Source organism: Salvelinus alpinus, chromosome 33, assembly GCF_045679555.1.
Source record: "Salvelinus alpinus chromosome 33, SLU_Salpinus.1, whole genome shotgun sequence".
NCBI lineage: Eukaryota > Metazoa > Chordata > Actinopteri > Salmoniformes > Salmonidae > Salvelinus > Salvelinus alpinus.
The window spans coordinates 23,848,260-23,970,155 of record NC_092118.1 but is presented as its reverse complement, the minus strand read 5'-3'; the positions used below and the strand labels follow the sequence as shown (position 1 = coordinate 23,970,155).

The 121,896-nt window shown below is 43.1% G+C and overlaps 4 protein-coding genes across 7 annotated transcripts; 1 reads left to right on the top strand and 3 right to left on the bottom strand.

Annotated features, from left to right (window-relative positions):
- Positions 1-696: 696 nt before the first annotated feature.
- Positions 697-8,425, bottom strand: LOC139563038 (coatomer subunit beta). The gene is made up of 22 exons (XM_071381294.1): positions 8,236-8,425; positions 7,601-7,754; positions 7,242-7,471; positions 6,940-7,109; positions 6,723-6,837; positions 6,540-6,632; positions 5,862-5,999; positions 5,648-5,767; positions 5,421-5,528; positions 4,746-4,892; positions 4,498-4,643; positions 4,289-4,385; positions 4,033-4,193; positions 3,799-3,919; positions 3,446-3,673; positions 3,078-3,257; positions 2,532-2,676; positions 2,276-2,395; positions 2,024-2,169; positions 1,849-1,938; positions 1,239-1,394; positions 697-1,052 (listed from the first exon to the last, which is right to left on the bottom strand). The coding sequence occupies exons 2-22, from the start codon at positions 7,689-7,691 to the stop codon at positions 993-995; spliced, it is 2,862 nt and encodes a 953-aa protein (XP_071237395.1). The 5' UTR covers positions 7,692-7,754; positions 8,236-8,425; the 3' UTR covers positions 697-992.
- Positions 8,426-8,981: 556 nt separating this feature from the next.
- Positions 8,982-13,614, bottom strand: LOC139563040 (proteasome subunit alpha type-1-like). Of its 2 annotated transcripts, XR_011672478.1 has the most exons (11): positions 13,490-13,603; positions 12,740-12,784; positions 12,550-12,651; positions 12,343-12,446; positions 12,149-12,237; positions 11,960-12,030; positions 11,747-11,876; positions 11,595-11,674; positions 9,683-9,752; positions 9,435-9,539; positions 8,982-9,277 (listed from the first exon to the last, which is right to left on the bottom strand). XR_011672478.1 is itself a non-coding variant. In XM_071381297.1 (10 exons), exons 1-10 carry the CDS (start codon positions 13,490-13,492, stop codon positions 9,218-9,220), a joined length of 789 nt encoding a protein of 262 aa, XP_071237398.1. In that variant the 5' UTR covers positions 13,493-13,614; the 3' UTR covers positions 8,982-9,217. The 2 variants fall into 2 exon arrangements, 1 of the variants encoding a protein (XP_071237398.1); XM_071381297.1 differs by lacking the exon at positions 9,683-9,752 and having other exon boundaries at positions 13,490-13,614.
- Positions 13,615-14,566: 952 nt separating this feature from the next.
- LOC139563037 (cGMP-inhibited 3',5'-cyclic phosphodiesterase 3B-like) lies at positions 14,567-96,688 on the top strand. Of its 3 annotated transcripts, XM_071381293.1 has the most exons (17): positions 15,536-15,674; positions 16,393-16,430; positions 77,731-77,781; positions 80,248-80,496; positions 80,813-80,961; positions 82,101-82,204; positions 82,328-82,541; positions 82,687-82,784; positions 83,006-83,163; positions 84,176-84,304; positions 85,494-85,605; positions 86,478-86,591; positions 91,089-91,288; positions 92,348-92,551; positions 92,775-92,936; positions 93,455-93,695; positions 93,874-96,688. In XM_071381293.1, exons 2-17 carry the CDS (start codon positions 16,422-16,424, stop codon positions 94,080-94,082), a joined length of 2,403 nt encoding a protein of 800 aa, XP_071237394.1. In that variant the 5' UTR covers positions 15,536-15,674; positions 16,393-16,421; the 3' UTR covers positions 94,083-96,688. The 3 variants fall into 3 exon arrangements, with proteins under 3 accessions (XP_071237393.1, XP_071237392.1, XP_071237394.1); XM_071381292.1 differs by lacking the exon at positions 16,393-16,430 and having other exon boundaries at positions 14,567-15,674; positions 83,009-83,163; XM_071381291.1 differs by lacking the exon at positions 16,393-16,430 and having other exon boundaries at positions 14,567-15,674.
- An 864-nt stretch (positions 96,689-97,552) lies between these two features.
- LOC139563039 (vitamin D 25-hydroxylase-like) lies at positions 97,553-120,795 on the bottom strand. The gene is made up of 5 exons (XM_071381296.1): positions 120,519-120,795; positions 118,810-118,951; positions 116,341-116,973; positions 99,789-100,118; positions 97,553-98,527 (listed from the first exon to the last, which is right to left on the bottom strand). Exons 1-5 carry the CDS (start codon positions 120,756-120,758, stop codon positions 98,346-98,348), a joined length of 1,527 nt encoding a protein of 508 aa, XP_071237397.1. The 5' UTR covers positions 120,759-120,795; the 3' UTR covers positions 97,553-98,345.
- Between the last annotated feature and the right edge of the window lie 1,101 nt (positions 120,796-121,896).

Genomic DNA, 121,896 nt, shown 5'->3' with positions numbered 1-121,896 from the left:
GAGGGAACTTTTGAGTGTCTATTCAACTGGAGAAGTTTTATATAATGGTGAGGTGGGAAAGGCAGTCAAAGCAAAGTAAATGTGTGTGACTGATTAGAAATTGACAAGGGATTTGGATTTGATGCTGATCTTTCATCATTACACCATTTCAATACATGGCAAAGACTGATCTTATATAGCACGTTGATTGTATTCACTCTACATTTGTATGACTTGAAATGTGGGACCTGGCACATACATTTTCACTTCATTGATGCAATTACTTGCAATTTACAGAAGCAATAACCTTTTCCCACTAATGTTAAAATTTTACTTTCAAGGAATTTGCATGCATCTGATACAATAACCACTTTGATGAGTCATTATCTGTAGTGTAAAGACAATAATGGGACATGAGATCAGCTAAGCTGCTTATTCACAGGCAGCCCAATTCAGATCATTTGTTTGGTCAAAAGACCAATTAGTGGCAAAAACATCAGAATTGGGCTGCCTGTGTAAACACAGCCGTAGAGGATGGAATGTGCATTCAAACTGAATCCATATTTCATGGTTTAGTCTGACATTGCATTTAACTTTACTGTCATAACATTTGGCAACAGCTTAATTAAGGGGTGGTGGATCAGAAGTTTTTCCTACCTCGCGTTCCCTTAACATAAGAAAGACTGAACACGCAAACAACCCATCGTCTGTCAAATGTTGGGAGTATGTTTTGTTATATATGACATGTTTATTGAAAATGAAAGATATCCCTGGCCTATCACTTGGAGGACAGTAAGAGGGAGTTTCTTCCTGACACAGGAGGTGTAAAACCATCTCTCATACCCACATATAGAACAGTACTTAATCAAATGGCCATAAAAAAAAGCTATCTGTTTATGGCCAGAGACAGATAGAAGAGACTAGAGAGGACTAGCAGAAAGCACATTTCTTTGCAGATGAATCTTGTCCAGTGATGTGGAGTTCTCAGTTGGACTGCTGGTTTTCAGTTGACTTTATACAGATGTTTTTTTCTGGGAAAGGTTGATCTTGTCACCCAGACTCAATGCCATACCCTGTAGAGAGAGGGGAAGTGTTACTTGCGATGTATAAACTTCAATAAACAATTCCACCCCGATGTTTGCATTATTCTATCATTACTACTTGCACTACGTCTGCATCCCAAATGGCAACATATTTAAAAAAGTAGTGCACTATATAGGGAATAGGGTGCATTTTGGGATGTAGTCTGAGTTTCTCACCTGGCTCTTGGCCCGGATGCGGATGTGTCCGTTGACAGGGGCATCAGGACCCAGGTGGATGGGCTTCTCAATGCTGACGTTGGCCAGGGCGTCTTCACCGAAGATGGAGCGGGCATACAGGTTGGCAGCCATGAAGCCACAGAATCCAGAAAGGGCCTGGTTGTTAGGACAGACAAGGTGGAGTGAGTGAGCATCACATGCATTACTACCTATTTGACCCAGTAGTATGATTCTGATTGGTCCTGTAGAAACGTGCTCAGTTTGCTGAAGACAGGGCTATTACAAGAGAGAGTCAAGCTTAATTGTCTAAAACCATGGTGGATTGATGAAGAATTTGAAAAAATTAATTAAAATAGGTACATATTGCCTGTATCTCGCAGGGTGCCCTTTTCTTTTCAAACGGATTGATTCAATCACAATTATAAAAGCCATTTAGAAATCAAATCCTAACAATGTAAAAAAGGTAGCAGCAGCAGAAATGTTAGACGCTCTGACAACTTCCACTCAGCCTTCCTATCAAGCCATGTTTAAAACCTCCATTCTGTTCTACACATCATCATCATCGTCCTATTGATGTAGTTCAAACTGCAATATTCCACGACTACTGTACCTTCTCTGGGGTCAGGCACTTCATGTTGGTGGAGCTGAGGATGTGGTGGAGGTACTCGTTCAGGTCTGCAATGTTGGTGTTCACTGTCACCTAGAATAAACAGTGTTATTACGATCATCCACTGAACACACTAACAAAACAAAATATGGACAGTTCTCTTATCTAGCGGTAGTACCTTATTCTCCCACTCAAACTCAGCCCACATCTGTCTGAACTCTGCGTCTGTGCACGAGGCTGGCTGGATGTAGTCCATGATGTCAATGTGGATGTCACTGAGTACCACGCAGTTCCTGTCGCTGGCAGCTCCTGATACGTCATACACTGAGACAGACAGACATTAGAACTGATGTCGTACACATGGAGTGGAGGCTGGCATCAGATTATTCATGACAAGTACTCTGACAGAAGTTAGAAGTGATGCTCTTACCTATGTTGCCAAATATGATGCCATTCTCTGTGGACGCCACTTTGACGTTAGCCTTGATGTTGGCAAAGTCATGGGGTGCCAGAGTGAGAGGAGAAGGCTTCTCAACCAGCTTGAGGTCACCTGTTGGATTGAAAGGTTGATATCAGCATTAGACATACATCACCTATGGTAAACAAGAGAAATTGCCCTGAAACAACCCTTAGTAAGGTTGTATGACTCTGCATATAGTCATATGAACTACAGACTAGAACCTCACCCAATGTCGCCAGCTCCAGGGTGCAATTCTGAAGGGTGTCGTTGGTTTGGTTGACGACCAGCACATCCAGCACAATGTCATACTGGTTGACATGGACATAGGCCTCAGCATAGACTGGGTCTGAGAAACCAGTCAGCTGGGTAACCTGCAAAACAACATACACTCAGAATGACATGGTCCTCACCAACCTGTTGTTATACAACGGAGCACCTGTCAATAACTACCTCAACAGCACTAATAGCTAAGATGAAAACGTACATTTCTGAATAGGATCCTGAGACAATCCATGCCATAGCCTGAACTTAGAATTGTTATATTCATTCCCTCTTTCATAGTCGTTCCTATGGAACAGACCTAGAAAACACTGATTTCTATGTGTCTATGGCTCACTGTCACGTTGGAAACAATGCCACCTGCTGGCAACTTGAGGTACATCACATATCTCTACTATCCAAAAAGGAACATGATCATGTGATTCGCAAGCACACAATTTTGTAATTCTGTAACAGAACGGTGTGTGTGTCAACGGGGTCCTTGTAGGTGTACCTTGTTGAGTTTGGAGGCCATGGGGTCGTTAGCCTCCTTCTTAAGAGTGGTTCCCATGGCAGCCAGTAAACTGAGCTGGAACTGGTCCTCCTTGGAGGACGTCTCGTTCTTGGCCGTCAGTTGCATAAAGGAAATGGGGTCGTCTGCCTGCACCAGTACGTTCCGCTTCTCTGACTCTTTCTGTGGATAAGAGCACAGAACACCATCAGCACATAGCAGTACAATCCAGCAGTGTCCAAATGGATAGGCAGCCAGGTGAAGGGAGAACTATAGTATAGCTGACTGAACTGGGAGAAGGCAGTGGTTTAGTGAGAAGAGTGGACTGGAAGCTATGGCCTAGTAATCTAGCAGCCAGCGCTCCTCCTTACCTTCTGAGATAGCTTCTCCTCCTCCAGCCTGACAGTGAGCATGTGAGACAGGGACTTGCGGCACTCCTTATTAAAGATGTCGTTCATGAGGGGCGAACACTCGGACAGCACCTTGAGACACAGCGAGATGCGGTCCACATCGTCGTCTGTGATGGGCTTCTTGGGCAGAGAGGACTTGCCCAAGTGGAGGATGGTGGCCATGATCAGCATAGACTCAGCCACAAAGGACTGAAGGGGAGACGGTGATCGAGAGCATTAGAATCACTTCATGACTTTCAATGGACAGTGAACATGGACACCTAAATCACAACTGTTTCACAACCGTTTCAGAAGATAAGAGGTCCTATACTTACATTCTGTCTCTTTTTGTCTTGAACGATGGCGACATATCGCAGGGCCACTTTGGTCAGGGTTGTGGCCAGCGAGGCTGCCACATAGAAGTCTCCGTCCATCAAGAAGCCCCTGAGAGGAGGCCTACAGGGAAAGGGACGACAGTTTCATTGAGTGTCATATCATCCACTTCTGAAAGACAATCACTGCAAGCTAAGAAACTATGTATTTTAGACACAAAAGGTGATTTCTTTTACCTGTCCTCTTCCTTCTTTGAGGGACGGGAGGAGCTGAGGGCGCTCTGTGTGACGTAGGTGCCCATCTCTGTCACCAGTTTGGCTGCTGGCGCTGCGCTCACCTCTTCTTCCGGCTTCCCCTCCCCAGCCTCTTTCTTGATCTCGTTCTCTACTATGGGGATCTGAAAAAGGGACAGACATGAGCCACTGGCAACAAGTATCACTCTGGTATTGAACGCTGAAAGTGAATGAATAATCCATAAGCACACACACATACCTCTCCAAGCGACCTGCGCACTTCTGTCATCACACTCTGAATGTCCTCTTTAGTGCTGCAGTATTCTCCCAGGATCCAAAGCGCTCCTCTGTAGATCCTAACACAGTTTAAAAGATTGGATGTCAGCATAAAAAATTAAAAAACTGTAATTCTCCAAAAGTATCCTGTAATTCTCTATTTATATGCAAGCTTGTCACTCTTGCTCTTACTTGACAGTCTTGATGGCGTGGAAGACTTCCAGCATCTTCTCGATGATGAGGGGCCTCAGGTTGTCGAACCTCTGAATGGCCTCTCTCACAAACTCCAGCACATCAGCCGCCGCTGCCTCATTAGTGTCACTCAGGAACTCCATCAGCTGAGTGACACACGTATGTCATTTAGATTACATCACAGAGGACAGAATGACCCTAGCTGTGTTTGATATCAGGATTTGTATGTGTGAACAGGGTAGACTCACCACAGGAATGACATTGGCCGCCATGTCAGGGAAGCGTACACTGCATGAGTGGAGGGTGCGCACCAGCAGCTGCCTGAATTTATCAGTGTCCTCATGCTCCGTCACATTGTTGGTTTTAATCACCTCCTTCTTCAGAACTATCACCAACTGGAACACAAACACATGAACACCTTAGTTAGAATCATCCTTTTACAAAATAGACAGGAGGCGAGTCCACAGAGACAGGAGAGGAGAGTAGAGTCCACAGAGACAGGAGAGGAGAGTCCACAGAGACAGGAGAGGAGAGTCCACAGAGACAGGAGAGGACAGTCCACAGAGACAGGAGAGGACAGTCCACAGAGACAGGAGAGGACAGTCCACAGAGACAGGAGAGGACAGTCCACAGAGACAGGAGAGGAGAGTCCACAGAGACAGGAGAGGAGAGTCCACAGAGACAGGAGAGGAGAGTCCACAGAGACAGGAGAGGACAGTCCACAGAGACAGGAGAGGACAGTCCACAGAGACAGGAGAGGACAGTCCACAGAGACAGGAGAGGACAGTCCACAGAGACAGGAGAGGACAGTCCACAGAGACAGGAGAGGACAGTCCACAGAGACAGGAGAGGACAGTCCACAGAGACAGGAGAGGACAGTCCACAGAGACAGGAGAGGACAGTCCTGAGGATGACACCCCCACCTCCTCTACATTCCGGGATGAAACTAGGTCCAAGGCCAGCTGCAGGGTCTTCTTCCGGACCTCGAGGTCAGGCGTGCTCAAAACACGCAGAATGTCCATCACCAGGTCCTGGGTGGACAGAGAACAGACACGTTAACCAGGTTATTATTACACTTCAAAGACTTACTGGTACCTAACATGGGGTCTGTTCACCAGGAGCAACATTAATGAAAGTGAAGTCGGAGTACCTGGAGAACACGTTCATGAGTGGGATGCTCCTTCAGCTCTATCAGACGATCCAGGACAATCAGCTTCACGTTGTTGTCACTCTCCTTGATAATCAGGTCAATGTAGCACTGGGCAGCAGCCTAGAACAAACACACAAATGCCATTGAAAGACAATACCAGACCAAAATCCACAGCAGTTCCGTGTTGTGTTGTAGATAAGTAAGGGGGGGGTACCTTGATGGCAGTGGGTGCGCTGGACAGCGTGACAAGAGTGCCAGCTGCCTCGTACTTGACGGCTGGGCTGGAGGACTGCAACAGGTTGTAGATGCAGCGGATGAAGCGGGCACGCTCCGACGGGTTAGCGTGGCACACCTAAACATTGAGGAAACAAGAGACATGACAGATAAAAAATGCCAGTACGTACGTGGATATAATTTCCAATTGAAGCTTTGTTGTTTTCTTTACCCCTTTTTCTCCCCAATTTTGTGGTATCCAATTGGTAGTTACAGTCTTGTCTCATCGCTTCAACTCCCGTACGGACTCGGGAGAGGCGAAGGTCGAGAGCCGTACGTCCTCCAAAACACAACCCAACTGCTTCTTGACTGGGAGACCCACATGGGTCTCCCAGTCGCGGCCGGCTGCAACAGAGCCTGGACTCGAACCCAGAATCTCTACCACTGCGCCACTCAGGAGGCCCTTCAAGCTTTGTTTTAATTTTCTTTAACTCATAGCATAATGTCTTAATAGACCACACACATTGGCATATGTTTCGGCTTGCTCCTTCCTCAGTGCATGTGAGACAGAGAAACAGACATCAAGTGACATCCTGTGTTTTCTTTACATATTTCTCAAAAGAGATATCTGGAGGTTTCTAGTGGGACTTTCTGGTGGGAAAATGTCTGAAGGACTCACCTTGTAAATTAGCTCCACAATGACCAACTGGAGAATATCTCCAAATGTATGCACTTGATCAATGCAGGTGCTGAGGTAATCCAGAGCTCTGTCCTGCACAGTGGAAATGACCAGTGTTAGTCCCAGACACAGAAAAATGTTGGTGAGCGGTCTCTAATAAAAAAAAGTGAAGATGCAATTGACCTGGTCTGCGTGAATTAGCATCATGAAAGCATTTCTCTTGCAGCTGGCATCTTTTTCATTCACAAGGAAATCATGGATCAACTCAGGGGCATCTGGGATGAGATTTTCGAAGTTCCTGAGATGGAAATAAAATTGCTCAAGTAAATGCCATGTTCTCCATTAACGGTCATAAACACTCATATGGAACTTCTGTATTGTATCACTACAGTAAGTGTACCTGTAGATGGTGTAGATGGCCAGTACAGCATTGCGGCGAACGTAGCTGTGGCGGTGCTCCAGGCAGGCGCGGATGGCGGGCATGAGGGGCTCCAGCAGCTCAGACTCCTTCAACTTGCACAGGAAGCGCAGGGTGGATCCACGGATGAACTCGTTGGGGTGCTGCAAGTCCTGAAACAGACAAACATACATTTAATGTCTCTTATTCAAGGATAATAGTCACACATCATACTTTCTTGTGCTAATTATATAATTTATCGAACATTCAGACAGACAGTACACTTGTGTAGTATGCTACCATACCTTTCTGTAGGCGTCACAGACCAGGATCATCTCCTGAAGCAGTTTGCCATCTGGAGTCGTTTTGGGGACAATCTCCCAGAAGACTAGCAGAAGCTTTTTAATGGTGTGGTCTTGAAGTGGGAGGACAAATCGGATGATGGTCATCAGTAGGCCTGGCAGCTTCTCTCCATTCAGTATCATGATGATTACCTTCTTCAGGGCCTCTGTCTTTGCCTTGATCTCTCCTTTTTCTGATATCAGGAAAAAATAACATTGTATTACTCTTAAAGTCACACTAATCACAGATCATTCACACTGATTGTTTAGTGGCGGTTAGGTACCTATTGCCAATGCAGATAGGGTCAACAAAGGACACTTACCTAAGTCTGCTTTGAGACTGACTTCAGATGGAGGTTCGGAGTCATTTGGAACATTGATCAAAGTGTAACAAACATTCTCTGCGGCTGTCATTTTGCCGGATGGATCGTCTTTCCTCTTGCAACACCCCAATCAACAGAACTGTTAAGATGATTCCTATGAAGTAGCCATCAAGTAATGTTAATGCATAATCCGACAAATGTAAACATAGATGCTATTACACATAAGTTACTGAACACGATTCGTGCTTTCTAATACTGCAGAGCTGTAGCTAAGAAATATGTGGTAGCTAGTCGACACATCCACGTAGACACGTCAATTAGCTAACTTGTACTATAGTAGTTAATTAGTAACGTTACTATAGTAGCTAGTTAATGTTCTTCATTCACACAGGCCGCCTCGGCTGTTAGTTAGCTAGTATGCTAGTTATTGACAATTCAATGGCCTAACAAATTATGCAGCTCAATCAGTGACATTCACAAAAAAAAACAGATATGCAATATGCCAGTAACACTTCAGAGCCTAGTAAGACGTTTTGATTTTGCAAATTGAGCAAGCTCAAACGCTTGTCGTCCCCGACAGCTAGTGTTAGCTTGCAAATGGTGGATGGATACCAAAACATATTTTGAATAATTACCCAAACCAATCTTTCCGCACTTGGTCACGATAGAGAAATAAGCACGTAGCTGCCTTTTACTGCACGTTTACTATATTTCAAAATATCATTTGTCGCGTCTGTTATTTAATTGGGCATCTGTAAAATTGCTCAGAGATCTTCTCGAGCTGTCCGTTCCCAACTTCCCTGTGACGTGGAAGATTAGCTACTTTCTGAGCCACATCACTGCTACAGCAAGTGAAAAGGGACAAATAACCCGGATGTCTAGACGCGAAGACGAAATTCTAATTATGAGTGTTGCCCAATATAACAATATTCTATATTGCCTCCATGTATGTACTCTGAACTGATGCTTTACATGTTTTTGCTACAAGTAACTTATACATTTACTATTTATGAAATATTGAATTGTAGATTTTGTTTATATCCCATCACATGGTATGGCCCAATCCAGAGGGTTGACCAAACCACATTATATAAGGCTACCATTTCAGTTATGTTTGTAAGTAGGTTGTGTTACCAGTGATTATGATTCAATAAAGTCCATAGTAATCCTGGGTTAGTCATGATGTTTGAACATCTATGTTTTCTTTTTTTTGTTCAAAGTTCAGTTGGTGCTTAGGTATAAATAAACCCACTTCGGTTCCTACATTCTCTTTGAAAACATCCACCACCGAGTGGCCACATAAGAACATAGAATGACAATGCAGTAATGAGAAAATATAATATAACATCACATTAACATTTATTTTAACGAACCAGACAAGTTCAGAAACAGTTGTCTTTAATGACAAAAAATGAATACAAACATTGAATGGCTAACAAAAATCATAGATAGTCAACTTGAACATACACAAGTATAATGGTAATTGTTCTCCATGTTGATACAGTTACAAGTGAGTGTGGGTGGAATATTGGTTGTGGACAGGATGCTATCCAATGACTGAAAGAATCAGGGATAAGAGCTTTGTCATCTTCACACTGTCTGGGACACACTTCAATCTCAGAGCTCCATGGGCTCTTCTGGCTTCTCTGCTGCCGCCTCGTTGTCTGGCTGGGCAACCTGCAGCACAACAAGAGGACAAGGCATGTGCATTGTCAGGTATGGAGATAACTGAATAATGTACCGTCAATAATCTTATTAACGCAATAACCGTTCCTCTTGACAAGTTTCCTCAGAGAAAATATTTTTATTCAAAATTTGCCAAGTTGTTTTTTACCCTTCTCTGTGGCCTCTCCTCAAGGCCTTCAAGGAATGATGCCACATCGCCATCATCGTAGATGGTGAACTCCATGTCCTTGCCAACAATCCCGATGGACACATTCTAAAAGGGCAGAGAGTAAGTTGTCAATCTGTGATTTAAGTTGTGTTCTGATCCCCTACCCTTCTCTCTGAACCCCTCATGAATTTAAAAACATTGGATTAGTGTAAGAATGGCTAGGTGTTTTCACATAATAGTAGTTATACCAGTCCATCCCCTCATGGGGAGCGAATGAGAGCCCACTTCAGGGTGAGGAGTAGATCATTGGACAGTAGCCTGATGGAAAAGTCTTAAGGTTACTACAAGCTTCACACCGTTCATCTACGTGCACGTGGGTGGAGTGGGATTTTTGGAGCAGGGGATACGTTTTGGTAACATGATATCCTTGCTGGTCCCAATCCCACTCCCATTCAAATCAAATCAAATCAAAATGTATTTGTCACATGCACCAAATAGAACAGGTTTAGACCTTAGTGAAATGCTTACTTACAAGCCATTAACCCACAATGCAGTTAAGAAAAATAGGTGTTAAGAAAGTATTTACTAAAATAAACTGAAGTAAAAAACAAGAATAGAAAAATAACAATTTAAGACCAGCAATAAAATAACAGTAGCGAGGCTATATGCATAGCATATATGCATAGTCACTTTAACTATACATTCACGCACATACTACCTCAATTGGGCCGACCAACCAGTGCTCCCGCACATTGGCTAACCGGGCTATCTGCATTGTGTTCCGCCACCCCCCAACCCCTCTTTTACGCTACTGCTACTCTCTGTTCATCATATATGCATAGTCACTTTAACCATATCTACATGTACATACTACCTCAATCAGCCTAACCGGTGTCTGTATGTAGCCTCGCTACTTTTATAGCCTCACTACTGTATATAGCCTGTCCTTTTACTGTTGTTTTATTTATTTACTTACCTATTGTTCACCTAATACCTTTTTTGCACTATTGGTTAGAGCCTGTAAGCAAGCATTTCACTGTAAGGTCTACACCTGTTGTACTCGGCGCACGTGACAAATAAACGTTGATTTGATATGCAGGGTGTATCGGTACAGAGTCAATATGCGGGGCCACAAGTTAGTTGAGGTAATTGAGGAAACATTTACATGTAGGTAGAGTTTTAGTAACTCACAAGGGGGCAATAGCAAAGTTTTGTAATGTTATTTATTTTTATTAGTTGCAAGCTGGCTAGCTGGCTTTAAAAATAGGAAGCTAGCTAACCTTTTTAACTTCCCACATCTATCTCCATGTGAAACAATCAGATGTATAATTTAAACATATGCCCTGGCAAATATTTGTATACTTGCAGGTTTAACTACTGATGGGGAAACAAAGCTTCCTGAAGCTGAGGTTTTCAAGACAATTGTGTCAAATAGGTTCATTACTCAAGGCTTTAATTAACACAGTGTACGCCTGCTGTTCAAAATCATTTAGAGCAGCCAAATTAGCGTGTGCTCAGCATAGCCTTTTTGTCTTCTACCAAACCAATCAGGTGGTTGTTCGACGAAAAGAAGCTTCAGACGTCATTAATAACGTTCTTCTGATAAAGTGATACAGGCATTGGCACACTGCTTCAAAGTACACTTCTTAGCGATTTTGACGCATGCCTCAGAGCTCAGGCATCAAACGTAACATCACTAAGTGTAACTCAAACCATTATCCCAGTTTGATATGCTGCTTGTGTATTAATTCCCATATCAGCTAAAAACAGAGCATCATAATGTTTGCTTACAGAGAAAAAAGAACATGGCTAGCTAGTTGGCTATAGCAGGTTCTAACATTTCACACTAGCCTGATAGTTATAACTTCTAAACAAAATACCTTTTTGGGTGGATTCTTGTTGTTTGGTTATTAATGTAAAATAGGCTACTTGATTAATAACCTATAGATCGGATTGAAGAACCAAGCGACAACACTGTCCCCCACGGCTGCGGAAAGAATGATACGGCGCATCTCAATTTTCAGGTAGTAGAAAAGTATGTTGAATGCCGGATGGTATTACAAGAAGCCGTGCCTTTTGTGACAAAAAACATCATTCCAACATTGCGCTACGCTCCAAATCTTGCGTCTCCATAGTGCTTGCAGTAAGCTTAAAGTTTACCTTTGTGGTAAGATCTTGTTCTGCAGGTAGAGTTTCTCTCAGTCCCCGGAGGCCATGTTGAACTAGGTCATTCAGTTCACCTACAAGACAGAATGAAAGCTTTACAACGTGCTTACCTCAGAAGCAGAGAAGAAAAGGCATAAAATACTCACAGTCGAGAAAAGTGTCCATATGTCTTTCCAGGTAGGTACGTGCAGACTGGGAGCGGGCCCCTATGGACATGGCCTTGCAATCAAAGTAGTTGGCAGAGGGGCAGGTCTGGAAAATGTGTGGCCCCATATCCTAGAAGAGACAAACAATATTAGATATGACATACTATTCCACTAATATTTATAGAGGGACAAACCAACCAAAACATATCTTACATCATATCCTGCGATGAGTAATCCCACACCATAAGGCCTTCTTCCATATCTCTGTGTAGGGATCTGGGTTTCTGAGTGCTAGGTCAAGGTGGATTGTCTTAGTTGCAACGGTGTAAAAACATTTAAAATAACCAACACAGACAATTCATGTTAAGCATTATAAAAACTAAATTTGTGGTAAAAGGACACTGCTTCCAATTAGTGTGACCAAGCGGGACACAGGGAGAGGCCGATCAAACACAAACCTGGAGTCCAGGCACTCCTGACGCATAAAGTTGCTGAAGGAGTATGATGGAAGAGAGAAGTGTTAACCTCAGTCAGAAGAACACTGTCTAATTCTCTTCAAGAATATGAAATACCATGCACAACAGATCCTCTCTTACCAGAGTAGCCTTGCATCAGCAGTGAGGCCAGCAATGGAGATGCCAATATGGCTGTCAACGTGTAAAATTTTCTTCTGATGGGCAGCCAACTCGGATTGAGCTCTCTGGACAAGAACACAAAATTAGGATTATAAATAGACAACATTTACACTACTTTTCATATAATCATGTTCTTGAATGCAAATGTAAAATCAATGTAAATTGTACCTTCAGAGCCACAAGTACAGCATGACTGCGAGATTTCAGACCCACTGTGGCAGATCCTTGTTTCACTGCTTCCATAGCATATTCAATCTGATGAATACGCCCCTGAAACACAAAACAGTGACCTGTTATGAGTCACAAATATTGCAGCTGAAATTTCTAACTGTTATGTTACCTGTATTTGCAGACTTACCTGTGGACTCCAAACTGTGACATCATTGTCATACTGGTTGCGGAACTAAGAAAAATACAAAAATGTGTCCACAATCTAGAAACCTACATGTTGCTGTCGTCATAGTACAGTATTTCATCATTGATTCCATATTAGAAATCAAGTGCCATTTGCATGTGAAAATGTTATCATGGAATCCATTATTGCTCCACTGTTTATATTTATGTTGGCTGCCCAAAGCCCACTCTTTTTAATGGTAACAGTTACTTCTTAAGTGTCTTTAACAAGGCAATGACTCAGCTAAAAAACAGCGCTGATTTAACTAGCTAGCAACATAGCTTGGTATTCACACAGTGAAGTTTGACTTCAAGTTGTGAACAAGTAATCTAGGTAGCTAGCTAGCTAACGTTAGCTGAATAGATAACATTAGCTAGCTAGCTACTACCATTGATTAAAATGTTAGCTATGTCCAATAACATTAAGCAAGACGTTAGCTACTACTATCATATTCTACCCCAAATATGGGATAGTCACAGGTTAGGGATGCAGCCATAGCATTTGTTGTTGTCCTAGCTAGCTATTCTATTTCGTTACCTTTTTTTTTTTTTACCGGTACAGAAGCTTAACTAAATGCTTACTCATTGCTGGATAGCTAGATAGGTAGCCTTTCCATCCAACTACAGATAACATAGATTTCTGGTGCATTTACTTATTAAGTTTGCATTCACTTTTAATATATCGTACATATTATATGTTTTATTCCAAGCTTACCATGATGATAGAGCTTTCAACCAACAAGAGCCTCAGATAACTTATGAGTGCTTGATTATTTTTCCTATCGATGTCTGCGCAAAGGGAAACAAGTAGATCACAGAGAGGGGGATCCGCGTTCTGTATTTTTCTCTGCCAGATGTGATGTGAAATTATTCACCAGACACTGCTGAAGAAATCAGAAACCCCCATAATACACAAAGTAAAAGCGTGCAATTACTCAATACACCTAATGTTAAACATAATCTACAATCTCGTCGAAATCAACTATTTCCCCTTGAACATTTGGATTTTGAAGGTGCGTTCCTTATTCTTACATAAATATCACTTGCTTTCTATGATATATCCAAATAGAGTTCCATCTTCTCTGATATATGTAGTGCTCAAAATATGCGATTCCTTGGAGGAACATTGCTTTAATTTACAAAGTCTCATTAGAACACATACAAAAATAGCTATTCTAAGATTAATCATGTTTTCAAAAATGAAGTGGGAGATTTCGTTAGTTGAACATATTTGGAAATCTTTCAATATCACAGGCCTGCCAGAGTAATTGGGCCTAGATAGGGGTACAGTAGCCTGGCTATGTAATTACACTAGAAAATAACTACTACTATTATTACTACTACTTCTACTACCACTAATAATAATGGCTAAACCTTCAAATAATGGGCCTTATTTTTGGCCAAAATGTACTTTATCAATCCTAAAATCCTAAAGAAACAGATCAAGTTGCATATCTGGATTTTGTCCAAAGTAACGCAAGCAAACTCAGGTAAATTGATAAACGCACACTTTCTTTAACCTCACTGTCAACATGTTGACGTTGTGTGGTTGTTTTTAGCTGTACATATGATCTTTTTTTTTTTTTTTAGGTTTTCAGTGTATTTTGAACGCGTTCAGACAATGCAATTAATTGTGATTTAAAAAATGCGTGCACTAAAATTACAAAAAGTTATCTCGAGCTGATTAACTCCGACAGATTTTATATAGCAGCACTCTTCTTCCGTCTTCTGACCGACCATGAGAGTGCACGGTTTGTTCCAGTGCTGCAGAGCGCGTGCCTGTGTCGATCTGTAGTTTTTGTAGCAGATTGTCACATCTAGGCGGCGACACGGAGTCCCTTTTATCTAAAAACAACAACATTTCACCTTCTCTTTCTTTTAGTCAAAATGCTTGAGCACGTTTGAGTGACCATGGAGTGCGTTTGCCGTCATGTAGTTGAGTGTTAATACGTCGAGAATATTGGGAGAAGGAAACTTTTGAAGGAATCCAAGGAGCTACAGTTGAAAACATGGCTGTTCGCGAAGAAGGAGAGGTTTTGCACAGTAAAATCAGGCACCACGATGGGGTTGCCAATGAAAACAGCACAGAGAGCTTCAGGAACGGCTATGTGAAGAGCTGCGTCACCCCTTTAAAACAAGACCATCAAAGGGGATTTTTGTTTAACGTCTGTAGGTTTTGCAATGAGGACATTCTGAAATCAAAAATATTTCGAATTTCTGGCCTATACCTGGGTGCATTCGCAATTTTTGCAGTTTCGTTGCTTATTTCCAGGAGCTTGCAAAGTGACTTCAGCTTTTGGGATTTGCGGACTTTTCTGTCGGGCTTCTCTCAGTCCATCAGCCCTCTCTTTAGCATAGGCTGTGCATTCTTCTTTTTGACCTTTTATTTAAGGAGGAAAAAGAGGGAAAGTAATACATGTTGGCTTGTGTCACTGCCAGCATCATGTTACTTAGGGGATTTTTTAGTTTTGCGGTTTTTGCAGTGGGGAGAGGACCAACACCAGATGCAAATGTTTGGCAGGTTGTTATTCGTGTTGGGATGTGTGGGTCTCCTAACACTGATCCCCACTTTGAAACTCAAACACAGTGTTCTGATCCTGGTGTTTGCCAGTGTTGTGTGGTTGGTGTCTTTCACCAGTCTAAGCTGTCTGCCTGCACTCCTGAGACCCGTGTTTGCGTGTTTTGCGGGTGTCTCAGGCTCGCTCTTGTCCCTCTGTTTTGACCATTATTACCCGCCGAGGGAAACGCCGAATAGGATCTCCAGCAGCGAGGAGAAAGTCCCTGTGATCAGACCCAGGAGAAGGTCCAGTTGTGTTTCTTTGGGGGAAACGTCGACCAGCTATTATGGCAGCTGTAAAATGCCTCGCAGACCTTCATTGCCGTGCATATCCAGAGAACAGGTAGGTCATGGGCTGGCATAAAGTTCATCATTGCCTACATTCATTTGTGCAAAAAGTATCACTGACTGCTCAGAGTGAGCACACGTGCGCAAGAGTACACAACCTTGAGCCTGTGGTCTCCAGCAAGGAGGCAATTCAACTCCATATCCAGAATGCATAGGCCTACAGTAGTCCAGACAGACAATCACCCCTACACTGCTGAACTATTCACCATCCAGGTCATTCACCTCTACTCACACCAAATAATCGTCTCTTGAAATAAACTAGTCTGATTGTCCTGCAATAATTAAACCCATATGACTATAACATGCAGCACAAGCACCAGAAAGTCAATTTACCTAAGTGACTTTTATTCAGACATTCTATTCTTGTTTGTTGAGTGTTGTGTTGATGACAGGAAAACCTGTCAAACAAGTTAAGTCCAAGTTAAAGCGTGATCACTTATGGTAGAGTAATCAATGCAATGATCATTATTTAGTAATTCACTCACAGGCATAATTTTCATATAGGCATAGAAAATAAGTGGTTAGTGCTACATTTTATTTTATTTATTGGTGCGTGACTGTTATTGAAAGTTGTATTGTCAATCTTGTTTTGTATTTAACGCCACTTTAAATGTGTACATGACACTGCAACAAAATTTCCCCATGGGGACAATAAAGTAAGTAAGTATTCACTAATATCTGAAGTGCTTTATAAGGTTATTATTTCACTGTAGATTGGATACCCTGGTGTGAGGCCACTGCAATGGAAAGTGTGAGTAACATCAAGTGTATTTATTTGGCTTCAACACTCACTGTATTCCAGGCAATGTATTGTGACCATTCCCCAATAGTTCAAGATGGAAGATATTCATCTAAGACCCCCAATAGTCAAACATCCTGTTCACACTTACAGTTGATTGTAAACAAACAATATCACTGTGACCCAGCTGAGCAAGGCAAGTCCTTTTTAAAGGTTGTGTCTGTAAAATGTTATAGGCTACAATTTATTTAAAAAAAATACCCCTTGATTTTATGAAGAAAGACAACTTGATGAAATAGCTTATTACTTTCTTACGCAGGCCCAATCGTAACATTCAGGGATGTGAAATATTGCTAGCTTGCTTACATTTTCAATATCTAAGCTCAAGAACCAATCGTGTATCAGAAAGAAGCTGTTTTTGGAAGGACAGGGCCATCCACTCTGACAGTAAATAGACATCAGGCTTTAACATCAAATGATGTTCCATATTTTAAAACCCTAAAGGAATGTAATTCATTTAAAGATGTATAATAACAGGCTATTTGTGTGTAGAAACTTTATGGATTGCAGTCTGGCTTTATTTTATTATCAGTGATGGTAGCTGATTCTAGTTTATTTGTGAAATATTTAGGCGTAATGTCACACATTAACAGTAAGAGTTTTCAAATCCAACGAGGGCAATATGTTCAGCTGACATTTTAGTATGTGCCCTGCCCTCTGACCATATTAGATTAGCCTATCATATTGTTCATTATCAGTTAGATTTATCCGAATTTAGTTTTGCCTCTGATTCTGTCTATGAACCTGTGACGTTTTATAAAAGTGACCTGCCAAATATTGTTTCAGCAATAGCCTTTTGTTGTAAACTGGACTACCTTAAAGATGAAGATTATTATGAGAAGATAAGACGCATAAGCTGCATAAAGGATGTTTTATTACGGTGTTGTAATAGCACACTTCACTCATACAACACAACACTGAATTTGTTGTTTGTTCATTTGACTCATTGTCCTGCAGTAGATGTTGTCAGGAATAGATTGCAGACTCAAGTCTGGATACTACCATACAGGTCTGGTCTAGCGTTAATGTTGTCAGGCAGTGAGGGGCATTGGTGTAGACCAGTATTGATCAGTGAAATAAAGATGTCAGTGCCTGTTGTCCAATTGTATTGACTTAAGAGAGGACATTACCCAAAACGTGCTACTGTCCTAGCTGAAGGACCATATTTTAATATCGCAGGCAAGGACGTTAAGAGTGTGATGATGTGCACGTCAGGTTCAGTGTCCACAGTCAAGTCCTGTATGTGACACTTTGTCATGATGTAGTGTAGACTAATAGTAATTAAGCCTAGCTCAAATATGGTCTTAGCGGACACAGTTAGTTTGGAACTGAAAGGACGAACTCAAACGTAATACTAACCATAGATCATACTTGTCATCCACACATGCATAGATTACTGGATTTATTTGGTCACACATTAAATGGCGCCTCATATCATGACATTACATGATTTGTTGGTCATTGATTCATCAGAAAATATATAGTAAAATAATTTATATTTTTGGGGGGTCAGCACATGATGCTTATGACAAATGCTGTGTGGAATGTGGAAAGGACTAACTCATGTCACTTGAAAAAAAAAAATGAAAAAAGATTTTGACCTTAAAAGAGATTGTCAATGTTGCAAGACACAATGTGGAAAAATACACAATTTTATATAATAAGGTTTTTCCACAAATTAATATTTCCAAATGAACAACACCACCATATACGATCAGTGGTCAACCACATTTGGGTTTGCATACAAAGTTTAGACGCGATCCTTGCTTTTGTCCTGAAGCTCTGTTGATATTGACATGATGGTATGCTGTGTGTCCTGTTCTGCATTACATCCATTTGTTGCCAGACAGTGATGCATTTAGGCCTTGTTTGTTAATTGTTTCTAGTTTCCACATAACAAAAGTTCAGTGTTAGCTGCCAGGCGCGTATCAACACCAACACCTTTTGATATGAGACCATTTGCAGCTGAAATCAAAGTCATTTAAAGTCTTTGAAAGACAACTCTGTTTTAATAGGCCTGTCTCTTGCTGGAACTCTCACATGATAACTACAGTTGAAGTCGGAAGTTTACATACACCGTAGCTAAATACATTTAAACTCAGTTTTTCACAATTCCTGACATTTAATCCTAGTAAAAATGCCCTGTCTTAGGTCAGTTAGGATCACCACTTTATTTTAAGAATGTGAAATGCCAGAATAAAAGTAGAGAGAATGATTTTAGTTCAGCTTTTATTTCTTTCATCACATTCCCAGTGGGTCAGACGTTTACATACACTCAATTACTATTTGGTAGCATTGCCTTTAAATTGTTTAACTTGGGTCAAACGTTTCAGGTAGCCTTCCACAAGCTTCCCACAAAAAGTTGGGTGAATTTTGGCCCATTCCTCCTGACAGAGCTGGTGTAACTGAGTCAGGTTTGTAGGCCTCCTTGCTCGCACATGCTTTTTCAGTTCTGCCCATAACATGTTTTATGGGATTGAGGTCAGGGCTTTGTGATGGCCACTCCAATACCTTGACTTTGTTGACCTTAAGCCATTTTGCCACAACTTTGGAAGTATGCTTGGGGTCATTGTCCATTTGGAAGACCCATTTGCAACCAAGCTTTAACTTCCTGACTGATGTCTTGAGATGTTGCTGCAATATATCCACATAACTTTCCTTTCTTATGAAGTCATCTGTTTCGTGAAGTGCACCAGTCCCTCCTGCAGCAAAGCACCCCCACAACATGATGCTGCCACCCCCGTGCTTCACGGTTGGGATGGTGTTATTCGGCTTGCAAGCCTCCCCCTTTTTCCTCCAAACATAAGGATGGTCATTATGGCCAAACAGTTCTGTTTTTGTTTCATCAGACCAGAGGACATTTCTCCAAAAAGTATGATCTTTGTCCCCATGTACAGTTGCAAACCGTAGTCTGGCTTTTTTATGGCAGTTTTGGAGCAGTGGCTTCTTCCTTGCAGAGCGGCCTTTCAGGTTATGTTGATATAGGACTCGTTTTACTGTGAATATAGATACTTTTGTACCTGTTTCCTCCAGCATCTTCACAAGGTCCTTTGCTGTTCTGGCATTGATTTGCACTTTTCGCACCAAAGAACATTCATCTCGAGGAGACCGAACGTGTCTCCTTCCTGAGCGGTATGACGACTGCGTAGTCCCATGGTGTTTATACTTGCATACTATTGTTTGTACAGATGAACGTGGTACCTTCAGGCGTTTGGAAATTGCTCCCAAGGATGAACCAGACTTGTGGAGGTCTACAATTTTCTTTCTGACGTCTTGGCTGATTTCTTTTGATTTTCCTATGATATCAAGCAAAGAGGCACTGAGTTTGAAGGTAGGCCTTGAAATACAGCCACAGTTACACCTCCAATTGACTCAAATGATGTCAATTAGCCTATCAGAAGCTTCTAAAGCCATGACATCATTTTCTGGAATTTTCCAAGCTGTTTAAAGGCATAGTCAACTTAGTGTATGTATACTTCTCACCCACTGGAATTGTGATACAGTGAATTATAAGTGAAATAATCTGTCTGTAAACAATTGTTGGAAAAATTACTTGTGTCATGTACAAAGTAGTTGTCCTAACCGACTTGCCAAAACTATAGTTTGTTAAAAAGACATTTGTGGAGTGGTTGAAAAACGAGTTTTAATGACTCCAACCTAAGTGTATGTAAACTTCCGACTTCAACTGTATGTAGGCCTTGTTATGGAACACTATCACATTCTGCTCAGGACTCTACGCTGACTTTTATTACAAGGAGCATGTGTGCATCTAAGTTGAAAAATGTAGGAGCACACAAAGAAATTTAGGAGCACAATGAAAAATATTTGAGGTAACAAGCCAGATTCTTTGTAGTAATTGTGCAAGCATGACGGTCATGAATCTGAGCTCAGTGTATTCTCCACGGCACTTGGGGGGCTGTGGTATAGTGAAGTAATCATTGCAACAATTATCATCTGGGTGATTTTATTATTTATTTTGGGTTGGGGGGTGCACAGGTGCTCCCAAATTAAAATTCAAGGTTGCGCAGCAAAATATTTAGGCGCATTTGCAAGTAAAATGGTCGCACTGTAGAGCCCTGCTGCTACATTTCACTATGCTGTTTTTTAAATGTGGAACACAAAGTTACACCATGCTATTTTTGTATGTAGGCCTACATACTGTGCTTGACACTCCTTTGTACACCTACTAATACAGTTCAAATAGCTATGATATAGGTCTACTTCATTATGAATTGTATAGGTCAACAAAGGCATGACTAAGTAGGACCATAATGCAGAGAAGAGAAAGTTTTACATCTCATTTGCATGTCTATCATCTCACTTTGTGTCATGTATTCTGAAACCTCTGGTATTAGGTTAGACATTCTGAGCGTAAGACTTAGTGTCCCAGTGATGGATGATCAGTGATGGATGATCAGTGATGGATGATCAGTGATGGATGATCAGTGATGGATGATCAGTGATGGATGATCAGTGATGGGCCATAAGCAGTGATACAGTATTTCTTATTTTGGACTCTGATACCGTACATTTTTAAAGTTTGGTTTACATTGGCACATCAGTTATGTTTTTCTTAAAGATACTGAAGTTTGGATTTCAGCTTGATAGTTCATGCTAAAAAACAATGAATAGTACAGCCAAAACAGTCAGGCAAAAGAAGTCCAGATGTAGGCTAGTTTGGCTCTTAAGTGTTGGATACACAGTTGGACAAACGTCTTACATTTCAAATCAGATCAAATCATTACATAATCATCAGTGTGTTATCATATTTATTGTGTTTTCAAGATTACTTGACATTCTTTGAAATTTATTGCAGTTTGACTTTAAGGGTGACATCATCTGTCTGCAAAACAATCCTCGCAGAGTGCAAATAGGCCTAGACCATAATACATGCAGTCGCAGTAGCCTTCTTTTTACAATGTCTGTGGGAAGGTAGTGATCATTTATGAAGAGTTCAGGTAAACAGTGTAAAAGTGCTTTGCACACGTCATTACCATCAGCAGTGGGCCTATTCCAAACTATTTAAAAAGTAACTTTGGGCATCTTTGCTTGCGTTGTATTTCGGACAGATAATGTAGCTCATTATCTTGTAATAGTACCCTCCCTCATATAGATAGTACAATTGTCATACTTTCAGGGGATGTTACTGAGGAAGGTACATTGAATCTGTATTCTTTGCTGACTAGCAAATGGCTGTGCATGTGTTGTGTATGGAGAGCGACATTAAGCCAATGAGCGTCTTACTTGGTTGAGATAAAGACGCCACACTCTGTCCTGTGATCTATTTGACCTAGCTAGCACACTGCAACACCTCAGCCTCTCCTGCACTTCCTGATTCTCTTTGGAAACTTAGTCATCATACATTACGCTTGCACTTTTGAGGTGTTTTAGCCAGTTGGTAGCCAACAGACCCCGTTGTGGTTCTTAAACTGATGGACTAGCCAACTATAGTGATAATTGGTCGTTGCAGTTTTGTGGGAATATCTCATTGATGCGCGGTCTCACGTCATTTCTGGACTCATGGCTTCTCCACCTGATAATCCCAGCTAACAGGACCTCTCCCTGGCCCCTGCCTGTGAGTCACAGCCTTCCTTCCCACTTTCTAATGGATCTGTGCTCGTCATCAGCGCAGCCTTCTACGTCTTTAAACCCAACTACAGTGGCATGGACCAGAAGGTGCGTCTAGTGCTGCTTGATATCTGTTTGACATCTTGTGCATCATCTGTTTGACATTGAATTATTAGTTTGCGTTGCACAAACTCAAAAGAAAGCAAAACCTAACCTGAAACTGTGAACAAGGGCCTACAGTAAAACAGGTGTACATTCCTGGCCCCAGTGATGGAACCTTCTCTACCTGAAATGCAATTTTGGTCAAAGAAAACAGGAGATTGACAAACACATTTTCAATGCATGGTCCCATGCTCCTATAGTATAATGTGCCAGTATTCCATATTATACTATAGGAGCAGTCAATAGAACAATTAAACAATTGAGTTCACACAGTGAGTCAGGTTTTGAACTTGTAATTGTATTAAATGCTTGATTTCTGTAGTAAGATGGATAGCAGTATTATATAGGCTAGTATTATTCCTGCAGTATTACACTGTTGTTATCATGTTCTTTTTTTCAGTGATAGAATAATGGTAAAATACTGCACACATGAGAACGGTAGAAAGACCATACAGTGCTTTTACCTGTATAGGTTACATTTCTCACAGAATAAAACAGTCCTACATTTGTAGCAATGTTTTCATGGAAACAGACATGTTGGCCCCACACGTCCTAAAAAGTTCACACAAATGAAAAACAGTCACTTCGTCTAGGCATAAACCAAAGTCATTGCATGTCTTTTGGGGAAAAGAAATACATGATTTGTTAGCAGACCGTTTCTCTTTTTTTGGGTGGTGTTTGGACTATCATGACAAAATAGACAGCATTTTTTTGTCTATTGTTTGACGTGTGTCATTCCTGCAAAGGGGCAGGTTGGACATCCTGTGTAGTGTACTGACATCCTGTGTCACATCACTACACTTTGTGGCATATTGGTAGGCTAGATATGAGGACAAATATAACGTATTTAAAGAGAAAGTGATCCAAGGTTAATGAGTGACTTAAAGAACTTGTGTCCTATACATACACACATACACACAAAGTAACTGAGCTGTATGTTCTGTCTCTCCTGGTGTGAGTCTATGGGCAGTTATGGTTTTATCGGTTTATCTTGAGCTCATGAGGAAGTTTGTCTGGGTTTGGCATTGTGCAGCTGGAGGCAAGCAGGTCGGTGTGGTGGGCGGGCGTTAACGCTTGCTGAGGGCCTGTTATCGCAGGTGTTTGGCTTCTCAGCGCATGACTGCTTTTGCTCTCTGAAAAGGACATGGCTGCATGGGCTCCAACAACGCCCTCAGTCACCGCCCTACTGCTCATTCAGTCCTATTGCCTCTCCAAATTGATTCTTAGATGTTTAAAGCTCTTTATTTGTACTCTCTTTAGCTCTGATTTGAACCATTGATTGGGAATATTATAGCTTTGGAAACCAAAAAATCTATATATTCTCATGTACTTTAGCTTTGGAAACAAACAAAAAAATATATATTCTCATCACATACTTTACTATTGTAGGTAGAACATCTGGTCTTTCTCCATCTCAAACAGGAACTTTTCAGTTCAGCAGTTGTTGAATTTTTTCTGACCGACATTAACACAACAAGGTTTAGAACAAGTTACAAAAACCTGTCAATGAATGGAGCAGGTTTCCTATCAGAGTTCGACCGATTATGATTTTTCAACGGCAATACCGACTATTGGAGGACCAAAAAAATCCGATACTGATTAATTATATTATTATTATTATTTTTAATTAAATATATATGTATTTTTTAAATTATATATATTTTTTAATATATATATATATTTGTAATAATGCCAATTACAATAATACTGAAGGAACACTTTTATTTTAACTTAATATAATACATAAATAAAATCAATTTAGTCTCAAATAAATAATGAAACATGTTCAATTTGTTTTAAATAATGCAAAAACACAGTGTTGGAGAAGAAAGTAAAAGTGCAATATATGCCATGTAAAAAAGCTAACGTTTAAGTTCCTTGCTCAGAACATATGAAATCTGGTGGTTCCTTTTAACACGAGTCTTCAATATTCCCAGTTAACCTCTCTTGGGCACGTGAGACGTAGTGTCCCACCTCTTCGACAGCCAGTGAAACTGCTGGGTGCCAAATTCAAATACAGAAATACTCATTATAAAAATTCAGAAAACAAAACATATTTTACATAGGTTTAAAGATTAACTTCTTGTGAATCCAACCACGTGTCAGATTTAAAAAATGCTTTACGGCGAAAGCATACCTTACGATTATTTGAGAACATAGCCCACTAGACAAATCATTACAAACAGTAGCCAGCCAAGTAGAACAGTTACACATGTCAGAAATAGAGATAAAATTAATCCCTTAACTTTGATGATCTTCATATGGTTGCACTCAGCAGACATTCATTTACTCAATAAATGTTCCTTTTGTTCGATAAAGTCTCTTTATATCCAAAAACCTCAGTTTTGTTCGCGTTTTCTTCAGTAATCCACAGGCTCAAACGCAGTCAAAACAGGAAGACAAAAAAATCCAAGTTGTATCCGTAAAGTTCAAAGAAACATGTCAAACGATGTTTATATTCAAACCTCAGGTTGTTTTTAGCCTAAATAATCGATAATATTTCAACAGGACAATAACATCGTCAATTTAAAAGGTAAACGAGAAACGCACTCTCTCGGTCGTGCGCATGAAAAAGCTCTGTGAGACTTTAGGGTCCACTCATTCAGACTGCTCTTACTTCTTAATTTTTCAGAATACAAGCCTGAAACAATTTCTAAAGACTGTTGACATCTAGTGGAAGGCATAGAATCTGCAATTTGAGTTCTAAGTCAATGGATACTGTAATGGCATTGAATAGAAAACTACGAAACCCCCCAAAAAACTACTTCCTGAATGGATTTTTCTTAGGTTTTCGCCTGCCAAATCAGTTATGTTATACTCACAATTTTAACAGTTTTGGAAACTTTAGAGTGTTTTCTATCCAAATCTATCAGTTATATGCATATCATATCTTCTGGGCCCGAGAAGCAGGCAGTTTAATTTGGGCATGCATTTCATCCAAAATTCCGAATGCTGCCCCCTACCCTAGTGAAGTTTTAGGTTGTAGTTATTATAGGACTATTTCTCTCTATACCATTTGTATTTTATATACCTTTAACTATTGGATGTTCTTATAGGCAACTATAGTATTGCCAGCCTAATCTCTGGAGTTTATAGGCTTGAAGTCATAAACAGCGCTGTGCTTGAAGCTTTGCGAAGAGCTGCTGGCAAACGCAGGAAAGTGCTGGTTGAATGAATGCTTACGAGCCTGCTGCTGCCTACCACAGCTCAGTCAGACTGCTCTATCAAATATCAAATCATAGACTTAATTATAACATAATAAACACACAGAAATACGAGCCTTAGGTCATTAATATGGTCAAATCCGGAAACGATCATTTTGAAAACAAAACATTTATTCCTTCAGTGAAATACGAAACCGTAAAGTATTTTATCGAACAGGTGGCAACCCTAAGTCTAAATATTGCTGTTACATTGCACAACCTTCAATGTTATTCATAATTATGTACAATTCTGGCAAACGAGTTCGCAACGAGCCAGGCAGCCCAAACTGCTGCCTATACCCTGACTCTGCTTGCACTGAACGCAAGAGAGGCGACACAATTTCCCTAGTTAATATCGCCTGCTAACATGAATTTCTTTTAACTAAATATGCAGGTTTAAAAATATATACCTATGTATTGATTTTAAGAAAGGCATTGATGTTGATGATTAGGTTCATTGGTGCAACGATTGTGCTTTTTTCACGAATGCGCTTGTTAAATCATCACCCGTTTGGCGAAGTAGGCTGTGATCCGATGATAAATTAACAGGCAATGCAGGACAAGCTAGTTAAACTAGTAAAATCCTCAACCATGTGTAGTTACCTAGTGATTATGTTAAGATTGATTGTTTTTTATAAGATAAGCTGCTAGCTAGCATTAAACTTACCTTGGCTCCTTGCTGCACTCGTGTAACAGGTGGTCAGCCTGCCACGCAGTCTCCTCGTGGATTGCAATGTAATCGGCCATAATCGGCGTCCAAAATTGAAGATTACCGATTTGTTAACTTGAAATCGGCCCTAATTGTTCGGCCATGCCGATTAATCGGTCGACCTCTAATTCCTATGCTGCTTTCCATAGTCTGATTTACATGGCTCTGAAAGTGTAAAAATAGCCTTTTGTGTTTGCTAGAAAACTGGTCCCAAGTTTTCAAAACAATAAGCCGTGGCCCTGTGTTCATGTAACCTACCGGTCGGTATGTCCTTTAGTGCAGCTGTATGCTGACGACCTCAGTGTGGCGTGAACACATCTGTCTGTTGTTGGTGAGATCCTTCAATGTGTCAGGCGGTCTGGGAGGGAAAGCCCTACGCAACACGAATGCTGCTGGTGCCATTTTAGAGATCTCACTGTGAACATAATGTATTAATGAAGTGATGGCGAGACTACTGATTCATAATTCATGGAGCAGGATGGGAGGGATTTGTGTTTTTGTTTCAGCGAAGGTGTTCGTATTATTAAAAATGAAGCCTCAGCGGAACAAAGTGAATAAATTCGCCCCCAAGAATGGTTATGGATAGGCAAAGTCACCAAGTCACAGGATTTCCCACAAATGTCCTCAATGTGTTCCTTTTCCAAAATAATTTATATCAGAAATCCACAGGAAGTCTTTTCCACACCAATTAAAATCCTGAAAACAACCCCCAAACAGTCTAGCTATAGTAGGGATGTGCTAATATAGACAGTCTGGGCCGACCTGATATTAAAAAGTCTTAGTTGGTATTGAAGAATGTAGTACTCATATTGATATCTGAACCGATCATCCTCCTTTCCACTCTCCGCTAGCTGTCAGTTTGTCAAAGATTAAATTCTAGAAATACACTTTTAAAAAGAATCTTGACCTTAATAATTGATAAATTGTCTCATTATTAAAATGTCAGTCGTTGGTATAAGTGTGTAACCCTCAGATGTATTGCAATGCTGTTGCACTCTTTTTCTTCATCCTCATCTGGTCCGTAGTAAAAGATGGAGGAATGAGGGGTGGAGTGTTAACGCTGGCCTCTGACTGAGGAAGCCCAGGCCCCTTGCCTGGATGTGACCCGCCTACAGTGTCTGTCTCATAAGACCCTCTTATAAAGCACTACTCTTTATTCTGCATGCTATCTTACTCTTGACAGCCCTCTCCCTGTCAGGCCATTTGAGTCTGCTTTCTCTCTGCCCCTGTCCCACAATGTCCGCCAGCTACATTTTAAGAATAGAAGTAACTGCATTTAAAGAAATGACAGGCACAATTTAATAAAAATAATAACATCTCACCTAAATCATGCTCTATGGCAAGGTACCTCATCTTTTTTAATGGTTGGACATAAAAGACTGTAAAAACACCAGCAAATGTTTATTTGGAAAAGTATTCCCACACAATAGAGATAATAGTGAAGACATCAAAACTATGAAATAACACATATGGAATCATGTAGTAACCGGAAAAGTGTTAAACAAATATAAAAAATATGTTATATTTGAGATTCTTCAAAGTAGCCACCCTTTGCCTTTTATATAAAACAATGTATTTAATCTTTATTTAACAAGGCAAGTCCGTTAAGAACAAATTCTTATTTACAATGACAGCCTACTCCGGCCAAACCCGGGCGATGCTGGGCCAATTGTGTGCCACCCTATGGGGACTCCCAATCACGGCCGGTTGTGATTCAGCCTGAAATCGAACTAGGGTCTGTAGTGACACCTCTAGCACTGAGATGTAGTGCCTTAGACCACTGCGCCACTCGAGAGCCCTAATGACAGCTTTACACACTCTTGGCATTCTCTCAACAAGCTTCATGAGGTAGTCACCTGGAATGCATTTCAATTAACAGGTGTGCCTTGTTAAAAGTTAATTTGTGGAATTTCTTTCGTTCTTAATCCGTTTGAGCCAATCAGTTGTGTTGTGACAAGATAGGGTTGGTATACAGAAGATAGCCCTATTTGGTAAAAGACCAAGTCAATATTATGGCAAGAACAGCTCAAATAAGCAAAGAGAAACGACAGTCCATCATTACTTTAAGACATGAAGGTCAGTCAATCCGGATAATTTCAAGAACTTTGAACGTTTTTTCAAGTGCAGTCGCAAAAACAATCAAGCGCTATGATGAAACTGGCTCTTATGAGGACCGCCACAGGAAAGGAAGACCCAGAGTTACCTCTGCTGCAGAGGATAAATTCATTAGAGATACTAGTCTCATAAATCGGCAATTAACTGCACCTCAGATTGCACCTCACAGAGTTCAAGTAACAGACACGTCTTAACATCAACTTTTCAGAGGAGACTGCAAGAATCAGGCCTTCATGGTCGGATTGCTGCAAAGAAACCACTACTAAAGGACACCAATAAGAAGACTTGCTTGGGCCAAGAAACACGAGCAATGGAAATCTGTCCTTTGGTCTGATGAGTCCAAATTTGCGATTTTTGGTTCCAACTGCCGTGTCTTTGTGAGACGCAAAGTAGGTGAACAGATTATCTCCGCATGTGTGGTTCCCACCGTGATGCATGGAGGAGGAGGTGTGGGGGTGTTTTGTTGGTGACACTGTCTGTGATTTATTTAGAATTCAAGGCACACTTAACCAGCATGGCTACCACAGCATTCTGCAGCGATACCCCATCCCACCTGGTTTGTGCTTAGTCGGGCTATCATTTGTTTTTCAACAGGACAATGACCCAAAACACACCTCCAGGCTGTGTAAGGGCTATTTGACCAAGAAGGAGAGTGATGTGCTGCATCAGATGACCTGGCCTCCACAATCACCTGACCTCAACCCAATTGAGATGGTTTGGGATGAGTTGGACCGCAGAGTGAAGGAAAAGCAGCCAACAAGTGCTCAGCACATGTGGGAACTCCTTCAAGATTGTTTGAAAAGCATTCCAGGTGACTACCTCATGATGCTGGTTGAGAGAATGCAAAGCTGTCTTCAAGGCAAAGAGTGGCTACTTTGAAGACTCAAATACAAAATATATTTAGTTTAACACTTTTTTGGTTACTACACGATTTCAAATGTGTTATTTCATAGTTTTGATGTCTTCACTATTATTCTACAATGTAGAAAATATAAAAAATAAAGAAACTCTTGAATGAGTAGGTGTGTCCAAACTTTTGAGTACTGTATATCTGCAAGTGTAACGGATGTGAAATGGCTAGCTAGTTAGCGGGTATGCGCTAATAGTGTTTCAATCAGTTACGTCACTTGCTCTGAAACCTAGAAGTAGTGGTTCCCCTTGCTCTGCAAGGGCCGCGGCTTTTGTGGAGCGATGGGTAACGACGCTTCGTGGGTGACTGTTGTTGATGTGTGCAGAGGGTCCCTGGTTCGCGCCCGTGTCGGGGCGAGGGGACGGTCTAAAGTTATACTGTTACACAAGCAAGGTTTGAAATTATTATGTTTTAGTCAAATATTACTGTATATCTGTTTGGGCTTCTTGCGGTCAATTTGCAGTCTACAAATGATTTGTAATTATGTTCCGCCCCCCTGACCATTTGCTCGAGGCTGAATCTAGTTGATGATCCCCATCCCTGCTCTATGGATTTGTTATGTCTTATAGTAAGATATTCCAAATATGATCTCTACAATCTCCTGCAATATATAACTTCAATCACAAAAACTGTCAACTTATGATGTTCCGCTTTGAGTCATTACAGAGTCATTTATAGCTCTGATGGACAGACCCGTAATTATGCTGTCAACATCCTTCTGTTTTCCACATCCTACTTTGAGTACAAGTCATGTGTTGACCAGGTCCTCTCTGCAATTCAGGGCCAGATGTCAAAATTACGGTTTGTATAATAATCTAATTAACCACCATTATTTAAAAGAGCATAGTATGAGTGGAACATTGTGTGATTAAGTTTGACTATGTCGTATGAAGGTTGGCGTTTCAATGTAACATTCAAAAATATTTTGTAAGAACAGGATATTGCGATGTTCCTTTGCCATTTGGAGAGAGGAAAGGGTGGTTTAAATCTGGTCAGGCGAGGGTGAACCATAGATGGACCCCTGTTTGTGTGGTGTTAGTGCTCCTGGGTGTTTTGGGAGCCAGGCAGGCGTAAATAATGCTCTTAACTAACTCTTAACTATACACATGAGGACAGTGCAGCAGGCTGCATAGAGAGAGAGCGATAGAGAGAGGGGAAGGGAGAGAGTGGGAGGGAGGGAGGGAGGTGGAGCAAGGCGGTGGAAAAGCAGAGCGCCTCTCAGCTGTCACGTTCTCTTGCTGTAAAGCCATGTGGAATGATATAACATTGACGTCACTACCCAGTGACGTACGAGTGTGACTGCAAAAAAAAAGAAGCCAAGTTTTACTAATCGCCCTGTAGAATTTAGTGACTGCCTCTAGCTGTGATGAGAAGGGGAGAGAATGCACGGAGGAAAATGCAGATACTATTAAACGCTGTATGTAGGACTGTTTAAATTTGTCAAATAAAATGTATAATTTATCATTTATTTTTTACATGTAATATTCTTGAGAAACCAAGGCGATTTCTTATTTTTTTCTCACATTGAATTCTGTTTTGTTGTTTTTTGTAAATATTTTTATGAAGATGAACATTAATTGAATAGAGATAAAGTGTTGGTAATTGATGGTCATAATATTTAGCCTAAACTGATTGTAAAATTGCTTGAGTGAATTTAACAAATTAGTGCTTTGATTAGACAGATGATGGGTGTAATATCTTAAGTACTGTATATTTTGAGACAGTTAATGTTTTTCTATATAGTAAGAGAATATGTAATTTGCGTGCATGTTTCTGGAATGTGGAACATAGTAGTTTGATTAAATATTAAAATAAGGCTACACCATATCTTCAGTCATTCTTTTGATAATTTCTAGCAATTCTGTGATTCTTTACTGAGGAAAAAATATATAGACCTACATGTTGTCTGTGGTCCATCCAATTTATTTAGTCTATCTCCTCAACTCATTTATTTCTGCGTAGTCTCAGTACATTAGCTCCTCTTGTGCTCAGCTGTAGTGGGCCCAGAGATAAGGGGCTCCTGAATGACTGAAAAACAAGTCCTAGAAAGCACTGACAGAGTCAAAGCTACAACAGTCTGCTGGAGTTAGCGACAGTATTTTGCTTATGGTGTTGAATTAGATTTTCTATAATACCAAATACACCTTTTAACCTTTCACTGTCAGTACTATTAAGACATATTGTGAACAGATCCACAAAGACAAATATTGTAGCCTAACATTTGCTTGATAACAATGTAACATGGTTTTCTCAATGTAGCAGTAGCATGATCTTTTTTTGGATAAGTAAATGTTTTTTTTTGTTTTTTTTACTGATGTAAAATTTTGGACTAAGGAAGTGAGTCACTCCTCCTGCCTTACACAAGTTAACGCATGAGCGGTAATCAAATTAGACCTTAAATTAAGGCTACGACACCACTCAGGCCTTTGCACATCACACATGGTCAGGACGCTGCTGCTGCCACACACACACACACACACACACACACACACACACACACACACACACACACACACACACACACACACACACACACACACACACACACACACACACACACAGCAGGCAGGGCCTCTCCAATAAGGGCAGTAGACATACATAGGCCTGCCAGACACAAGTCCTCAAAGCTTCCTATAGTCAATTTTGAAATATACATTACTGACTTATGCAAAACATATAAAGCAATACATAGTAAAAGGAACAGATTTTACCCTTTTGAAATGTAACATTTATATTATTGTTGCATTAATCATATTTGAACTAGATAGGTAATGGATAGGTAATAAAGGTAGCACATCTCTTCCAGCGGCTATGAGTGAACAGATCTATCCAATATTCACAGTTCTTGACACATACTGTATATCTGTTCAGTGTGACTCTTAACCAGATTATTCAGATCTCTGTGTGTGAGCTTGGCAGTTAAATCCAAAATGTAGTTAGCATTGTTACTTCAATTTACAGATACATAGGGTGCAGCCCAGCTATCGTTGCTGTCTTTGTTTTATTTTTTCACTATTAGATTAATAATACTTGAAAAATATTCAGAAAATACCCCAAAATTATCAGTCATGTTTTAATACAAAAATATTTTTATTAGTCTAATATGTTGTTATTATCTTGTTGTATTTCAGCTCAAATTAAGACAAAACTCCTCATTATATCTTAGGTAGATAAAACATACACAGCTATCAGGTATTCTAGCAACTATTATTTATTTGATAGTTAAATTGAATGTTATCTTTTTTTATTATTCAATGTTCTCTGTCAGTGATTTGGTGTTAATTTTCTACTTGGCAGCAGACATCAGGACTTGTTGAATGAAAGGGTTAACAGCAGCAGCGAGGGAGTCAGCCGAGCGAGGTGCTCTATGTGTTTGGCTGACTGCAGAGTGAAACAGGATGCAGCGACTGCATTGTCAGCCTGCTGGTGTGAGTGCAAACAGATGAGGAAATGCTGGAGCGGGTACTCCAAAACTTGGGTTACCTTGGAAACGGTTTGCGTCATGATCACCAGCAATTAGCTTGCAGCTCTTTAGTTTTCAAGATAGGTCTACCAGGGCTTAGTCCAATGGCTGTTGCTAACAGCGAACGGAAGGAATTGTGCTCCAAACAACGCTAGGAAATAATTTTTGCTTTTTGCTTTTTACCTATATTTTGTAATGTTTCTTTTTTTCAATTGTTTTCAAAGATAATAAAGTTTATTATCTTATTTCATATGTTGTATTTTTTCACTGAATGTATATAATTTGAAAGTGACCTGAAGAGTGGTGTTTATTATAAAAGTGAGATGACGAGGCAGAGAAAGTTTGCATTAAATGCTCTTCTAATTAACCCAGATGTGACGTTCTTCTCTTATCTGACCGTGTGTGTGCGCTGTATGTGGTCGAAGCACATGGAACGGTGCATAAAGTTCCCGAGTGGTCGGTCAGTGATGAGTAGTAGTATTTAATGGTTTTATTTGAGAGTTAAGAGGCTTCTCTCTCTGGGCCTGTGTTTAGACTGTGGACACCTCCACTGATCACAGGGAGAGAAAGCCTACTCTGGTCAACCCAGGGGCAGAATGTTGGAACTGTATTAGCCATATACTCAGCACCTCTCATTTGTTTCAAGAGGAGCAGGGATTTTCTGCATGGCTCATCTGGAAAGGATTATTGCACCATAAGGTTCCCAACAGTTCAAACATTTAAGGTGGCCTAGTAGCTTTTAAGTCGACAAGGAGGTTGTTGAACCTTGCATGCGTCCTTTGGGAAAAAAAGAAGATGCTGTTTGTTTAGCCCAGTGGCTGGGTAAGATAGGAGGGAGGGAGAGCAGGGGAGACCATAACGGGGTTGGGAGGAGGGGTGGTTAGGTGAGATCAGAGATCGAGGATCTAGTGACGTAAGTGAAAGATCGCGGTTGAGTTAGTTGGCTCGTAGGGGGTTGGTGAGAATGTTGGCGGAATGGGACTGCGAGGATGGTTACTTTGTGTTTGCAGTGGTGGAAAAAGTACTCAATTGTCATACTTGAGTAAAAGTTTAGATACCTTAATAGAAAATGACTCAAGTAAAAGTGAAAGTCACCCAGTAAAATACTACTTGAGTAAAAGTCTAAAAGTATTTGGTTTGAAATATTCTTAAGTATCGAAAGTAAATGTATTTGCTAAAATATATTTAAGTATCAAAAGTAAAAGTATAAATAATTTAAAAAATCCTTATATTAAGCTAATTAGACGGCACCATTTTCTTGATTTTTAAATTTACGGGTAGCCAGGGGGTATTTCCAACACTCACCTCTATACAAGCCTTATTGCTGTTTAGCTGTTTTGGCAATTACAGCTTATTTGCAGTGGTGGAAAAAGTACCCAATTGTGATACTTGAGTAAAAGTATAGATACCTTAATAGAAAGTTACTCAAGTAAAAGTTAGTCACCCAGTAAAATACTACTTGAGTAAAAGTATTTGGTTCTAAATATACTTAGGTATCAAATGTAAATGTAATTGATAATACATACTTAAGTATCAAAAGTAAAAGTATAAATCATTTAAAATTCCTTATATTAAGCAAAGCAGACACCACCATTTTCTATTTTCAAAAATGTACAGATAGCCAGGGGCACACTCCAACACTCAGACATCATTTACAAATTATGCATTTGGGTTTGGTGAGTCTGTCAGATCAGAGACAGTAGGGATGACCACGTGTTCTCTTGATAAGTGTGTGAATTAGATCATTTTCCTGTCCTGCTAAGCATTCAAAATGTAACAAGTACTTTTGTGTGTCAGGGAAAATGTATGGAGTATAAAGTACATTATTTTCTGTAGGAATATAGTGAAGTTAGTTTTTTTTTTTATTGTAAAGTACAGATACCAGAAAAAACTACTTTAGTAATGCTTTGAAGTATTTTTACTTAAGTACTTTACACCACTGCTTATTTGTGAATGAATAGCACCAATAATCCTGTCTGTCAAATTCAAGATGGGAACTGAACTGTTTCACTGTTCTGATGAAACGTTTGCTCCTTGTCCCTCTCTCTCAATTGAAAACAGTGTTAGCAACTGCCGCTTTTACACCAAAAGGCTGTTGCTAGGTGACGGCTGACGTCAGTGGCAGCTACAGAGGAGGTCTTGTGTGTTTGGCTGCTGAGGGCAGACCCCACTGTAAAGGGCAAAACTATGAAGCACTATTAGTCATTGCAATGAAAACCTAAACTTCAGTGTCCAAGGATAGCCACTCTAAATAATTGTGAGCATTTCATGCAGAGACACCTTCTGTAAACCTGTGATCAGGAATTACGAGGTAAAACAGAAATGCTCCTCTGTCAACCCTGCCAATACTCAACCTCTTATCTTTCTCTCTCCCTACTTCCCCACTGTCTCCTTTTCTCTAACCCCCCCCCCACACACACACACACACACACACACACACACACACACACACACACACACACACACACACACACACACACACAGGCAGGCTCAAATACCAGTCCAGGAACCCCCTCTGTTTTCAGAGCACATGACGTAAGCAAGATTTTGTGGAGAGGGGGGAAAAATCAAGGTTGCCAAGGTTGCTCTGAAGCCTGCTTGCCATTGTTTAGTGTAACCAATTCCCGGGAACCCGTATCTCTCTCCCTCAATCCCTCTCTCTGGACTAGAACATCTGCCCTATTGGACAGCACAGATCAACACCGCACTGTGCATAGCCTAAACAAATGACACACAAGTTAGGCTTGGCATGTTCATTCATTTTAGTAAAGAAAGTTAACTATTCTGCTGAATGTAAGCAAAATAAATGACTAATTCACACAATATTTCTTTCACTTAGAAATTGTAGAGTAGGTTGTTTAGACCAGTGAAAAATACAATCATTAATGCATTGAAAGTTCTGTCTGTAAGGCAACAGTGTGATAAATGGGTTGAATTGGGGGAACCAGGTTACCGAGATTTACCGCCCAAACCCGTTGTCCTTCTGCCCCTGAGCAAGGCAGTTAACACACTGTTCCCCGGGCGCTGAAGACGTGAATGTCGATTTAAGGCAGCCCTCCGCACCTCTCTGATTCAGAGGGGTTGGGTTAAATGCGGAAAACACATTTCAGTTGAATGCATTCAGTTGTACAACTGACTAGGTATCCCCCTTTCCTTTGGATAAGTACAGTGCCTTCAGAAAGTATTCAGACTAGACTTGGGCGGTATACTGGGGTATTTGGAAATAGCCACGGGATAGTTTTTCAATACTGTCAATACCGTATAATAATAAAAAAAAAAAACGTTTTCAATACGTTTTAATATTTGTAGTTACAGACAATACATTACTGCACACATACATTCGGCAGAAAATAGCTTCGTTGTCATCAGATGACAACAGAAGTGCAACAACTATTTGGCTGGCAGCCACAAGTAAATGAGCGCACAATGAAAAAGCAAGGTCTTTTTTGCTAAAAACTATGAATCGCCATCATATTTCTAATGTTTTTCATAGGAAATGTAGCTGGTTACATTCTTTTAATGTTTTGCATAAAGTTAATCTTGCATTTTACCGGAGAAAAGTAGGCTGGCTACACGGATAAAAGTAGCTGCACATCAGGACTCCCGAGTAGCGAGGCGGTCTAAGGAGCTGCATCTCAGTGCACGTGGCGTCACTGCAGTCCTTGGTTCGATTCCAGGCTGCATCACATCCGGCCATGATTGGGACTCCCATAGGGCGGCGCACAATTGGCCCAGCATCGTCCGGGTTTGGGCGGTGTAGGCCGTCATTGTAAATAAGAATTTGTTCTTAACTGACTTGCCTAGTTAAATTTAAAAAATACAAAAAAAAATCAGTCAGAAGGCTGTCTTTTGATAGAATGCCTGTTCGTGAATTCTCATCCGACTGCAACAGAAGCACAATATTTGTTTGACGCTGAGCAGAAATTACAATAAGAAGCATTTTGCGTTTTAGTAATTATTTCCTGCTTAAAAAATGAAGAATTCTGTGTTAGGGCGACCCCTAAGTTTAACTTGCTAGCTATCTAAGTAAGTGGCTGAATTAATAAGGTCATGGGGCATCAAATTGTGTTAGCTTTCTGCCGTGTTTGAGAAGTCAAAGCCCTTTGGTTGAGTTTTCTGTAAAGCTGCCACTGCAGCTTTTTTTCCTTGCGTTTTTTCCTCTCCGTTCTGGGCCTGTCTGCTCCTCCCCTATCTTCTCCGAGCAGAGCAGGCAGGCCCGTTGCCCTATCGACGCCGACTCCACATAGACACGGTGTGTACACAGTACTGGTCTTCCTTCAGACAAGCATGCGTCAAAACTTTGTTAATTTACACAATGTCTCTCGTTCACATTCACTTGTAAATGTCCAAACTCACCAAAAATGACATTGGGTAACTCCTACCTATAGGAGCACTTATATTATATATATATATATATACAGTGGGGAGAACAAGTATTTGATACACTGCCGATTTTGCAGGTTTTCCTACTTACAAAGCATGTAGAGGTCTGTAATTTTTATCATAGGTACACTTCAACTGTGAGAGACGGAATTTAAAATAAAAATCCAGAAAATCACATTGTATGATTTTTAAGTAATTAATTCGCATTTTATGGCTTTTATGGCCGCTCTGGCTGGTAAACTCAAGGACATTCGGAGACTTGTCCCGAAGCCACTCCTGCATTGTCATGGCTGTGTGCTTAGGGTCGTTGTCCTGTCGGAAGGTGAACATTTGCCTGTCTGAAGTCCTGAGCGCTCTGGAGCAGGTTTTCTTCAAGAATCTCTCAGTACTTTGCTCTGTTCGTCTTTCCATCGATCCTAACTAGTCTCCCAGTCCCTGCCGCTGAAAAACATCACCATCCTTCACCATAGGGATGGTGCCAGGTTTCCTCCAGAGGTGACGCTTGGCATTCAGGCCAAAGACCTCAATCCTGGTTTCCTCAGACGAGATAATCTTGTTTCTCATGGTGTGAGAGTCTTTAAGATGCCTTTTGGCAAACTCCAAGCAGGCTGTCGTGCCTTTTACTGAGGAGTGGCTTCTGTCTTGCCACTCTACCATAAAGGCATGATTGGTGGCGTGCTGCAGAGATGGTTGTCCTTTTGGAAGGTTCTCCCATCTCCACAGAGGAACTCTGGAGCTCAGTCAGAGTGACCATCGGGTTCTTGGTCACCTCCCTGTAGCTATTACATGTGCTAATTTTGTTAGCATTCTGGTAATAGACACACAATGGGATTTTTTGGTGTCCCCATGTGTAATACTATAAATCCCGGTGTAAGAGAAGGGCGGCATGAAGATATGAAAATCTGGATACCTCCAGACTCTAATTCACACCCCTCAACTTTTTCCACATTTTGTTGTGCTACAGCCTGCATTTGAAATAGATTCTTTTTAGATTTTGGGTCACTGGCCTACACACCATAATGTCAAAGTGGAATTACTTTTTTTTAGACATTTTTACAAATTAATAAAAGATGAAAAGCTGAAATGCCTTTAGTCAGTGAGCATGGTTACATACACACCATATTTGATTATTGTGGATAGTCAGGTTAATATACTACACTGAACAAAAATATAAACACAATATGCAACAATTTAAACAATTTTACTGAATTACAGTTCATATAAGGAAATTAGTCAATTGAAATGAATTCATTAGTTCCTAATCAATGAATTTCACATGACTGGGAGTCAGTGGCGATCAGTGCCATTTAAGACGAGGAAGGATTTGTATATATTTCTTTATGAGCATGGCCATATTTCTATTACAGCATATTGGACGATAGAATATATTTAGTATAGTTGTATATAAAATGGAAAACTTTTTTAATGTTTCACTTTTTTAATTAAATTCACTGGGGAGGATGCTCCTCCCCTTCCTCCTCTGAGGAGCCTACACTGCTGGAAATACAGATATGCATTTGTTGGTCACAGATACCTTAAAAAAAGTAAGAGCGAGGTTCAGGAAATCAGTCAGTATCTGGTGTGACCATAATTTGCCTCATGCAGCGCAACGCATCTCCTTCGCATAGAGTTGATCAGGCTGTTGGTTGTGGCCTGTGGAATGTTGTCCCACTCCTCTTCAATGGCTGTGCAAAGTTGCTGGATAGTTGCTTGAACACACTGTCGTACACGTCAATCCAGAGCATCCCAAATATGCTCAATGGATGACATGTCTAGTGAGTATGCAGGCCATGGAAGAACTGGGACATTTTCCGTTTCCAGGAATTGTGTACAGATCCTTGCGACATGGGGCCGTGCATGATCATGCTGAAACATGAGGTGATGACGGCGGATGAATGGCACGACAATGGGCCTCAGGATCTCTTCATGGTATCTCTGTACTTTCAAATTGCCATCGATAAAATGTAATTGTGTTCGTTGTCCGTAGCTTCTGCCTGCCAATACAATAACCCAACCACCACCATGTGGCACATCAGCAAACTGACCACCCAAACATGACACCATACACGCTGTCTGCCATCTGACCAGTACAGTTTAAACCGGGATTCATCTGTGAAGAGCACACTTCTCCAGTGTGCCAGTGGCAATCGAAGGTGAGCATTTGCCCACTGAAGTCGGTTACGACGCCAAATTGCAGTCAGGTCCAGACCCCTAGTGAGGATGACGAGCATGCAGATGAGCTTCCCTGAGACGGTTTGTGCAGAAATTCTTTGGTTGTGCAAACCCAGTTTTATCAGCTGTCCGAGTGGCTGGTCTCAGATGAGACCAGGTGAATAAGCCGGATGTGAAGGTCCTGGGCTGGTGTGCTGACACGTGGGTCTGCTGTTGTGAGGCTGGTTGGACGCACTGCCAAATTCTCTAAAACGACGTTGGAGGTGGCTTATGGTATAGAAATGAACATTCAATTCTCGTGCAACAGCTCTGGTGGACATTCCTGCAGTCAGCATGCCAATTGAATGCTCCATCAAAACTTGAGACATCTGTGGCATTATATTGTGTGACAAAACTGCACATTTTAGAGTGGCCTTTTTATTGTCCCCAGCACAAGGTGCACCTGTGTGTCATGCTGTTTAATCAGCTTCTTGATATGCCACACCTATCCGGTTGATGGATTGTCTTGGCAAATTATAAATTCTCACTAACAACACTAACAAATTTGTCCACAAACATTTGAAAGAAATAAGCTTTTTGTGCTTAAGGAACATTTCTGGGATCTTTAATTTGAGCTCATGAAACATGGGACTAACACTTTACATGTTGCATTTATATTTTTGTTTAGTATATATGCTGTATATGCTTAAGAATCCCACTTCAGGTTTTTGCGGGAAATAGTGGGTTACCCGGGAGAAATGGGATTTATTCCCGGGAGGGAACATAATAAAACAATACCTGGAAAATATTCAACCCTAATAAATACTTTCTATAGGCAATGTATATATCTTACCCTCAGCAATAATTTGCTGGAACTCCTCTGGTTATTGATGATGTTTTTGCACAATTGCGTTGCTTGTATTGTTGTTGCTGTTGTTTTCGTTATTTCTGCTGCTGCTTTGGATGTTGTCCCCAGTTCAAGTTCTCATCAGTTCTCCCCTACCAAGGAGAGTCAGACAAAACATTTTGTTGAAGAGTCTCGAGCTCCCGGAAGCCTGGCCACCTGACAGTGAAGAGAACCGCTCCCCTACCTGCATACGGGTATAACCAACCATCCATCCTAGACCCTTCCTCTGGTGTCTGGCTGCCTGACTCCCTCCCCTGTGGGTTAACACATCCCAGCCCTGCCTGTCTGTCTCCTTATGTTCCAGCCCTCCAGTGGTAGAATGAACATCTCACCCCTGTCCTGTTACACTGTCTGAGGCGCTGGCAATGAAACAGCCTTTTTAACACCATAGTGTTCCTACTCTACTGAGGGATGTACACGCTAAAGGTAAAAAACATTTGCCTGTGGTTTTGTTCAAACTTTTGTCTCTTCTCAAAGCTCTATATTCTCAAAGCTCCTTTACATGCTTGGAAAGGAACAGAGGGTTTTGTGTTTCTGAGAAAGAAGAGAAACAGCACTGATCATTCAGTAGTCTCTGTTTAATATTGTTCTTCTCAGAAGAGAAACAGCACTGATCATTCAGTAGTCTCTGTTTAATATTGTTCTCTCCCAGGTGTCTGTCTCCTCAGTCACTGGGTTTCTTCACTCTGCCTTTCAATCAGACTCACTGTCACACACTAAACTACACAGCGGAGATAGCGATGGGCCTAGATGAAAACTATGTCAACACTTGAAACGAGAAAAAGCACTCATGAAGACGTCAGTAGCAAAACACAAAAGCCACAACTGTGTGTGTGTCCACTCTCGCCTAGCTTTGCCTGAAGAAGTGCGTAAAGCCGCCTGTCTTTGGTGTGTCAGTTATAAATGACGTGTGCTGTCACTACAGATAAACCAGCCACTGTGTACTATGCCTGCTGTAAGGAGAGGGCAGAGAGATAGGTGGATTGTGTACTGTCCACAGGACACAGTCACGTGGCCTGGTAGGGCTGGGAAATGTATCACATTTTATTTGAATAATTAGAATGTATGTTTTTGCGCGATATTCCAAATGCTTTTATCGCAAGACTCGAGTTTGTTATGAGCTGCTTGTTCACATGCTGTATTTTTGGTCTCATCTCTTTCGCTCCTCTGTGTTGTCTGCACCTTCCCATTTACACCAGAGATCTCTATATAATGAAGAAATGCACGTCTCCGCCGTAACAATGGGATTCGTTGTCCCAAAGGCGGGAAGGCAGGCGACAGGCTTCAGTCCAAAATAAGCCCATAGAAACGCATTGGCCTCATTTTGGACAGATTTTAGCGAGAGTGAAACCTCTTGCTTCGCCTCTATGATTTACACACATATCAAGCCCCACCCCCCGCCTCTCACTCCAACAAAGCTCAGAGATTTCATCTTCCTCTCTGACCAGTGGTTTCAACTTGCTATTTGCATTTGAGATTTGGTCCACCAAAACACATTGAGACATTATTTTACTGTAATAGAGGAGAAGTTAACTTTTCTAATTATGCCCTTTTTAGGTCACAACTACTCAAATTGTGCGCAGAGCAGGCACTACTAAAACGAGAGTATCAATGAACATTGATTCTGAACATTGATTCTGCTGTTTGTCCCGCGCAGCATTGGGGTACCACGTACCGCTAGCAGCGTTGTAGACAAAGACTGTTATACTAGCTGTCTAGTCTGTGTTTTATAAATGTGCAATAAGCATAAACACAATTATATAAAGAATTGGCAACTCGTTCTCATTCTGAGAAATAAGGTAGGCCACTTGATTTCAACATCTGAAATAAGTGGAGAGACTATCATGCTTTTCAAACAGTTGGAGACGGACAGAAGGGTCTGTTCATAACAATTCAACTGTTCAACCTTGTTAGCTAGCAAATAGATCCAAGTTGTCTAAACTTGAAATATAAAGATTAGCTGGCTAATCACTAGCACGAGGGCTTGAGAGACGGTTGATGAGACCCGTGTTCATTTTCTATAGCCTGATGGCTGCTACAAGAAGTTATTAGTGAATGTGCATTAGTCATGGTTCTGGTTAAATTTGGAACAAAAAAGGTCATTTTCATAGACAGACTTTAAAGCCAGATTAGTGATTATTGCAAAAAAAAAGCAGGTTAAACTATTTTGATAAAATAATTATATTATTAGTGGGTGGTTATGGAAGGCTTACGGTTATGGAAGGCTTATATTGGCCTAGGTATAACTTCACAAGCTCTGAATTCATTAGGTTATTGCTGACTGTTTTAAATGCAGTGAATTTTACCTTTAATTGTACAGCAATACTTATTTCGAGATTATTTTTTTTTAACTCTAGATATATTGTGAAATGCCCATAAGTTTGAAAATATATAATCTTTAGGCCATATCGCCCAGCCCTATGGACTGGACTCATAGCACAGAGGAGGTGATACTTGGGTGAGTTCTTAACTGAACATTCCAGCCATGCCCAATGTGCGCTAGTAGGTCAAATCAGAGCTGTGGCTCAGCCAAACTGTCACAAATATCACACTCCTGCACCCAGAACTCACAGTAAGAGCTGGGCCAGAAATAAGACTGGCTACATGGATCTCTGGGACATCATTTATTTTAGGTGCAGGTAGGCTTTTTTTTACACCACCAGCCTGTACCGTTTACACCAGGCAGGAGCAAACCGTTTTCATGAACGGGGTGGTGTACATAATAAACTGTCCACTAAGTATATAACTAGGGATGCACAATATCGGCAATTTTCAAAAGAAAATATATATTGTAACTGTGATTGCGATTTGACTTGCGATAAAGATCAAAACCCCTGGGTGAACTGTTGGAATCATAGAAATGTAATGATTTATATTAAAGGGGAAGCTTACCTAAAATTCTAAATGTCCCAAGTGATTCCGTACATTGATGTATCATGTGACTTGTGATGTGTTTTTGTGCCCTGCTAGCTCTGCTCCACTGTCAGTCAAAGAGCAGTTGAGAAATCTGTGAATTGTGTACATTCTTTCTTTTATTGAAAGCGTATGGCCGAATTAGTTCATGTTTGGGACAATCTGTTGACTGTATTTGACCTAACAGAACAGCATGCAAACTTCTAGTGAATCTAAGAGCGGGGAGGAGGACCTGCACTGCTTGTGTGACAGGGGGTGTGCTTGTGTGACAGGGGGTGAGGCTTTCTGTGTGGGAAGCAGCCGCAAGAGGATAGAGGGAGAGCGATGACGGAGTAAACTATAAAAACAGACATTACACTGTGGCCTTTTCAGAATATTGTGATATGGATATCGCTTGCGATATGGATCTCTCTTACGATATGGATATCTCTTGCGATGTGGTATTGCACATGTCAATATTGAGATCTTGATGTGAATTTGATTAATTGTGCAGCCCAACTATGAACCTAGGCAGAGCAGCCTAATACAGATCATTGTAGCAAAGTCCTTGGCTAATAATATTGAAATTGAGAATAATTTATTTCCCACTTCAGAAGTAGATAATTTATTCCTTTCTCTTGACATTGCAATTGGCTCACTGGTTTTGTGCAGTGGGTTGTGGTTCCCTGTGTGTGAAGTGAGATTGTGAGTGCAGTCTGTTGGGGTTGGCTGCTTTCTGCTGTGTGTGGAATGATAGCAACAGCTGGTTTGCGTGTCTTTATGTGGCCTGGCTCTCCTATGCAGCTGCTGCTCCAGCAGAGGATCCAGCAGAGGTTCTGTGGTTATGGGCCTTGGTATTGGGCAGCAGGGACAGAGAGCAGCAGGAGCTGGTTGGGGGTAGAGATTTACCAAGCATCGTGTGTCCCTCATACAGACAGGCCTACACTCTGAGCAGACGGGGACAGTGATGTGACTACTATGGAAGCTAGCTAGGGTTGTAAATGGCACAGTGAGAATAGTCAGTGTTTATTGACTGTGCCCAAAGTGCTGTGATCTTATGTGCTTTGTTAAAAGAACACTGTCCCATTACAGTGGCAAAAGGATATGGGGCACAGTTCCAAGCTATTTAAAAAGTAATTTAAAGGCTAGCCTACAAGCTGTGGAATGTGCTTGATTTCGTTCAGATAACCTAAGACCCCTGAAAGCATGCAAATGTCATTTCTGCTTTTATTTATACCTGTGCAGAGACTCTTGCAGCTGCTGGTCTAGGATCATTCATTACAGTTTGATTGACCTATAAGTCACCAGGCTTTCTTTCTGCTGTTGGTATTAGTGATTTTTTCCCCCCCTTTAATCAATGTTCCAAGAGCCAGTGGGCTAGAATGAGATGTGGTGTCTCTGTCTGCTGCGCCGGCTGGAGCGGATGATGTGCAAATGGACGCCATGTGTGTCACTTTACTTTGGGGGGAGAGACAAGAGAAGACAAAGGGGGAATTCTAGTGTCTCTGAATGGTCGATGGGGAAACCGAGAGACAGACATTCACGGCATCAATTCATCATTTCATTGAGACATCAGTCAGAAATATACGCAATCATTTACTCAAGTGTAGACATTTCATCTAGAGAGCACGGCACTATCTTGACGACATGAAAGGCCAAGTTATGGGGAAAATGTGTTCTGCGGAGAGCCGTCATTTTTTCTCCCCCAGGTTCAAGCGATGTGTATTTTCTCACAGCTCAGATGTAACATATACTATGCATTCTTTACCGGTCTTCACAGTAAACCTGCTTCTACTGACACCGTAAGCCTGCTTCTACTGACACCGTAAGCCTGCTTCTACTGACACGGTAAACCTGCTTCTACTGACACGGTAAACCTGCTTCTACTGACACGGTAAACCTGCTTCTACTGACACCGTAAACCTGCTTCTACTGACACCGTAAGCCTGCTTCTACTGACACCGTAAGCCTGCTTCTACTGACACCGTAAACCTGCTTCTACTGACACCGTAAGCCTGCTTCTACTGACACCGTAAGCCTGCTTCTGCTGAGAGAGAGAGAGCAAGCAAGAAGTGTTTGTGTTTATGCGCCGGTCTCTCTCTGGAGACAAAAGGCAGGCCTCAGTCTGCGCTCATACTTGGATGTTGCTCGGGCCCTCACTGGGTTGTGCTGTGCTCCAGACTCTCTGCTCTGCTCGGAGTCAACCCTGGATATCGATGCTCAGGGATCTTTTATGATGAACTAGTAATGGAATCTCCCTTGCCTTCACATTCCAAAGATGTGACTTTTGTATCTCCACCCAAGGCATTTTCCCTTCATGTAACACCCTCCCTGCTTAACAGAGCAATGTATGCCCAATGTTTACATCCCGGAGATATGGTATTGTTGAGAATATGAGTGTATTACATCTAAGACTGCAAAGGGAGGGTAGATTACTTGAAACCTTTGAAGTTTACCAGTAAACTACAAGAATTTTGGTATCTTTCAAGGTTTTTATGTAATCTATCATAAGACATCTAGTGGACGTTTTGGGTTCTTCAAATTACCACAGGTGTCTGTAATTATCTCTAGCCCTCTTTGTAGCCTTATCACATGTAAAATATATGAAATAATTAAATAAGATTATTAAAAAAAAATATATATATATATATATCATGAGAAGGCTGTAAAACATTATCCTAAATTCAAACCATGAACTCTGAATACCATTGGTGTTTAATATGAGAGTCTCAGCATGAAATATCCTTTATACTTTTTTTACAGACTTTTATTTATTTTATTATGTCAATATGTATTTGTTGTCAATGTTTTGGCATCAAACTGGTGGCAATTCTGAAAAAATAAATAGTTAGATGAGTTGCAGAGGTAATTGAAAACAATGACATTGTTGATTTAGATACTTTTTTTCATTTATTAGGCTATTTTTTTTCTTGAACCATATGGTTAAACTCATGGACAATATGGACACAGATATAAAACATGAATACTATATATAAAAATGACAAAGCTACGATAGATTGCCATAGATTTTCTGTTAATTACCAAAATGACTGAAGATTCTGATAAATTACACGTAGCTTTACAACTGTAATTACATCATGCTGAACTAGATGAACGTGTCTTAGAACGTCCACTAACTCTTAAAAAAATAAAATACAACTAAGTTCACACCATGTCTGTTATCATAAACTTGCAAGACAATAACAAAGTTCCCTCTTCATTAAAGATGTATTGCAACAGTCATTGTTTGTGTATTTTAGTTTTAGTGCAATGATTAACACAAAGACATTTCAAGGGCTATTGTTGACCAAATTGATTGAAAGCTGGAAATAAATAGTCAAGCAAACCAGTTAGCCTATCTGTTTTCACATTTTGAAATAGGCCAACTGTCAGTGATGGAACTATGCAATTGGAGCATCCTGTGCTGAAAGCCAATCAAATATATTTTAGGAACTGGCATTTAATGTTACCATATTACCATATTCTAGACCATTAGAGAGCGTGGGATTGTGGAGTCTCATTCATAACAGGAAATGACGTTGTCTCTTATTTTTCCGTCTGACTGAATCTAAAGGATTGTGAATAATACATACTCATTCCCATAGACCAGGGGTGTCGAACTCATTCCACGGAGGGACAAGTGTCTGCAGGTTTTTGTTTTTTCCCTTCAATTAAGACCTAGACAACCAGGTGAGGGGAGTTCCTTGTAGTGACAATAATGAATCAATCAAGTACAACGGTGGAGTGAAAAACCCGCAGACCCTCGGCCCTCCATGGAATGAGTTAGACAGGTGCCATAGACTGAGCTGTCACATGATGGTATTTGTGCCATTGTGAGTAAGAGTTAGGCTACCTCAGAGCACTGGTCTCGGATCAGATCAACCTTTCCTTCCTATGTCTGTTCTGATTTATGAAGTGAAATGTACTCTGGCCTTGCTCTAAAGCCCTTCCAGTGAGTGATGCTGTGTTTGGTGACGAGTGTTCTTCGCCCTGTCTGTCTGTCTCCCTCCCACCCTGTCTGTATGTATCCTTCCCACCCTGTCTGCCTCCCTCCCTCCCACCCTGTCTGTCAGTCTGGCCTAGCGGCAGGGTCTCTGTGTTCTCCCCTGGTAGTACAGGGCACATGGCAAGGGACTCTCTTTCTCAGTTCAGTTCATGACATGTGCTGTGCTGCTGAACACCGGGGACTCAACAATGCCAATATGAAAACACTCCCTACCAGCACAAGCCCCATTTTATTATTCTCATAAAACATAAACTTATTACTCTCACACTTGGCTACAAGAAGACATTTTTTTAGGTGTTTCGCAACATAGTTGTAGGATTCAATTTCAAACTGTTTTAAATCACATGGAGCAGCTCTCACTAAGGCTGATCTGATCTGCTGTTTCCACCGTATCCTATTGGGTTAGAAGGGAATGCTCCATAGCTTTGTGTTAGAACTTCTCCCAGTGCCTGGAGGCCCAGGTTACAGGGCTGTGAGTTGTGCCCAGAGCCCAGACATCTTGTGTAGCCTACCACTGTGGCATTATGTACTGCTCACACAGCACTGTGGCATTATGTACTGCTCACACAGCACTGTGGCAGGCAGCAGAGCTGACCTTTATTTCACTGATTCTAAAAGGGCCTTAGGGTTTCCTTATGAAATTCAGGTGAGGGTAACAAGCTATGGGTCCAATTGCTCTCATTGTGTAATGATGTGTGAGCATCATGAAAACAGGAGAAGTGTAACATTTGTTTGTTTTAGTGTTGTTTTTGGTCACCTCAGGGCCTGTTGGCACCCAGAATGAGATGCACATAGAGAGAAAGCTGGAGGCAAGTGACCGCTGAGATAATTGTAAAATAAAAATGTTGTGCCTGGGCCAGCGGCCAGCGGTAGGCCCTTGTTTGTAAATGATTTACTTGACAACAGGCAATTTCTCTCACTCACTCTCCTCGCTCTCGCTCTCTCCCTCCTCTCTATCTCTCTATCTCCCTCCCGCTCTCCTTCTGATAGATGGTGGCTCTGTTCGCATGCTTGTTATTGGCCTGAGTTCCAGGGCTCAGGCGCTAGGCTTTGTTTATGAGAGGAGCCTGCTCTGATTCCATGATAAAGCCAGATGTTCCCTTACAAGGCCTCCAGCCTCCTCGATCTGGCACTCATGTCCATATCAGGTATAGTCTTCCTGTTGTACTCAAGCCTCCCAGGCTCAACACTAGCTGCTGTCTGGCCTTTTAATTGGGCGCCTCAACGCTTGGCTCTAACACAGCTGCATATGAAGGACACTAATGGAAGTGTTTATACTTCAATAAAACAGAGCCTTTTTAATATACAATGTGTCAATTCTACCCACCATGTATACTGTACAGTGTAAAAAGCCCTGTGTGTGAGTGCAGAGTAATAGGACTAACAGGGTTCTTTTCCAGAAGAACGTAAGCAGATATGTGAAGAACCAGAAAAATGGAGCCCCACTTTCATTCATGTGTCTAAGTGCCTAACTAGTGTTTAAATGCCTGTGCTGGATGTCCGTGTGAGGGGTGTGCCCTACTTTCCCTGATCCATCATCTAGACCAGCCTTTCTTAAAGTATGGGTCGCAACCCAAAGTGGGTCCCGGACTTGTTAATGGTGGGTCACGACGTATCAGAATAAATGTATAATTATTTAATTTATTACTGGAATTGATTTGGCCAAGTGCAACTGCGGTCTCTGTTCAGTACGCTCTCTGCTTAGCAGCGGTCTCTGCTCAGTACGCTCTCTGCTCAGTACGCTCTCTGCTTAGCAGCGGTCTCTGCTCAGTACGCTCTCTGCTTAGCAGCGGTCTCTGCTCAGTACGCTCTCTGCTTAGCAGCGCTCTCCGCTCAGTACGCTCTCTGCTTAGCAGCGGTCTCTGCTCAGTACGCTCTCTGCTTAGCAGCGGTCTCTGCTCAGTACGCTCTCTGCTTAGCAGCGGTCTCTGCTCAGTACGCTCTCTGCTTAGCAGCGGTCTCTGTTCAGTACGCTCTCTGCTTAGCAGCGGTCTCTGCTCAGTACGCTCTCTGCTCAGTACGCTCTCTGCTTAGCAGCGGTCTCTGCTCAGTACGCTCTCTGCTTAGCAGCGGTCTCTGTTCAGTACGCTCTCTGCTTAGCAGCGCTCTCTGCTCAGTACGCTCTCTGCTTAGCAGCGCTCTCTGCTCAGTACGCTCTCTGCTTAGCAGCGCTCTCTGCTCAGTACGCTCTCTGCTTAGCAGCGGTCTCCGCTCAGTACGCTCTCTGCTTAGCAGCGGTCTCCGCTCAGTACGCTCTCTGCTTAGCAGCGGTCTCTGCTCAGTACGCTCTCTGCTTAGCAGCGGTCTCTGCTCAGTACGCTCTCTGCTTAGCAGCGGTCTCTGCTCAGTACGCTCTCTGCTTAGCAGCGGTCTCTGCTCAGTACGCTCTCTGCTTAGCAGCGGTCTCTGTTTAGTGCGCTCTCTGCTTAGCAGCGGTCTCTGCTCAGTACGCTCTCTGCTTAGCAGCGGTCTCCGCTCAGTACGCTCTCTGCTTAGCAGCGGTCTCTGCTCAGTACGCTCTCTGCTTAGCAGCGGTCTCTGCTCAGTACGCTCTCTGCTTAGCAGCGGTCTCCGCTCAGTACGCTCTCTGCTTAGCAGCGCTCTCTGCTCAGTACGCTCTCTGCTTAGCAGCGGTCTCTGCTCAGTACGCTCTCTGCTTAGCAGCGGTCTCTGCTCAGTACGCTCTCTGCTTAGCAGCGGTCTCTGCTCAGTACGCTCTCTGCTCAGTACGCTCTCTGCTTAGCAGCGGTCTCTGCTCAGTACGCTCTCTGCTTAGCAGCGCTCTCTGCTCAGTACGCTCTCTGCTTAGCAGCGGTCTCTGCTCAGTACGCTCTCTGCTTAGCAGCGGTCTCTGTTCAGTACGCTCTCTGCTTAGCAGCGCTCTCTGCTCAGTACGCTCTCTGCTTAGCAGCGCTCTCTGCTCAGTACGCTCTCTGCTTAGCAGCGGTCTCTGCTCAATTTGGCAGCTACGCGAGTGGGAGAGGGAGATGCCCGTGTGGTTCGTGGTTTCACTCACCGAAGCACACGGACTCATCACTCACCGCTGTCATCAAATGGACTCATGCTAGCAACAAGTTCTGACTGAGCTCAATCGTCACAAAACGGAAATACACCGATGAGTTTCTCTCTTTCATACAAACTTTGAGAAATAACGAGGAGCGCACACAATGTGTTCTGTGCGGGGAAGTGCTTAGTAATGAGAATCAAAATGAACAAATGAATGTAACGACACATCCTGACCAAACATCCACAGCATGACGGTAAACCCAGGGAGTTCTTTCAGAACAGGGCAGAATGCTTCAGGAAACAGTGCTTCGAAAGTGGAAAAGTAAGTCAGCTAGCATGGAATTGTTGTCATTTTATAACAGGTATAAGCAGAAATGTTATTAAATAAATAAAGGTGAAATTTTTATTTTTAACTACCCAAGTCCGTTAAGAACAAATTCTTATTTACAATGACTGACCCTGGCCAAACCCGGACAACGCTGGGCCAATTGTGCAGCGCCCTATGGGACTCCCAATCATGGCCGGATGTGATGCAGCCTGGATTCGAACCAGGTACTGCAGTGACGCCTCTTGCACTGAGATGCAGTGTCTTAGACATCTACTACTATGAGACATAGTAAGGGAGTACTGTCTCTCTCATAGTAGTAGATGTGAGTTTCTCTTTCAAACAATCCTCTGGCCTTGTACACAGCTAATAGCCAACGTTAGCCAAAGCAAGCTAGGTAGCTACTGAGAGTGCAACCCTAAGTAACAGTACAGATGAAGATGAAAAATGATCAGACATACTGTGCATCTTAATGTAAGTTATTGTTGGAAATAAGTCTAGGTTGGAACCGTTGCTGTTAAAATACAAGTCATAATTTTTTACTCTGAACTGGAATAAACTGATTGAAGCAAGCTATTTTTTGAGGCAAACACTCACATAGTTCTAGGTTGCTCATCTACAGCAGGAAGTGGTCTCCTGCCTAAATGAGAAAGCAGTAGATGTTCTGATCCAGTTTGGCACCACATACCTATGCGAGTCAGGGTTCTCAAGATACTGACATACTTAAAAAACAAGTAAAAATCCCAGCACAACAGCAAAGGAGGATGCTGGAGGAAACCGAGTCCTATATCGACATAATCTGAAAGGCCGCTCAGCAAGGAAGAAGCCACTGCTCCAAACCCGCCATAAAAAAGCCAGACTACGGTTTGCAACTGCACATAGGGACAACGATTGTACTTTTTGGAGAAATGTCCTCTGGTCTGATGAAACAAAAACAGAACTGTTTGGCCATAATGACCATCGTTATGTTTGGAGGAAAAAGGGGGAGGCTTGCAAGCCGAAGAACACCATCCCAACCGTGAAGCACGGGGTGGCAGCATCATGTTGTGGGGGTGCTTTGCTGCAGGAGGGACTAGTGCACTTCACAAAATAAATAGAATCATATGGAAGGAAGATTATGTGGATATATTGAAGCAACATCTCAAGACATCAGTCAGGAAGTTAAAGCTTGGTCGCAAATGGGTCTTCCAAATGGACAATGACCCCAAGCATACTTCCAAAGTTGTGGCAAAATGGCTTAAGGACAACAAAGTCAAGGTATTGGAGTGACCGTCACAAAGCCCTGACCTCAGTCCTATAGAACATTTGTGGGCAGAACTGAAAAAGCTTGTGCGAGCAAGGAGGCCTACAAACCTGACTCAGTTACACCAGCTCTGTCAGGAGGAATGGGCCAAAATTCACCCAACTTATTGTGGGAAGCTTGTGGAAGGCTACCCAAAACATTTGACCCAAGTTAAACAATTTAAAGGCAATGCTACCAAATACTAATTGAGTGTATGTAAACGTCTGACCCACTGGGAATGTGATGAAAGAAATAAAAGCTGAATTAAATAATTCTCTCTACTAATATTCTGACATTTCACATTCTTAAAATAACGTGGTGATCCTAACTGACCTAATACAGGGAATTTTTACTAGGATTAAATGTCAGGAATTGTGAAAAACTGAGTTTAAAGTATTTGGATAAGGTGTATGTAAACTTCTGACTTCAACTGTGTGTGTAAGAAGCCTTCTTGACCTAGACTTGGCGCTCCGGTACCGCTTGCCGTGCGGTAACAGAGAAAACAGTCTATGACTTGGGTGACTGGAGTCTCTGACAATTTGATGGGCTTTCCTGTGACAACTCCTATTATATAGGTCCTGGTTGGCAGGAAGCTTGGCCCCAGTGATGTACTGGACCGTACGCACTACCCTCTGTAGCGTCTTACGGTCAGATGCCTAGCAGTTGCCATACCAGGTGGTGATGTAACCCGTCAGGATGCTCTCGATAGTGCAGCTGTAGAACATTTTGAGGATCTGGGTACCAATGCCAAATCTTTTCAGTCTCCTGAGGGGGAAAAGGTTTTGTTGTGCCCTCTTCACGACTGTCTTGGTGTGTTTGGACCATGATAGTTCGTTGGTGACGTGGACACCAAGGTAGTTAACTCTTGACCCGCTCCACTGCAGCCCCGTCGATGAGAATGGGGGCGTGCTCGGTCCTCCTTTTCCTGTTGTCAACGATCAGCTCCTTTGTCTTGCTCACATTGAGGGAGAGATTGTTGTCCTAGCACCACACTGCCAGTTCTCTGACTTCCTCCCTATAGGCTGTCTCATCGTTGTTGGTGATCAGGCCTGCCACTGTTGTGTCATCAGCAAACTTAATGGTGTTGGAGTTGTGTAAGTACACACTGAGGTGCCCCAGTGTTGAGGATCAACGTGGCAGACGTGTTGTTGCCTACCCTTACCACCTGGGGGCGGCCTGTCAGGAAGTCCACTATCCGGTTGCAGAGGGAGGTGTTTAGTCTAGAGGTCGACCGATTAATCGGCATGGCCGATTTCAAGTTTTCATTACAATCGGTAATCGCCATTTTTGGACGCCACGAGAAAGCTGCCTGGCAGGCTGACCACCTGTTACGCGAGTGCAGCAAGGAGCAAAGGTAAGTTGCAAGCTAGCATTAAACTTATCTTTATAAAAAAACAATCAATCTTCACATAATCACTAGTTAACTACACATGGTTGATGATATTACTAGGTTAACTAGCTTGTCCTGCATTGCATATAATCAATGTAGTGCCTGTTAATTTATCATCGAATCACAGCCTTCTTCGCCAAACGGGTGATGATTTAACAAAAGTACAATCATTGCACGAATGTACCTAACCATAAACATCAATGCCTTTATTAAAATCAATAAACAGACGGTTCCGTATTTCACTGAAAGAATAAATGTTTTGTTTTCGAAATGATCGTTTCCGGATTTGACCATATTAATGACCTAAGGCTCGTATTTCTGTGTTTATTATATTATAATGAAGTCTATGATTTGATATTTGATATTTGATAGAGCAGGCTCCTAAGCATTCATTCAAACTTTACTGCGTTTGCCAGCAGCTCTTAGCAATGCTTGAGGCACAGCGCTGTTTATGATTTCAAGCCTATCAACTTCCGAGATTAGGCTGGCAATACAAAAGTGCCTATTAGAATATCCAATAGTCAAAGGTATATGAAATACAAATGGTATAAAGAGAAATAGTCCTATAATAACTACATTCTAAAACTTCTTAACTGGGAATATTGAAGACTCATGTTAAAAGGAACCACCAGCTTTCATATGTTCTGAGCACGGAACTTAAATGTTAGCTTTTTTACATGGCACATATTGCACTTTTACTTTCTTCTCCAACACTGTGTTTTTGCATTATTTAAACCAAATTGAACATGTTCATTATTTATTTGAGACTAAATAGATTTTATTGATGTATTTTATGAAGTTAAAATAAGTGTTCATTCAGTATTGTTGTAATTGGCATTATTACAACAACAAAAAATATATATATATAAATAAAAATCGTCCAATTTAATCGGTATCAGCTTTTTTTTGTCCTCCAATAATCGGTATCGGCATTGAAAAATCATAATCGATCAACCTCTAGTTTAGTCCCAGGGTCCTTTGTTTGTGATGATCTTCATGGGCACTATGGTGTTGAACGCTGAGCTGTAGTCAATGAACAGCATTCTCACATAGGTGTTCCTATTGTCCAAGTGGGAAAGGGCAGTGTGGAGTGCGAATGAGATTGCGCCATCTGTGGATCTGTTGGTGCGGTATGCGAATTGGAGTGGGTCTAGGGTATCCGGGAGGATGCTGTTGATGTGAGCCATGAACAGCCTTTCAAAGCACTTCATGGCTACTGACGTGAGTGCTATGGGGCGGTAATCATTTAGGCAGCTTACCTTCGCTTCCTTGGGCACAGGGACCATGGTGGTCTGCTTGAAACATGTAGGTATTACAGACTCGGTCAGGGAGAGGTTGAAAATGTCAGTGAAGACACTTGCCAGTTGCTTTGAGTACACGTCCTGGTAATCCGTCTGGCCCCACGGCTTTGTGAATGTTGACCTGTTTAAAAGTCTTGCTCACATCGGCTACCGAGAGCATTATCACACAGTCATCCAGAACAGCTGGTGCTCTCGTGCATGCTTCAGTGTTGCTTGCCTCGAAGCAAGTATAAAAGGCATTTAGCACGTCTGGTAGGCTCGCGTCTGGGTTTCCCTTTGTAGTCCGTAATAGTTTTCAAGCCCTGCCACATCCGACGAGCGTCAGAGCTGGTGTACTAGGATTCAATCTTAATCCTGTATTGACGCTTTGCTTGTTTGGTGGTTCGTCTGAGGGCATAGTGGGATTTCTTATAAGCACTCGGATTAGGTTTCCCGCTCCTTGAAAGCAGCAGCTCTAGCCTTTAACTCGATGAGGATGTTGCCTGTAATCTATGGCTTCTGGTTGGGATATGTACACTACCGTTCAAAAGTTTGGGGTCAGTTAGACATGTCCTTGTTTTTGAAAGAAAAGCACATTTTTTGGTCCATTTAAAATAACATCAAATTGATCAGAAATACAGTGTAGACATTGTTAGTGTTGTAAATGACTATTGTAGCTGGAAACGGCAGATTTTTTATGGAATATCTGCATAGGCGTACAGAGGCCCATTTTCAGTAATCATCACTCCTGTGTTCCAATAGCACGTTTTGTTAGCTAATTCAAGTTTATCATTTTAAAAGGCTAATTGATCATTAGAAAACCATTTTGCAATTATGTTAGCACAACTGAAAACTGTTGGTCTGATTTAATGAAGCAATAAAACTGTCCTTCTTTAGACTAGTTGAGTATCTGGAGCATCAGCATTTGTGGGTTCGATTACAGGCTCAAAATAGCTAGAATCAAATAACTTTCTTCTGAAACTCGTCAGTCTATTCTTGTTCTGAGAAATGAAGGCTATTCCATGCGAGAGATTGCCAAGAAACTGAAGATCTCATACAACGCTGTGTACTACTCCCTTCACAGAACAGCACATACTGGCTCTAACCAGAATAGAAAGAGGAGTGGGAGGCTCTGGTGCACCACTGAGCAAGAGGACAAGAACATTAGAGTGTCTAGTTTGAGAAACGGATGCCTCACAAGTCCTCAACTTGCAGCTTCATTAAATATTACCCGCAAAACACGAGTCTCAACGTCAACAGTGAAGAGGTGACTCCGGGATGCTGGCCGTCTAGGCAGAGTTGCAAAGAAGAAGCCGTATCTCAGACTGGCCAATAAAAATAAAAGATTAAGATGGGCAAAAGAACAGACACTGGACAGAGGAACTAACTAATTAAGTTACCCTGCATTCAAGTCCCTGGCCACTAGGAGAGCTGCCTCTGAATGAGCATTTTCCTGTTTGCTTATGGACCTGTAAAGCTCATTGAGTGCCGTCTTAGTGCCAGCATCGGTTTGTGGTGATAAATAGACAGCTTTGAAAAATATAGATGAGAACTCTCTTGGTAAATAGTGTGGCCTACAGTTTATCAATAGATACTCTACCTCAGGCGAGCAAAACCTTGAGACTTCCGTAATATTAGATTTTGTGCACCAGCTGTTATTTCAAATAGACACAGATCGTCACCCCTTGTCTTACCGGAGGCAGCTGTTCTATCTTGCCGAAAGACCAAAAACCCAGCCAGATGTATGTTATCCATGTCGTTCTTCAGCCACGACTCGGTGAAACACAAGATATTACAGTTTTTAATGTCCCATTGATAGGATATCCTTGATTGGAGCTCATCCATTTTGTTATCCAATAATTGTACGTTGGCTAATAGGACTGATGGTAGAGGGGGTTTACTCACTCGCCTACGAATTCTCAGAAGGCAGCCCGACCTCTCCGTCTTCTCTTCATGCAAATGATGGGGATTTAGGCCCGTTCCCGAGAAAGCAGTATATCCTTCACATCGGACTCGTTCAAGACAAAAATCTTTGTTTAGTTCGAGGTGAGTAAGGAAATGGTCTCAATGCTGAGCATGACCTCGGTGTTAGACTGTCAAAAACTGAGCCCAGAATAGACATGCTTATTGAAAACTTCAACCAGCCACACACCTCCCATTAGGACTGTGTGTGTGTTTTCTGGTTTACATCCGTGTGATGTGATCAATCAGTTTATTCAAGTTCAGAATAAAAAATATGTATTGTATTTTAACAGCAACAGCTCCAACCTAGACTTTCTTTCGACAATCATTTCTACAGTAAGATGTACAGTAGGTCTGATCATTTTTCATCTGTACTGTTACTTAGGGTTGCACTATCAAAAAGCCTGTGTGTGTGTGTTCTGTTATGCATCTTTGTGATGTGATCAATCAGTTTATTCCAGTTCAGAATGAAAATGATGTATTTTAACAGCAACAGTTCCAACCTAGACAGATATGTGTTTTTAATGGGGAAACAATATATAGACATAGAAATTGCTATTTCATTCTTATTTGTTTTTGACTATATTGTTTTTGTTTTAAGCATAAAGGCAATGAAATGTACCAATATTTACATATAGTTGCATATTTTCCTAAGCTTGGGTCCAAGGAAAACACAGAATTTCTCATATGGGTCCCAGGCTGAAAAAGTTGAAGACCCCCTGTTCTAGATTGTCATGGTCATTTAGGTATGTTTTTAAATGGCCTGTCATGGAAATGTCAAAATACACTAGAAGCTTGGTCTCTGAGTGTGTAAGGGCCACACCAGGCTGAAGTCAGCCAGCAGTAGGAGTTGTCTCTTGGTTTGTACAGTACGCCAGGTTTCTGGATGTAACCCCTATGAGCTGTGAAGAGTACAAACCTCTAATCCTCTCCCCATCGTTCAGTGTAATTACAGTATAAATGCCTGCCTGTAGGGAGGGACTGTTTACCGTCTGTCCTCTCAAAGTTACTTCCACAGAACACCAGTAGGCCTAGGCTACATTTTGACTTGGACATTTAGTGAGCTAGGGAGGTTGGAATTTCAGGACAAAAAGAGTTAGCATTGTTGTTTTATAGTTCCGGTGTGTAAATACTTAAAAATGCCAAAAGTTGTGCTGAAAATATTGTCAGCGAACAGGTTCTTCCACACAGTTAGATCACCAAGAGAAAGAGGTTCTGTAAACAGAACTTCTGGCCAATGAAGAGTCCAGGGTTGATGTTTCTGCTGGACTCATGGGATGTTGAAAGGGGAATGGAAACAGTCGAGCCACTCAGGAGAGGACCTACAAAGTTATTTCACGTCCATAAATTATCTGTTCATACATTTCAGGTGATATATAAAAGCTGCCCGGGCTGTCGCACAAATCGTACATTTCGTGCGTCACTGGGTCAACATTCTCTTTCATAATTGCTTGTGTTAAAAGTAGATAAACCCGGGATCTTTTTATGAACACGCAGATCAGCAAATGAAAGTAAAGCAAAAAAGAGTGCTTATGATTGAGAAGGACTATTCAAGGTATTTGTGCTGCCAGGGCACCCTGCCAATACTCTCCACAGATCATGGATCCCTATTTGCTCTAAAGCCCGCCCGGCTGGTGCATTGCTGAGATCCAGGTCGAGGGGATGTTAAGCAAAGATGAAACTTAACGTGCACGAAACACAGCACACTGCCTACATCTATTTCTAGGATGATGATTTACTGAGCGGTCGCCAATAAACTTTGGATCAAACTCCTCTCGCTGAGATTAAATCCCTTTTACTGGGAATATGCATTGTGTTTTTATGTTTTTTTATCTAAGGGATATAAATTGTATTATCAGGCCTATCTTCTCAGAATTGTGGTGTTTTTGTTATTTGCTTGTTCATAACTATATAAATGGAACCTCCACATTTTGCTTGGGGTTCTGTTTTGGATATTTCATGAAATTGAAAACACATTTTTCCTTGTTGTGTTTTTCTAATTCTTCCACACATCATCGCTCATTGATTGGCAACTGAAATCAATCAGCCTATAATACATTATATGTGAATCAAAATATAAACTCACATGTCAGAAAACAACTGTTTGTAGATTGAATTTATTTTCCCTTTTAAACAATGCTCAAGGAATGCTTTTATTGAAAAAAAGAGAATTGTCTTTGATCATGTAGCTAATCTATTAATCTATTACGATATAGGCCTATAAAATCCTAAATTGATTAGTGATTTTCCAGTAGAATCCTATAGGTTTCACATATCATTAATTATAGGCTGATTTGATTTCAGCATTTGTTGATAATAAAATCTGAAAATACTCTGGATACATTTAGTAACATGATAAGAATATTCCAGGAAAATGTGGGGTAGGTGCAACGTAAGACACAAAAAATGGGGTTTGAGTGAGAGTGAGAGGAATAACTGGTGTGGCCACGCATCTCTCCAAAGTGTGCACACTTCCTAAGTAATTTCAATGAACTTTTATGACCCATAGAAGTGTCTTCACCTGTAAAGAGTATTTTTTTATTTTCTTTAGCTCCCCTAGCTGTTGCCCAATTAGCAGGAGGGATGGGGGTGCTCAAGTTCAGAAAGGCTGTCAGTCAAAACCCAAACAGAGCTGTGACGCAGAGACACTGGGAACTGACGTAATTTATAGGATGTTACTGTGAAGCTACTGCGTTCCAATTTAGGTGCTTCTCAGTGCCCAAATCTGACATTTTCAACCCGTATATGGTTATGAGTGTAAAGGGCTACAGTGAAGACTTGGATGCCAGCAGTGTGTTAGTGGTGCGTTTGGGCAGAGCTGTGGCCTTTTGCTTTGGCTTGGTGTGTAAAGGGAATAGCCTATATCTCACTCCTGTCCTGTGTGTGATGGCTGGACACTGCCAGTCACACAACACCAGAGCTCCTCTGCTTTCCAGGAAAGTCCCATCTGGAATGATCACCTAGTCCCCTGTAAATCGTTTTGTTGTAGAAGGTGGATCTTCCAGGGGAGTTTATCTGACAGATATTCCATCAGGCATTTTATATCCAAAAATATATCAGAAAACATGACAAACTTTCTCTGAAAAGCATGAACTTTCTCTGAAACAGGTAATTTCAAACCATAGTTTTAGATCCACAATTCTCAGATTTGCCTTTTAATCAACTTTGGGAACAAAGTGGTCCAATCCGGTGTTCTTTGTCTAAACTGAGCCGTGGTGGCTGTACGTCTGTAGAGTTATGGTAGTGAGCACAGCAGAACTGTAATGGGCCATTTGAGATTGAAACATGCCATTGTGGGAAAAAGTTCATCATTGACGTAATATGGTTGACCTTACTCAGACTGTGGCATTTTTGTTGTTCCTGCAAAACACGTGTTTGTCATTATGCAAGCTCCGCCCTGTCTGGCCTGCAGCCAGGAGCAAAACCTCAACTATGAGAAGCAGGGCTGACAGTTGAGCTGAGATTTTCTCCTCTAAGTAAGCTCCACATTCCTGTTTCAACATAATACCCCGTCAGTCACCTCATCAACTCCTTTTAGCCTAAATACTGGAGGGAAGTCTGTCGTACACACGTACATTCATAACATCTGAAGTATATTTCTTTATCTCTCTGCTCTGTAAATTGTTTCACTGTCTTTTTCTGTTATTTTCTAATCCTAAACAAAATTTAACCAGGTTGATGGTCCTTCCCCTCCAAAACAACAGCCCTCTAGTTTTATTGTGGTAGAGACATATGAGAGGGCAGAGAGACTGCAGGTAGTAGAGTGAGGTAGAGACCTGCTAATAGGAGATGGGAAGTAAAACATCACCAGGAGAAGAAGGCTTCAGAGCTGGGGCTTCACAGCAGAACAGAGCAACAGCACAACACTTTCACTTTAGATTTACTGCTTGACTGGATTGAGTTTCTCTCGCCAGGCGCCACAAACACTCACTGGGCGTCCTTTCCCAGAGCCAGGCCTTGGAGCAGGCCTCTGGTGACCTGTCTGGGCCCTGGCCCTGCTCTCTAGCCTTCTGGCCCATGCCCTGAGGCCGCCCCTGTTCCACAGCCGTCAAACCTCTGGAAGGACAGGGGCTGGAGCGGTGGCCCGGGCAGGGTCAGTCCCTGGGGCCGCCCCTGTTCCACAGCTGTCAAACCTCTGGAAGGACAGGGGCTGGAGCGGTGGCCCGGGCAGGGTCAGTCCCCGGGGGAGCTTAACGTGGGAGTCTCTCTCTGTGGTTCATTAATTGCTGTGGTGTGGGGGTTGGGTAGTGGTTTGGAGGGAGAGGGGGTGGTAGTGGTTAGGCTCCAGCGGGGGTGAGACCTGGCCTTCTACAGGCCTCCGTCATCAGCTCTGTCTGGGCTGCGGACTGCAGGCAGGTTGCCCCGGGCAGGAGAGACGTAAATCACTGAGCTGCAGCAGCTGGTCACGCTCCTGGACCGTGTACAGACAGGCTTTTCGGTGGCCCAGATGCACACACACGACTGACTCCAATCAAAACCATGTTGCTGTGTACAGGTATAATTTGGTGGCATTTGTATTTGTCAGGTTTATGATTTTTTTTTGCCTAGTTAAAACCCATTGTGAATTGTTTGTTGTGCTCGTGTTCTCTGTGTTTCTATGCTGTGCCAAGAATGTGGAGAGGAGAAGCAGCTAAGGAGCAAACTATGCGCAGACGCAGAGGGTGGGCAGGCTAGACTGGGCGTGTCTGCCGTGACCCGCAGACGCCCGCCTCAACAATGGGTCCTGTCTGGGTCAACCGAGTCTCGAGACGGGATGCCGAGCCCAGTGTCTCCCTCCCAGTCACTCTCTATGTCCATGTCCGACTCCCGGTCCAAGTTCCATCCCATTCCCTGTTGTAGTGCCAGTCCCCGTTGCAGACCCCATGTCCGCCTTCCAGTCCCCATCCCCCATCACAGTGCTGGGATCAGTTCCTGGCTCTGGCTCAGGACACACTTTTCCATCTACCTTTCAGGAGTTCCATGTTGCATGAGCGTATTTCTTTCCCTTGGTGGTTTGTCTCTGGTCTGGCCTCTGGTGTTTCCCTGTGAGGGGCCACAGCTGGCCATCAGATCCACACACAGAGCCAGGAAACAGTGCAGAACCCCCAACCCTCCCCTCCAAAAGTAAAGTTGCCTTAAGTAGCCTTGTCCAAGCCAGAACAGTCCATAGGGCAGGAGCATGTCCCCTGATTCTGTAGCGTGAGACAGCTTGATGTACAAGGCCTAGACAGGAAGGCAGTCTATTGCAGGGTCAACAGTATGTGTTGCTGGCTGTATTTGGATGCCGTCATTGCGCTTGTGGTGGTGGTGTTTGGTTTGGTGTTCTGGATCTCTCTGTCCTCCATGTCCTGCAGCAGCAGGAGGATTTAGCTGCTAGCTCATCTAGAGATGGTTGAATCCTTGAAACTTTTCAGAGTAATAGGGTCCTCAACTAGCTTACAGACATAAGCTCTCTCTCTCTCTCTCTCTCGCACACACACACACACACACACACAAACACACACACACACACACACACCTATTACCCTCAACTCTATTCATTTTGGTTTGATGAAATGGACAGTGCATTGTTCAATTTGAGTATAATCTGATGAAATGGACTTTGCTGGCAGATTTGCCTAAGAATTAGGACTCATTCATTGTAAGTTTGAGCGATCCTGTGACATACAGACATAGAGACTTTGTGATTTTAAAGGCTTTTGTTGTCCAGCCAAATAAAGGCATCTCAGCACAACAGTGTAGTTGGAGGAAATAAACAACAGTTTATTTTTGGCTGAATTATTTACCGTAGGCAATATACTCATACCCCTCAACAATGTAATGGTTTCTTTAGACATATTTCATCGTAAGAATCCAGGTTAATATGATAATATCTCCATAGCTGGTGTTGTAGTCAGTGTGTGTGAGAGAGAGAGGAGCCATGGGGGGACTGCCTGCTGGGTCTTGGTCTGGGGTATCACAGTGCAGCCCCAGATCAACAGCTGAGAGGAGAAGTGGTAGACGGGTGTGAAAAGCCAAAGATGACGCTGTCCTCCAACCCCATTCCCCACTCCAAGAATGTTCCATGGTCCTGCCAGGTCGCCCTGGCGACACGGCTGAGGCTGACACCCCCGGCTGGTCCGCTGCGCCCTCCTCTACACCAGTCAGTCCCCCTGCCAAGACTTTGGATAGATAGAGCAGCAGAGACTGACTGCAGGCAGGCTACAGTGATCCACTTAGCTAAGGACAGCTCTTTTCACAGTGATGCAGACTAAAGTGTAGAACCACCCTATGGATATATTTGTTCTTGTGTCTCCTTCTGCCATTTAGGCTACTCAGTGTCTCTTATCTTTGGTGTGTGTGTGTGTGTGTGTGTGTGTGTGTGTGTGTGTGTGTGTGTGTGTGTGTGTGTGTGTGTGTGTGTGTGTGTGTGTGTGTGTGTGTGTGTGTGTGTGTGTGTGTGTGTGTGTGTGTGTGTGTGTGTGTGTGTGTGTGTGTGTGTGTGTGTGTGTGTGTGTGTGTGTGTGTGTGCTCTCTGTAGATGTGTGTAATGGGCATATTTCTTCCCAGATGTGACTTTGTCTGGGACTCTAAGAGCCCTGTCCTCATTATCTGTGTGTGCGTCTAAAGAGGGCTGCTGACGTGCTGTGTGTCGCTAGCGACTGACGTCAGCACTGACCTGCTCCTCTCCATACAAATCCCCAGCTGCCTGTGTCCCCCTTCTCTCAGTCCCCCTTGCACTCATTACCCTGCTTTTATGATTTCTACCCTGTCTGATCTGATCTCACACTCAGTGCTAGTGGAAGGGAAATATAACAAACAGGTCAGTGTAAGACTGGTTTGGACTGATTAGCAGGTCAAATAACTGCTGTGTTTTAGGAGAATATTCAGGACTAAGTTATGATAAAGATTAACCCAGTAAGCAAAATTAAGCAAAATGTCTCTTCGACATCTTTTCCAGACATTGACATCAGGTGCATTTTAGGTGCTGAATGAAAGATGAAAATAGTTATTATTTGGACTTTAAAAAAAATCTTATTTTCGGCCTCCTGGGTGGCGCAGCAGTCTATGTGCTTGAGGCGTCACTACAGATCCGGATTCAATCCCGGCCTGTGTTGCAGCCGGCTGAGACCGGGAGACCATGAGGCGGCGCACAATTGGCTCAGCGTCGTCCAGGTTAGGGGTGGGTTTGGCCGGCTGGGATGTCCTTATCCCATCGCGCTCTAGCAACTCCTGTGGCGGGGCCGGGCGCATGCACGCTGACACGGTCGCCAGGTGTATGGTGTTTCCTCTGACACATTGGTACGGCTGGCTTCCGGGTTAAGCGAGCAGTGTGTCAAGAAGCAGTGCGGCTTGGCAGGTCGTGTTTCGGAGGACGCATGACTCTCAACCTTCGCCTCTCCTAAGTCCGTACGGTAGTTGCAGCGATGGGACAAGACTGTAATTACCAATTGGATATCACGAAATTGGGGAGAAAAAGGGATCAAAACAAAAAATATTACGGATTTTCCGGACATTGAAAATACATAATTTACAGATGTTGAAAATACGTCTTTCAGTCATTGATTCTATGGACAAATGTTAATTGCACATACATTCTCAATGAAGTAAACATGTCACAATAATCATTCTTCAAGCCTCTTGTCATGACATTGGATTGATTAATGTGACGACTGTTCATCGAATGATTAACTGTTTATAATTACGTGATTAAATGAATCAGGTAATTATTAACTCAGTAACCTGGGGCACCATGGGAACATGTGGTTTTATTGAGTTTCTATTTCCCAAATTGTCATATTGTCCTAAAGTCCATTTATTGCATGTTACTGTTCTGAGGTAGGTTCTCCATAGGCCCATCATACTTTCCATTCCTCCACAATGAGAGGACAAAGAGATTTTGTCTGCTGCCTTAAGATTTACAATGACCGTGAGGTGTCATAAAACCCCCCACCTCAAACTCTCGATCTCTCCCACTCTGGTGGGTGTGAGAGATGTCTCTTGTAGGAATGTGGTCCACGGTAACCTGACCCGAACAGGCCAGTCATGACACTCTTAATATAAGAAAGTGGAGCCAACTGAAGAGTGTAACAGAATATTTATTTTTGCGCCCATCTGTCACATGCACTGATCGTAGCTTTTTCAAAAGCTTTAAAAAACTGTCAGCAATGAGGTTCAAAGTAATCCAACCTACAGAATAAACCAACAGACCACTGCACATTTGTGGCCTGCTGGAGGTCATTTTGCAGGGCTCTGGCAGTGCTCCTCCTTGCACAAAGGCGGAGGTAGCGGTCCTGCTGCTGGGTTGTTGCCCTCCTACGGCCTCCTCCACGTCTCCTGATGTACTGGCCTGTCTCCTGGTAGCGCCTACATGCTCTGGACACTACGCTGACAGACACAGCAAACCTTCTTGCCACAGCTCGCATTGATGTGCCATCCTGGATGAGCTGCACTACCTGAGCCACTTGTGTGGGTTGTAGACTCCGTCTCATGCTACCACTAGAGTGAAAGCACCGCCAGCATTCAAAAGTGACCAAAACATCAGCCAGGAAGCATAGGAACTGAGAAGTGGTCTGTGGTCACCACCTGCAGAACCACTCCTTTATTGGGGGTGTCTTGCTAATTGCCTATAATTTCCACCTTTTGTCTATTCCATTTGCACAACAGCATGTGAAATTTTTTGTCAATCAGTGTTGCTTCCTAAGTGGACAGTTTGATTTCACAGAAGTGTGATTGACTTGGAGTTACATTGTGTTGTTTAAGTGTTCCCTTTATTTTTTTGAGCAGTGTATTTTATGTGAATCACATTTTTATTTGGCGTCCCCCCGACGGCATTGCGCGTACGTACCCCAGTTTGAGAATACCTGGTCGATGGTGATTGCATGGCTGTGTGCTCGATTTTATACACCTGTCAGCAGCAGGTGTGGCTGAAATAGTTGAATCGACATACTTTTCTACAGTTGAAGTCAGAAGTTTACATACACCTTAGCCAAATACATTTAAACTCAGTTTTTCACAATTCCTGACATTTAATCCTAGTAAAAATTCCCTGTCTTAGGTCAGTTAGGATCACCACTTTATTTTAAGAATGTGAAATGTCAGAATAATAGTAGAGAATTCTTTATTTCAGCTTTTATTTCTTTCATCACATTCCCAGTGGGTCAGACGTTTACATTCGCTCAATTAGTATTTGGTAGCATTGCCTTTAAATTGTTTAACTTGGGTCAAACGTTTCGGTTATCCTTCCACAAGCTTCCCACAATAAGTTGGGTGAATTTTGGCCCATTCCTCCTGACCGAGCTGGTGTAACTGAGTCAGGTTTGTAGGCCTCCATGCTCGCACAAGCTTTTTCAGTTCTGCCCACAAATTTTCTATAGGATTGAGGTCAGGGCTTTGTGATGGCCACTCCAATACCTTGACTTTGTTGCAGAGGTGGGACCAAGTCATTGTTTTACAAGTCACAAGTAAGTCTCAAGTCTTAGCACTCAAGTCCCAAGTCAAGTCCCAAGTCAAGGCAGGCAAGTCCGAGTTGTAGCTCAATCTTTGGTGCAATGATCACGTTCCCGCACTAACTGACTGTGTGGAGGCTCATTGACTTAATGTTACGTTAGCCTATATGCTATATTAGCCACGACTTACCGTTCTTTGTGCAGCTTCAAATGTCGAACCAAGTTGGAAGTTGTTGCGCCTCCGTCTAATTTTCTTCCCGCATGTTTTGCAAGTTGCAATACGTTTTTGTTGACTACAGCGTAATCTTTTTTCACCCACCGACATTCCTCTGCATTGCAACGCGCAACTTTTTCTCAGCTGCCACAATTTGATTGGCTGCTGTCCGATTCAAACTGTAATCCGTTAAATGAAGAGTTGATGCGTTACACACTTTTTTAATAGCATAATTTTTAATATTTGGGCTTGGGGAGAGTATCAAGTTAAAGGGCTCAAGTCCAAGTTAAGTCACGAGTCATTGGTGTTAACTTCTTTGGGCTGCAATCCCGGTAACGGGATCGATATGACAACAGCCAGTGAAAAAAGTCAAACAGAAATCTCATAATTAAAATTCCTCAGACATACATGTGTCTTATACCATTTTAAAGGTACTCTTGTTGTTAATCCCACCAAAGTGTCCGATTTTCAAATATGCTTTTCAGCGAAAGCACCACAAACGATTGTTAGGTCTCACCAAACCACAATAAGCACAGCCATTTTTCCTCCCAAAGATAGGAGTCACAAAAAGCATAAATAGAGATAAAATGAATCACTAACCTTTGATCTTCATCAGATGACACTCATAGGACTTCATGTTACACAATACATGTATGTTTTGTTTGATAAAGTTCATATTTATATAAAAAAATCTGAGTTTACATTGGCGCGTTACATTCACTAGTTCCAAAAACATCCAGTGATTTTGCATAGCCACATCGTTTCAACAGAAATACTCATCATAAATGTAGATGATAATACAAGTTATACACATGGAATTATAGATATACCTCTCCTTAATGCAACCGCTGTGTCAGATTTCAATTTTTTTTTACGGAAAATACGGAAAAAGCAAACCATGCAATAATCTGAGACGGTGCTCAGAACAATAGTCAAATTAGCCGCCATGTTGGAGTGAACAGAAACCAGAAATTACATGATCAATGTTTCCTTACCTTTGATCTTCATCAGAATGCACTCCCAGGAATCCCAGGTCCACAATAAATGCTTGATTTGTTCGATAATGTCTGTTATTTATGTCCAATTAGCTACTTTTGTTAGCGCGTTTGGTAAACAATTCCAAAGTCACGAAGCGCGTTCCCTAAAAGCTGACGAAATGTCCAAAAGTTCAGTAACAGTCAGTAGAAACATGTCAAACGATGTATTGAATCAATCTTTAGAATGTTGTTAACATAAATCTTGAATAACGTTCCAACCGGAGAATTACATTGACTTCAGATGAGCGATGGAACAGAGCTCCCTCTTATGTGAACGCGCATGGTGAAAGCATGGTCAGGTCATGGCAGACTTGACTAATTCCTCTCTCATTCGGCCCCCCTTCGTAGTAGAGGCATCAGACAAAGTTCTACAGACTGTTGACATCTAGTGGAAGCCGTAGGAAGTGAAAACTCATTCATATCTCGCCGTGATTTCAATGGGATCTTGGTTGAAAATCGACCAGCCTAATCTTTTCCACTTCCTGTTTGGATTTTTCTCAGGTTTTTGCCTGCCATATGAGTTCTGTTATACTCACAGACATAATTCAAATAGTTTTAGAAACTTCAGAGTGTTTTCTATCCAATACTAATAATAATATGCATATATTAACAACTATGACTGAGGAGCAGGCCGTTTACTCTGGGCACCTCTGTGCACCTTTCATCCAAGCTACTCAATACTGCCCCTGCAGCCACAAGAAGTTAAAGTCAAAGTCCAGTTGCAAGTCATCATATTTGTTACTCGAGTCCAAGTCATGTGACTCGAGTCCACACCTCTGCTTTGTTGTCCTTAACTTCTTTGTGATAGGTGGGACGGTAGCATCCCACCTGGCCAACATCTGGTGAAATGGCAGAGCGCCAAATTCAAATTAAATTACTATAAATATTAAACTTAAATGAAATCACAAGTGCAATACATCAAAATTAAGCTTAACTTGTTGTTAATCCAGCCAATGTGTCAGATTTCAAAAAGGCTTTACGGCGAACGCAAACCATGCGATTATCTGAGGACAGCGCCCAGCACACATGCATAACAAATCAATTTCAACCAGGGAGTTGCGACACGAAAGTCAGAAATAGTGATATAATATATGCCTTACCTTTTGAAGATCTTCTTCTGTTGGCACTCCAAAAGGTCCCAGTTACATTACAAATGGTCCTTTTGTTCGATAATGTTCTTCTTTATATCCATAAAAACTCAGTTTAGCTGCCGTGCTTCAGTCCATAATCCACTCGTTTTCCCTCCTTCAAAATGCATACAAAATTAATCCCAAACGTTACCAATAAATTTATCCAAACAAGTCAATCAACGTTTATAATCAAACATTAGGTACCCTAATACGCAAATAAACAATCAAATTTAAGACGGAGAATCGTTATTGTCTTTACCGGAGACAAACAAAAAGAATGCGATGTCTCGGCCATGCGCTTGGAAACACTACAGCCAAAATGGGAGCCACTTCTCCCTCATTTTTCAAAAAAACTGCCTGAAACTCTTTCTAAAGACTGTTGACATCTAGTGGAAGCCCTAGGAACTGCAACCGGGGACGATTTCGCCCTATTATAAAAGTGCCAGCCGTTGAAATTAGTGGTATGCTGAATTTCTTTTAATTTTTATGATGGTTTGTCCTTGGGATTTTGCCTGCCATTTCAGTTCTGTTATACTCACAGACATTATTTTAACAGTTTTAGAAACTTTAGAGTGTTTTCTATCCAAATCTACCAATTATATGCATATCCTAGCTTCTGGCCTGAGTAGCAGGCAGTTTACTTTGGGCATGCTTTTCATCCGGACGTCAAAATAACGCCCCCTATCACAAAGAAGTTAAGCCATTTTGCCACAACTTTGGAAGTATGCTTGGGGTCATTGTCCATTTGGAAGACCCATTTGCGACCAAGGTTTAACTTCCTGACTGATGTCTTGAGATGTTGCTTCAATACATCCACATAATTTTCCTTTCTCATGATGCCATCTATTTTGTGAAGTACACCAGTCCCTCCTGCAGCAAAGCACCCCCACAACATGATGCTGCCACCCCGTGCTTCACGGTTGGGATGGTGTTCTTCGGCTTGCAAGCCTCCCCCTTTTTCCTCCAAACATAACGATGGTCATTATGGCCAAACAGTTCTGTTTTTGTTTCATCAGACCAGAGGACATTTCTCCAAAAAGTACAATCGTTGTCCCTATGTGCAGTTGCAAACCGTAGTCTGGCTTTTTTATGGCGGGTTTGGAGCAGTGGCTTCTTCCTTGCTGAGCGGCCTTTCAGGTTATGTCGATATAGGACTCGTTTTACTGTGGATATAGATACTTTTGTACCCGTTTCCTCCAGCATCTTCACAAGGTCCTTTGCTCTTGTTCTGGGATTGATTTGTACTTTTCGCACCAAAGTACGTTCATCTCTAGGAGACAGAATGCTTCTCCTTCCTGAGCGGTATGATGGCTGCGTGGTCCCATGGTGTCTATACTTGCGAACTATTGTTTGTACAGATGAATGTGGTACCTTCAGGTGTTTGGAAATTGCCCCCAAGGATATACCAAACTTGTGGAAGTCAACAACAAAAAATTCTGACGTCTTGGCTGATTTCTTTTGATTTTCCCATGATGTCGAGCAAAGAGGCACTGAGTTTGAAGGTAGGCCTTGAAATACATCAGCAGGTACACCTCCAATTGACTCAAATGATGTCAATTAGCCTATCAGAAGCTTCTAAAGTCATGACATAATTTTTTGGAATGTTCCAAGCTGTTTAAAGGCACAGTCAACTTAGTGTATGTAAACTTCTGAACCACTGGAACTGTGATACAGTGAACTATAAGTGAAATAATCTGTCTGTAAACAATTGTTGGAAAAATGACTTGTGTCATGCACAAAGTAGATGTCAGAACCGACTTGCCAAAACTATAGTTTGTTAACAAGAAATTTGTGGAGTGGTTGAAAAATGAGTTTTAATGACTCCAACCTAAGTGTATGTAAACTTCCGACTTCAGCTGTATTTATAGTGTATGCGACCCACCACCTGGATCCGGTTCTATGTAGAAAAATGTAAAATTGTTTTTTTTACATTGGATAGCATAGCGACTCGGAGGTAAAACGTGGTATATCATCCACTGCAGTTGAGGAATAATGGGAAAGTAATTCTGCTTTGAAAGTTGCTAAACTTGTAACAACACTTTTGAGGAAATGGCCATTGAATGTTTTGGTACACCTACTGGAGAGTTCTTCTTTGTTGACACCTGTTCACACCCTCTTAAGCCTTAGCCCCACCCATCTCTTTAAAGATTCACATGTGAGGCCATGTGCTAAGCAGAGTGAGTAGTTTAGGAAACAACCAAAGATTTCAAGACTAAGTAGTAGCCTACAATAAGGAAAAACTCCAGGTAAAAATACTCTATATCCTAATCTGATTTTGGTGCAGGTCATGTTGTTCTTCACATTACCGTCTCTGGTAAAAACACACTATATCAAACAAAATCTATGTGTATTTGTCACATGCACAGGATACAGAAGGTGTAAACAATACAGTGAAATGGTTACTTTCATAGTAGCAATATCAAAAACAGAAAGTGTCCAGATAAATATATTTTATAAATTATGTTTGGGAATACTTTGGAACATATTTCCAAAATTCAAATAAATTAGAACAGATGTTTTTTTTGCTCAGAAAACTTGGGGGCCAAATAAAACCACGCTGGCCGCCAGTTGGGGAACTATGGTGTGGCAAGCCGTCTGTCTGCAGACTGCAGTAGAGTTGTTAGATGTCCGATTTGGTTGTGGGGATGTGGCCGACTGTGGTGGTGTTATTGACAGTTAAGGCCAGGCAGCCATCAGTCATCAAAGGATATGGCTGGTGTTGCAGCAGGACCAGGGTGTGTTATAAGGTGTTGTTTTTGTGTGCTTCCCTGCCTGGTTCCCTGGCTGGCTGGCCCTGGTTGGCGGGTGAGGCGGGGCGGTTTGAGGGCTGTAGCATGTCAGTGTGGAGTTATTCGTCTCCCTGTCATAACCCAGGGCTAGGGGCAGGCAGGTGAGAAACGCACATACTGACACTTTCCCCTCTCCCAGCCACTCACAACACACAGCTCCCTCCTCACAAATACCTCAACCACCTCACCTCACACCTCACACCAAGAACCAAAACACCTAACAAATTCGGTCTTCTCAATCAATGAACTATTTGAGATTTTGAAAACTTTTTTATTACACTGAACAAAAATATAAACACAACATGCAAAGTGTTGGTCCCATGTTTCATGAGCTGAAGTTAAAGATCCCAGAAATGTTTCATACACAAAATGTGTTTACATCCGTGTTAGTGAACATATCTCCTTTGCCAAGATAATCCCTCCACATGACAAGTGTGGCATATCAAGAAGCTGATGAAACAGCATGATCATTACACAGGTACACTTTGTGCTGGGGACAATAATAGGTCACTCTAAAATGTGAAGTTTTGTCACACAAAACAATGCCACAGATGTCTCAAGTATTGAGGGAGCATTCAATTGGCATGCTGACTGCAGGAATGTCCACCAGAGCCATTGCAAGAGAATTTAATGTTAATTTCTATACCATAAGCTGCCTCCAACGTCGTTTTAGAGCATTTGGCAGTACGTCCAACCAGCCTCACAACAGCAGACCCACGTGTCAGCACACCAGCCCAGGACCTTCACATCCGGCTTATTCACCTGCGGGGTTGTCTGAGACCAGCCACTCGGATTGGGTTTGCACAACCGAAGAATTTCTGCACAAACCGTCTCAGGGAAGCTCATCTGCATGCTCGTCATCCTCACTAGGGGTCTGGACCTGACTGCAATTTGGTGTCGTAACCGACTTCAGTGTGCAAATGCTGACCTTCGATGGCCACTGGCACGCTGGAGAAGTGTGCTCTTCACGGATGAATCCCAGTTTCAACTGTACCGGGAAGATGGTGTCATGTAGCCGATCAGTTTGCTGATGCCAACGTTGTGAACAGAGTGCCTCATGGTGGCGGTGGGGTTATGGTATGGTCAGGCATAGAACACAATTACATTTTATCGATGGCAATTTAAAAGCACAGAGATACCATGAAGAGATCCTGAGGCCCATTGTCGTGCCATTCATCCGCCGCCATCACCTCATGTTTCAGCATGATCATGCACGGCCCCATGTCGCAAGGATCTGTACACAATTCCTGGAAACGGAAAATGTCCCAGTTCTTCCATGGCCTGCATACTCACCAAACATGTCACCCATTGAGCATGTTTGGGATGCTCTGGATCGACGTGTACGACATTGTGCTCCAGTTCCCGTCAATATACAGCAACTTTGCACAGCCATTGAAGAGGAGTGGTACAACATTCCACAGACCACAATCAACTCTATGTGAAATAGATGTGTCACGCTGCAGGAGGCAAATGGTGGTCACAACAGATACTGACTGGTTTTCTGATCCACACCCCCTACCTTTTTGTTTAGGTGTATGTGACCAAGTCATGAAATCCATAGATTAGGGCCTAAGGAATTTATTTAAATTGACTGGTTTCTTTATATTAACTGTAACTCATTAATATCTTTGAAATTCTTGCATGTTTATATTTTTGTTCAGTTTATCTTCATCACATTTCACCTGAGCTGTAAACATATGATCAACCTGGTATATTAGGAATTAGGCCCTATATTGTGACTGTATTAGGCCCTATATTGTGACTATATTAGGCCCTATATTGTGACTATTTTAGGCCCTCTATTGTGACTATATCAGACCCTATATTGTGACTATACTAGGCCCTATATTGTGACTATATTTGGCCCTATATTGTGACTATTTGGCCCTATATTGTGACTATATTTGGCCCTATATTGTGACTATATTTGGCCCTATATTGTGACTATATTTGGCCCTGTATTGTGACTATACTAGGCCCTATATTGTGACTATACTAGGCCCTATATTGTGACTATATTAGGCCCTATATTTTGACTATACTGTGACTATATTAGGCCATATATTGTGACTATATTGTAACTATATTGTGACTATTGTGACTTTATCAGGCCTCCATCAGGCCTCAATTGTGACCCTCTAATACAGATAAGAATGTTCCAGTATGTTTACCTCCATTTGAATTTACAAGTAGAGCAAGTAGAGTTGTGTTAAAATAGGAGAGGATGTAGCACAGCTTGATTTACAATCCTCCGTATTTGCATTGGTACTGTTGTACACAGTATTGTACCATGTTACATAAACATGTGTGTTTGTATGTGTAGCCTACTTGGATGTGTTCATCCTCATGACAATCCTCCTCTTTCTTGTTAAGAATAACACATGATGCTCTCTTTTGACCTAAAAACTGGTGAATCTGTAATTAGGCAGGTGTGTGTGTGTGTGTGCGTGCGTGCATAATGTTGTTGTTACACACACAGTGGCTAGCTAACAGATCTGTGTATTGTGGCCATTGAACTCTGCTGTTGACCCACATTCCCCTGTCTCTGAAACTGTGTTTCATTCACTGTCAAATCATGTGTGAACAGAGCTTGGCATTTTTCGTATGAGACTACATGTTGAGGTGAAGAGGAACATGGAGTGTACAGAGAGATATGAACAGGCCGTGCGTGCGTGCGTGCGTGCGTGCGTGCGTGCGTGCTCACAGAGGTGTGAACAGAGCGTCACAGGGACACACGTGTCTGAGGAACACACTCCCTAGCTCCAGTCTGACAGCCAGGCCAGCAGCACGTCTCGACTGCGTCATCCACTACACTCCATGGCAGCCTCTCTCTCTCCCTCTGTCACTCCCTCTCTCTCATCTCTCCACTCTCTCCCTCCGACCCATCTCTCTCTCTCCTCCGCCCCACTCTCTCTGTAAACAAGCAGACGTCGGACAGATCTTTCCTCCGGCCCTCTCCCGCCATCCCGTCGCCATGGCGTTTGGAGCATTGTTTGCTGGCCTCTGTTGAGTTGCCATAGCAGTGCTTATTTGCTGTACTAAATGTTTGGCCTTGTTGTACAGATTCTGATGACAAACACGGAGCATCCCGGTCTGATCAATGGAACTGCCTCTGATTGGAGAGGAAGGAACAAGGCCTCTCATAGAAGCACAGATACATTTGTCATCCAATCTAACCTATTTAATGGCCTCGTATTCTTTGTGTCTGTTGTCTTTTGATGCAGATAAAATATGTTTTGGGATGACATTCCCTTGACATAAATGCTTTGGTTTCTGTGTTCATTCAGAGGATCTCTGGTCGCAATTCTTGGTCTCTGATACTCAATTATTATTTAGAAAAACACTGGTATCACTCACACTCCCAGGGTGCATCACTCCTCACTACACCTGCTCTCACACTCTGTAGCAGTCTACTACTGAACACACAACCTAGACTAAGGGTCCTGTGCAATCACAAAGATATCCTTATTTACTACGTTAGTTAAAGCTAAATAACAAATGTCTTTGAGGATTACATGTTGGATTAATGTGATTCATGTCAGCGTTTACAATTATGTGAAACAAAGAGCACTGGAGAATAAATGCTTTCTTACATTGCAGAAAGGAGGTTGTTTTCATGTCCCTGCACTACGTTCCAGTGCATTGGGAACCAGTGAACTAACACTTCAGCATCAAAGATGCACCAATGATTTACAGTGTAATTATAAGATATGCTGTTCTCTCAGACAGTTGAGCTTAGTGCATACTGGTCTACTTCAATCTATCATAATGACTAGGCCTATACTGCCTAGGATTGGGCTTTGTGTCTATTTAGATGTGAATTGCCATGTGTTTTTGTGTTTAAGTCTGAGAGGTGGTCTGTGACTAAGGCCATGAAGTGTGTCCATCCATCCACATGCCTCTAGCACACACCCTTGTGGCCAGTAGAAATACTACATGCTCTCTGAGTCTTGAGGGAATGAGTGTTTGCTCTATGGGTTTAACATGGCGACTAACCTGTGTTCCTTCCTCCCTGAGAGGACATGTATAGACCTAATGATCACCCAGTATGATGGCAAACTGCTCCCAAGACACTTACTTCAGTACAGAAGGTTCTGCTCTGTCTATAGATCATCCACAGATACTGTTGGGTGTTTGTTGCTATTATTTTATTTTTCCCAGAAGTGGTAGTTTGACAATTTAAACTAATTTATATGCAATATCCTACTTAAAATGTTTTATTGGAGTGAAAATACTGTCCAAAATGAGGCCAAACTAGTGAATTAAATAATATCAACAAATGGCAAAAATGGTATCGTTCTAGAGATTGTACTGTAGATCTATCTAAACCAATTCACAGCAATTCAACACCTACTGTAGATCTAGTTGTTGCAGTGTGTCCTACGTAAACCTACGACCCAGTATGTGACAACGGAAGTTTAACACTCGTGGCATAGTAGCAGTTTGTCTGTGTGAGACTGTGAGCTCCTGTTTGGTGACTTTTCTCTGACAGATCATATGGAAATGCTGGTCATTGACGTAATAGGGGCTAGATAAGATCTGAGAGTACCATTGTTGACGTTTCATTGTGGTCGGCTGGTTGTGGTGGTTTGCTTTTTGTATTTTTCCTTTCTACAAAAGGCATACGTTAGACACAATAGCTCTCTCTGTGTGTGTAGGCCTAAATAACACTACATCAGTTGAATGTCCACATTTTGGTAATTCGTCTATATAAGCTGTTTGACCTGATTCTATCATACCCTCGTGTGTTTACTTAAGGTTAACTACTAGAGGTGAATAAATTAACAGCACTATCTCATTGACCTATTTAATATGCTACAACAGTTACACTATGTCTGTTGTAAAATAGACTGTTTCTCATTGACCTATTTAATATGCTACAACAGTTACACTATGTCTAATGTTGTAAAATAGACTGTTTCTCATTGACCTATTTAATATGCTACAACAGTTACACTATGTCTAATGTTGTAAAATAGACTGTTTCTCATTGACCTCTTTAATATGCTACAACAGTTACACTATGTCTAATGTTGTAAAATAGACTGTTTCTCATTGACCTATTTAATATGCTACAACAGTTACACTATGTCTGTTGTAAAATAGACTGTTTCTCATTGACCTATTTAATATGCTACAACAGTTACACTATGTCTGTTGTAAAATAGACTGTTTCTCATTGTGGACCTATTTAATATGCTACAACAGTTACACTATGTCTAATGTTGTAAAATAGACTGTTTCTCATTGACCTCTTTAATATGCTACAACAGTTACACTATGTCTAATGTTGTAAAATAGACTGTTTCTCATTGACCTATTTAATATGCTACAACAGTTACACTATGTCTGTTGTAAAATAGACTGTTTCTCATTGTGGACCTATTGTATTAGAACTGATGCATGTGTTGAAGTACTTCACCTCTTATGATAAAACAACAATAGTTGGTTGTGATTAATGAATACCTCCATGTGCATATATATATATATATATATATATATATAAACTCAACAAAAAAAGAAACGTCCTCTCACTGTCAACTGCATTTATGTTCAGCAAACTTAACATGTGTAAGTATTTGTATGAACATAACAACTGAGACATAAACTGAACAAGTTCCACAGACATGTGACTAACATAAATGGAGTAATGTGTCCCTGAACAAAGGGGGGGTCAAAAGTAACAGTCAGTATCTGGTCTGGCCACCAGCTGCATTAAGTACTGCAGTGCATCTCCTCCTCATGGACTGCACCAGATTTGCCAGTTCTTGCTGTGAGATGTTACCCCACTCTTCCACCAAGGCACCTGCAAGTTCCCAGACATTTCTGGGGGAAATGGGCCTAGCCCTCACCCTCCGATCGAACAGGTCCCAGACATGCTCAATGGAGATCCGGGCTTTTCGCTGGCCATGGCAGAACACTGACATTCCTATCTTGCAGGAAATCACGCACAGAACGAGCAGTATGGCTGGTGGCATTGTCATGCTGGAGGGTCATGTCAGGATGAGCCTGCAGGAAGGGTACCACGAGGGAGGAGGATGTCTTCCCTGTAATGCACAGCGTTGAGATTGCTTGCAATGACAACAAGCTCAGTCCGATGATGCTGTGACACACCGCCCCAGACCCTGACGGACCCTCCACCTCCAAATCGATACCGCTCGAGAGTACAGGCCTCGGTGTAACGCTCATTCCTTCGACGACAAACGCGAATCCGACCATCACCCCTGGTGAGACAAAACCGCGACTCGTCAGTGAAGAGCACTTTTTGCCAGTCCTGTCCGGTCTAGCGACAGTGGGTTTGTGCCCATTGGCGACGCTGTTGCCAGGTGAGGACCTGCCTTACAACAGGCCTGCAAGCCCTCGGTACAGCCTCTCTCAGCCTATTGCGGACAGTCTAAGCACTGATGGAGGGATTGTGCGTTCCTGGTGTAACTCGGGCAGTTGTTGTTGCCATCCTGTACCTGTCCCGCAGGTGTGATGTTCGGATGTACCGATCCTGTGCAGGGGTTGTTACACGTGGTCTGCCACTGCGAGGATGATCAGCTGTCCGTCCCGTCTCCCTGTAGCGCTGTCTTAGGCGTCTCACAGTACGGACATTGCAATTTATTGCCGTGGCTACATCTGCAGTCCTCGCGCAGATGAGCAGGGACCCTGGGCACCTTTCTTTTGGTGTTTTTCAGAGTCAGTAGAAAGGCCTCTTTAGTGTCCCAAGTTTTCATAACTGACCTTAATTGCCTACCGTCTGTAAACTGTTAGTGTCTTAACGACCGTTCCACAGGTGCATGTTCATAAATTGTTTATGGTTCATTGAACAAGCATGGGAAACAGTGTTTAAACTATTTACAAAGAAGATCTGTGAAGTTATTTAGATTTTTTTGAATTATCTTTGCTGAGTTATATATCTGTAACGCACACGTCCTAGCAAGGCCTCCTGACTGATGTGTGTGTTTCTCTCTTTCAGATGATCCTATGGGACTGGGACCTGAAGCAGTGGTACAAGCCCCAGTATCAGGTTAGTGTGTTTTCACTCTCTCACACACAGACAGACAAACATACAGAGTATACTCCTTTGGCTACAGTATATCACTGTTAGAGCACATGTGCAGTCTATCATTCACATTATGGTTGGGGATCATTTCCTATTTTACTTTCAATCCATCCATGGAATGAATTGTAATAACATGAATACAACTATAGATCATCAACCCTCATAGGGTAACCCTCATAGGGTAACAAGAATCCTCACAAGTGAATTAGGTTTCCCAGAGAGGGCATTGAATTGACAAAATGTAAGTAAAAGAGGAAACTGACTGAAAATAGTATTAGTGTAGTAACTGTAATTTAGTCATATTTCAAAGAATTGAGGCTGGAATTAATAAGTAGAGAGGTGAATTATTTTAACTAACTCCGACCTTTTAGGAAATCAGATTTATCTCGATACATTTTGGAGAGCCTCCACATAATCTTTCTAATCTAGTATACTGGCCTTGTGTTTCAATTTATTGTCAAATCGCTGACACACGTTTTATGCTAGGTCTACTTCATGCATCGTAAAATGGAAGCATCTGTGTTTTTGTAAGCTTGTCTGTGTGTAGATGTGTTTGAACTGTGCGTGTAGATCTGCCCGTGTGTGTGTGTATTTTGTGCCTTGTGTGTGTTGTCATCCTGTTGGGGTCCACAGTGTTTTGCAGACACGCTGTACAGGTAGAGCAACAGGAAGCTGTGCTCCTCTGACTGACGTCTGCCCCACTCATCACTCACCACTCATTGTTGCCACAGAGCCGGGCCTTCAAAAGCAGCCTAGTTCTCCAAACCCTCTAGTATTTTATATGGGGTCTATCAGCACAGCAACAGTCAGTAGGATAGACAGGGTGAAGAGGGGGAGGGGTGCAGGCAGGATCTCCGTCAGCGTCATGACATACACACAGCCTCCTAGCTGTCTTCACTGGGCCAGGGAAGTGCTAGCGCTGCACTTTTACTCCACACACAGGCACACACACCAGCACCATGCCCTGCCAGCACCATGCCCTGCCAGCACCATGCCCTGCCAGCACCATGCCCTGCCAGCACCATGCCCTGCCAGCACCACGCCCTGCCAGCACCACGTCCTGCCAGCACCACGCCCAGCCAGCACCACGCCCTGCCAGCACCACGCCCTGCCAGCACCACGCCCAGCCAGCACCACGCCCAGCCAGCACCACGCCCTGCCAGCACCACGCCCAGCCAGCACCACGCCCTGCCAGCACCACGCCCTGCCAGCACCACGCCCTGCCAGCACCACGCCCAGCCTGCACCACGCCCTGCCAGCACCACGCCCAGCCAGCACCACGCCCAGCCAGCACCACGCCCTGGCAGCACCACGCCCTGCCAGCACCACGCCCAGCCAGCACCACGCCCTGCCAGCACCACGCCCTGCCAGCACAACGCCCTGCCAGCACCACGCCCTGCCAGCACCACGCCCTGCCAGCACCACGCCCAGCCAGCACCATGCCCTGCCAGCACCACTCCCCTTTATTACTGACATCACTGGTCCAAACAGCCTTTCAATTACCCAGCATCAATGCCATGAGCTCAGCACCGAGCCTGTGTGCCCTTCACACTACCCTCCACTGCTGTAAGAGGAGGAGTGACAAACCCAGCCCCATCACAATGCCAGCAGTGTCCTGTTACAGCTTTCTGACAGTCTACCTGCGTATGTGTGATACCTGTAGATGTCCTGGGCCCAGATTCACCAAACACTTTTTACGCAAAAACTTAAGAAGCGTCTTAACAAGAAGAAAAGAAGTTCATATGTGCAGATCCTCAAAAATGTCTTAAGAATTCATGATTTTCTCATGAACTTCTCAGATGTCTTCTTATGAACTTCTTAACAATCTTCAGATGTTTGTCGTTAGACAGCTAGCTGGCTGGGTTGCCTATCTAGCAATGGCAATCATGTTAGCATATTTCTAATTGGGATTACTGGTCTAAAATATGAACTTGGGTTTAAAACAATTAACACTGAAACCTTCAGATTAAGTTTGTGAGTCAATTGAGCATGTTCAATAGCTACCATTAGCATATTCTTTCACTGCCATGTGTTTAAGACAGGGGTTAGCTATCTGGGAATTCCAAGAAGAAATTAAATAACTTTATTTTCAAGCATCTCATTTCTTCATAATTTTTGCTTAAGGAGAAACATAAGAAGTAACATAAGAACATTTCCAATAATCTTTTTGAGGAATAGCAACTTCGCTTAACTTTCTTCATAAGTCTATAGTTAAGGAAAAAATGGCAATTAAGAAGGAATTTCTTCTTCAGAAGCTTTTGTGTTTGGTCATTTAAATCCTTTCTGGGTTCATTAGAAACAGTGTAAAGGAATGAGGAAAGGACACCAGGCTCTCTTCTTTAGTACAGTATCTACTGTATGTTTGTGTTGTGCTCTGCTGAATGAGGCATCTCTCTGACATGTGTCCCCTTGTCTCCTCTATGTCCCCAGGGAGCGGTAAGCGGTAACGGAGTGGACCTGTCGGTCATCAACGAGGCCAGGAACATGGTGTCTGACCTGCTGATGGACTCGTCCCTATCGCCACACACCGTCTCGTCCCTGCGCAGCGTCAGCAGCCTCATGGGGACCTTCTCTGGCTCCTGTCGGCCCAGGGTTAACCCCTTCACCCCCTTCCCAGGTTTCTACCCCTGTACCGAGGTGGAGGACCCTGCAGAGAGGGGCGACAGGAAGCCCCTGAAGGTGGGCCCCCCAGCAGCCTTCTGAATGTGATACTAGCAGGTCATAACTAACACACAGACAGAAGCCTGCTGAGACTAGCAGGCCAACACATTATCCACTAACACATTATCCACTTATACATGGTATCTTATCCTCATAATGAATGTTCCTCTTCTATGTGTTCCCCAGTGTTACTTAGTTTAGTTGATTTTAGTTGTACACCTGCTCTACTCTATGTAACCTGGTGGTGCGCTGAATATAGATCTGCCTTTGACTGTGTTGTAGCATCATTGACCATAATGTAATAATGTCTCCCTCCTCCCCTCCACACACCTAGGGTCTTAGCAGCAGGAACAGCCTACCAACCCCCCAACTCCGCCGCGGCTCCACCTCCTCCCCTCTCCCCCCTCTGGAGTCGGCCTCCTCCCGCTGGGAACGCAACAACGGCAAGAGACCGGGACCCCACCCTGACCTCAATATGACCAGGTACGACCACACACACCTTGACCTCAACATTACTACACACACATAGTGACTTCAATATGACCAGGTACGTCCACACACACCTTGACCTCAACATTACCACACACACACCCTGATCGCAATATGACCAGGTACGTCCACACACAGGTGGGACTTCAGAGTTCAGACACCAGGTTAAAGGTTAAAGACATGCCCCGGGTAATTTGGCGACTAATACGTTTAAAAAAAAACATTATGCTTTCGGCTGGATGTGTCAATATATAGTTCATACATGCATAATCTATGAGCAGAATTACTGTCTTACCTCAATTAGCCATGAAATCCCTAGTTTGAAAGCGACTTTTTTCTGGAAGCTGTGCGGCGCCATTTTCTCTACATTTACCCCTAGGGCTAGCCCCCTAGCAATTAGTTTTGGCCAATGAGCTTCAGCCCCTCACCATTTGAGTGACAGCTAGCAAGACACACACACACACACACACACACACACACAGTGGAGAGAGAAAGAGAGCAATGACGTGGTGCTCATATCTGCACATTTGCAAGGTAGTATGGAGTTTTCGGGGACCACTTTTGCACACGGGAACTACTTTCAGAACTACTGGCTAAAAGGTATACAAAAGTACTGGAGCATATCTTTCAAGGTCAGGTCATTTTCAACATGGCACACTCCCCATCTTTACCCTGATATGAACAAGCAGGCCCTCCCTCAGCAACACATTCTTTGTTACCATGTGTCTTTGATTAAACTCCCTGAAGATGTGGTTCTCCTTTATATCCACAGGGGGGCAGTAGTGGTCAAGCTCTGTAAGCTGATATGCCTAACAGATAATGGCCATAACATTCCATCATTCTCTTTGTTCCAACATTGTTAAGATGACTCACTTGATCTTTTAGGGTTCTTTGACTTCTTCAAGGATACATTTTCAACATTGTTTTCATTGTCTTACTTTGAGCACCAAATGAATCATATAATTAGTGTTACTGTATGCTATGTAACATTTCTCTAAGTTCATCTTTATACATAAGAGCGGGTGTGAAAAAGTTCAACTTTATAATGGTGTAGATTGAATATGGAAGCATTTTAACTGATGTTGTCTCATTAGTTCTAGCAGTAAGTGCCATGGTGTGTGTGTGTGTTCCAGCACGGGGTCTCTGTCCAATGGGCCCAATGCTAACCTGTTGACCATCCCTAAGCAGAGGTCCTCCTCTGTGACCCTGACCTACCATGCCGGGCCCAGGAGAGCAGGTGAGACCATGAGGATTTACTGTACACACAGGTCTGATACACTGTGTGGAAGTGGAATGTGTTTTTAAGTTGTTTGACTAGCTCTCTCTCTCTCATTTCTCTCATATCTCTCTCGCTCTACAGGTGCGTCCCCCAGTCTGAGTCCTGTCAGCTCCCCGAGCCACAGTCCTCAAGGGGGAGGTCTCTCCTCCCAGGTCACGCGCCCCCCGGTGGAGTTTCCAGACACAGCTGACTTCCTCACCAAGCCCAGCGTCAACCTGCACAAGCCCCTGGGCTACATCCTCAGCTCCCCTGACTTCCAGGGGCCCTATCGCAGCCCTGCTGCCCTGTGCACCAGGTAGGGCAATCTACTACCCCCTTCCCCTACCCCCTCCATTATCTCCTGGTGTTGTAGAGCCAGTTCAGCTGTAGAGTAGAGTTGCATTTCACCATGTGTGTTGATGATGATGGCGGCTGTGTTTGTCCCTCTGCTCACCCTGTAGCTGTGGTCGTCAGATGCTGAAGAACATGCCCAGTATGGAGGCAGGGGAGGGACACCTGCCATTCACTGGTCATGCTGAGGCCCAGCGCAGACGCTCAGGTATGACACCTGCTGGAATGTAGCCTCACTCTGTACAGACATAGGCTGCACAGTGTTTTTGTGCACACACTCATGGCTTAGCTTACTGTTTCCACTCTCAAATGACTGAAAACCATTTGGACATGCTGTACCAGAGAGTCAATTCATTAGAATAATGCTTCCCACCGAAATGCGAAACTAGTGGTCAACTCACTGGGATGTGCAATGTGTCTCCTCCACAGCAGGTGAGGGGTCAGAGTTCATGGGAGAGGCACTGATCAGGGAGGAGAGTGTGGAGGCCGAGTCGACGGGGGACAGGAGTCCAGACGCAGGGAGCCGGTGCCAGACAGACAAGGAGGAGCAGAGCCCCACCACAGAGCAGCAGACTCAGGAAACAGAGGTACACAGTGCTACAGTATGCTAAGGGTGCATTCCCACACAAGCTAACGGAGGAGTATGAGCTATGTACCATTTTGAGAGTGTTTTGGTAGTGCGTTGTTTAGCACAACCTCATGCAACCTGACACGCCTCCCCTCCGCTACTCCAACGCACCTTCCCCATTGAAATACATTGTGTTGGGTCTGTCATTTTACTCTGTGTTGCCCTGTGTGAATGCACCCTACTGCTAGGCTAACATCCCCGCGCTGCAGACTTAAGAAACAAAGGTAGGCTACGCTGTTACATAAAAGTAGCTTTGAAGGGATATTTCTCAGTCAACGCTAACACCTTACAGCGTTCGTTAGCCTTCCTGTGTGTAGCATTGCTGCCGCTAAACTATCCCAGCCAGGAGACTCCCTCTGAGTGAGAACACACTCAGGCCAACACATGTAACAGAGTAGCTAGCTATAGGATGTGTTCTCTAGTTAGTTCTGGGAACACAGTAAAGGTTTTCCTCAGACTCATTGGGTGCATGTCTTTCAGTCTGTTGTGATGTATCTAACAGCCGTGTAAATCCAGTGTGATGGGGGTAGTGTTGATCTGGCTCTGTCCTGGAATGCCCCCGCCGTTTACTTGGGCTGTGCTCTCACTTTCTTTATTGGACAAACCAAACCTTGTTAAATCGAGCCAGCTGTTAAGACAACTGTGTAGGGTTCATCTGAGGATTCTGTGGGGTAATTCAAAAGTGAATTATTCAAAAGCAACGCATACATAGTCAGTCTGGAGCCTGCTTTCATCCCCTTAACAGAGGAATAAGATTCATAAGATTTACGATGTGGTGTTTTGGATAGTCTGGTTGTCAGTGTGTGTGTGTGTGTGTGTGTGTGTTAATGACGTGTGTGTGCATGTTTTAATATGTATGTGTGTGTGCGTGCGTTTGTGTCTACCTGCATGCTTGCATGTGTATATGTGTGTGTTTATCTAAATGTGTGTGTTTAAAATGTGTCTGTGCTGTGGTCCTCTCCTGCCCGTAGGGTGAGTTCAGACTAGACCCCCTGCTGGAGAACCACGATGACCTCATGGAGAAGATCAACAGCTGGAACTTCCAGATCTTTGACCTGATGGACAGAACAGGAGGGAAGACCGGAAGAATACTCAGCTACGTCAGTACAAGCACATACCAACCATATAGCAACCATCTATCTGTCATTACGCCATGATCTGTTACATCAGGTATTCCCAAACTGGGGCAATGCTGTCGGGTGTACTCCAAATAAAAATGTGATTCACATTTTTTAAAATAATTTTTTTAATTCAATTTGGAAGAAAGAAAACTTCACATTTTCAAACAGTCCATTTATATTTTCCAATGGGGGCTATACATTTGGGCAAGGGTTTTTTCTTGCCTGAGTAGCCTCGATTCACTGCCTAAAATAAAATTAAACCATCTAGTGTTCAGAGAAATAACAACACAATGTCAAATATAGGTAGCCTAGTCAAATAATTAACATCCAATCACATTAACCGTTACCCTCTCGCGGGAATTCCACTAACGGTCCTTATGTAGCCAAACGTAGCTGCTGCTCATGTTGGTATCTGTACTGATGGCGTAAAAGCCATGACAGGGAGACATAGTGTAGTGGAAACGTGCGTGCAAGCAGTTGCTCCCGACGCCACTTGGGTACACTGCAGCATCCACCGAGAGGCTCTTGCTGCCAAGGGAATGCCTGACAGCTTGAAAGACGAGCCGGGTTGTGACAAACTCAGACTCATTCTTATGTTTAATAAATGTATCGTATAGTGTGTGTGAGGCAGGCTTACAATGATGGCAAAAAACAACATTTGAGAGTGCGCTGACCCTGGTGCTAGAGGGGGTACACAGGTGGAGGTTGAATGTTTGAAGGGGTACGGGAGTATAAAAAGTTTGAGAACCACTGTGTTACATCAATTAATATTTGAATAAGAAACACCTGGGCTGTATCCCAAATGGAACCCTATTCCCTATATAGTGCACAAATTTAGACCAGGACCCATAGGGCTAAGAGTAGTTTTGTGATGCAGCCATTGAATTTATTTATTTGGAGAAACTCACTTGAATGATTGGTTTAAATGTTATGATTTGGTATGGTTTAAATGAACGGTATGATCCCCATTACTGATATTTGACTGAATGATGTCCTGAATGCTCGTGGTTGTCTTGGGGATTTCTCTATGTGCTGTTTTGAGTACACTGTGTTCTCCCAGTGTCTCACTGTCTGTGTCTGAGGGGAATGACTTGGTTAATGTATTAAAAAAACAAATATTTGGTTTTTAAATTAACCTAGGTGTTTTATTTGTTGTCTTTCTCCCCAGGTGACCTACACTCTGTTCCAGGACACTTGTCTGTTTGAGATGTTTAAGATCCCTGTGAGGGAGTTCATGTCCTATTTCTGTGCTCTGGAGAACGGCTACAGGGATATTCCCTGTGAGTATAGTGCTGCCTATGCTTTCTTCAGTCCAGGCACAAAGCCCATATTAACACTTGGTGTATTGTCTACTCAGATGTAGAAATGATCAGACCTGGGTGAAAAACATGTAGGTATGGGCCTCCCGAGTGGTGCAGCGGTCTGAGGCACTTCATCGCAGTGCTTAAGGCGTCACTACAGACCCGGGTTCGATCCCAGGCTGTGTCACAACTGGCCATGACCGGGAGTCCCATAAGGCGGCGCACAATTGGCCCAGCGTCGTCCGGATTAGGGGAGGGTTTGGCTGGGGGGGCTTTACTTGGCTCATCGCGCTCTAGCGACTCCTTGTGGTGGGCCGTGCGCCTGCAGGCTGACAGCGGTCGTCAGTTGAACAGTGTTTCCTCCGACACATTGGTGCAGCTGGCTTCTGGGTTAAGCGGGCGGGTGTTAAGGAGTTCGGTTTGGCGGGTCATGTTTCTTTGGACGCATGGCTCGACCTTCGCCTCTCCCCAGCCCGTTGGGGAGTTGCAGCGATGAGACAAGATCGTAATTGGATATGACAAAATTGGGGAAGAAAAGGGGGGTAAAAAATATGTACAAAAAATAACGTGAAGGTATTTGAATGGCGCTTAATTACGCTAGTTTAGACTATTCCACGCAGCTAAATTATGCCCACTTCAAGTATTATTTGAAATGATTTACCCAGGTTTAGAAACTAACCATAGGGTTGTCATGAAGTAGAAATAATAGGCCTACAGTTCACTACATACAGCTTGACATGCAGACATGCACCATCATATGTAATAGAAGCTTCTACCTCATGTGAATGATGTGGTGAAGTATTACTGTGACTGATGTGTGATGTCCTGTGTGAATCTCTGCCTGTATTCAGATCATAACCGGGTCCATGCCACTGACGTGCTCCATGCTGTCTGGTACCTGACTACCCGGCCTGTCCCAGGGTTCCAACAGATCCACAATGAGCATGTGACAGGAAGTGACACAGGTAGCACTATTTCTGTTCTCTTTATTTCATTTTGCCTCAGTAGGTATAACTCTGGACTTCCCCAAGCCCTCATTTATTACCATAATATACCACAATATGCCACATATTTATTAGCATAATTAGTGTGCTTGCTGAAGGTAAGACCGTTCTAGATTTCTTACATACTTCCTATTATTAGTGTGCTTGCTGAAGGAAAGACCGTTCTAGATTTCATACATACTTCCTATTATTAGTGTGCTTGCTGAAGGCAAGACCACTCTAGATTTCTTACATACTTCCTATTATTGGATTGAAGCTTTTTAACACGAAACCAACTTGCAAATGTGCAAACTGCCCCAACTTAGATTTCTTGACAAAATATTTGTTATATCATTGATAATTTAACTACAACAATATTTAAAATAATCTCAAAATGCATTTCAATGGCAAACATTTGAGACATATCTCCTCTTTCACCGTTTAAGCTATCAATGCTAAACCAATGTTGAGATGTTCAGACTGACCCTACTTAGATTCTATACAGATTCTTTATAAGATTTATGCTTTTTAAATTATAACAAATTAATCTACAAGACCAACTTTAAAATGTTCAGACTTCTTTAAAACCTTTATAAACTAGAAACCATTTAAATTTGCAGAGATTTACAAAACATGGATTCATTGCCAACTGCCACTGTAACACTGTAGACATTTGAAATGCTACTGCTTTTTAACCATTTCAACTACAAACATTAAAACAACTTAAGCATTTTCCAAGCGAACTATTTCAATTAGCGACATTAGTTTAAAATAACCCACCAACAGCAGTGATGGCTAGTGGGAGGAGCTATAGGAGGACAAGCTCATTGCAATAGCTGGAATGGAATTAATGGAACGATATCAAACACATCACACATATGGAAACCACATGTTTGACTCCGTTCCATGAATTCCAGTACAGCCATTACAATGAGCCCATCCTCCTATAGCCCCTACCATCCCCCTATAGCCCCTACCATCCTCCTATAGCCCCTACCATCCTCCTATAGCCCCTACCATCCCCCTATCATCCTCCTATAGCTCCTACCATCCTCCTATAACTCCTACCATCCCCCTATAGCCCCTACCATCCTCCTATAGCCCCTACCATCCTCCTATAGCCCCTACCATCCTCCTATAGCCCCTACCATCCCCCTATCATCCTCCTATAGCTCCTACCATCCTCCTATAGCTCCTACCATCCTCCTATAGCCCCTACCATCCCCCTATAGCCCCTACCATCCTCCTATAGCCCCTACCATCCTCCTATAGCCCCTACCATCCCCCTATCATCCTCCTATAGCTCCTACCATCCTCCTATAGCTCCTACCATCCTCCTATAACTCCTACCATCCCCCTATAGCCCCTACCATCCTCCTATAGCCCCTACCATCCCCATATAGCCCCTACCATCCCCCTATAGCCCCTACCATCCTCCTATAGCCCCTACCATCCTCCTATAGCCCCTACCATCCTCCTATAGCCCCTACCATCCTCCTATAGCCTCTACCATCCTCCTATAGCCCCTACCATCCTCCTATAGCTCCTACCATCCTCCTATAGCCCCTACCATCCTCCTATCATCCTCCTATAGCTCCTACCATCCCCCTATAGCCCCTACCATCCTCCTATCATCCCCCTATAGCCCCTACCATCCCCCTATAACTCCTACCATCCCCCTATAGCCCCTACCATCCTCCTATAGCTCCTACCATCCTCCTATAGCTCCTACCATCCCCCTATAGTCCCTACCATCCTCCTATCATCCTCCTATAGCTCCTACCATCCCCCTATAGCCCCTACCATCCTCCTATCATCCTCCTATATCTCCTACCATCCCCCTATAGCCCCTACCATCCCCCTATAGCACCTACCATCCTCCTATAGCCCCTACCATCCCCCTATAGCCCCTACCATCCTCCTATAGCCCCTACCATCCTCCTATAGCTCCCAGCATCCTCATATAACTCCTAGCATCCTCCTATAGCTCCTACCATCCTCCTATAGCCCCTACCATCCTCCTATCATCCTCCTATAGCTCCTACCATCCCCCTATAGCCCCTACCATCCTCCTATCATCCCCCTATAGCCCCTACCATCCCCCTATAACCCCTACCATCCTCCTATAGCCCCTACCATCCTCCTATAGCCCCTACCATCCCCCTATAGCCCCTACCATCCCCCTATAGCACCTACCATCCCCCTATAGCACCTACCATCCTCCTATAGCCCCTACCATCCCCCTATAGCCCCTACCATCCCCCTATAGCTCCTACCATCCTCCTATAGCCCCTACCATCCTCCTATAACTCCTAGCATCCCCCTATAGCCCCTACCATCCCCCTATAGCCCCTACCATCCCCCTATAGCCCCTACCATCCCCCTATAGCCCCTACCATCCCCCTATAGCCCCTACCATCCTCCTATAGCCCCTACCATCCCCCTATAGCCCCTACCATCCTCCTATAGCCCCTACATCCCCCTTTAGCCCCTACCATCCTCCTATAGCTCCTACCATCCCCCTATAGCCCCTACCATCCTCCTATAGCCCCTACCATCCCCCTATAGCCCCTACCATCCCCCTATAGCCCCTACCATCCCCCTATAGCCCCTATAATCCCCCTATAGCCCCTACCATCCCCCTATAGCCCCTACCATCCCCCTATAGCCCCTACCATCCCCCTATAGCCCCTACCATCCCCCTATAGCCCCTACCATCCCCCTATAGCCCCTACCATCCTCCTATAGCCCCTACCATCCCCCTATAGCCCCTAGCATCCTCCTATAGCCCCTAGCATCCTCCTATAGCCCCTAGCATCCTCCTATAGCCCCTAGCATCCTCCTATAGCCCCTAGCATCATCCTATAGCCCCTAGCATCCTCCTATAGCCCCTAGCATCCTCCTATAGCCCCTAGCATCCTCCTATAGCCCCTAGCATCCTCCTATAGCCCCTACCATCCCCCTATAGCCCCTACCATCCTCCTATAGCTCCTAGCATCCTCCTATAGTCCCTACCATCCTCCTATAGCCCCTCCTCCTCCAGCTTGTCTCAAGCTATAGACAACAAATGAACTTTCTCATGTTCAGGCTATCCTATCAATCAATCAATCGATCAATCTTTCCACCCATCTATACTTATTCAACTGAATTAATTAACATGGGGTTTGAATGAGAACCATAGAAATACAGTGGTAGCAAAATTAAGTTACCAACGTTAAAACATTCAGGCTATCCTAACACACCTTCATAAACAATAAACTATTTTAATGTGTAATACATTAGCATAACACTTAATCGATTCAATTTCAACCATGAGAACACAGTGGTATTCATTTCAAATGCTACTGTTCTTTAACTCTTACAGCTACATACATTAAAACAACTTCAAAACTTTGTAAACTATAACACTTCAAATTAGCATAAATTGGCATTTAATAACCCACCAACAATAATAGTAACTCTTGAACTGTTCAAGCTAGAGAGACCAAACCAACCTTCACATGTTCAGGGTAGAGACACCAAACCAACCTTCACATGTTCAGGGTAGAGACACCAAACCAATCTTCACATGTTCAGGGTAGAGACACCAAACCAGCTTTCACATGTTCAGGGTAGAGACACCAAACCAGCTTTCACATGTTCAGGGTAGAGACACCAAACCAGCTTTCACATGTTCAGGGTAGAGACACCAAACCAGCTTTCACATGTTCAGGGTAGAGACACCAAACCAGCTTTCACATGTTCAGGGTAGGCTATTCAATCAAGCATTCAATTCTCCCATCTGGCTACTTTTTCTACTTTAACCAGTCAGTACCATTAGTATTGTATTCACTATAACTACTCTAACTTATTTCACAACCATAAATACTTTAAGACATGCTAGCAAGCACACATTTTCTTTAGGAAAGGGACTTTTCTAGTTCTAGCCTCTTGATGTACCAGTGTAGGCATTCCTGTAGTGTGTGGCCTTTTCTCGGCAGACACCAGATGGTTTAGTTTAAAATGCCAGGATCCCCAGTCCCGTCCCTGCTAATTATATTTTATGTACTGCATCTTTGATCCATCGGAAATGATTTAAGGCTCGCTTGCTGACTGATCCTTCAGTAGCTGCCAGAGGAGCAGCTGCCTTCTGATAAAGAGAGGGGGAGGGAAGGGTGGAGAAACAGAGAGGAAGAGATGGGGGAGATGGGGTGGTGAGCAAGCCTCTGTCGTGATAGAGATCTGTCTGCTGAGCTCAGTGTGTTTATGGCTTATTTTGTCCCTTTTCATTTTTCAAATGGAGTGCAGTAGTCTGAGTCACTGGGCCACCAGCTTAACCTGCCTGTAGAAATCCTACTCTACATACTTTGTTCTTAATGTGACACTAGTTCCCTGTTTTCACTTTAATACACAGTCAAGTCTTCTCCAGTAATGATGTAGTTCCAGTGTGAGGTCCCAGTATGTCGTTGCTGAAAGCTGCTGTCTGTGTCTTCTCTCTAGATTCAGACAGTGGGATCTCGCCGGGCCGGGTATCATACGCCTCCTCCAAGAGCTCGTCCATCTCTGACGACAGCTACGGCTGCCTGGCGTGGAACATCCCTGCTCTGGAACTCATGGCACTATATGTAGCAGCTGCCATGCATGACTATGACCACCCCGGTCGCACAAACGCCTTCCTCGTAGCCACTAATGCAGCTCAGGTAAGTGTTATTATCCCCAAAGCCACTGCTCTACCATCTCAGCTAGCAAACCCACACCTGTTCAACAGTAAAACCTGTATCAGGAAGAGAATGTTCAACCTATCCCGTCACTTCAATAAGTGTTCCCATTTGTGTTCCCACACGCTGTTAAGTCCTAGGAAAGGGGAAGTGTTGTGCTTGTGTCACAGACGGCATTCATTTGGTCCCTGTGACTCATATATGAGATCTTTATTGGCCTAAAACCTTCTACATAGACAGGTTCTAATCAGCCTTGGATCTCATGGTAAAAGCAATGAAGAGAGGGACTGGTATAATATTACACTTAGTTCACATGTCAGGGAAAGGTTCCCACAAATCCTGAGAATTCAGCAAATTCCTTCTTGCTTCAACATTATGGCAAAGGTTGGCAAACAAACTATACCACTGTATAAATAGTGTTTTGCACTGTCATGACCTATTATAGCACTGTGCATACTGTCTAGGTTGTGTTTTCCAACCCTGGTCCTCCAGTACCCCCAACAGTACACATGTTTATTGTAACCCTGGACAAGCACACCTCATTCAACTTGTTAACTAATCATCAAGCCCTCAATGAGGTGAATGAGGTGTGGTTGTCCAGGGTTACAATAAAAATGTGTAATGTTGGGGGTACTGGAAGACCAGGGTTGGGAAACACTAGGCTATGTGATATGTGAAGCAAGAGTTCTGGGTAGGCTATGTGATATGTGAAGCAAAAGTTCTGGGTAGGATATGTGAAGCATCAGTTCCAGGTAGGCTATGTGATACTGTATAACAGGATGGCATGGCATTGCATTACATTGCTAACCTGACATGTGGGCCATGCCTTCCTCGTAGCCACTAACGCAGCTCAACCCTGACATATTGATTAACAGTCTTTTACCATTCCCTTCAACCTCTTTCCTATTTTACCCTCTCCTTTCTTCTTCTTGTCCTCTGACCCACCCGCATCCCTCCACTCGACCTACCGTTCCTCCCACTCACTCTCTTCTTCCCTCATCCACTTCTCCTCTACCTCCGTCTCATCCCTCTGTTCCTCAGGCGGTGTTGTATAATGACCGTTCGGTCCTGGAGAACCACCACGCTGCTTCGGCCTGGAGCCTCTATCTGTCCCAGCCAGAGTTCAACTTCCTGGCCAACCTGGACCACGTGGAGTTCAAACGCTTTCGCTTCCTTGTCATCGAGGCCATCCTCGCCACAGACCTGAAGAAGCACTTTGACTTCCTCGCCGAGTTCAATTCAAAGGTTTGAGATGATGATGATGAACCTCACATTTTCAGAAAATCTGTTTCCATTCTGTTGATACTTTGTTTTTCCTGTCATTTTGATACTGGAAAAGACAATAACAATACGTCTTATCTTTATGGCTAATAGAGTTGATACTTAAAGGAACATGCTGGATCTCTGTTAGAAATGAGGAGCCTGGCAGTTATAATCACTGTGTGAATGTTTGTGTTGCTATAAATAGGTGAATGATGTGAACAGTCCAGGAATTGACTGGACTAATGAGAATGACCGGCTGCTGGTGTGCCAAGTCTGCATTAAGCTGGCAGACATCAACGGTCCGGCCAAAGGGCGTGATCTGCACCTCAAGTGGACAGAAGGCATTGTCAATGAGTTTTATGAGCAGGTATAGAACCCCTCCACTCAGCATGGCCCACATGTCAGGTTAGCAATGTAATGTCATGCCATCCTGTTATACAGTATCACATACCTGGAACTGTTGCTTCACATATCACATAGCCTACCCAGAACTGTTGCTTCACATATCACATAGCCCAGTGTTTCCCAACCCTGGTCCCCCAGTACCCCCAACATTAGACAGTTTCATTGTAGACCTGGACAACCACACCTCATTCAACTCATTGAGGGCTTGATGATTAGTTAACAAGTTGAATCAGGTGTGCTTGTCCAGGGTTACAATAAACATGTGTACTGTTGGGGGTACTGGAGGACCAGGGTTGGAAAACACTGACATAGCCTACCCAGAACTGTTTCTTCATTTACTGATGTCTGGTACTGCTAGAATCAACAAAATGTCACATTTATCCATTTAGGAAGTTAAATTGAATTAGATTAATAAATAAAACAATCTTAATTGACAAATTAGTGAAAATGTTTGTCTGCCTGTCTGTCTATCATCTACAGGGGGATGAGGAGGCCACTTTGGGATTACCCATCAGCCCCTTCATGGACCGCTCCTCTCCCCAGCTGGCCAAGCTGCAGGAGTCCTTCATCACACACATCGTGGGGCCGCTCTGCAACTCGTACGACGCTGCTGGCCTGCTCCCTGGCTACTGGATCGACGAGGAGCACTCTGAGGATGAGGAAGAGCAGGTGGAGGACACAGAGACTGATGAAGACGAGCTGGAGGAGGAGCTCGAACCAAGTAAGACGTAATTTTCTATCCTTCTATCATTCTGAATTGATATATGACTATGAGTTGACACATTTATAATTTTAGCATTTAACATTTCTATCAAGAGCAGGATGTTTTATGGATCATTGCTATTGCAACTAAAAAGCTATGGGATGTTAAATCCTTTTTTGTATGTTGTCCCATGCAGAAAGGAGAAACGGCCGGCGTCGGCTGTTCTGCAACATCATGCAGCACCTGACAGAGAACCACAAGGTGTGGAAGAAGACCATCGAGGAGGAGGAGAAGAGCAAGGAGAAGCAGCAGGCCGACAGCCTGCCTCCCAGCCTGTCCCCTTCGCCCTCCGACGACCAGATCCAGGTCATTCAGGAGGAGGAGGAAGGAGAGGAGCGCCAGTAGCAGGAGGAAGATGAAGAAGAGGAGGGACAGAGCCAGGATGCTCGGGAAGGACGGAACAGTGAAGGAGAAAGTCCTTCAACTCCTCCCTCTTACATGCTCACACACAAACACACACACACACAAACATTTATACACACACACACAACACATACATGCACACACATATTATAGACATATACACAAACACATACACACACAGGATGACCCTGCTGGATCTCCACACGTTGAAATTGTCACTGTGCCGACACGCTAATGCAGTCATGTTGTTTTGAAAAAAGGCCTTACTACTGTGAGGGGATTATTGCTGCAATGGTGGCAACCCCACTCCTATGCACTTTCACCCCATGGAGAGTAGACCAAGAACAAACACCAGAGCTGAGGACACTGGTGTGGAGAGGGAGAGAGGAAAAGGGTCTGGATGTGCCCTCCATGGTGATCTGGCTGTAATGCTGCCTTGAACGCAGAGCACTTAACTCTCCCTTAGGTACTAAAACAAATCCTATGATTTAAAATAAAGGAAAAGAAAAAACACCTTGACGTGGTTGACATCCGTTACCAAAGCGAACAGTTCAAACATGGAAAGACAAGAGACTGGGACTGTTTCAGGCTCAATGTCAGGAATATTCTAGATCTATATATCAAATGTGCCTGTCTGAACCTTTACTGAGTCCCCTGGTCCAGACCCTAGGTTGGTCTGTGCAGTCCTCTCCCCTTGCTGGCGACACGAAACACTGTATCACTGACTCAGTCACAGAGACATTGTGGAAATGTTGACTGAAAATGAGCATTATACCTGCATCGTTTTTGATGCCTTTTATTCATGTGTACCACCTGCCTTTTATGTTTCCTTCTTTTTGTTGGTTTAATGAAGTTGGTGTGAGCGTGTGTATGTGTGTTTTCTTCAGGAACGCTTGGTCGCCAGTCATTGAAATGTTATCGGAGATGAGATGTTCTCTGTTCCAATGAAGGGATGTTTTTTCTCTTTTGATTATACCTATTTTTTCACGGTTACTCAGGATTCTGGTGAAGTTGAATAATTATTTTGCAAGAATTTAAGTAATTGACTTTAAAACAAAGATAATTAAATCTCGGTGATTGAAATAGTTTTTAAGCTTTGTATGAACAACTTGAAAAACAAACACATTCAAGCAATTGAAGTGCTCCTCTGTGATAGAGCAAAGTATGTCCTGTGTTTCTGTCCAACTCCGCTGCCCCGCTGGCGGCGCCGTTGGCTTGATCTTCTAAAGACCTCACTGTAGACTTGGGATCCTTGATTGTCAGTTGACTGCAAAAGACCTGTTTGCAGCAAGGCAACATTTTGTACAGTGAAATCCCATGATTATTCATGTACCAGTATAGGTAAAGGTGTTTTTGAGTGCATTGCTGTTGGCATTGTTTTTACACATACTCTGTCTAGCTAACCTCTTCATTTCATTTGTCATTCTACAGACACTGATGTTTTGACAAAAACTATAGATCTTTGCCAAACCCACAACCAGGCCAGTGCGTAAAGGAGTTAAGTAATCCAGGGTTTCACCTTCACTTTGGTTTTGTTTTTATATTGTCTTATTCTCTCTACCATAAGACAGTGTAATATTAATAGTTCTATATTTCTGTCTGTAAAACTCTCTAGGCATTCCACTAGAAAAATAGTTTAATGAAAGAGATGGCAGACCTGCAAGCCGAACTCACTTATCACCCTATCAAGTCATTTTCTCTGGAGAAGGAAGTTCTCAAGTAGGCAGTGTAATTCAAGCTAGTATATTTAAAGACAAAATATATATATATAAATGTGCACATTTTACTACCAAACAAGTGTTTAGCCTCTGCACAAAAAAGAATATCTGCATATAAATATATGATCTTTTTTAATGAATCAACAGAATGCATCTGTTTTCTACACACAGCTGACATATTGTACAGTGAGACCCTGTAATTCTCATCCTGTTTCCAGAGTTTTTATCTGATACTACAGATGTGGGGTTTGGTGTTTTTCTTTTGGGTTCATCGTCTCCCTGCTCCTTATCACAACCACTTTCTCTCTCTTGGTAATCTCTATTAACTCTATGTTGTCTACTCAGTCCACCCATCCACCCAACCAGTGCCAAACTGTCCCTGCTCACTGCCCACTGCCCAGCCTCTGGGCCCTCATACACTGGGCTTGTTATGGTTGGCCCCAGAGGTCTCTCTGAGCTCCATGTCCCACAGCAGGCTCAAAGTGATGCCGGTGCAGCCCAGCCCAGGTGTTGTGGAGGAGAGCTCACGACTCCTAACCGTGGCCCTTCAGTCCGTTCGGGTTGAGAGACACTGCGTCTCTTACTAAGTTCTGATGGTGAATTAAGATGCATCTACAACCTCAAGCCACCTCCTCCCACATTGTATGGCTCATTATGTTGTAAAAGTTTGTTTGTTGGCTTGTCACTGTGCAGTCTCACGAACCACAGTGTCCTCTAATGTTCTTGTCATAAAAGCGTCTATGAATGGCTGTTACCCTTATGTAGCATTGAGATATGTACGTCTGTTGTAACTGTTCAACCATATCAAAATTGTGGGGGAAACTGATTTTTGTTATTTATAGCTGTCATAAAACACCATCCCTAAAATAACTGTTCTCTCAAATTATTTTATTGATACATACATACACACACACACACACACACACACACACTCAATTGTAACTGGTTGTGTGTGCTGAGTGTGGCATAAAAATCTCCTTGAATGTAACTGTGTGTATGTGTGTGTGGCATAAAAATCCCCTTGAATGTAACTGTACTATAACTTTGCCCTTAGTGTTTAGATCCTCCTGCTGACAACCACAGTTGGAACACTGATGTTTGCTGAAATGACTGCAATGTCACAGTTTCAATATTTCCAATGCACACAGACAAGGCGCTCATCCAGGTGAATTGGCAGTCTGTCTACCTCAGCATAACTTTCTGAGAAGTGCAGTTACTAGTTAATAATAGAGGTATGCTGGGTGCCAAAAATAGCTAGAGGCATCAAATCAATATGAAATATTACCCAGTAAGTCTGATGTATGCACAGCACAGCATTGCATTGGAGTTTTTTTTCCAGCCCTTTGGTCTGTTGAGTAAAGAGTAGAAGTGAGAGGTCACTTAAGGAAATGGGTGACGCCCCCCCAGGCTCAGCTCCAACCACATGAAGATTATTTATAATGGCTGTGTCTGTATCCCTGGACGACCCAGTCTGGACACATTCTGCCGGGTCACTGCAAAAGTCCATGTCTGAGTAGCCCTGTACTGTAGTTTAGATGGGAAGATTTTTTGGAGAGAAAACATAGACCTATAACCTATTGAGAGAAATACTGTCAGCACGTTGAAGAAAAAGAACAAGCGGCATAAAACATATGTAACTTGAATTGCTCTTAGGAAAGGCACACTATAAACATTGTAAAAAAGGTAACTAGAGCACCAAAATGGCATTGTTCTTATTACAAAGTATGACCATAATAGACAAAAGTAAAATTTACTTAAAGGACAGTATCACATAAAGACATTTTCAACGGATATTGCAGTAGCGTTCTGAGAGAAGGCTTTGCCATGGAAGAATCCTTAGAGATCAGGTTCATTGTTAGTTCAGACTGCTTGATATGGCGCTGATCCAGACTAAACTCCATGTCCAGAGCCTTCTAGGAAAGGCTGGCTGCTAGTCTACTTATTTTCACTGTGCTGTAGAAACAGCTGAAAATACCCACTGGGAACAGACATCAATTCAACGTGACATGGAAACAACAATGATTCAACCAGTGTGTGCCCAGTGGGTAATGTTCCCATTTCTCATTTAGGCAGGCTGAGAGAGAGAAGACAGGGCTGTGAACCATCATAGAGGTCCATCCTGTCAATCATTGATGTAATCCCGCAGGGAAGATGAGACGTGATTATAAGGACACAGATAAAAAGTAAATTCTAATTCAAGGTTAATTCATAGTATATGTCTGCATGTATTGTTTAAATATTCACACTTATCTTCTCGATTAAACTTACTGAGAAGTTCCACCTGATATTTCAGGATCTTGCCAGTAACATTTCTGGTGATCCTGTGACTTTGCAAATGGTGCTGTGCAAACATGCAATTGCTCAGAAACAACCATTGGTTGATGTTTAGAATTCTAGCAGTTCTGTGTAAAACACTGGAGTTCAGACCCTGGAGGTCAGGGTAGGAGTCCAAGCTCTAGAGCCCTGTTCTGTTCTGACTAAACCCCCAACCCCCCCACCCCTTCGGGCTGTGCCTTCTGAGAATCAGTCACTGCTGCCTGCGGACGGCGCAGATGGAGTAAGGCAGCGGCTGCAGGGTCATGCCCAGTTTGGGGGTGAGGCTTGGCACTGTGCCGGGGGGGAACTGCAGGTGGAAGCGCTGCAGCATGGTGGTGAAGAACAGGAACATCTCCATCCTGGCCAGATGCTCGCCCAAACAGTGACGCTTCCCTGAGAACAAACCACACAACATGGATTGAGTTTTGTGAAGATCAAGTCATACTTTGTATCATCTACTCTACTCAGAGGAGGCTGGTGAAGGAGGACTGCTCGTCGTAATGGCTGACATGAAATCAATGGAACGGTATCAAACCATTCCATTCCAGCCATTACAATGAGCCGTACGTTGATTTAGTGACACCAGCTACTACTGACTACTGTTTTCCAGTGAACATTCAACCAATACAACATATCTACTGTACTCAATGTATCTGTTAAGTGATAGTAAAGGTCCTTTACTATCACTGTTATCAGCTGTTTAGTCTTTACCTTACTAGGATATAGGTTAATCCAATGATATGATATGGATGGGAAAAGGTTTACACTTGCATACACAGTGCAAGTTGAGCAATAGAGGGAACCACATGTATGGGTGGTATGACTGAGAATTTGTTTTGTTTGAACTGACATGGTGGTGTTTTTCTGTCTTAACAGTACTTTCCTTTATTAATGGCAGCATTGTAGTCTGCAATAGCCCCAGGGACTGGCTTGCTCACCAGTCTATTAATTAAGTGCTCAAATAGATTACTGGGCCTTCATACCCATAAGGTTGTTGTAATACCGGAGAGGCTCTAGCTTTTATTACATTTGACTCATTGTAGGTAAAATGAAATGAGATCATAGCTGGGGTATACGGTTAAAGACATGCTCCGGTAAAGTATCTATGAGCAGAATTACTGTCTTACCTCAATTAGACATGAAATCCCTAGTTTGAAAGTAACTGTTTTATTGAAGCTGTGCTGTGTTATTTTCCCTACATTTCCCTCCATGTGGGCCAGCACCCGAGCAATTTGAGTTCTAGCCAATGAGCTTCGGCCTCTCACATTTGAGTGACAGGTAGCAAGAGGCCTGCCCAGCATTATCCAATGAGGTTGCAGGGCGGGTCCAGCTCAGTGGACAAAGCACAGAGAGAGAGCAATGACGTGGTGCACATATCTGCACATATGTGACGTAGTATGCAATATTCGGCGACCACTTTTGGCTCATGAGTGCTACTTTCAGAACTACTGCCTAAAAAGCATACAAACACACAGAAGAATCTCTAATATATTGGAATTTCATGCCCATGATGACTATTAACCCTGTATTTAAACATTACCATTTAGATTAGGCAAGAGGAGAGGCATTCAAGTGAGAGGGTGTGTACAGTATGTGTGTGAGAGTCTGTGCTACTCTCTTTGGGGGCCTAAGAGTGGAAAGAAGCCAGACTCACCCAGAGAGAAGGGTAAGAATGCTTCCCGTCGGACAAAGTTTCCATTGCTGTCCAGGAAGCGATGTGGTGAGAAGGTTCCAGGGTCGCACCAGTACTTTTCATCAAAGTGCACAGAGTACAGGTTGGTGATGACCATGGTGCCTTTGGGGATGTTGTAGCCGCTCACCAGTGTGTCCTGAGTGGTGGCGCGGAAGATGCCCAGGGGCACAATGTTACAGAAGCGCAGGACCTCATGTAGCACCGCTTCCACATAGGGCATCCTCTTTTTGTCTGCCAGCGAGGGGGACTTCTCACTTCCCAGCACACTGTCCATCTCCTTATGCACCTTCTCTACACAGAGGAAACACCAGCAGCAAACGGTCAATACCTTATCACCACAATGTTCTATCTGCTTCCTCAACTCTTGTCTAGTATCTACAGACATACACTGAGTATACAAAACATTAAGGAGACCTTCCTAATATTGAGTTGCACCCCCTTTTGCCCTCAGAACAACCTCAGTTTGTTGGGGCATGGACTCTACAAGGTGTTGAAAGTATTCCACAGGGATACTGGCCCATGTTGACTCCAATCCATAATAAAGCGCTGCTCTGCCTTCTTAACAACACTATCAACAAGGCAGATCCTACAGGCCCTAGTTTTGTCGCACCTAGACTACTGTTCAGTAGTGTGGTCAGCTGCCACAAAGAGGAACTTAGGAAAATATTAGTTGGCTCAGAACAGGGCAGCATGGGTGGCCCTTAAAAGTACACAGAGAGCTAACATTAATGACGTGCATGTCAATCTCTCATGGCTCAAAGTGGAGGAGAGATTGACTTCTTGACTATTTGTTTTTGTAAGAGGTGTTAACAAGCTGACACCCATGCATACCCCACAAGACATGCCACCAGAGGTGGGGACTCTGAAGAGAGTCCCCAAGACCAGAACAGACTATGGGAGGCGCACCGTACTACATAGAGCCATGACTACATGGAACTCTATTCCACATCAGGTAACTGATGCAAGCAGTAGAATCAGATTTAAAAAACAGGACAAAATACACCTTATGGCACAACGGGGACCGTGAAGAGACACACACAGGTACAGACACATGCATATGAATACATTGTTATATTGTCGTATGGTGGTATTAAACATTTTGTATTGTAGATATGTATTGGTGTAATAATGTTATATGATGTACTGTTTTATATTTTATATGTAATGTAAGTGCTTGAATATGTTTGGACCCCAGGAAGAGTAGCTGCTGCCAAGGGGATCCCTAAAAAATACAAATACAAACCCTTCCCACAGTTGTGTCAAATTGGCTAGATGTCCTTTGGGTGGTGGACCATTCCTAAAATACACGGGAAACTGTTGAGTGTGAAAATCCCAGCAACGTTGCAGTTCTTGACACAAAACGGAGCGTCTGGCACCAACTACCATACCCCGTTCAAAGGCACTTAAATATTTTGTCTTGTCCATTCACTCTCTGAATGGCACACATATATACAGTGGCAAGAAAAAGTATGTGAACCCTTTGGAATTACCTGGATTTCTGCATAAATTGGTCATCAAATTTGATCTGATCTTCATCTAAGTCACAACAATAGACAAACATAGTGTGCTTAAACTAATAACACAAATTATTGTATTTTTCTTGTCTTGTTTGGTTTGGTTGGAAAAAGTATGTGAACCCCTAGGCTAATGACTTCTCCAAAAGCTAATTGGAGTCAGGAGTCAGCTAACCTGGAGTCCAATCAATGAGACGAGATTGGAGATGTTGGTTAGAGCTGCCTTGCCCTATAAAAAACCCTCACAACATTTGAGTTTGCTATTCACAAGAAGCATTGCCTGATGTGAACCATGCCTCAAACAAAAGAGATCTCAGAAGACCTAAGATTAAGAATGGTTGACTTGCATAAAGCTGGAAAGGGTTACAAAAGTATCTCTAAAAGCCTTGATGTTGATCAGTCCACGGTAAGACCAATTGTCTATAAATGGAGAAAGTTCAGCACAGTTGCTACTCTCCCTAGGAGTGGCCATCCTGCAAATATGACTGCAAGAGCACAGCACAGAATGCTCAATGAGGTTAAGAATCCTAGAGTGTCAGCTAAAGACTTACAGAAATCTCTGGGACATGCTAACATCTCTGTTGTATCGTAAACTCATCGTAAAACACTAAACAAGAATGGTGTTCATGGGAGGACACCACGGAAGAAGCCACTGCTGTCCAAAAAAAACATTGCTGCAAGTCTGAAGTTTGCAAAAGTGCACCTGGATGTTCCATAGTGCTACTGGCAAAATATTCTGTGGACAGACGAAGCTACAGTTGAGTTGTTTGGAAGGAACACACATCACTATGTGTGGAGAAAAAAAGGCACTGCACACCAACATCAAAACCTCATATCTCAACTGTAAAGTATGGTGGAGGGAGTTTATCAAGACATTTTGCAGGAGAATGTAAGGCTATCTGTCCGCCAATTGAAGCTCAACAGAATTTGGGTGATGCAACAGGACAACGACCCAAAACACAGAAGTAAATCAACAACAGAATGGCATCAACAGAAGAAAATATGCCTTCTGAAGTGACCCAGTCAGAGTCCTGACCTCAACCTGAGATGCTGTGGCATGACCCCAAGAGAGCAGTTCACACCAGACATCCCAAGAATATTGCTGAACTGAAACAGTTTTGTAAAGAGGAATGATCCAAAATTCCTCCTGACCGTTGTGCAGGTCTGATCCGCAACTACAGAAAACGTTTGGTTGAGTTTATTGCTGCCAAAGGAGGGTCAACCAGTTATTAAATCCAAGGGTTCACATACTTTTTCCACCCTGCACTGTGAATGTTTACACGGTGTGTTCAATAAATAAATGAACACGTATAATTGTTTGTGTGTTATTAGTTTAAGCAGACTGTGTTTGTCTACTGTTGTGACCTAGATGAAGATCAGATCAAATTTTATGACCAATTTATGCAGAAATCCAGGTATTTCCAAAGGGTTCACCTACTATTTCTTGCCACTGTAATCCATGTCTCAGTGCTTAAAAATCTTTCTTTTAACCTGTCCCCTACCCTTGTTTAGTTTAATTCTACCATTATTTAAAAACAAGCCCACACAACTTGAAAAAGCCATACATGCACATGAGTAAAATCATGGAGGATAACACACAAAGTTATTTCCATTGTGGTCCTCTTGAGACAAGATGGCTAGGCAAGTTGGACACAGTATGGCATTGTGATAATAAAACATAAAGAACATCTATCTCATCATTGCAATTACATCGTCATATGGGCACAGAAGACATTAAACTTATTTTTAAAGCTTCCCAGAGAGGACGTCGTTTTTATGGGCAGATGCAACTCATTCCATTCTGAGGCTCCAGTATACAAGAAAGTTCTACGCTGAATAGGTGCCTAATGGACCCTATTCCGACTACACTACTGAAAGAGCTACTTCCTGTGCTTGGCCCTGCTATGTTGATCACAATAAACAGCTCCCTATCCTCCGGATGTGTACCAAACTAGCTAAAAAAGCCTTTCCTGAAAAAGCCAAACTTTGACCCGGAAAATTTAAAAAACTATCGACCTATATCGAATCTCCCATTCCTCTCGAAATTTTTACAAAAAGCTGTTGTGCAGCAACTCACCTCCTTCCTGAAGACAAATACTGTATAGTCGTGGCCAAAAGTTTTGAGGATGACACAAATATTAATTTTCTCAAAGTTTGCTGCTTCAGTGTCTTTAGATATTTTTGTCAGATGTTACAATGGAATACTGAAGTATAATTACAAGCATTTCATAAGTGTCAAAGGCTTTTATTGACAATTACATGAAGTTGATGCAAAGAGTCAATATTTGCAGTGTTGACCCTTCTTTTTCAAGACCTCTGCAATCCGCCCTGGCATGCTGTCAATTAACTTCTGGGCCACATCCTGACTGATGGCAGCCCATTCTTGCATAATCAATGCTTGGAGTTTGTCAGAATTTGTGGGTATTTGTTTGTCCACCCGCCTCTTGAGGATTGACCACAAGTCAATTAAAGGTCTGGGGAGTTTCCTGGCCATGGACCCAAAACATCGATGTTTTGTTCCCCGAGCCACATAGTTATCACTTTTGCCTTATGGCAAGGTGCTCCATCATGCTGGAAAAGGCATTGTTCGTCACCAAACTGTTCCTTGATGGTTGGGAGAAGTTGCTCTCGGAGGATGTGTTGGTACCATTCTTTATTCATGGCTGTGTTCTTAGGCAAAATTGTGAGTGAGCCCACTCATTTGGCTGAGAAGCAACCCCACACATGAATGGTCTCAGGATGCTTTACTGTTGGCATGACACAGGACTGATGGTAGCGCTCACCTTGTCTTCTCCGGACAAGCTTTTTTCCGGATGCCCCAAACAATCGGAAAGGGGATTCATCAGAGAAAATGACTTTACCCCAGTCCTCAGCAGTCCAATCCCTGTACCTTTTGCAGAATATCAGTCTGTCCCTGATGTTTTTCCTGGAGAGAAGTGGCTTCTTTGCTGCCCTTCTTGACACCAGGCCATCCTCCAAAAGTCTTCGCCTCCCTGTGCGTGCAGATGCACTCACACCTGCCTGCTGCCATTCCTGAGCAAGATCTGTACTGGTGGTGCCCCAATCCCGCAGCTGAATCAACTTTAGGAGACGGTCCTGACGCTTGCTGGACTTTCTTGGGTGCCCTGAAGCCTTCTTCACAACAATTGAACCGTTCTCCTTGAAGTTCTTGATGATCCGATAAATGGTTGCTTTAGGTGTAATCTTACTGGCAGCAATATCCTTGCCTGTGAAGCCCTTTTTGTGCAAAACAATGATGACGGCACGTGTTTCCTTGCAGGTAACCATGGTTGACTGAGGAAGAACAATGATTCCAAGCACCACCCTCCTTTTGAAGCTTCCAGTCTGTTATTTGAACTCAATCAGCATGACAGAGTGTTCTCCAGCCATGTCCTCGTCAACACTCACACCTGTGTTAACGAGAGAATCACTGACATGATGTCAGCTGGTCCTTTTGTGGCAGGGCTGAAATGCAGTGGAAATGTTTTTGGGGGATTCAGTTGATTTGCATGGTAAAGAGGGACTTTGCAATTAATTGCAATTCATCTGATCACTCTTCATAACATTCTGGAGTATATGCAAATTGCCATCATACAAACTGAGGCAGCAGACTTTGTGAAAATTAATATTTGTGTCATTCTCAAAACTTTTGGCCACGACTATAAAGGAAACGCTCAAGTCTGGTTTTAGACCCCATCATAGTACTGAGACGGCACTCTTGAAGGTGGTAAATGACCTTTTAATGGCATCAGACCAAGGCTCTGCATCTGTGATTGTGCTCCTAGACCTTAGTGCCGCTTTTGACACCATTGATCACCACATTATTTTTAAGAGATTGGAAACCCTCTTTGGTCTACACGGACAAGTTCTTGCCTGGTTTAGATCTTATCTGTCGGAAAATATATAATTTACTCTCTTTGGATGATTTGTCCTCTCACAAATCAATTGTAAGTTTCGGTGTTCCTCAAGGTTCCATTTTAGGACCACTATTATTTTCACTATACATTCTACCTCTTGGTGATGTCATTCGGAAACACAATGTCAACTTCCACTGCTATGCGGATGACCCACAGCTGAACATTTCGATTAAACATGGTGAAGCCCCAAAATTGCCTACCCTGGAAGCTTGTGTTTCAGACATAAGGAAGTGGATGGCGGCAAATGTTTTACTTTTAAACTCGGACAAAACAGAGATGCAAGTTCTAGGTCCCAAGAAACAAAGAGATCTGCTGTTTGATCTAAAAATGAATGTTGATGGTTGTATAGTTGTCTCAGTTGGACCTCTGCATTGCTCTGGACTCTCTTTTGACGAACATATTAAGAATAATTCAAGGGTAGCTTTTTTCCATTTTTGTAACATTGCAAAAATCTGTAACTTTGTACAAAAATGATGCAGTAAACTAATCCATGCTTTTGTAACTTTCAATTAGACTACTGCAATGCTCCACTCTCTGGTTATCCGGATAAAGCACTAAATAAACTTCAGTTAATGCAAAATACAGACCACCATAGTGCCTGTACCCAAGAACACCAAGGTAACCTGCCTAAATGACTACCGACCCGTAGCACTCACGTCTGTAGCCATGAAGTGCTTTGAAAGGCTGGTCATGGCTCACATCAACACCATTGTCCCAGAAACGCTAGACCCACTCCAATTTGCATACCGCCCCAACAGATCCACAGATGATGCAATCTCAATTGCACTCCACACTGCCCTTTCCCACCTGGAGAAAAGGAACACCTACATGAGAATGATATTCATTGACTACAGCTCAGCATTCAACACCATAGTGCCCTCAAAGCTCATCAATAAGCTGGATTTCCTGACGGGCCAGCCCCAGGTGGTAAGGGTAGGTAACAACACATCTGCCACGCTGATCCTCAACACAGGGGCCCATCAAGGGTGCGTGATCAGACCCTTCCTGTACACCCTGTTCACTCATGACTGGAACTCCAACACCCTCATTAAGTTTGCCAATGACACAACAGTGGTAGGCCTGATCACCGACAACGGCGAGACAGCCTATAGGGAGGAGGTCAGAGACCTGGCCGTGTGGTGCCAGGACAACAACCTCTCCCTCAACGTGATCAAGACAAAGGAGATGATTGTGGACTACAGGAAAAAGGAATTCTCATCGACAGGGCTGCAATGGAGCAGGTTGAGAGCTTCAAGTTCCTTGGTATCCACATCTCCAACAAACTAACATGGTCCAAGCACCCCAAGACAGGACAGTCATGAAGAGGGCACGACAAAATCTATTCCCCCCCAGGAGACTGAAAAGATGTGGCATGGGTCCTCAGATCCTCAAAAGGCTCTACAGCTGCACCATCAAGAGCATCCTGACTGGTTGCATCACTGCCTGGTATGGCAACTGCTCGGACTCCAAACGCAAGGCACTACAGAGGGTAGTGCGAATGGCCCAGTACATCACTGGGGCCAAGCTTCCTGCCACCCAGGACCTCTATATCAGGCTTTAGTACATCCTTTAGTACAGCCTTTAGTACATCCGGCGCCGACAGAGATGGCCGCCTCGCTTCGCGTTTAGTACATCATTTGGTACAGCCTTTAGTACATCCGGTGCCGACAGAGATGGCCGCCTCGCTTCGCGTTCCTAGGAAACTATGCAGTATTTTGTTTTTTTACGTGTTATTTCTTACATTGGTACCCCAGGTAATCTTAGGTTTCATTACATACAGTCGGGAGGAACTACTGAATATAAGAGCAATGTCAACTCACCATCATTACTACCAGGAATATGACTCTCCCGAAGCGGATACTGTGTTTTGCCTTCCACCCTGGACAATGGATCGGATCCCAGCCAGAGACCCCGAAGCGGTATTCTGGTCAGGCTCCGGAGACGGGCACATCGCGCACCACTCCCTAGCATATTACTCGCCAATGTCCAGTCTCTTGACAACAAGGTTGATGAAATCCGAGCAAGGGTAGCATTTTAGAGAGACATCAGAGACTGTAACGTTCTTTGCTTCACGGAAACATGGCTCACTCGAGAGACGCTAACGGAGTCGGTGCAGCCAGCTGGTTTCTTCACGCATCGCGCCGACAGAAACAAGCATCTTTCTGGTAAGAAGAGGGGCGGGGGGGTATGCCTAATGATTAACGAGACGTGGTGTGATCATAACAACATACAGGAACTCAAGTCCTTCTGTTCACCTGACTTAGAATTCCTCACAATCAAATGTCGACCGCATTATCTACCAAGGGAATTCTCTTCGATTAGCCGTATATATTCCCCCCCAAACAGACACATCGATGGCCCTGAACGAACTTCATTTGACTCTATGTAAACTGGAAACCACATATCCTGAGGCTGCATTCATTGTAGCTGGGGATTTTAACAAGGCTAATCTGAAAACAAGACTCCCTAAATTCTATCAGCATATCGATTGTGCTACCAGAGCTGGTAAAACCCTGGATCATTGTTATTTTAACTTCCGCGACGCATATAAGGCCCTCCCCCACCCTCCTTTCGGAAAAGCTGACCACTACTCCATTTTGTTGCTTCCAGCCTACAGACAGAAACTAAAACAAGAAGCTCCCGCGCTCAGGTCTGTTCAACGCTGGTCCGACCAATCTGATTCCACGCTTCAAGACTGCTTCGTTCACGTGGATTGGGATATGTTCCGCATTGCGTCCAACAACAACATTGACGAATACGCTGATTCGGTGAGCGAGTTCATTAGAAAGTGCATCGGCGACGTTATACCCACAGCAACGATTAAAACATTCCCAAACCAGAAACCGTGGATTGATGGCAGCATTCGCACGAAACTGAAAGCGCGAACCACTGCTTTTAATCAGGGCAAGGTGACCGGAAACATCTTCAAATAATATTTTTGCAGGAATCTCCTTGCAAATGATTTTGCCGAAGATTGTATCTCCGCCGGGCTGGGCAAACAGTGTAGCTATTCCCTCCGCAAGGCAATCAAACAAGCTAAGTGTCAGTACAGAGACAAAGTAGAGTCGCAATTCAACGGCTCAGACACGAGGTATGTGGCAGGGTCTACAGTCAATCACGGATTACAAAAAGAAAACCAGCCCCGTCGCGGACCAGGATGTCTTGCTCCCAGACAGACAAAATAACTTTTTTGCTCGCTTTGAGGACAATACAGTGCCACTGACACGGCCCACTACCAAAACCTGCGGGCTCTCCTTCACTGCAGCTGAGGTGAGTAAAACATTTAAACGTGTTAACCCTCGCAAGGCTGCAGGCCCAGACGGCATTCCCAGCCGCGTCCTCAGAGCATGCGCAGACCAGCTGGCTGGTGTGTTTACGGACATATTCAATCAATCCTTATCCCAGTCTGCTGTTCCCACATGCTTCAAGAGGGCCACCATTGTTCCTGTTCCTAAGAAAGCTAAGGTAACTGAGCTAAACGACTACCGCCCCGTAGCACTCACTTCCGTCATCATGAAGTGCTTTGAGAGACTAGTCAAGGACCATATCACCTCCACCCTACCTGACACCCTAGACCCACTCCAATTTGCTTACCGCCCCAATAGGTCCACAGACGATGCAATCTCAACCACACTGCACACTGCCCTAACCCATCTGGACAAGAGGAATATGTGAGAATGCTGTTCATCGACTACAGCTCAGCATTTAACACCATAGTACCCTCCAAACTCGTCATCAAGCTCGAGACCCTGGGTCTCGACCCCGCCCTGTGCAACTGGGTACTGGACTTCCTGACGGGCCGCCCCCAGGTGGTGAGGGTAGGTAACAACATCTCCACCCCGCTGATCCTCAACACTGGGGCCCCACAAGGGTGCGTTCTGAGCCCTCTCCTGTACTCCCTGTTCACCCACGACTGTGTGGCCATGCACGCCTCCAACCCAATCATCAAGTTTGCGGACGACACTACAGTGGTAGGCTTGATTACCAACAACGACGAGTAGGCCTACAGGGAGGAGGTGAGGGCCCTCGGAGTGTGGTGTCAGGAAAACAACCTCACACTCAACGTCAACAAAACAAAGGAGATGATTGTGGACTTCAGGAAACAGCAGAGGGAGCACCCCCCTATCCACATCGACGGGACAGTAGTGGAGAGGGTAGTAAGTTTTAAGTTCCTCGGCGTACACATCACGGACAAACTGAATTGGTCCACCCACACAGACAGCGTTGTGAAGAAGGCGCAGCAGCGCCTCTTCAACCTCAGGAGGCTGAAGAAATTCGGCTTGTTACCAAAAGCACTCACAAACTTCTACAGATGCACAATCGGGAGCATCCTGTCGGGCTGTATCACCGCCTGGTACGGCAACTGCTCCGCCCACAACCGTAAGGCTCTCCAGAGGGTAGTGAGGTCTGCACAACGCATCACCGGGGGCAAACTACCTGCCCTCCAGGACACCTACACCACCCGATGTCACAGGAAGGCCATAAAGATCATCAAGGACAACAACCACCCGAGCCACTGCCTGTTCACCCCGCTATCATCCAGAAGGCGAGGTCAGTACAGGTGCATCAAAGCAGGGACCGAGAGACTGAAAAACAGCTCCTATCTCAAGGCCATCAGACTGTTAAACAGCCACCACTAACATTGTGTGGCTGCTGCCAACATACTGACTCAACTCCAGCCACTTTAATAATGGAAATTGATGTAAAAATGTATCACTAGCCACTTTAATCAATGCCACTTAATATAATGTTTACATACCCTACATTACTCATCTCATATGTATATGGTCCAAGAGGCTTCTAAACAGCTTCTACCCCCAAGCCACAAGACTCCTGAACACCTAATCAAATGGCTACCCAGACTATTGTCATTGCCCCTCCCACCCCTTTTACACCGCTGCTACTCTCTGTTGTTATCATCTATGCATAGTCACTTTAATAACTCTACCTACTGTACATGTACATATTCCCTCAACTAACCAGTGCCCCAACACATTGACTGTACAGGTACTCCCCTGTACATAGTCTCGCTATTGTTATTTTACTGCTGCTCTTTAATTACTTGTTACTTTTATTTCTTATTCTTATCCGTATTTTTTTGATCTGCATTGTTGGTTAGGGGCTCGTAAGTAAGTATTTCACTGTAAGGTCTACACCTGTTGTATTCGGCGCATGTGACTAATACAATTTGATTTGATTTGAAATACGGCTGCTAGTACCTTGATTAGAACCACAACATTGTATCATATTACTCCAGTGCTAGCCTCTCTACTTTTTGACTTCCTGTTAAGGCTAAGGCTAATTTCAAGGTTTTACTGCTAACCTACAAAGCATTACTGTAACGATGACACTGTGAGTCGCGAAGCAGGTGCAGGAGAAACGTTTAATAAAACAACAAACATGAAACGAGACAACATAAGAGTGGTGTTTACTCGTAAACACAGGAACAATACTAACTGAGGAAGGAACCCAAGGGAGTGACAGATATAGAGGAGGTAATCAGGAAGGTAAGTATCATGATGATCTGCAGGTGCGCGTAATGATGGATACCAGGTGTGCGTAATGATGGATCCCAGGACCGGTGGTTAGTAGACTGGCAACGTCGAACGCCGGATGGGAGGAGCGGGAGTAGACGTGTCAATTACATGGACTTGCTCATACCTATCTCTCCGATTTGGTCATGCCATACATACCTACACGTACTCTACGGTCACAAAACACAGGTCTCCTTATTGTCCCTAGAATTTCTAAGCAAACAGCTAAAGGCAGGGCTTTCTCCTTTAGAGCTCATTTTTTATGGAATGGTCTGCCTATCCATGTGAGAAATGCAGACTCGGTATCGACCTTTTAGTCTTTACTGAAGACTCATCTCTTTAGTAGGCCCTATGATTGAGTGTAGTCTGGCCCAGGAGTGTGAAGGTGAACTGCAAGGCACTGGAGTGACGAATCGCCCTTGCGCTCTCTGTCTGGCCGGCTCCTGTCTCTCCACTGGAATTCTCTGCCTCTGACCTTATTATGGCGGCTTACTAGTGGGGGCTTACTCATTGGCTTACTAGTGCTCTTCCATGCCGTCCCTAGAAAGGCTGTGACACGTCATGCCTTTTTTCACTATACTCGACTTGAGTGGGTTGAGTCACTGACGTGATCTTCCTATCCGGTGTTGCGCCCCCTTGAGCTCGTGCGGTGGAGGATATCTTTGTGAGCTATAGTCAGCCATGTCTCAGTGTAGTAAATTGGTGGTCTGTTGATATCCCTCTAGTGGTGTGGGGGCTGTGCTATGGCAAAGTGGCTGGTGTGATATCCTGCCTGTCCGGGGGTATCGTCAGACAGGGCAACAGTGTCCCCTGACCCTGAACTTAAGTATGCTCCCTCTAATTCTCCCATCATTCTCTCTTGGAGGACCTGAGCCCTAGGACCATACCTCAGGACTACCTGGCCCGATGACTCCTGGCTGTCCCCAGTCCACCTGGTAGTGCTGCTGATCCAGTTTCTGCTGTTTTGCCTGTGGCTATGGCACTCTGATCTGTTCACCAGATGCTGTTTTCAACCCTCTCCCTCCCTGCATCTCTCTCTCTACCTCACCTGCTGTCTCGACCTCGGAAAGCTCGACTACGAAAAGCCAACAGACATTTACTCCTGGGGTGCTGACCTGTTGAACCCTCTATAACAGGCCTGGGCAAAGCCCGCGACCTGATTCAACACGGCCCCTGGAATCATGCTCAGATCACATAAAGGATTTGTGATAGTAAAGTTTTGAAAAACGTATTTGTTATTCAAATGTAAAGCCAAATGAATACTCGCCTTTGTGTAATGATTTCACTCCCACCGCTTGTGGTACATTTATTTTGAAGGCACGTATAAATAACAACTGCACGACGACCGGGCAGTGACTGAAAGGCTGACACACACGTCACAGTTACAAATAGTAGCTAGCTAGAAATTGCACAAAAATGAGATTTTCATAGAAAAGGAAAGTAGATAATGAATGTAGGGTGTTCCAGCAAGAGTGGACAACGAAATATTTATTTATTGAGGTATCAGGAAAGCTGTGTGCTTAGTGTGCAAAGAGAGCATCTCTGTCTTGAAAAACTACAACTTGTCCCGACACTTCCAAATCAAATCAAATCAAATGTATTTATATAGCCCTTCTTACATCAGCTGATATCTCAAAGTGCTGTACAGAAACCCAGCCTAAAACCCCAAACAGCCCCAAACAGCCTAAAACCCCTTCCAGAGTCTTTGGAAAGTTTTGTTCATCGAGAGATGCATAGAACCTCATCAGTGACATTGTTTTGAATAGTTCTCCAATCACTGCATCAGACTGAAGATCAATAAGCTCAAGATGCAGGTCAGTGGGAGCGTTATCCACATTGAAGGTGAAAGGAGAGGAAACCAACAGCATGTCATTTTCCAGCACTTTGAAATCCTCAAAACGACAATAAAACTCACTGTTCAAAGCACACAGCAACGATGTATACTTCTGCCGCTGGTCATCTGATAGGGAACAGACTTGTAGTGTCAGAAGGTGGGTGAGATTGTTGGCTTCTACTTGGCAGGTCAGGAGGAGTAATTTTCCCTTGAAGGCTTTGACAAGGCTGTGCATCTGATGTGCAAAAAGGCCCTTCCCTTGTAGTTTGGAATTCAGTTAATTCATGAGAGCCATGATGTCCACTGTGAAGGCAAAATCAGCCAACCATTCTTTATCTTGCAGTTGAGGGAAATCCACATATTTTCCTTTCATTTGCAAAAACTCAGAAATCTCCGACTTCAGGTCCCACACCCTTTTATGCACCTTCCCCAAACTCAGCCTTCTCATATTTGTGTGGAAGGGGAGATCTGCATGACCCGACTCTGTCTCTTCCAACAGTGAGACAAACTGCCTGTGGTTTAAAGATTTTGCTCTTATGAAGTTTACCACTTTAGTGACTGTATCCACAACATGGCTCATTTTCAGAACACATTTACAGAACACCTCCTGATGAATAATGCAATGCAAGAAAAATGTATTCTGATCTGGGTTCAGGTCAGCTACTTGATCTTGTATCCTTTTCAAAAGGCCAATGTTTTTTCCTGTCAAGTTTGGGCACCCACTCAGTCCCAGCTTTGCCACACACTTATTAACCTCCTCCAATAAATATTTCCCTGTGGTTGTGCTCTTCATTGACTGCACTGAAGTAAGCTCCTCTTTAATATCAAAGTCTGGGGTTATGCCTCGTAAGAATATCAACAACTGTGCCATGTCACATGCATCACTGCTCTCATCCAGGGCCAAGGAGAAATAGGTGAAATCCTTTGCCTTGTCTTTCAACTGTTGTTCCATATTCTCTGCGATGTCCTCAACACGCCGTGTCACTGTTTATCTTGACAGGGAAACATTTTCAAACAGCTCTTTCTTGTCGGGGCAAAGTATTGTTGCAGAGTCAATAAAACATTCTTTAATGAATTCACCCTCAGCGAATGGCTTGCTATGTTTAGCAATTTTGTGGGACAGTACATACAGTTGAAGTCGGAGGTTTACATATACTTAGGTTGGAGCATTTTTCAACCACTCCACAAATTTCTTGTTAACAAACTATAGTTTTGGCAAGTCGGTTAGGACATCTACTGTGCATGACACATCATACCGCTCAAGAAGGAGACTCGTTCTGTCTCCTAGAGATGACCGTACTTTGGTGCGAAAAGTGCAAATCAATGCCAGAACAACAGCAAAGGACCTTGTGAAGATGCTGGAGGAAACAGGCACAAAAGTATATTCACAGTAAAACGAGTCCTATATCGACATAACCTGAAAGGCCGCTCAGCAAGGAAGAAGCCACTGCGCCAAAACCGCCATAAAAAAGCCAGACTACGGTTTGCAACTGCACATGGGGACAAAGATCGCACTTTTTGGAGAAATGTCCTCTGGTCTGATGAAACAAAAATAGAACTGTTTGGCCATAATGACCATCGTTATGTTTGGAGGAAAAATGGGGGAGGCTTGCAAGCCGAAGAACACCAAGAACACCGTGAAGTGCACGGCAGCATCATGTTGTCGGGGTGCTTTGCTGCAGGAGGGACTGGTGCACTTCACAAAATAGATGGCATCATGAGAAAGGAAGATTATGAGGATATATTGAAGCAACATCTCAAGACATCAGTCAGGAAGTTAAAGCTTGGTCGCAAATGGGTCTTCCAAATGGACAATGACCCCAAGCATAGTTCCAAAGTTGTGGCAAAATGACTTAAGGACAACAAAGTCAAGGTATTGGAGTGGCCATCACAAAGCCCTGACCTCAATCCTATAGAAAATATGTGGGCAGAACTGAAAAAGTGTGTGCGAGCAAGGAGGCCTACAAACCTGACTCAGTCACACCAGCTCTGTCAGGAGGAATGGGCCAAAATTCACCCAACTTATTGTGGGAAGCTTGTGGAAGGCTACCCGAAACGTTTGACCTAAGTTAAACAATTTAAAGGCAACGCTACCAAATACTAATTGAGTGTATGTAAACTTCTGACCCACTGGGAATGTGATTAAAGAAATAAAAGCTGAAATAAATCGTTCTCTTTACTATTATACTGACATTTCACATTCTTAAAATAACGTGGTGATCCTAACTGACCTAAGACAGGGAATTCTTACTAGGATTAAATGTCAGGAATTGTGAAAAACTGAGTTTAAATGTATTTGGCTAAGGTGTATGTAAACTTCCGACTTCAACTGTACAAACATACACTCCCCTCCATATGTATTTGGACAGTGAAGCTAAAATTGTAACTTTGGCTCTATTCTCCACCATTTTGGATTTGTTATCAAATGATTCATATAAGGCGACAGTACAGAATGTCACCTTTCATTTGAGGGTATTTTCATATCTGTTTTAACGTTTAGAAATGAAAGCACTTTACATATCTAGTCCTCCCATTTGAAGATGTCATATGTATTTGGACACATTCACTTATAGTGTATTAAAGCGGTCTAATGTTTAGTATTTGGTCCCATATTTCTAGTATGCAATGACTACATCAAGCTTGTGACTACACACCCGTTGGATACATTTGGAGTTTGGTTTGGTTGATTTTGGGTTATGAATGATGGATGACTGGAGTCATTTTATTTCTAATTCATGATATCCCTAATCGTGGTAGCATCCACATTAATGTAGCTGTGTTAAAAAACACATTTTATTCTTGATTACAATAAAAGTGTCTACAAAATTACACAATACATTATCCACCATTCACTTCCTATTTGGCCAAGCATAATCCGAAACACAACCAAAACAAGCTGTAAATGCATCCAACAAGTTTTTAAAGTCACAGCTTGATGTTGTCATTGTGTGCAAGGAATATGGGACCAAATACTAAATTTTTTACTACGTTAAAACACTAAGTGAACTTGTCCAAATACTTATGACGTCTTCAAATGGGGTGATTAACTACATTAGCTACATGCTTTCATTTCTAAACGGTAAAACAGATAGATACATATATATAAATAAAAATACCCTCAAATAAAAGGTGACATTCTGTACTGTCACCTAATATTAAATATTTGATCTCAAATCTAAAATGGTGAAGTATAGAGACACATTTACAATTGTAGCTTCACTGTCCGAGGGGAGGGAGTGTATACCTTTGTACAGTTGAAAGAAAACAATCTATACCTTAGTTATCTAACTTCTGCAAATAAAAGTTGCTGTATATTATAGCTTGGAGAAAGGTTAAATAAAGACGAGGCAAGTCCCTTTACTGGACACCAGAGTAGAATTTGAGAAAGAAAGACCAAGGATGACCTGTTAGCGAACCGTTGAAACTGAGCTTAATACCGGAATAGGCCTCATCTGAAAATAGATGAATAGAACAGGACAGGAAGAGATGGAGGGACGTTGTGGAGGTCTTATGCACCACTTGACATGATGAGACCTGAGTAAGGACAAGGCAGGGTGCTATGAGGACTGAGTAAGGACAAGGCAGGGTGCTATGAGGTCTGAATGAGGACAGAGCAGGGTGCTATGAGGCCCGAGTAAGTACAAGGCAGGGTGCTATGAGGCCTGAGTGAGGACAAGGCAGGGGACTTGATGCTGAGGCCTACTGTGCACTGACCTTGAATGTTGGGATAGAGGGCAATGTAGAGCATAGCCCAGCGTAGGGTGTTGGTGGTGGTCTCCGTGCCTGCGATGATGAGCTCGCCCACAGAGTAGATTAGGTTCTCCCTGGAATACGGGGTGCCCAAGTCGCCAGCACTCTTGTCCAACTTGTTCAGGTAGTCATCGATGTAGTGGCGCGGGAAGTTGCACACTCTGCCCTCCGAGAAGCGCCTGATGATCTGCTCCAGGAAGTTATAGACCTTGGCTGCGTTGCGGAACAGCTTCTGGTGCTTTCCGAAGGGGAGGTACTCGATCCATGGGAAGGCGTTGTAAAGGAAGGCCCAGCCACTGACGGCCAGCTCCACATTCTCACTGAAGATCTCGATCATGTGCTGGAAGTCACAGTTGTCGTACGTGAAACGCTCGCCGAAGATGATGAGGTTGGTGATGTTGGACACAGCATTGGTCACCAGGTGCTTTGGGTTAAAGGGTTTCCCTTTGTGTTCGTCAATGGCATCCACGAAAAACATGCACTCTTCCAAGATCTTCTGGTCGAGGGGCTTTTGAAAACTGCCAAAGTAACGAAAGGAGTTGCTGGCCAGTTGACGATGTTCCATCCATCCGTTGCCAAATTTAGCATTCAGAAGTCCTGAGAAAGAAGATATTGAGATTAGAGCTGACATAATGAGACCTTACTGAGCATGTGTGAAGATACTAAATATTATTCTCAGGATAGGTGGACCTATTTTCATCTCAATACCATCAAATAGCCTAGAGAGTTCGATAACACCAAGCTTGTATTTGCATATAATAACTACAGTGAGGGAAAAAAGTATTTGATCCCCTGCTGATTTTGTACGTTTGCCCACTGACAAAGAAATTATCAGTCTATAATTTTAATGGTAGGTTTATTTGAACAGTGAGAGACAGAATAACAACAAAAATATCCAGAAAAATGCATGTCAAAAATTTTATAAATTGATTTGCATTTTAATGAGGGAAATAAGTATTTGACCCCTTCTCAATCAAAAAGATTTCTGGCTCCCAGGTGTCTTTCATACAGGTAACGAACGGAGATTAGGAGCACACTCTTAAAGGGAGTGCTCCTAATCTCAGTTTCTTACCTGTATAAAAGATACCTGTCCACAGAAGCAATCAATCAATCAGATTCCAAACTCTCCACCATGGCCAAGACCAAAGAGCTCTCCAAGGATGTCAGGGACAAGATTGTAGACCTACACAAGGCTGGAATGGGCTACAAGACCATCGCCAAGCAGCTTGGTGAGAAGGTGACAACAGTTTCTGTGATTATTCGCAAATGGAAGAAACACAAAAGAACTGTCAATCTCCCTCAGCCTGGGGCTCCATGCAAGATCTCACCTCGTGGAGTTGCAATGATCATGAGAACGGTGAGGAATCAGCCCAGAACTACACAGGAGGATCTTGTCAATGATCTCAAGGCAGCTGGGACCATAGTCATCAAGAAAACAATTGGTAACACACTATGCCGTGAAGGACTGAAATCCTGCAGCGCCCGCAAGGTCCCCCTGCTCAAGAAAGCACATATACATGCCCGTCTGAAGTTTGCCAATGAACATCTGAATGATTCAGAGGACAACTGGGTGAACGTGTTGTGGTCAGATGAGACCAAAATGGAGTTCTTTGGCATCAACCCAACTTGCCGTGTTTGGAGGAGGAGGAATGCTGCCTATGACCCCAAGAAACCATCCCCACCGTCAAACATGGAGGTGGAAACATTATGCTTTGGGGGTGTTTTTCTGCTAAAGGGACAGGACAACTTCACCGCATCAAAGGGACGATGGACGGAGCCATGTACCGTCAAATCTTGGGTGAAAACCTCCTTCCCTCAGCCAGGGTATTGAAAATGGGTCGTGGATGGGTATTCCAGCATGACAATGACCCAAAACACACGGTCAAGGCAACAAAGGAGTGGCTCAAGAAGAAGCACATTAAGGTCCTGGAGTGGCCTAGCCAGTCTCCAGACCTTAATCCCATAGAAAATCTGTGGAGGGAGCTGAAGGTTCGAGTTGCCATACGTCAGCCTCGAAACCTTAATGACTTGAAGAAGATCTGCAAAGAGGAGTGGGACAAAATCCCTCCTGAGATGTGTGCAAACCTGGTGGCCAACTACAAGAAACGTCTGACCTCTGTGATTGCCAACAAGGGTTTTGCCACCAAGTACTAAGTCATGTTTTGCAGAGGGGTCAAATACTTATTTCCCTCATTAAAATGCAAATCAATTCATAACATTTTTGACATGCGTTTTTCTGGATTTTTTTGTTGATATTCTGTCTCTCACTGTTCAAATAAACCTACCATTAAAATTATAGACTGATCATTTCTTTGTCAGTGGGCAAACGTACAAAATCAGCAGGGGATCAAATACTTTTTTCCCTCACTGTAATAACAATATAACAATGTCATAATGTCCATATTCAGAATACATTATAACTGACTTTCTTACCTCCCATTTTGGTCATTTTCATAAATAAAGGCAGCGATGGCCGGTCAGAAAAGACATCACCCTGGTGGTACAGGCATTCTCTGATGGCATCATATCCATTCAGAACCACTGCTGAGTAGCCTCCCAAATCAAGACTGAAAATCTGAGATAAAATCCTTGAATAAATAGACATCCAAAATAATATGCCATATATTTCCCTAAATTTGTTTAATTTGGGATTTTAAAAAGTAGACTATAGTCCAGTATGACATAACATCTAAACTGCAAATTATCTAAACTCAGCAAAAAAAGAAACATCCCTTTTTCAGGACCCTGTCTTTCAAAGATAATTCGTAAAAATCCAAATAACTTCACAGATCTTCTTTGTAAAGGGTTTAAACACTGTTTCCCATGCTTGTTCAATGAACCATAAACAATTCATGAACATGCACCTGTGGAACAGTCGTTAAGACACTAGCAGCTTAGACGGTAGGCAATTAAGGTCAGTTATGAAAACGTAGGACACTAAAGAGGCCTTTCTACCGAAAGAAAGATGCCCAGGGTCCCTTCACATCTGCGTGAACGTGCCTTAGGCATGCTGCAAGGAGGCATGAGGACTGCAGATGTGGCCAGGGCAATAAATTGCATTGCTGTACTGTGAGAGCCTAAGACAGCGCTACAGGGAGACAGGAAGGACAGCTGGTCGTCCTCGCAGTGGCAGACCACGTGTAACAACACCTGCACAGGATCGGTACATCCGAACATCACACCTGCAGGACAGGTACAGAATGGCAACAACAACTGCCCGAGTTACACCAGGAACGCACAATCCCTCCATTAGTTCTCAGACTGTCCGCAATAGGCTGAGAGAGGCTGGACCGAGGGTTTGTAGGCCTGCTGTAAGGCAGGTCCTCACCAGACATTACCGGCAACAACGTCGCCTATGGGCACAAACCCACTGTCACTGGATCAGACAGGACTGGCAAAAAGTGCTCTTCACTGAGGACGTTTATTTTTTTGCTGGGTTTATTAGGCTAGTCTAGAGATAGGAAAGTAGCCCTCACTCTATTTGCCGAGGCATGCTGACTAAGCGGACCTTCGCCATTTCTTAGAAACCCTGCAAGCGCAGCTGGAGCCTGCCATAATTTTGCGAATAGCGAGCCTCTTTGTCCAGTTTTCTTTTCTTTTTTTTAGGCTGACGCAAGACATAGGGACGTGAATGGAGCGTCCACCCTAACTAACCTTTGACACACTTAGGAATTATGGTATGTGTCTGCCGGATGATTAAAAAAAAAAAAACTTTATTTAACAAAGTCTTATTTACTATGACGGTCTACCGGGGGACAGTGGGTTAACTGCCTTGTTCAGGGGCAGAACGACAGATTTTTACCTTGTCAACTCGGGGATTCGATCCAGCAACCTTTCGGTTACTAGCCCAATGCTCTTGCCACTAGGCTACCTGCCGCACCATTAGACATTTTATTTCGCTGTTTTTTCACCAGGGAAATTAAAGCGACTTTGAGATTCTGTTTTGGAATGAAAAGCGCTATATAAAATACATCTATTGTAATGCAAAATTCACAAATGAACACTCAATAGGCTAAACCGCAAGAGTTAAACCGGTTTGAGAACAAACAGACTAGCCTACATGGGGTGCACAGAAGTAGCCAACACAAAAAAATGCCTAGGTTTAGTCAAGCCACTTTGACACAATAATTTAAGTACCGTACCTGCCCATGGATTTCACTCTGTTTCTTCATAAAGACGTGCGGTTCTGTTGCTAGAGACATAATGTTCCCTATGACAGGAATAGGTGACGGTCCAGGAGGGAATCCTCGGGGTCTCCTCTGCTTCACAAGCTGTCGGATCAGCAAAAGAACAATCAGGGAAATAAGTAAACTACACAGACCTAAGAAAGCCTGTCCATGCGACACTTCTGAGACTAGAGATGATAACTGAATTAATACCATTTTTCTATCTCTAACTTTGCTGTCTGGACTAAGCTCTCCTCTGTGAAAGAGTTATGTGGGCTATATCATCTTGCACATGTTTCTATCCCCTGCCTCTACCCAATAGGATGCTTCTCCCTCTACAAGGCTAAGATTGGCTGGCAGTTTAGCTGTGACTATCGATGAACTTTGATCAGCCTTCGATCAATTCTAGCAATCAACAAATCGTGATTCTGCTATTTCTGAGGATTTGATTTCCCAATGATGATTTCTGGTCATTTGTTGACATGCAGCATAACTTGCCGGCCAGCTGGCACCACACAGATCAAGTTGGTAACTTTAAAGCTTTATTTTGTCACCGCGGATCCAGCTTGGTCTCATAGACTATACATATAATAGTAAACGAAACACCCAGACACTCAAAATAGCATGATATATTACATTTGTTATGGTTACATAAGACAGAATGTTACTTAAGGCAAAAACAAAAGTCAGGGTAGATAATTGGCAACTTTGCAACTACTTACTACTTTTTTAGCTACTTTTCAACTAGCATGTTAGCTCACCCTTCCCCTTAACCCTAAGCTTAAAATCCTTTAACCTAACTCCTAACCTTAACCCTAACTTCTAATGTTGGCATTAGCCACATAGCCACCTAGCTAAAGTTATCCACAACAAGTTGGAATTCATAACATGTCATATGTATTGCAAATTCGTAACATATTGTATGAATTGCAATTAGTAACATATCATACGAATTGTAATTCGTAACATATCATATGAAATGGATGATGGACAGTCACAAATTAATCGATACCATACCGAACCTAACATATCATACTAATTTGAGTGTCTTGGAATACGGATTTTTCATTTACTGTGTTACGTCTACCCCTAAGTCCAAATTGGCTGATCCCATTGTCATAGCATACTTTCTATGTGAGTGTTGTTTAGCCTGTCTTATATCTAGACAAATTGCCATTGTGCAGCCAAAGCAAAGTTCATGTTTGATTGATTCAAGAGAGCTATTTCTATAACTCATAGCCTAATGCTGTATAATAATAAAATACAATATTTATTTCAAATTCATGTGATATAACACAGTTATAACACATAGGCCTAATCTATAACACCATTTTAAAAGACCTAGGTCATGGGG

Bases quoted from the DNA above. Each gene is read 5' to 3' on its own strand.
- LOC139563038 (XM_071381294.1), bottom strand. From the start codon at position 7,691: ATGACAGCCGCAGAGAATGTTTGTTACACTTTGATCAATGTTCCAAAT. The intron at 7,110-7,241 runs GTATGGTAGCAT...TGTCTGTTTCAG, and splicing joins TCTGTGACGCCTACAGAAAG to GACTTGCAGCACCCCAACGA. The intron at 2,677-3,077 runs GTACACCTACAA...GTTGTTTTGCAG, and splicing joins TGGCCTCCAAACTCAACAAG to GTTACCCAGCTGACTGGTTT.
- LOC139563040 (XM_071381297.1), bottom strand. The intron at 12,031-12,148 runs GTGTCCTTTTAC...CCTAGCACTCAG, and splicing joins GGTCACACTAATTGGAAGCA to AAACCCAGATCCCTACACAG. The intron at 9,540-11,594 runs GTAAACTTTAAG...CTGCCCTTTTAG, and splicing joins AACAAGATCTTACCACAAAG to AATGTGTCCATCGGGATTGT.
- LOC139563037 (XM_071381291.1), top strand. From the start codon at position 14,784: ATGGCTGTTCGCGAAGAAGGAGAGGTTTTGCACAGTAAAATCAGGCAC. The intron at 84,305-85,493 runs GTCAGTACAAGC...CTTTCTCCCCAG, and splicing joins CCGGAAGAATACTCAGCTAC to GTGACCTACACTCTGTTCCA. The intron at 85,606-86,477 runs GTGAGTATAGTG...GCCTGTATTCAG, and splicing joins CGGCTACAGGGATATTCCCT to ATCATAACCGGGTCCATGCC.
- LOC139563039 (XM_071381296.1), bottom strand. From the start codon at position 120,758: ATGGTATTAATTCAGTTATCATCTCTAGTCTCAGAAGTGTCGCATGGA. The intron at 100,119-116,340 runs GTCAGTGCACAG...TCCTCTGTGTAG, and splicing joins CCTCTATCCCAACATTCAAG to AGAAGGTGCATAAGGAGATG. The intron at 98,528-99,788 runs GTGAGTCTGGCT...GTTTGTTCTCAG, and splicing joins ATTCTTACCCTTCTCTCTGG to GGAAGCGTCACTGTTTGGGC.